General features: G+C 41.7%; 2 long non-coding RNA genes across 2 annotated transcripts; both read left to right on the top strand.

The window, feature by feature from the left end:
* Positions 1-34,375: 34,375 nt before the first annotated feature.
* Positions 34,376-37,715, top strand: LOC122174376 (uncharacterized). Its single transcript, XR_006176097.2, has 3 exons — positions 34,376-34,527; positions 35,085-35,203; positions 37,549-37,715. It is a non-coding gene; the product is annotated as an uncharacterized LOC122174376 (long non-coding RNA).
* A 2,117-nt stretch (positions 37,716-39,832) lies between these two features.
* LOC135982540 (uncharacterized) lies at positions 39,833-136,958 on the top strand. The gene is made up of 3 exons (XR_010599942.1): positions 39,833-39,954; positions 132,946-133,083; positions 134,762-136,958. It is a non-coding gene; the product is annotated as an uncharacterized LOC135982540 (long non-coding RNA).
* The last annotated feature ends 7,221 nt before the right edge of the window (positions 136,959-144,179 follow it).

Genomic DNA, 144,179 nt, shown 5'->3' with positions numbered 1-144,179 from the left:
GAACCATGTTAGAAACTTAACTCCCAGCTGCTGTCTTGGCTTCTATCAGCTCATATTGTGACCACACTTGAAAAGTTGAAGAGGACACACTGGACTCTGGGTGCCGGTTCACCTCATTGTGGCCTATACTAAGTAGGAATAACCAGCTGGCATGCAAATAGCTATGTTCCATGCCCCATGCTGAGCGTCCTCCAAGTGTAGTGCCTGAAGCCAAGGATCTAGTTTTAACTCTTTTCTATTTGCATTCAGTTTTATTGTATGAAAATCTAACTCTGCTTACAACTCCCTTGCTATGTAAATATTTGCTCACTCTTATTTTTAATAATACTTTTCACTTATCAGATCTGGTTTCTGTTTTCAGAAGTGTCTAGTGGTTTTAAGTTCCTCAGTTTTTGGCTGCCCAGTTGGGACATCATGGAGCTGATTGTCACAGGGTGGGTGCTCATCACTTTGTAGAAATTTGACATCTTTAAGGTGTCTTACCTTGAACACGTGGAAACTGACACCCCAAAACCACCATTAGAACTGGATGAAAAAAATGAATGATGGTTCATGAAAACTTTCAAAAAAGAAAAGAAAAAAGAAATAAAATCATTTTTCAAATCTTTTCATTTTTCAATGAAAATTTTCAAATTGAACTTTTTCCAAATTTTAAATTTTTTTTTAAAAAGCCATGAAGTTTCAGTGGTAAACCCCCAACTTTTACTGTATTTTAGGCTTTGTCTACACTACACAGTTCTGTTGATAAAAGGCATCTTTCATCGAAAAATCAGTGGAAGTGTACACACTGAAATGATCCTCCTTTTTTTTGCTTTAATACTGAACTGTGAGAGGAAATTGAGCAGTCATGTACTTTTTTATATGGTAGAGGAGGGAAAAGGGACAGAAATTAACAACAGAGCTTGTCCAGCTACGCAGTGGGGCCATGGCAGAAAAGTTGTTAATGTACACAAGGATGTCTCTGGAATCCTCCATAGTGATCTCTAGGAAACTTTCCTGTAGGTATTCTGCAATCCTCTTGTGAAAGTTTCTTGGCAGAGCTGCCTTGTTTCTCCCCTCATTGTAGGAAACTTTGCCGCACCATCCAGCAATTATTTCTGCAGGGACCAAAGCGGCACACAGGCAAGTGGCATATGGAGCCTATCTGAAATCACACACATGCAGGAGATTTTCACTTGCATCCTGGGTTACCCTTAGGATTATGCTATTGGTACCTTAGCCTATGGAAACGGGTACCACGATTCAGAATAGGCTCCCTAGCCACTTATAGTAACCCCCTTAACAAACCACCCTTTGTCCCTTCCTCCCCTTTCCCCCTTACCAACCCTCTCCATCCCCACAAACTCATCATAATTGGGACATGAGGCGATCTGTGTGCTAGCCAAGGGATAGTGAGAAAGAGGTATGTGTAACTTTTTTGATTCATGGTTGTGAGCGTACTCACAATCATGGGTGCTGGAACTAGGGGTGCTGGGGGTGCTGCCACATGCCCCGGCTTGAAGTGGTTTCCATTATATATAGGGTTTACAGTTTGGTTCAATGGCTCTCAGCACCTCCACTATACAAATAGTTCCAGCACCTTGCTCACAATACTATCTCTGTTCATAATTTCTATGTCTTCTGCAGATGTGCTCTTTAGAACACACTCCTTCACACCAGCAGAGTGCATCCATCAGATAAGGCAGAGACCCAGGATGAGGAAGGAGGATATGTTTCACAAGGTGCTGCAGTCAACAGATGCAGCACAGAGTGAAACAAGAGCATGGAGGGAGACAATTAATGAAAGACTGAAGCTGGATATGGATAGCCAGGAAAGGACACAGGGGCACGAAATGATGGTAAAGCTTCTTGAGAACCAGTCAGAGATATTGAAGTACCTCATTAGCCTGCAATTGCAGCAAATCCATGCCCAACTCCCCCTCCAGACACAACAGAACTCTGGTCCCTGCCCTCCCCAAACTCCCCCACCGCATTCATTGCATGTTCCCAGTCCCTTATAGTACCCATGCACTCCACTCCTGGGGACTGGTTTCCTAATGAAATCTGGAGTTATAGCTGTGAGATCCGTACCTGCAAGACTGTTCTTTCTCATGTCACCTGTTTGACCAAAAGCTTTTGTTTAATCCTGTTATTAACTTGAGTCTTTGAAATTAAATGAGTCTTTATTTGTGAAATACATACATCGTTCAGTGCTAACATTGAAACACATTGGCTATAGTTGGGACTATTTGCTCCTTGCAATCAATGCCCAAGAAGCAAGCACAACATATATACTATGTAATTCATGGCAGCAAGTAAACATTGGCCGAATGCATCACATAGAGACACATTACTGGGAATTATTGTCAAAGTGCTCCTTCAAAGCCTCCCTGATTAAAATAGCCTCCCGCTGCATCCCTCTAATTGCCCTTGTATCTGGCTGCTCAAAATCAGCAGCAGATCAGCCTTAGCAGCCCACCCCCGGGGAAACTTTTCCTCCTTAGATTTGCAAATATTATGTAGAGTACAGCAGGCAGCAATGACCATAGGAATATTTTCCTCATTGAGGTCTAACCAGTCAAAAAGATAGCACCAGCAACCTTTTAGTCGGCCAAAGGAACATCACCACAATAGTCAGTAGCTCAGGATCTATGCTGTCAGGCATATGCTGTCAGGGTGCACATGTAACCCACACACTTCCTGGTTGTGGTGTTCTGTCCCATCTAGTGGCACCGAGACCAGTTAGAGAGAGAGTTATATGAGTCTGCTCTACAGCCTGAGCTAAGATGCAGTTGGCTTTTAGCTCATGCTGTAGAGGCTCATGGACTAAGTTCCAGGGATCCCAGGTTTGATCCGGTCCACTGACGACCGAGGTCTGTCAGCATTACAAGTGGGGGCTCATCTGGGATTTCAACTGCGAAGACTCTGAAGCTTGGGACATGCTTCCTCAGCTAGGGGAAGTATGTAACCCACACACCTCCTGGATGGAGTGTTCTGTCCCATCTAGTGGCACCGAGACCACTTAGAGAGAGAGCTGAATGAGTCTGCTCTACAACCTTAGCTAAGAGGCAGTTGGCTAGACCTTCTCAAAGGACAGGTAACCTGAATTTTTTTTAACATTGCAAAATATATTTTTCTCTAGTTTCATTCTTGGTAATGACAGAGCCATTTTGGCAGAAATTTAAAAAAGAAGAAAAAGAAAGGTAGGCCACTGACATAGAACATTTCAGCCCAAATGGCTACGGTTTGGCAAAGTTATAAACAAATGAAAAAGAATCAGGCAACTTTAATAATAGTTGGTGCTGCCAGCCGGCCTATATGTCTCTCTGTGTGTGTCTGTATGTGTGTTTCTCTGTGTGAATGAACTTAAAAAGGACTTTACCTACTCTCAAACTGATATATGTAAGCCCCGTTGCTAGAGAAAAAGACAACACTAATCTTGGACATCTCTAGCATCATTTTATAGACGTTTGTTATGTGTGTAGCATTAGTGTAGGAGACTTGCAGACGGTAATCCTGGGGAAGGATATTTGCAGGATCTCATTTACACATGGATAAAATGCACTAACTCTTTTGAATGCAATCCAAAGAAATTGGCATGCTGGAGCACAGGGCAATCCAGACAGATGTTGAAACATGCTGCACCCAAAGGCAAGTCCAAGCCCACTGATACAACTGCTGCTCGAGGTCCCCAAAGAACCAGGTTATCCCCCTGGATAACAATTTCAGCTGTATAGTTTCTAGGTCTACCTCACAGCTGCCACTAAGTTTGAAGATAGTGTGCTATAATGGAATTCATAGTACCCCTTTAAAGTCCATTGTCAACTTATTAGGAAATAGTTATTACTTCCGGACAGCCTCTTCACAAAAGAATAAATGGACACAAATCTGATATCAGGAATCATAACATTCAAAAACCAGTAGGAGAACACTTCAATCTCTCTGGTCACTCAATAACAGACCTCAAAGTGGCAATTCTTCAACAAAAAAACTTCAAAACCAGACTCCAGCATGAAGCTACAGAACTGGAATAATTTGCAAACTAGATACCATCAGGTTAGGCCTGAATAAAGATTGGGAGTGGTTGGGTCATTACAAAACCTAAACTTAATTTCCCCAATACTAATTTCACCCTACTGTTATTCACACCTTCTTGTCAACTGTATGTAATGGGCCACTCTCTTACCACTTCAAAAGTTATTTCTCCTCCTTTAGTATCCTGCTGTTAATTGATTTATCTCATTAGACTGACTTAACACTTGGTAAAGCAACTCACATTCTTTCATGTATTTATACCTGCTCCTGTATCTTTTACTTCATACATATGATGAAGTGGGTTTTAGCCCACGAAAGCTTATGCCCAAATAAATTTGTTAGTCTCTAAGGTGCCACAAGGACTCCTCGTTCATTTTGTGAACTATCATTCTAGTTTTCCTCACAAACATGTAAATATTGCTTACCTGACCTGGGGGCTAACATCATTTAAATTTTTGCTCTGCATGTCTCTCAGGGGTTAGAAATACAAAAATCACATTAGTTGTATAGATGATGAGTTCAGTACAAACCACATGAAGTCTGAATCTGGATCGAGATTTTGTACTTGACTCCTATTTCTACATAAAACTTGGATCCAAACAGGTCCTCCACTTTGAGAAATCTCAGATCCAAACTTTACAGCTTGGGCTGATGTCTAGTTTGACTGTAAGTTAGTTGTTACCTGTAAGATAACCATGAGTTCCATATTAAAAACTGTACAAATCAAACCTGGTCAAGAGCTTGGTTTTTGTTGTTGTTGTTGAGTAGAGGAGAATGTAAAACTAATGTAACCATGAAATGCTTTTAAGCTGAAGCCTGCATTATTGTGAGATTCTCTTCATCTTTGCTAACATTTCTAGTACAGTTTTGAAATGAGATTGCCAATGTTCTTAGCATAAATTTACCATGGGATGATAGATTTTGGCAACTTTAATTTCTTAACACTTCCTCCTCTTTAGAGTTTCCACAACAATGCTTCCCACAGGCCTATTTTATGGCAAAGCCCTCAGTGTTGACCTTAGATTTAGCAGCTGTAAGATAGCTTAAGGCACGTATGCCCAAATCTGTTTTGTTTTCTCCTGAGATCCAGCCACTTGGTTGAAATAATGTATATGCTGTGTAAAAGTCAAACAATCAGCAAGCTTTATTTTTGAAATGAAGATATATCCATCCTTCCTATTCTATTTATACCATGCTTCTCAGAGTGGAATCTGAGCACCTACATGTGGATGTCTGATTGGGGAAGTTGGGGTGAGTGTAGGTTGGGCCCAATAAATATGATATTAATTGAAGCAAGATGACAGTGGAACTTTAAAAGGAAGCAAGTAATCCTGAGAGAAAGTCTGAATGGCCAAAACATTGGTGTTTTATGTGACGAAGTAGCCTGTAATTTACACCCACTTCCTCCTGAAAGAAATACATGTTAGAAAATTTGTCTAATTCTTCCCATGTGAAAGGAGTGCATGAAAGGAACATACAAAATCTCCCCTTTTGTTTTCTCATTAATTTTTTCATTCTAAAGCCCTCTTGCCAAGCTCCCTTCCAGGTGCGAGAGCTTTTCCTGTAATTTATCCTTGGTATTCTTATCCAGAGTGTTACCTCCAGAACTATTTCCTTTTAACATTAATTATCCTTTGAGTCAACTCACCCGCAGCACACAAAAAGGCATAAAGACTTTGGGGGAGGGGGCTTCTCACTAAGCACATGTGCTTCTCTTTCCACATAGAGAGAGACAACGCCAGCACCTTGAAGACATTACAGCATGTACTATAGGAACCAAAGTTAATAAGTATAAAATGGATGGTTATTGTTTGCTTATGTGCCATACTGTTTCCCATATGATGCAGTTGTAACAACGACAGACCCTGGTCATCGGCAGGCAGGATTGAACCTGGGACCTCTGAAGCTAAATTCATGAGCCTTTACTCCATGAGCTAAAAGCCACATGGCTCTTAGCTAAGGCTGTAGAGCAGACTCCTTAATCTCTAAGTGGTCTCAGTGCCACTAAAGGGGACAGAACACCACACCCAGGAGATGTTTGGGTTACACAGTCCTGGAGCGCAGCATGCTGGAAGTGTAACATTAGGATAAAAACTCAAGAAGAATGGATGTAAACTTGGCAATTCCACTAATAAACATCTTTCAAAGGGGTATCTTCGCTGTAACCATAGCTGTACATGTGTGGTCTTCTCTTGCTCTCTCAGACCAGACGAATAAAGATGAATAATGCTATAAAACCACGAGGGGCTGTAGTTGTTTTTGTGGCACATAGTACACAAAATGGCAAGGGAGAGGTTAATCTTTTGTCCTCCTTGCCCACTGGAATGTTTATCGACTCACAGGGAAGGTCTCCTTTCTTTCCGTGAGTTAAGTCAGCTTCTGCTTTGTTTGACGCTGCCCATTTGAAGAAAGCTTATCCCTGACCTTCTGCCAGAGAGACTGATGACAAGGACGGTTTGCACTAACCTTGACATTCACCAGGGTAAATGGCTTTTTCCACAAGTAGTCAGCAAACAAGGAGAGCCAGTCAAGAGCTAATGAATCTGTACCTGAGAGAAACTGAACAACAATTGTGCTTTTAAAGAAGAAAAAAGGGTGACAGCTTTATCTGTGCTTAAAGGTTGGAGAATTAACTCTTACAGCTAATTTTAGAGGGTGTCTTTTTAATTTATACCACAGAGAGAAAAGGAAAAATTAGATCTTCAGTTTGCCACTCCCCTCCCCCTCACCCACACATATCCCTGCCTACCGCAAGCATTCAGTGAAGTCTTGTTTACCAATCAGTGGTTGGGCAAAAGAGGAGATACCAACTGAGGCAAGCATAAGGAAAGATGCTGAGAAAGGAGACATACTCAACTCTATGATTATTTTATTAAAGCATAAACTTAAAGATCCATCTCTTCACCACATGCCCTCTTCCCTTTCTGATTGATGTTGTGCCTACCAATTACATGTGGTAATATGTTGTTACAGAGACAGCCAAAGCCCATAATTTAGTTTTAGGGCCTCATTCTGCATTCCTCCTGAGCTGTGTTTGTTTGGTGCATGAAGCAGTGGTGGGGGATGGCTAAAGGTGAGTATAAGATGCTATTGTTCCTCCTATATCCTAGGCCTTGCATGTGAGGCCCCCTGGCTGACTTAGAGCAGCTTCTGAGCTCATGTAACCTCCATCTGAGAATGGCTGGGAACAGCAAGGTCCTAGCATGCTCACAACACATCCCCAATGTACAGGCTGCTAAGGTGGTCTTCAGGGAGCTCTACTCTGGCCAGGGAACTGTCTTTTGCTTGGGGTATGCCTCTAGGGATGGCTCTGCCTGCTTTATGGCAGAGTAAAGGGCAAGAGTGCAAGTCAAAATCTGTCCCTTAATGCCCAGATCTCTTCACAATAAAGCACAAAAACAGAGACCTTTGCCCTTTTCTCACCTCAAGTGGAAGGAGGTTTCTCCAGCCATTTAGCTGAGGTCTGAAAACTGTAGGAAGAACCCTGTCAATTGCAGCATATTGCCATCTTTTTCCATTGCCATCTAGATGAAGTATTCGTATTACTAATTAGTTTGTGTGAAACTTAGTTTTTTGTGAAAAAGCATCTTCCTGTATTTGTGCTTGTGCAAGTGCTGGACTGACAGCGCTGTAGACTGAAATCCTCTCTTTACCTGCAAACCTAGCCCATCACCTTAGATAATGTTAACTCAATTGTTGTAATCTTTGAGGTATTTCCTACAGTAAACAGAGGAGGTGTAGGAAAAATGGCGGATATGAGGTTATTTTACCTGTTTATTTAGGGGAAAAGAGACACATTTGTCAGAGCGACCACTGTACAGCAGCAATGCAAAGGGCTCCCACAATGCTGTGTTGTGTTCTGGAGAGACTCTTCTATTGGTAATAGGATTATTTAATCGCAAGGACCAGCTGTAGCGGTAAGAAGGTAATTTAGTCTTCATGCTCATTCCATCCTTGGACTTCCTGTTGAAACTCCCAACAAGGGAATCGATTATGATTTGCGTGTCTGTCCACTGGAAACTAAACTGTGCCCTCCAACTCATTTCACATTTAGGCAACACACCGGGTGATTAAAAATTGTAATCAGTACAAACCGAGGCTAGATTCCAACAAGCTCTGTATTGCATAACCAATCCTCTAGGTCATACAGTTTCCCTAAGTGTTTAAGACTCAAGGGCCAGAGCTTCACCTGGACTTATGCCAATTTACAGCAGCTCAGGGTCTGATCCAAAAAGTTTGTTAGGGAAATGAAACCCAAAGCCAAGTCCCATTTTTCTAGATAAAGGGAAGAGAATCAAATTAGCAGTTGTCTAGTGGGACTTGGAGTGTCATGGCTCATATGGTCTGTGTCTGATTCTGCCACTAATTCATATGTACATAACTCAGACTTGGTGGACTTGAGCAAGTTCTTTGCCTCACTGTGCACATCTGCAAAATGGGTATATTAATACTTACCTTATAGGCAGGCTGGGAAGTTTAATTCAATGTTTGTGAAAGGCTTTGAGGAGTGAAATAAGTGAAATGGTCCAGCTCCCATGCTAAATCATAGACACAGGCCATGGAAATTGGCTGGCATGGCCAGCAATGCTAGTCACATTTTCCGCAGGACAAGAAAATTGCCTTTTAATGCCCAGGTTTGGTATCTGATTTTGCGCTAAGCAATGCTGCTCTCACATTTAAATAAATAGTATTTTAAAGACAAACAATAGTGCTTGAAAAACATCCATGTCAGTAAACGACAATGTAAATTAGATGTCAGATTAAAGTAAGATTGCTTGATGTTTCCTTAGGTAGAGCTCTGTCCAGATTCTGCAACATGCATCATGGTATAACATGTGAATGAGAAGAGAATAGGAAAGAGTGAACTGGAGGATAAATTAGGACATAACTTTGTATGTGGCTAGGATTGGCTGGTTTTTTTTTTTTTTTTTTTTTTTTTGCATTTGCTGATCAAACATGCAGGAGTCCCTTGAACTGTCAAAACATGAAACATGGAGCTGGCTCAGAGTAAATGGACAAACCTTTCAAACTGAGGACAGTGGGCACTCCTGGGTGAAGCCTGTCAGGAATGTGTCGATGGCAGATAAGTATGTATCCTTGTGAAAGTCTAAAAACAAAGCTGCAGCGGCAGTGAGGCTCCCAGAAAAAAAGTTGTATACAGTGAAGAAGATAATATTTCATCTCCCTCTGGGTCAGTTGGTTCTCAGCAGTGTTCTCTGTTTGAGATTTGAGGATTTGCAGACAGACAAACTCCACAACCCAGCAAAGGTCAGTCTAAATATCAGCCAGATAAACAGCACCTTAACCATAAGCACAACTCCGATTTATGGTACTCAATTTATTCTTTCCTTTACATGATGAAGTGAAATGTGTGTTTCGTCAGAGAGCCAGGGCTGAAGAATTTAAAGCAACATAACTTCCTGAGGTGCTTTAAAAGAAATATACTTCCCTGTACCAACAGCCCCTTTCCTCTTTAAGATTCTTTCTTCCTGACCATTTTGCTATTGAGCATTTTTCTTCCCCCCCCCCCTCGCCTCCCACCTCCCATAAAACAGGACATCTGTCTTGCAATTACTTTGCAGAATAAGATGTTGGTGAAAGAAAATCCAATTGGGCTGGATTCATTCCTGATGCAGCTCTGTTGGGTGGAGTCGCAATGGGGATGAATTGGGCCTACTCTATTTTTCAAAGTTTGATTTGAGGTTAATGAATGCATGATGCCCATGATAAAGAAATCATTACCGGCTGCAAGCTGCAGCTTGGCAGACTTATACTCCCGTCAAACTGGCAGTTGTCTGCAATCTGCAAACAATCTGAAGCCCATTAGAAACATAGAGAAGGGTTTTTTTTTATCATCTAGGTTGATGCAATCGAACACTTTCCCACTATCTGTGCTTTTTACTACCTTTGAAATATAGCAAAGAAGTAATAATCTTGAAGGTCTTCTCCTAGAGAAGGTCTCCCCCTCACTTCTACTGGAACTACTTATTACACTGAACAGGCTTAAAGAGACCCATAGGAGACATGAAAATAGAATTCCATTTGCCTATTCCCTGCCCTTGGTTTTTCTTAGAAGTTAGGTGCTATCTCTACCTGAGTTTTCCTGGTATTGTCCTACTGCTTCAGATGCTTCACTGTGGTAATTTCACATGTCAGAATCAAAGATCTCCAATGTATCACTTGAAATGGGAGTTTTGCATGAGTAAAGTCTTCAGGATCAGCCCCCAAAAGAAAGAATAAGGTACAGGGAACTCACATAGCTTGTGTTCAAGGCTTTTTTTCAAATGCCTCTCACAGAGTAAGGCAGAAAGCAGGGGATCTGAAATATGTCCTTGCTGCAGTACACAAGATGCAGGAGTTAAGCAGTTTTTGCATGTGCTTCTCTTATTCTCATTTATACTAAATCCCCTTTACACCACTCTCGGGGTGAAATCCTGAAAGCTGGAATTTTGCCATTGACTTTGCCCTGCCAGCATGAAGTAGCTTTAAAGTGGGTGTAAATTACCTGTAAATGAATGTGGTGAATATAATGAAAAATTCACACGCCTGAGCATTGTAGCTATGTTGACATAACCCCCATTGTAGACACAGCTAGGTCTATGGAAGAATGCTTCTGTTGGCTACCATTGCTCAGAGAGGTAGAGTTCCTACAATGAACCTTGGCGCTACAGCAGCATAGCTACAGCTTTAATTTTTTTACAAATTGAAACAGAAATGTTGTTTACATTTCAGTCACACTTGGATTCTTTATCCATGTATAAGTATTGTATGTATGTCATCATCATCATCATCATCATCCTCCTCCTCCTAGCATTTAGTAGGAGTTTTAATCATGGCCAGGACCCCATTGTGCTAGGTGTTATACAAACGGAGAACAAAAAGACAGTTCCTTCTCCGAAGGGCTTACAATCTAAACAGAAGACAAAAGACAACATATGGCTACAGACAGACGGGGGAGTACAAGTAAACAATGAGACAATATTGGTCATCACAATAGGCAGTGGCTTCGCCACATTAGCAGCCTAACCATATATACCTAAGGTTCAGTTTTTTTCCACTTGAACTCATTTGCCTTTATCCCAACTGATACAGTAGCTTTTGTGGAAACTGATTTTTAGTGTCACTGCACACTTGATGTAGTTAAAAAATGCTACTTCTGCAGAACTGTAAGCTAACATTTGTCAGCAAAGTATACAGCTATAGGCTAGTTGTCACAACTCTAGATGCCAATATAGTAAACCCTGGTTCAATTAGCCTATTCACAATTTGTAGTTGCAGCCTCTAAATCATGCAAATTATCTCCATAGTCTGTAATCTTAATACAAATAACTTTTCTATAATTTGTATGATTTTATAACACACATAAGCATTGTAAAGTTATGAAAAATGCTAATGTTATTTTAATTGCTTTTAAGTCCCCTATGGGAATCTGTATTTTATAAGAATACCCCTTACAACTTTCACAGCCAGTAGAAGACATTTGCGTCCACAGAGGAATGTAATTTAATTTGCTTATCTCTTTCAAGTTTTTTTTCTCCAAAGGCAACATTTTCACCATTAAAATTTAAAACTACATTTTGGGGGCTGAAGTTCATGTTTGGGATTTTATATGCAGTTTATGTTGAAAAAAATACTACTTTGTTTGAGTGCGTAAAAATGAAGAGCGGTTTGGACTGATGCAGGAACTTGGACCTAATGTCAGTAGTAGTAATAAAGGATCACACATTTATAATGATGGGCAGCAAGTTACATGTATAACTCCTGTTAAATAAAGCAGACACTGGGCACATAACTCCCAGTTCACTGAGTTGAGCAGGCATCCCCATAGCATCACCACAATTTATTAATTTATACTTGGGAGATGGAAGAGTGACATGCTATTAACATTTGTTATTCTAGATAGTTTACTTCAAAATGCACTGGGGATTTGACATAATTACTGGAACACTCCCTTGCTACCCACGCTTGGGGCAGTGGGGAATGCAATAGCATATTGTGCAACAGACAGATCCCAGGATATGGTGAGACTCTTGAAATTGTTGTAATTGAAATATCATCCTAAAACAATTTTTTCTCATAATTTTTGACCTGCTCTTCCATGACCTGAACAGACATAACCTGACAATTAGGGTTGGGCAAATATCTTTAAAAAATCTGCAAATATTCACCAGCATAAATAAATAAAGCTGCCTCAGCTGGGTTTGGGCCCTTCTTTCCTTTTCACACAGAAGTTCACGGCAGGCATATTGGCAGAAATAGCAAACTTTAAGCAAATATTAACATTCTTTGCAAAAAGCAAATTTTAAATTCATTAACATGAATGTACTTAGTAGGTTCTAGCTCAGTCATTCAGGAAGCAGCAATAGAAACGTGTGCCCTATGTGTCCAATCAAAACAAACTGGCGCAGCTCAGATATCAACATCTCACAACAAACTGCTTACGAACAATCTGTTCTACAGACTAAAAAATTCTTGTACACATTATTCACAGAATAATTTTAAATAACAAATAAATGTTAGAAATCTGTAAACTTCTTGCAGACAACTGACACACAGGAAAAAAGTTTATTTCACTGGGTACATGATTCTCTATTAATTACTTCCTCAGATCTGCTGACAGTGCACAAAAACACACAGTGTGACATGATAAATACTGTATTGAGTTTTATGGCACTACTCAATATCACCAAGACTTCTCAAAATATATTAAAATAAATTTTTCCATGTTGGCATTTCTTTGGGGGAATTCCATCAGTCTTGACAAAATAAATTCAGTACTAAGGTAGGAAGGAGAGGGCACTTCTGAATCTCTGCATACTGACCAGTTTTCTGGTATTTATTTGTACTGGGCTCTTTGAAATCTCAATCATAGCTAATGCCTACATATTCATCCTGAAGAGTCCTTCCATTGCTTTCTCTCCTTTTTTTGAGGTGGCTGCCATGTCACCTTCCCATTCACACAAGTAACTTCCACCAAAGCAACCAGCAAAACTATTGATCTGAAAAAAGTCCATTGTAATCAGTGGGACTATATCTATGGCTTCACATCAGGACCTACATAATCCAGTAGCTACTATTTTAGCTATAGGTGTCAATCACTGTGCACTTGCTTCTACAAAAGAATCAAATCCTAATCTTCATTGGCCTGGGCAGGATGGTGGAGAAGAATCCTGAAATAAAGCAGAACCTAGGTCTCAGATGTCTCAGCAATACGGAGGCTAAAAACTAATTACATAAAAAAGACAATCCTCATGCTCACTTCCACTTGAAGCAAAACCCATGAATCTGGGCTAGAAGAGAAGAAGAACAGAGGCACGTTGGCATGGAAAGGAACCATTTGCCAAAGACCAATAGTACTGCCTAAGCATGCTATAACGCACCAGCTGACCAAAAGATGACTAACACATGTAAGTACTTCCATGCCCTTACATGTAACATTATAAGAGCTTAGTCAATGGGAGTCTACCTAAGCCTTTAGCACACATAAGTAAAGGTGACCCTATGGCTTGTCAAGGATAAATCACCATAACTTTATAATTATTGAACTGATTTTTTTTCTAATATGACTTCACTTTTAGATCTCAATGAGATCTTCAAAAAATGTCAAGTTTGAAGAAAATCAGGTCAGCACTTTTAAAGGTACAAACATTTGTGTTTGGCAAGTTTTGAAAATAACTGAAGCTGGGAGGACAGCTTACTTCTAATGGATGGAACAGGAGGAGGGCACACCTAACTTGCTGCTGAAGGAATAATCAAAGAGATGGGCAGAGGATGAAGACACAATGGAGTCATGGAAAGATAAGATGGTGAGATGGAAAGGTAGATCGACAGAAACAATAGAGAAGCTGATGGGAATAAAGCCAGAATAGAGTCTCTAGCATTTTGCCAGGAAGAAGTCATTAGCCATCTTAGTGAGAGTAATTTCAGTGGAGCAGAGAGGATATAAACAAAGGTGGAAGGATTTGAGGATGGCGCAGGATGAGAGGAATTCGAGGTTTAGTGAATTGGGAATTGAGGGAAGAAGGAAAATGAGGTACTAGATGGAGAGATGAGGAGGGTCAAAAAGACGACTTTCTGAGGATGGGGAAGATCAAGGCATGCTTGTATTGTAACAAGGAGGAACCAGAGATGAGTGAGAGGCAAAGGAGGGGGTGAAGGTGAACACGAGGGAGCTTAGGAACTCAGAAAGGAGGTGAGCAAGGGACAGGTGAAGGGGTCAGAGATATGGAGAACATTTGCTATTAGTGACAGGGCAGAAACAAAGAGAGGAGAGGAGAAAATAGGTCATGGTAGACATTGTCAGCAAACCCTGTACAGAGCGGGAAGGCTGCTCTGCCATCCAAATTCAATGTAGGTGAAATTAAAATCACACAGCATCCATGTCTGTCTGAATCTCATTGGCCAGCATGTCATTATGAGTGAAGTAACTCATTAATATTCAGACATACTATCGGATGTGAGTTGTGGAGTGCAAACCTGCAGATTAGTCAGTACTTCTTACAAACTGTTGCATTTTTATTTGTGGCTAAGGTAGAGGGAATAGTGCTACCTTGTTTTATGTGAATAAATGGTGGTAAAAGTGAATAATTACTTAATCACAAAAGTAAACACAGTATTGAGTATCATTGAGGGAGCTGGGAGGCAGCAGGTCTTCTCCGTCTGAGTTGTGTGTTTTTTCTTCCTTTTACATAAAATACTAATAAGAATTGAACTCCACTCACCAGATTTCTGGGGAGGTTTATTTGTCTCCTGTTTCCTCTGGAGTTGGCAATTAAAATATGTTTGTTCCTTGGATGGTTTAGGGTTTATTTTAGCCGAGAAATGATTTATTTGTAGTAAATTCCCCACAGTGAAATACAAAGGAGGCGATGAAATAAACGTATAAGCTTTACTTTAATCAAAGCAGAGTCATTAGCTCTTTTTGTTATTGTCCCTCACCTGTTCCCCTTCCCCAAATTGCAGAGCCAAGATTTTCAAAAGAAGCTAGCGATTTTTGGTGCCCAACTAGAGAATGTGAAAAGGGCCTGGTTTTCAGAAAGGACCCTGCCCCTTCTAGTTATCTTATGAAGGGCACCAAAAATTGAGGCTTCCCAAATCACTAGTCATTTTTGTAAATCTTGGCCTACAGCTTTCATGATTGTAAAAAGATGCTGTCAACTTACTCTTAGGACTTGATCCTGCTCCCATGCAAATCAATGGAAAACTCCCATTAACCTTAATAGAGCAGGATCAATTCCTTAGACACAGTGTCTTAAAACACACTTTTCTTCCAGAACTCTTTTTACCTATTATTGTTACAGTGACATTGAATATTACTAGCATATTAGAGGAAAACAAATATTTCTCTCTGTTTCTTCAGCTCATTTACTTTGTGTAGTTTCCAGCACAGTTCACCTTTGTAATCAGTGAGTTAGTTCAGTTTTACCTGTGGTTTGTGTGGGTTGTTCACACGGGGGAGGGGGAAGAGGGGGAGAAAAGCCTTTGAAAAATCTAATTGTAAAGCGATACAAATTGGCAAGGAGACTCAAGGCCAGGAAGAGTACCTGAAATTATTTTTAATCCCCATTCTCTAATTTACTAGACTTCAAGTTGATAATGTCCCTTTTAAGATCAAGGCCCTATCCTGCACCTTTGGAAGCTATCCCCTTTGAATGCAATGTGACAAGTGTCAGTTCCTAAAATTAACCTCCACTATTAGGGCCTGACCTTGACTAGTGGAGAGCAAGGTCCCCCTTCAGGAAAGTATCCCCATTCACAAAAGAATTTAAGCCCCTATATTAAGTTGCTTTGAAGTCAATTTGACTAAGGATGCCCTTAAAGTTAAGCACTTGCTTCAGTGCTGTCCCGAATAGAGATGGACTACTAGACCATGTTTTGAAGTGCACTCCTGAATTGGGGCTCAAGGTAACAGGAGCGGCTGGTGCTAAGCACCTCACAGAATCAGGCCCTGTGTGAGGAATTAAAAAAATCGGGGATGATCAGCAGTGATCTCCTTATTGGCTGAGGATGGAGCGGGGGAGAAGATGGCTTCCTAGCCCTAAGCCGAATACACTGGGCTGCTTTTCTTTTTTCAAATCTGCTATTAGTAAATAATTTAGAAAATACTCTTCTTATCTCCCAGAATTCCCACCAGAATGAAAGCACTGGACTAGATGGGACTTTATCAGCTCTTTACCCAAGCAAAATTAAAATGGAATGTACCAGACTATGTGTGTCCCTGCTGCACCTGGCTTCAGGAAGGTCACGGCTGGGTCAATCTGTACTTTTCTGCAGAGCTTTGTTATTCATCCATATCACTCTGTTACAGTTATAGGGGTCAGTTCTGTGGGAAAGCTGAAGAGCCTGGAGATTGTTAAGCACAGAATTTTGTTTACTCCCTGTTTTATATGGGCATATTTCATATGACTTAAAGAAGAGATCATTTGCTTGCAGAGTTAACCATCATTTTAACATCCCACATTTCCATTTTAGGACTGTGCCTCTTATGAGCTATTATATTATTCAAAAACGCCCCGATCTGGAACAAAATGTGGTGTGCAGGGCTGTAGACAGGCTCTTAAACATACGTCTACAAGAGTGGTTAAAATATCACTTCACGTCGATAAGGGATTTTTCTTTCCCTTATGAAAACAGTGTGGCCTCAGAATGTCAGCCCAGTCTGTCTGTCAGTTCTCAGCTGCACCATGGGATAAAATTGCTGATCCCTTTTATCCCCTTCTGGGAGTAGTATTAACGGTACACTCATTTTTGTTCCATTTATAATTCATTACTTTCCAGATATTTAGATTTATTTAGTTGCATTAAAAGGCACAATGAGACAAAAACTTAGATGGTTACAAGGCAGGGAGGGTGTTCTTTTTTCATTATAGTGTGAGGAGAGGTGGCTTCTGGATGTGTTTGTTTGAGACTGTTGTGTGGTGCCTGTATTGGGTGCAGTTTTGTGCTCATATCCTTCAAGGCTGACCAGGGAGCGTTTAAATGTGCATATTGCTCTCTTGCCAGGATCTGCTTGGAAATAAGATGCTGGGATCAATGTGCTAATCTCTGAATCGGGGTCGGGGGGCGGGGGGCGGGGGTAGAGGGGGTGGGAAGGGAGAAATAAAGACTACATAATAACAAACAGTAATTTGGGTTTGCTGCTAAAAATGAATACAAAGCCATATACTGATCATACTTTTCAGGATGTATTAGCAATTGTTCAAGGAATTTCAGCTAAAATGTTATGGTAACACCTTTATTAAAATGTTGATTCAGCATATGGACACAACCCTGAATCTAATAGAGAAGCCGGATCATTGAAGTGCATAGAAGTTGTGGGTACTCAGAATCTCTTGGGCTGTGTTTGATGACTGTAGGTATTTAACTATGAGCACACTACACTGCTTGGTGTCTTCCTCTGTGTTCTGTACAACACTGTGCCAGCAGTCCTCAACAAACAATAATCATAATTCAGAACATGTGTTCAACCACAGTTTTCCTCCCATTCAGGAAACATTATAAGTTTGGAATTCTCTAAATTTTAGTGATTTTTTTTACACCCCAAAGTAAGAGTCATGTTATTCCTGGCTGAATCACACCCAGTTTCAGTTGGGACTTGGACCTTTGAAAATCTCCCCTATGATCTCTGGGTAGAAAGATATTTTATTTTAACCTTTGTTTCTTATATATTTTTGTCATTTTAAAGTCACATGAGTGTAAGCATCCCATCTCCCCTCAGAGGATGACAGCTTTAGGGACAGATTCTCTGCTCTGCCCACAATACCCTCAGGGTTTACCCAGATGTGAGGGAAAGAAAAGGAAATTTTAAGCCATCTTTACATCTTTACACTCCTCTGATCTGGGGCCAACCCACTGCGTAAGTTGAAGCAGCCTGAGCCTATTTTATCTCACACCCAGCTGCCCCTGATCCCAGGGGATGTTCTGACAGACAAGGCTCAGCTGGACATAAAGCTTCCAGGCCATGCTCCCTTTTGCCCAGCCACACCTTTACACCATGTGTGTGTTGTGTGTGCGTGCGTGTGCACTCGTGCAGATCCTAGTATACCAGCCTCACACCACCAGGGATCCCCCAGCACAAGGTAATCCTCTGTTAGCAGCGTAAGCTGGCTTGATGGCAGTTCTGCTGTGCTAGAACAGTGTAAAGCAGCCAGAGCAAGGGCCACACTCTGCTCCTCAAGATGTTTCTGCAGGTAAAACTAAACAAGAACTCCAACAAGCCCATCACTTTCAAACTAGCCACAATGTGAGCTAACTGCATTTGTGTATTTTGTTGGAATTTTTCTCTTCTAAACAACGTGACGTATTTAATTTGAAGTTGTGGTTCAATGTGAACAAGAGCATATCCGGATGTACTGCTATGAACATGACCTATAATTTTTTAGCTGGGTTAGTGCACTTAACTACGAGGGATCTGAAGAGGACATTCTGGATGTCAGGCCCAACATACACTGTCTAAAAATGATCCAAAATAAGGCTGACACATTATTCTTTAGAAAATAAACCCATGGGAGGATAATATGCTAGTCATAAAAGATACTCTTCCTCATAGGAGAATGCTAGTCAAATCAGTCAATCTAATGTGAATGTTACTTTGAATGCATTGACTCTGATTTCTTCCCCTGAAGGTCCTTTCCATGTATTAGTGGCATGGTTCCCCATTACAATCATGCTGCAATTGGCTCTAGTCACCAACCTGCACCCTACTACCCTTTTCAAAATGGTCTGCAGGTGTAGTGGGGGAGTTATTGCTGGTTTCACCAACTGGGAAATCCACAGTCTGCATAGACAATGCTCACTATGTCCAGTGTTGCACACCACCAGCCTGCCACTTCCGGGCATCTTCTCTGCAGGCCCAGAATAACCTCTTTAGATCCTCATAGAGACTTCCCCATGGTCGGGTCAGAAGGATACATGTTATGGAGACAGCCACCATTTTTTTCCTCATTTTGTTCCACTTTGTATTACAGTGCCTGGAGGGGAGCTTGTGAGGGGAGCTCCAAACCCTTTTTGACAACTCAGGCACATTCTCAAGATCAGTATTTGTACCAAAATAGGTTTTCTACTTCCTTTTTGCCTTAATGGTTGTAAAGGAGATGTTAAGCTCTCTCAGATCAGAAAGAATTGCAATGTAGGTATGAAAAGTGTTCCCAAATACTTCCAAACTACTCAAATACAATGAGTCTAATACTGAGTTTAGCATCTCCAGTATAAATCTGGAATTCCTTCATTGACTTTGGATTTAGACCAGTATAAATATGATCGGAATTTGGTTATATGCTATAAAAATTCTTATGCACTGTAGTCATCCAATCCTCATTACATAGCAAAATATTGCCTTAGAGTGAGTATGTGGACGAAGAACTCTATATTGGATAAACACGTGATTTCTTATTTTTTTTCTCAGAACACTTCTGGGTTTTTTTTAAATGAGAAATTCAGACCCAACAAAGGCCAAGAAATTCACGCATTTGGTTTTTTTTTACTGCTGTACTGATCATACTTTTCAGTATGTATTAGTAATAGACATCATAGTCTGGTGCCATTGCTCCTGCTCTCTTCCAGCTGCGTGAGTTAAGCTTCAACTTTGCATGTCCTGGTTTTTGTTGTAGTCACCATTTGTAACATTATTTAAACTCAAATTAAATGGGGCAGAGGGGAAGACAGGTCTAAGAACTCATATAATTATTGACAGCACTATCACTAGTATTTCCATTCTTAAATTAAAGTTAATTGAATTAGTTGGATATTTGAGGTGGTTCAAATATTTAATATATTTGTAAAAGGGAAAAATATTGAAAAGGAATGGCAGTGGGTGTATGGTGCAAAAGGGGAGGGAAGCAAGGAAGATGCTCTGAGCTTTTTTAGCAGGAGCACAGTTTGCAATCCTATTCACACTCATTGTCTGTCATTGTTGTACCAGACACACTCCATTCATGGCTGTTCTCTTTTTCCTTTTCAAAATGTGCCCAGTGGTCTTGCTCTGTTTGTTGTCAAGAATGAGCTGCCTGGAGTAGGAATGTTTCCCAGACGGGAGGTCAAGAGGTCAGTCTGGACCTCTGGACATTTGCAGCGCTAACTTGCAGACATGTCATGTGAAAGCAGTGTGATCCTTTGAGTATTTGACGGGGGTTTGTTTGTGTATATGCTGCAAAGCGCGATTCAGATCATGAGATTAGCTGTCAGGTCATCTGCTGTGAAAGCCATTATGAAAAACACCCGGAAACTGATGCTTGACTTGAAATCCTTAGTTTACTAAATTGCAGAAATTATCTTTGGAAGGTTTTGTCAGTTTTATGTATGTATTTTTTTAAATAATGTTTGCAGCAGTGCCTCATGCCAAGTGCTAGTTGAATAAATCTGTCACTGAAACTTCAATTCCAGATTACCACACTCCAAGATCTGCTATTATAAATGAAAACGCATCTTTAGAAAGTTCTCAACAGCCTGAAGTAGATGAGCTATTGAAATGCAATAGAAAATCTACCCTTTACGGATTAGTCAAACAATGATTGTAGTTCTACGTGTAAACACCGTCTAACTGTACTGTCAGGATAAATGGTTCATGATTTGCTACCACAAGAATAGGTTAGCTTTTCCTAAGACTATGAATAATGACATAAATTATCTAAAAATAAAATCTTTTGCTTGCAAGCATGGTCAAAAAATTCAAAGGCAGATAGCAAATCAGTCCATTACCAAACTACTATGTATCCTCAGTATTTTTTTTTTAATCTCTGTGAGCATCAAGATATAATTTGTCAGAAAATGCATCTGAGTAGCTCTTAAAGTACTTTTAAAAGTGGCTTTTATCAATGAAAGTCCTAACAAAGCCACAGCCCTGAACTAACAAGTTCAAACAGGAGTGAACTGGTCTCATTTTTCTATGTAGTCATTTTTAGGATTTGGGAGGTCTTTATTTGTTGTTGTTATCGATTTTCATGTTTTCAGACTGCACAATGTTTTCTATGTCTGATGGATTTATGTAGTAATAGCCACATTTACCTTTGCTGCCATTTGAATACAGCAGCAAATCACGAACTCCTTAAGGAGAGGAAGGTAAAAGAAAAAAAGAAAGCAACAGAGTAATATATGTTCTATGCTGAGGAGCAACACTTCTTATTCCATTAGCAAAATACTTTTCCATTTTCCACTCTGTCTCTTCAAAAAGCTCACCTAGCCCAATGTATTTCAGTGGAGTTGAATGGCTGAAATATATGAATAAAGACATAAAAGAAAGGAAGAGCTAAGAATTGCACCAGATATACAGCTTGAATAATTTTAGCTAAACATATTGAAATCACCCTTGCAAAATTGGCTTGAAAACTTACCAATCCAGGCACAAAATCTGCTCACATACCCTTACCATGAAGATACCGATAATCATGGGGAAGTAGAAGAGCGGGGGAGAGAAAGCTGTTTTATTTGCCCATCACAATAAATGAATCACTCCAGGCAAGTGGTTGAGCAGAATTTTAGAAGGCTGTCTTAAATTTATTGAATAATTTTAGGACAAACTATTTTTTTAAATAGATTTTGCAGTGTCAATTTTGAGCATCACACACCAGCCAAGTAATACAATATCTATATTAGAGACATGATCAGAAAATGGTCAATTCTCTCCCCCCCCCCCCCAAAGTGCAGCCAGGAGGTAGTTGCCTAATGCAGGAACAAACATCTACACAGAGTGCATGATTACGAATTCTCTGCATACAGCCCAACATGGCTCAATCAGATTGCACGGGTAGTGGATGAACATGTCACCATTGTACTTTTTTATTTGCATAAAACAATTACCCCATGGACAGTGGCTTCAGAGTTGTCTAGACAACATGCTTTAGATGGTATCACTGACCTCAGACACACTAGGCTAGCTCTAAATTAGCAATGAGCAGGGCTGGAGGGATGTATTATGGTAGTTATAAACCATAAGAAGGTATTTAAATAGATAGATAAGACACATGCAAATCTTCTCATTGCCATGACAACCATCTTGATATAGGTTTTCCATATGTAGCAAGAAGGGCAGAGCAAAAGGCACTAGAAAAAATAGCAAGAACCTGTAATGATAATGAACCCTGACAGTGTATTAGTCTAGATCTTGGTCACTTATTAACTCTTAATAGAATACAAACTTCTATAGTAATACACTGTTCATTGGGTCAGGGAGCAATTACTTCTAAACCTTTGCTATACGGATCTCTACTATATGGTTACACCTAATGTACCAATTCTTCACAAATTGATCTGACTGATTAAAAAACACTTTGCTATTAGATGTAAATTGCTTAGCTGCTCAAAAGTGCTTTGCAGGGTGGGTTTGCACAAAGCATGAAAATATGTCATTTATGCATGTCTATATTTCCTCCTGGCTTTATCGGCCAGGCAGCAAATCCCTGTAAATCTGAGTTCCCAAATAATAACTGCACCATAGCGCAGAGCAGCCTATTTCAAAAGGAGAAAATGTTTCCATGCTAAAACACACACACAAAATCTTTCTCTACATTACATGTTTGAGGAGGTGAGAAACAGGTATTTATCCTTTTTATTTTTTCTTCTTAGTTCTTAATTTCTTCTAAGTGCCAAAATAGTAGATTTGAGGCTGGCTGTAGGCACTAATGATCCCTCCGATGGCCAGCGAGGGTCCCCCTCCAGCAATGTATTTCTCAGATAGATGTGTGGAATAAAGTAAGACTTCGCTGCTAGGACCTCACTGCATCTTGCCCAGTCTGTCTGTTTCTCCTTCCTGTGTTTGTCTCTGGTTCAGTCTGCGGAATGCTGAAGAGTGTGTGAGAGAGATGGGGTCAACATAGGCTGCTATAGCACCTCACTGGAAAGCTCTTACATTTCCTTCTTCTGATCAGATGGATCTACGGTCCCTGGGATCCTTGAAAATGAATTGTGAGAAAGTTTAAGGGTATTTTTCTAGGTTCTATAAGGACTCTTCCTGGGAAGTACCCGAAGGCTCTTTGTAGGCTAATTCATTATTACAGTAACTTGGAATGTGCAGGTAATGTATGGTTTCATTTAGATATACAGTGGTATTTCAACACACTGGGCCAAAGTCTGGTTTTGACTTGTGCTTTCATATTTGCTGGAAAGTGATAGGCAGAAAGCACGCACAGTGGGATGTGTTCTACCCTGATTCAATTCCCTCAAGCTCACAAAGAGTTTTCTGCGAGGGGGACTGAAGTAGGATGCTCTTAGGTCAAGCACCAAAAGGCACAATTCATGGGTTTTAATATAGATATAAGCTTCCTATTTCATTGCTTCAGCCACGTTACCCTCCCTCTTTGCTTCCCTCCCCTGGCTAACCCTTTACAAAATACTTGTCTTCATTTTTTAGGCCCTTCACGGTTTTAGCCCCACCCTACTTATCATTCCTTACATGGTATGGAGCCATTGATGCCTGCCTCTTGTCCACCCATCATATAATCCTCTATTGCAGGGGCGGGCAAACGTTTTGGCCTGAGGGCCACATTGGGTTTCGGAAATTGTATGGAGGGCTGTGCCTCCCCAAACAGCCAGGCATGGCCTGGCCCCGCCCCCTGACGCCCCCCCTGACTTCTGCCCCATCCAACCCCCCCGTTCCCTGATGACCCCCCTGGGACCTCTGCCCCATCCACCCCCCCGCTCCCTGTCCCCTGACAGCCCTCAGAACCCCCGCCCCTGACTGCCTCCCACCTCCCCATCCAACCCCCCCTCCTTTCTGCCTGCCCCCATTCAACCCCTGTTCCCCACCCTCTGACCGCCCTGACCCCTATCTACACCCCTGCCCCCGACCACCACCCTGAACTCCCCTGCCCTCTATCCAACCCTCCCACTCCCTGCCCTCTTACCGCACTACCTGGAGCACCGGTGACTGGCAGTACTACAGCCGCGCCACCTGGCTGGAGCCAGCCACGTCACCACGCAGCACAGAGCACCGGGTCAGGCCGGGCTCTGCAGCTGCGCTGCTCCAGGAGCTCGTATCCCTGCCGCCCAGAGCATTGCGCCGGCGGCGCAGTGAGCTGAGGCTGCGGGGAAGGGGGAACAGCGGGGGAGGGACCGGGGGCTCGCCTCCCGGGCCAGGAGCTCAGGGGCCAGGCAGGAGGGTCCCGCAGGCCGGATGTGGCCCACGGGTCGTAGTTTGCCCACCTCTGCTCTATTGTCTGTTAATCAACTTTTCCAACAAGCACCATCCCACTTTCTTCCATGCTGCCCCCTGCACGTGGAAAGAGATCCCCATAAAAATCCACTACCTCTTTCTCCTTAAAACTCACCTCTGTCATGATGTCTCCAAAACACTTGATTATGGCTAGGTAGCTGGTGTGCTGTGTAGACTGCTTATTATTTTAACTGTAATCCTCTCACTGTTATCTTGTGTAATATCTGCCCCATCTCCCTGCTTGTATCTACCTGTTTATTCAATCATAAACTTGGACTGTAAGCAACTTGGGGACCACCTACACACATTTTGTGTGTGTGCAGCACCTACCACAATGGGGTCCTTATTTTTGACTGGGGCATCTAGGTGCTGCCACAATACAAAGAATAATTAATAATACATACTCTGATCCAAACAAATATTCTCCTGTCCTATGCAAATTACTCATGAATAACCTGCTCAGGGTGACTGTGAAGGGACAAGGCACCAGCCAGACTATGGGCTCACAATAACAGAGCTTCTTCTTCCATCTTCTGGCCAAAGAACTTGACTCATAAAGTTGTTTTGATAACATTTATTAGATTCATTAACGAGATCCTGAAGGCCATGTACATGCAAAATTCCCATTCATGGAAGCTGCAGGATCTGTCCAGAACTTGCAAATGAAAAGTTCCCTTACCTAAAGATGAATCTACACCTCTACCCCGATATAACATGACCCGATATAACACCAATTTGGATATAACATGGTAAAGCAGCGCTCTGGGGGGTGGGGGGGCCTGCGCACTCTGGTGGATCAAAGCAAGTTCGATATAATGCGGTTTCACCTATAGCGCGGTAAGATTTTTTGGCTCCCGAGGACAGCGTTATATCGAGGTAGAGGTGTATTTAGAATCCAATCCTGCTCCAGTTGGAGACAATAAGAGTCTCACCATTGACTTTGTTGGGGCCAGGGTTTCATGCTGGGAGTTTAATCATCGAATACAATGGAAGGAGAAGCAGGCCCCAAATAGAGATCATATCTCAGAGTAGTCATATATTGTGCTCTTTAAGGTTATATCTTTCCCAATTATTGTTATTTATTATTCATCCTATAGTGGTATTCCAAAGCCCTAATCAGGACGAGAGCCTTGTTGTTCTAGGTGCTGTACATGTGCATGAGAAGAGCCAGTCCCTGACCTGTGGTTATGCTTTAGGACTACAGAGAACTCAAGACACGAATGGACTTTGTTCCCAAAAAGAAACCCAAATGCTAATGTGAAAGTAAACCTTAGGAGCAAAGGAGGATGTAGTTGTCCTGGTGTTGAATGATATTTTCCTAAACATATCTAAGAATATGCTAATAGCTAATGTGGTCATTAAAAAATAAAAATTAAGCAATCACATTTTGGTGCTACAGAATAGGAATGTCCGGTCTTCTTTCTTTCTTTCTTTCTTTCTTTCTTTCTTTCTTTCTTTCTTTCTTTCTTTCTAGAGTATCTAAACTTTCTTGAAACTGAAGACAAACCATAGAACTGAAAATTGTTGGTAAGCACACTCTAGGGTAAGTTGTGTACTGAAGTCTCAATTTCTTATCTGGAATACGTGTTGTGTCTGACAAATATTGGGGTGTTATTTTGCCTTCTAGATATTCAGATGTTGCTCCAACATCTGGGAATTTAATTAACAGCCTTTACATGTATTTAAAGGTAAGTAATCTTTGACTGATCCCCCTGATGCTGTGGACCAATCTTATCTATGAACACTGGCACCTGTCATGTTAATTTGTACAAAGTTTTTGATTTATCCTAAAAGAACACGTTACATGGTGGATTTGGAGGAGTTAAAGGGAATCTGCAGGGTGACTTTAATCTTTATGTCTTTATATACTTGAAGGCATTTTACTGCACCTCTGCACTGCTTTCACTACACAATCATTTTCTGTTTTAGAAATGTAGCCATTTGGATCAATAGTTACAGTACAATATATTGTACTTCTGATGGGAGCCTCATAGGACATTTAAGAACCACAATAGTAATTTTACAAAATGCTTTGATACTGTCTGAAATATATTGTAAAAGTAAAGTTAGCAAAATATACGCTGGGCAAAATTTACAGGAGCCCTGATAAAATTTTACTTACTCTTCTTATTTTATTAAAATTAAATTGGGAAAAATTAGTTCCCTGCTTGAAACATGGAGGTTTTAATAGGAAACAGAAGTATTAAGAACTAGAATACCTGTCTCTCTGAATTTGTTGCAGCAGCAATCTTAATCTCCTGCAGAATAAATGGTGTCGCATTATTTTCAGGGGAGTGGCATTGATGGGAAAGAATTCTAGCTGGTGTAATGGCTGTGCATTTCCCAAGCTTGATTTATACATATATTAAAAAATATATTTAAAGATGCTCATAGATAGTTGCAGAGCACATGGAAGACAAAATAAAGAAGGGTCTAAAACGATGTGTCCCTTAAAGCGTTAAAAAATGTATCCTGCACATTGAGGGTTTTACAGTAAATTCTTTATCTATCAGCAAACTGGGTTATCACAGATGTTTATTGTACTGCTAGCCCTGATCCTAACCTTTGTGTCTTTATTGCTTACATACCATTCCCTTGTTTATACGTCTGTACCAGTGTGTGCCCTTGAACTTGGCCTCTCTGAGCCCTGACCTCTGCATGCTTGCTCACTCGCTCGGGTTGCGTCTGCAATCAGTAAATCTGAGACGGGGCTGGCTGATAGCGGAGCTGCAGCAGGGCAATTAACAAGAACTAAAGTGTCATTCATGGCATGGCTATGAGAGTGGCAGACCACAGATGACAGTCCTCAGCTCTGAAGCTGTGACATCCAGGCCAGACTGAGGATTATCATGAAAAAGAAAAAGAGAGAGAGAAGGAAAAGGGCTGACTAGATTCTCTTTGAAGAATTGTTTATTTCTCTATGTAGGATTCCAGCTGCATGACTGGCTGATTGGAGGCGCACCAACACCTAGAGCTGTGCAAAACATTCTGCACATAGAGTGAAAAGGCAACATGGTGAGAGTGCTTTATTTTTAAACTTTGTGAAACCTTTGGCCTCCCTTAGGCTACAAGGCCTGTACAGAGTGACAAAGAAATTCAGAGACTGGGAGTGCCATGTGGTCAAATGTCCCCGTCCCTTCTTTCTCCTCCAGCCTATAACTTAGCAGTTCTGACAGGCTAGGCAGGAGTTGCTCTGATCTTCCAGTAAAGTTTAGTTTGAATAGAAACAAGCAAACAATGCAGCCTTCTTGCTACTCAGTCCCGACGAGCAAGGCATACAGTCCCATGTAGTCTATGTGAGCCCTGGGGACTTCTAGTGGCAGCACTAAGCAGGAAATAGGAGAGTGGCTGTAAGAGGTACACCACAATTATATTATTGAGGTGCTCAAACTAAAAAAATATGTGTCTGTATACAGACCTTAATTTCAAACACCATGACTTTCAAGGGAATTCTGATCCAGGAGTTTAGTTTGCCTTGTCGTAAAGATTGGTGTCATTTGCCAAATGGTGATGTTGGTTTGTGTTGTGGTGAACACTCCCCAAAACCAGAAGTATTTGTCTCAAAATGTTTTTGACCATGCTTTACATTAGGCCAACAGAAGGACACTCAAAAAGGCAGGAAGTAGGGTGTGTGTGTTTACTAGGAAAAACAGGCTTCTAAGGCAAAGTATAAATGGTACTCTTTAAAACCTGATGAGACTTTATGAATAGTGAAGGAAGAAATTAGTGTGATTTTGTTTTTAGTTTAATTGGATTTTCACCAACAGTGTGTCTACTTGGAATTTTTATAAAGATATTTGCAGGTCTAAAAACTTGAGAAACAAATTTTTCACTTGCTAGAAAAATAAGTAAATAAATGGAAAGCTTTCACCCCTTTCTCTAGGCGAAAAGAAAGAGGATCCATGTAAGCAACATCAGAGTCATTTCCACAAAAAGTTACCACTTGCCAACAGTTACCACACAGTAATATCTGAGATACAATTATCCCTGTAGCTAGAATCGGAAATCACTGGTCGCTGTGTGGTATCCACTCGCAAATACTGACTTTTCAGTGGTAACCATTGTCTACATGGGAGTTTCGAATGTTCAGAAAAAGGGCCTAATGCAAAACCCACAAAAGTCATTGGAAAGATTCCCATGGACTCCAGTGGGCTTTGTATCAAGGCCCAAATTCAGGACTGGCTCCATAGCCATATGAAATTACAGGATTTTACTGCCTTACAAGGTCACAATAATTCAGTACTGAGGATGATACACATATGAGCTTTAATGGCATAATATCATGTTGTAGAAGATGTTGTTTCACCTACTACAATAACATATCGATTTTTCAAGGACTATGCTTGGTGGGTGTGCATGTTTATATAAAACCAGTTCTCAAACTTTTTTGGCTGGGCTCCTCTGAAAATATTTCAGGCTGTGACCTCCCCGCCTAAAAAAGAGTGATCGCAAATCACTGCGCATACTCAAAGGAACATACTCATTGTATTGCCACTCTTACTTCTGCACTGCTGCTGGCGACAGTGCTGCCTTCAGAGCTGGGAAGCCAGAGACCGGCAGCTGTTGTACTACTCTCCCACTTCCCCCCCGGCAATATTTGTTGTGATCTCGTGACAGTAGCCTTGCTACCCCCTTTTGAGAAATGCTGATATAAACAATAACATTCAGCTCTTTCAATATATTTTATTCACCGTAGCCAGTGAGGCTCTGGATACTGCCATTCAAATGATCTTATTGCAGAGACTTTCATAGAATCATAGAAGATTAGGGTTGGAAGAGAACTCAGGAGGTCATCTAGTCCAACTCCCTGCTCAAAGCAGGACCAACACCAACTAAATCATCCCAGCCAGGGCTTTGTCAAGCCTGACTTTAAAAACCTCGAAGGATGGAGATTCCACCACCTCCCTAGGTAACCCATTCATGTGCTTCACCACTCTCCTAGTGAAATAGTGTTTCCTAATATTCAACCTAGACCTCCCCCCACTGCAACTTGAGACCATTGCTCCTTGTTCTGTCATCTGCCACCACTGAGAACAGCCGAGCTCCATCCTCTTTGGAACCCCCTTCAGGTAGTTGAAGGCTGCTATCAAATCCCCCATCACTCTTCTCTTCTGCAGACTAAACAAGCCCAGTTCCCTCAGCCTCTCCTCGTAAGTCATGTGCCCCAGCCCCCTGATCATTTTTGTTGCCCTCTGCTGGACTCTCTCCAATTTATTCATATCCTTTCTGTAGTGGGGGCCCCAAAACTGGACACAATACTTCAGATGTGGCCAGGGCCGGCTCCAGGCACCAGCCCTCCAAGCATGTGCTTGGGGCAGCACCTGGAGGGGGGCGGCACTCACCCGGGGAGAGCGGGGCCGCGGCCAGGCTCGCTGCCCTCCCCCTGCGCTCTGGCCGGCCGGGGAGAGCGGGGCCCCGGCCGGGCTCACCGCCCTTTCCCCGGTGCTCTGGTCGCCGGGGAGAGAGGAGCTGTGGCAGGCTCTCCGCCCTCCCCCCGGTGCTCTGGCCGGCCGGGGAGAGCGGGGCCGCAGCCGGGCTCACCGCCCTCCCCTGCCATGCTCCCCGCCGCGGGGCGGGCAGTGCGGAGGGAGGCTTTTTTGCCTGGGGCGGCAAAAAAGCCAGAGCCGGCCCTGGATGTGGCCTTAGCAGGGCCAAATAGAGGGGAATAATCACTTCCCTTGATCTGCTGGCAATGCTTCTACTAATGCAGCCCAATATGCCATTGGGCTTCTTGGCAACAAGGGCACACTACTCACTCATATCCAGTTTCTCATCCACTGTAGTCCCCAGGTCCTTTTCTGCTGAACTGCTGCTTAGCCAGTCAGGCCCCAACCTGTAGCGGTGCCTGGGATTCTTCCGTCCTAAGTGCAGGACTCTGCACTTGTTCTTATTGAACCTCATCAGATTTGTTTTGGCCCAATCCCCCCAGTTTATCTACCTCTCCCCCCAGCTTAGTGTCATCTGCAAACTTGCTGAGGGTGCAATCCACCCCATCATCCAGATAATTAATAAAGATGTTGAACAAAACTGGCCCCAGGACCAACCCCTGGGGCACTCCTCTTGATACTGGCTGCCAACTAGACATCAAGCCGTTGATCAGTGTTCTACTTGATCATCGGTGTTCTACTTTCAGATACTCTTCAGAATACTGTTTTTGTTTCCTAAGATAAATTTATAAAAGCAAATGAACTGCAGAAGGAGAAGGATAGTCTTGTGATGAATGCATTGGTTTGCTCCTCAAGAAATCATGATTTTATTCTTGGCTTTACCACCACTCCCTCTATGACCTTGGACAAGTCTCTCAGTCTTTCTGTGCTTCGGTTTCCCATCTCTAAAATGGGTATAATAGTGCTTAATAATGCATGCTTACCTCACAAAGGTTGAATGAGGCTAAATTAATTGTTTATGAAGCACTCAAATACTATTTTACTGAGTTCCATATAAGTACCTAGGGAAATATTTGGAAAGAGAATAAGCCCGGATACTGCAAGATGCTGAGCAGCTACTATGAGCTTCTGAGGGCCCTCAACAGCCATTGACTGCAGTGTGAGTGAAAGATACTCAGGCCCTTTCAGAACTGGGCTAACTAAATTCAACTGAAGTTGATGGCACTCAGAAATGTATCCCATGTGTAGCCAATTGTTGTGTGGATATGTAGGTAGGTAGATCAATAGATTAAAGCCTGCTTTAGCTGTGCATGTGTTTGGCTGGTATCAAAGAATCATACAAAATAAAAGGTACCCCAGCTATATTTTATTGGGCTTGCAATTATTAGAAACTGTTTATACACTTATTAAATATGGAGGAAATGCTTTTGAATTATGAATACTTTTTTAAAATAACTACTTTTTACAGGGTCTACAGAAAATCAAAGTTGTGTGATCTGTATACCAGTACCAGTTCACTAAGAAAAGCTATGGGCCAGTCTGCACTTGGGCCCTGCATGGATGATCAGCTCGGGAATAGGGGGGAAGGACACCAGAAATTCTCCTTCCCCACCCTTTGAATCTCTTTTTAGCATCAGATTTTCATTCTCTTTCCAAATATTTCTTCATTGCCCTCATTACTGTAGAATTGGTTATTATTATCCTCATGTGACAGCTGGGGAACTAAGGCATTGCCCAAGGTTATACAGGAAATCAGTGGCAGAGCCAAGAATAGAAACCTGGTCTCTCAGGGACCACCAAGCACCTTCACCAAGACCATCCTACCACGATGCAGTTCCTACTGCACTTTCCCACACTCCATGCTCTGCTGACAGCAGGGCTTTGTTGGGCCTCCTTGGGCACGAAAGGGGCTGAGGAGGAGGCAGGGTCATGGCTTGCCCACTGGTCAGATGCAGGAGGTGAGCAGCCTGGCTACTATCCTGAAGGGGTGGGGCAGTGGGTGTTCTAACCCTGTGTGTCTGGGATTATGCTCAGTGCCTCCTGGTGCTCCCGCTGAGATGGCCCTGTCCTACATAGCCTACCAACATGGGACAGTGGGTAATAGTGGATAATTGTGTGTGCAAATGGGATGTTAGGGAAGTGCTTGTTTCCCTGCCTGAATATAGAATTTTGTGGGGATAATGGGCATGAGTAGGTTTTTGTGGGTTCTGCTGCTGCTAACTGCCTGTGCTCTTAAAAGTCTGTAAAAACTGTGGCACTTTAAGGAAAGCATGAGATACATACTATGCACACCACCAAAAGCAAAATTATTCCAATATAACCATGTTCTGGGCTAAATTCTCCATCCTATCACACCATTGATTTCAAAGTAGTTGCTCTAGAGTTACATCAGTCGAAGTGAGGGTAATACCTGGCACACTGTCTTTAATTAATTCTGCTGTGCTAAGTACTATAACACATGTATATAACACACCGAGGCAAATGATTTTAGAGCATGCTACACAAAGATGCAATGAAATTGGTCTCATGCTAGAACTAGCTCTCACTTTGTGTATCATACTTAAGTTTACAGATACCATTAATAATTATATATAATTTTAGTAGCAAAGACTAAAAATAAAGGGAAAGAGGGAAAAAAGACCTTCCTGTAATAGTTTACAGTATGAAAATGTAAACAAATAGTACTGAAGGCATCAATGGAGTTTTTATAATTTGATGCAAACTGTCTGATGAAAAGTTTTGCATGGTTCTATAGTGCATGTAAAAGGTCTGTTGCAGTCACTTTTCTGAACCCCTCTTTTCAACTAATCAAAACCCAGCCATAAATGCTTGCTCTGTACTGTACTTTGGGGTATTCAGTCTCAGCCCAGGATTTTTCAGTTGTTTACTTTTTTTAAAACAAAATTTGTGGGGGTGGGGAGTAACAGTTAGGTCCTTTCACCATTCTGGGAAGTAGCTGAGCAAATGGAAATTCAGTGGCTTCCTAATCTTTGTTTGTTTCTTTGTTTTTTTAATAAAAACATTGCAACTCAACTGTGGCTGAATATTTTGGGGAGGAAGGTGGACATGTTGGAATTGCCTCAGTTTCTCCTCTGCTTACTCGTTCCCACCACTATTCATTGACCCTCAGAACAGCATACATTGGTTCACCCAAGCTGGTGCATGTTGCTGGGGAGACATGTTGAATCCATCTATTTTTCAGGCATGCTGGGCTTTATCCTTCCACAGCCAGCAGAGTCTCACTCACTGTTGGTTCATCAGTGGCTAGGTCTGGTGCCTCTGTCACAGCAGGGGTTGCAGATGCACTATGCCACTGCTGCACTGCCAGGTGTTCTTCCCACCAGAGACACAGCATCTCTGATCTGAGGATCATCATGTACTTTACCCACTGCCTGTCTGCTGCAATTTTATCCTGTTACTGATGAGGAGGTGGAGACATTGAGAGGTTAAATCCAAGAACACAAAGGAGCTATTGGTAAAGTCAGGAGTATATCCCAAGTTTCCTGACTCCCATTTCCCTGCTCTACTAGACCACACGACTTTCCCATGTACTGTAAGGTGGATAGGGATGACAGACTGTGATAGCTATTAACAGTAATCCCTTCTCTTCTCTTTTCCACCCAGTGTCTACGGGCCTGAAAACAGTGATTTAAAGGAAGCTCCAAAAATGACTTGTCAGGGAAATGGTCCATATATATAGAAGCCACAAAGATGCTCGCGTTATAAAACAGGTGAATGGGCAAACTGTGACTGCCCCTGTAGGGGTATGCTGGAGGGGGAGAATCCCTTTCCTCCCTTATATAACTGCACAGAAGGCAGCTAGAATGCTGATGCTAGCCCCACCTAGCACAAAAGAGGGGCTTGGAGCATCCCATAGAAAAAGTGATCAGGCAAGCTGAGATAACCATGTGTATCTGTCAGCACCTTTGTAAAAATGCAGGAAGTGCTGCTCCTAGGTAAGTATACTACCTACAATGCACCTCTGGCTGAACAAGGTGTAACTGAGCCCTGAGAATTTGCCCGATACATTGTTATAGCTCTATTAGAGCCATCAAAGACAAGCAGGCAAACAACGTGCATTTTGAAAATGTTCAGTTCTCACAGTTCTCACACCCTTCCATGCAGGATTTTAGTCTTTTCCCCCCACCTCTAAGTTGTTGTTTGTTTTTAATAACATGAAAAATACTCCAAAATCTAAACTAGAGAAAATACACATGGTAAAAACTACATTAAAATAAAGTTGAGAGTGTATGTTACTGTAAGTTAAGACTAGGAAATAAAATGTATTTTACTTTCAAGATAAGCCTGAAATATAAGAAATCCCATTGTGTTTAGTTATTTCAGCCAAAACAGTCCTCTCTCAGGACTTGAAGCAGTGGATGCTGTGGCATGCAGTAACGTAAGTTAAAATATCTGAGCACAATAAGGTTAGTTAAGGCTGGTGTTTCAAACTTAAGCCTGAGCGTCCTGGTGTCAAGTGCTTACGTCTGACCTTTAACTTGAGTGTTTCATGCAAGTTTAGATAGCAAAAATAGTGTATGAATACAGTGAATATAGTTTGTTTCTTGTATTAATAGGGATGACTGCATCACTCATATAGAAATTTGTGATTCCATAATATGCGCTAGTGAATTAAAAGCAAGAGTTTTTCTTGCTAGATGTATAGGTCATCTTCAAAAATTACACAATTTCTTCCTATATTTTGTAGTGGGTAGATGTGTTGGAGAGAGGAGGCTGTTATAATGAACTGAATAAAACACTACAACTAGAGTTTAAGTATAAAATGAGATCCTCTGTGTTTTGGGTTTGATGTTCTTAATTTAATCCCTAGTGGACAGTAGTCTGCATTACAAAACCTTCACACATAATTTGGCACGGTTTGGATGATTTGCAATCTCTCTCACTCCCTTCAAGAGATCCCCTGAGCAGACCTTGCATAGAGACTGAATGACTTTTCATCTCTCAAGAGGGTGGTCCCTTCAGGTCAGTGTTCAGGTCATTTCTGTAGCGCGGTAAGGAAGCTTTGACTGTTTCTGCTTGTGTGGGTAAACAGAGGGCTTCAATTTCCAGTGTTTCTGGTCCTGAACCCTCAGGAATTAAAATTACTGAATAGTCACAAAAGGAGGGAAGAAAGAATAAAATAAAGTGAGGATTGACAAATGTAAAGAATTTTACTTATCTGTAACACGTTTCTAAGGATGTTTGATTATGGTAATCAGGCTACATCACGAACAAAAGGACTTTATGGCATGCACTCTATAAACTGCTCTGACTGAAGTACAATGAACATTTTGAACAATATATGTTTTAAATGGGCTATGTTAGAAATATGGTGAAGCTATGCTGAGAATATGGAATTCAACTTGATGAGATAGGATGGGGCAACGGTGGCTAATGATGGAGTGTGTATCTAGTGAAGATAAAGTTCCTATCTTTTGTAAAATGTGCACAATACTCCATCCTTAAAACTCTCCCCTACTTGCTGCTATCAAATCCCCCATCACTTTAATCTACTCATTGTTTTAAATTATCTCTGCCAGTGCAGTGCTGAATTAGTCCTTTGGAATCCCTGAATGGGACCAAGGGAAGAGGAGATGGGAACAAGAAGGTGGGAAGGGAAGGAGAGCGAATGAGAAGTAGACGAAGGAGAAAAGAGGAGGTGGGTATCTTTCATGTAAATACCCTTTTGCTTCCTGTTTGATTCTACATGCTTTACAAAACATGCCATGCTAGCAAAGAGAACACTTCCTACATTCTCCCTGCTTGTGGTATATCAGACATGGAGCTGGGGGGGAGGGGGGAGGTGAGATGAAGGAAAGAAATTGTTTATCAAATATTATTCAACCCCATCTAGTCAGATTCTTAAATATTTACAATTGTTTTGATAAAATCAGCCTCTTAAAGGCCCTGATTCAGTGAGTTTGTTAAGCACATGCCTAAAGTAAAGCACACGAATAGTCCCATAGAAATGAATTGGGGCCAACATAAGGAATACTCCACCTAAAATGATAGAGACAGGAGTGCTGATCAGCTACCCATACTTTCTCCAACTCTCTTCCATTCTCCTGGCAACGGCTTCTCTGGCTCCCAGAAGGGCTGGAGACAGCTCATTTCCTGGCGCCCAGTGGTTTCCTGAACTAGCTAGGAGCCAGGTTTTGAAAACAAATTAGGCCCAGTGAGTCGTGAGAGGGGGCTATATTCCCATTTAGAGATCTGAATATTTCCTGAAGGCAAATAGTTGTGAGTACCATCCTTGATATTTTAGCTGAGGAGTTACCCTTGATTTATATAAGGACACTGTAATATTTCCCATGCCCTCCATAATGCAGCTTATCATGGAGTATCACTCTGAACAGACAGCATGGGCCCTGTTGTGCAGCTCTTACTCACATGAGTAGCTCCATTGATATTGGTGGGGCTAATTGCATGAGTGGGTCCTCAGCAATGAAGGGTTGCACAGTTGGGCCCTATTTAAAAATGACATCTTCTTACTCAGCAGATCCATTCCCTCTGTGCAATGAAGTCACATCTGCTTACTTTGATAACAATATATTTTTTTTACTGATTTTTGCTCAAAGCTGATACTTCTTACAGTGAGGGACCAGGGTACTGTCCTTTCTTGTACATCATTAGCAGAAGTATTGTTTGCTTCTAATCAGTTATACCTGTGCAAATCTGCTGAAGGCTATGGCATTGCACAGATGTCATATAGGGCATAATTTGAAAACGAAATGGTTGCACAGGTATAACTGAGGGCCTAATTTGGCCTGCAGTATTTTTGTTGCTGGTGATGTTGGGGCTCAGGCTGCAGCCCAAGCTCTGGGACCCTCCCATCTCTCAGGATCCTAGAGACTGGGCCTGAGCCTGAGCCTGAATGTCTACACTGCAGTTAAACAACCCCTTAGCCTGAGCCCCATGAGCCCAAGTCAGCTGGCGTAGGTCAGCCACAGGTTTTGAATTGAAGTGTAGAGATACCCATTGATACCTAGATCATTTCCTTAAAAGCTACAACTAATTCAGACACCCATCAGCAAGTATAAGTAGTTTTCATTTTTTTCCCCGTGTGTATTACCTGGAAATTCTCTTCAATGAATTCCACCTGCCATTGTATTCCCCAGGTGTCTCACTCATTAGGTCCTTCTCATGATCCTCCTTAGTCTTGTCCAATATAAATAATTCACTACTGTCAGGCAGCAAATTTTGCCACCCAACTATGCCACCACCTTTTTCAGTTAATTCATGAACCACAATACTATTAACTTTATTCCAATCTGATAATTGGTCATGTATTCCTAGTTTTAGCTTTTTATCTCTTAACCAGTTTATAATCTAGGGCAGAATAGTAGATGCCAAAGTTTCCTTAATAACCTCTTGGGATGGCTCTTATCAAAACCCTTTGAAAGTATAAATAAACTACGTATGGGCCTGGGGTTTTCTCTGTATGGGCACATGGAATGTAGGGAACCTCTTGCCGTAAGCAGCCCCAGAGTTCTGAAATGAGTGCTTTCTGAGTACAAGTGAAGGGAGCCAGCACGCCTTCTGCTCCTGCATGCACTAAAAGGGGCTGAGGACATGGCACATCTCCCCCTGCTTTCCCTCTCACAGCTGTGTGTGATGGCTGCCATCTTGGTTGATGTACTGGGTGGGAATTGAACTGGTGCCCTCCAGAGCTAAAAGCACAAGCTGCAAATACTCTCCAGGTGTGGTTGTTCCCGGCACATATCCTCTGTGGACTGGGCACAGAAGGGGATATGAGGCACACACTGACCAGTGAGTTACACTAGCATTCACAAGCTGACACTGTGGGCAGCACATGCTGCTCCAGGGTGTAATACCTGCTGCTTCTGAGTATACTCCCATGAAAGGCTCTGGAGGCACTATGCCTGCTTCTTCTGCTTTCACTCAGGGACTGAACCTCTGCACTCTCCCATACCCCAGTACTCACGTGGCTGCCATGGCCATAACTTATCCCACAGTGTGTTTTTCTCTTTCTCTCTATTTTAGAAGCAATGGATGCAGGGAGCTATCCCACAAATACCTTACTTAGAGGGAAAGCCACTACAGACTACTGAAACCTGCCAAATTCCAGTGCATCCTACCCAGAATTCCTACTTCCAGAGGACATTACGCTGGTTGGAATGAGACCATAATGGCATCCCAGTCACAATGAGGTAGTTTATTTACTTCTTTTGGGCACCCTGCTTTAAGCAATAATTACTTTATAATAAAAATTAAACTGAAGGGTTGATATCTGGATGTGAGATCAGATCCAAATTAGGCTAGGATTTGGTTCAAAACCTTAACGGGATTAGGGTTTGGATTTGATGGCACTGAAATATCATGAGTTATTTTCACAAGGTTTTATCCCAGTATGATAGAAATTTAACCTGTTTTGAAGGTGCAGGTATTTGAGGAACACTTTTAATCGGATTGGTAGGTAGATATTTAGCTTACAATGTACCCACAAGTACTTTCAAGTAACATTTCTGAGTCAGGTCAGAAATGCTGATGAAGAAACATGGTATCAGCCCTGCAGACCAGTAAACATTCTAACAACATATTTACTAAGGCCATGATTCTTCAAAGCTCATAAGTACATGCTTAACTATAAGGACATACCTAATTTCCTTTGATCTTGACTTAAGCATATCATAGAATCATAGAATCATAGAATATCAGGGTTGGAAGAGACCTCAGGAGGTCATCTAGTCCAATCCCCTGCTCAAAGCAGGACCAACACCAACTAAATCATTCCAGCCAAGGCTTTGTCAAGCCAGGCCTTAAAAAACTCTAAGGATGGAGATTCCACCACTTCCCTAGATAACCCATTCCAGTGCTTCACCATCCTCCTAGTGAAATAGTGTTTCCTAATATTCAACCTACACCTCCCCCACTGCAACTTGAGACCATTGCTTCTTGTTCTGTTTCAGTGTATTGGTGAATGGTTATGGATTTATGTATGAGTTTAAATGCTTTGCTGAATTGGCACAAAATGAATAGCACCAAACTCATTTCAACAGGCATTTTCCAGGTAGTATCCAGCTCTGAACTTTGTGGATACCATTTAACATTTCTCCTTTTGGTGCCTTTGGGGTGGAAAAGGCATTTTAATACCCGCACATTTGCATGTCTAATAAACTGAACCTGAAACAAGATCTCTTCTATTTGCATTGCTCTTTTCTTGCCTCTTATGCACATTTCCCATAGAATTTCCCAAGTTCTTTGGTTCTGTAAATACGCAGAGTTATACACTAGTGATATCCAGAAGAACTGTGGTGGAGAGAGAGAGTATGGCCATAAAAATTACTAGATGCAAGAAACACTGCAGCACTATCTGGGTGTGTAACGCCTGGAGATTATTGCATACATGCTACCTAGTCAGTAAATCAGCCAGCCTCCAGTTGTTCCCTTAGCCCATCAGACAAAAAGGTAACAGCTGTTTAATTTAGTTTTTATGATGGAAAAATTCATATTCTGAATCACTGATATCTTTATTTTTGCAATTTGCTGCTACTGACTTTCCCTCCCTCTCCTTCACTGATCCAGCATAGTTTATTGTACAGAAAAGAAGGGTCAGGTGCCTTGGTTTGAATGGACTCTATTGTCTAATGTAATGTGTCAGGATAATGCCCAAATGGAAGTTCACTTAAACTCTCTTGATCTACAGTGTTGGGATAAGGTGGAACATTCCCTGGAATAGTGCAGGGAACTTGCTAACGTAAGCCTTAAGTGAAGGAAATACATGTGTGGAACTGAGGTTGTGCAAGCTCTAGAAACTCTGAAGGAAAGAGCTGCGGTTGGCTTGAGACTGTGCAACAGCCAGCTACAACTGAATGCTTTATTGCCGTCTGGAAGTGTTTATTTTCTGAACATAAATTCAAGGGACAGATTCAAGGCATGTCTAGAAATAAAGCATATCATCATGTGAGCTAAGCTGACAAGGACAATTTACTGTACCCTGCATTCGTTCTGGGCCAATCGGAAGAGAACAGGCTATTAACATTCTGAAATTCCCGCTGTTCAGTTCTTATTGTCCCTTCCCTGAACTTTGGAATGGCATGTATTAACCCCTTGAGGGCCTCAGATGGATAATATGCATTGAAAGAAGGAGCACTTGTTTAGGCACCGTGGACATATGCATTATGTCCAGATATTATTGACAGCAACAGGACTGCCTTAAAAGCCATGACACTCAGTGTACTGTCAAGGGGCCCAGCAGAGGGTTAAAATATTTCCTAAAGGCAGTTTCAGTGCTATACATGAGGGCTGACTTAGTTGTTTAAATACTGGAGTTCACTGGTCAGCTTGACCTTGAATTCTCTCGCAAAGACAGGAACAAGCTGACATATTGTTCATGTTTTCAGAGGCTTCAGAATTCATGGAATATGACACAAATGCAGTTCACATGCTGTGAGTATCTCTTTTAAAAGAATCATTTCCTATTTTCCTAATCATTCAAACAAGAAAAGCAACAAAATAGAAGAGGACTAGAATTTAAACACAAGATGCACAATGTCATAATTTGCAGAGAAAAGTGACCACTCTTAGTCATTATCATATTATGATAAAATCATCTGCCAAAACCCAGTGAACTGTTCATGTTACTGTAGCGTGTCAGCCTGACAATATATGCATGTGTAAATACAGGGAACAATATGATATTTGGGATTGTTTCGTTTTTTTATCTTGTTCTGTTTTACCCACGTTAAAGGTTTTTGTCTTTAAATCTATTTTTCGGTCAGCAATTCCTGAGCCTTTTGCTGCAGCCACACTGTGTGAGGAGCTCCTGTTGATGTCACAGGGAGTTCCATGTATGGAGCAACTACAGGATCAGATCTCTATGAGCATTACTGTTGAGGGGAAAATAATGTGCCAGGTCAGAATCTCAATGGCCCTTTATGCAGCTCCAGCAGTGCAAAAGGGCCACGTAGTTGGCTTAACTGCCCTCCAGATCCTTATCCTTTCCCCAGCTGCCTCTTGCACAGCAGGTGATGTAGAGCCAGCACAGTGGCTCTTTGTTATTTCTTCTTCCTGGCCACCAGGCATAAGGGGTGACCAGGGAAAAGGGACACCGCTGTTTTCTTCTCCTTTGGGATGGGCTCATGTGGACTGTGTTCAGAAGGGCACAGAGCCCTCCATGACTTGCTCACAGCCACACACTGATCAGTGTCCAAGCAAGGATTACACTTCAGGAGGTCTTTGCTCCTGAACTGTGGTCAGATCACTAGACCACACCTGTATCTTCAAGTTATTAGGCATCAATAGGACAAGCCACAGGTCCAACTAAAACATTAAGAAAAGATTATTGGTCAGATTTTCATTTGGATCTTAACCAGTCTTCCACTTTTGCACCCATAATATTATACATCTATCTAGCCATCCACCCATCCATCCAAGTCTCTATCTCTCTTTCATCATAAAACAACTCTTTTCCCAAACCTCCCTCTCCCATTAACCAGCTTGTCTTATTCTTCCCCTAGCTTAAATACTGCAGCCTCCAGTGCTAGACCAGAAAAATGAAGGAACCACAAAGAAACATTAATCTGAAATGACATATTGTATGCTTTTATATAAGTTTTCCAAAGAGACTTCTGAATGTCCTAGTGGGTGAGACATGAAGGAGTCAAAGTCATAGGTTTCATCTTTATTATGAGCCTTGAAACACTCAGCACAGAGACAAAGATGAGCGTATTTAACTTTTTTTGAAAATCACAATACTTTATTGTCTCTATGCTGTTCTTTCAAAGATCCCTTTGACAGCAGATTGGTTTGAGGACTGAAAGGATCATCTTAGCACTGAAATTGTTCTTAATTTCACATTACTATGGAAATACTTCTGCATGTTAAACTAAAATGCCTCTCCCTATCTCTTACTTTCAGACTATCCTAATTTCAAATTAGACTTCAGTGCAAAGGTCATGAGTGCACAACTGGTGGTCTTATTGGTTCAATTAGAGGAACTAACACAAAATTGCACAGGCTATTGCAAAAGTTCTTGTCAACAACTTCCTGAATATTGAGAGGTTGCTCAGATATGAGCAGTCTATGTAGCCAGATAATGTTGTTAATAGAAGCACATTAGCACAAGTATTTATATATATATATATATACACACACACACACACACACACCTAATTGTTACATTCATCTCATTGCTTTCACAGCAAAAGTCTTTGGACAAGTGCTTCTAGTTAATTATTAATACCTCCTTCTTCTTCTTCTTCATCTTCTTCTTCTTCCAATTTGTTTACCACTTAGCCTTGTCTCTCTCTTCCAAAATGCTCACACATAAAACAAAGCTCAGATTGCTACACTAGTAGCTGTAGTACTATTACTTGTTGATGTCCTTAATTATGAAATGTTTAATATAATGTAACAATAAATATTTTGGAATTAGGGAGTTGGCAGGTATCGGGGGAAGGCACTTTGTACTAACAGTTAATATACTTTTGTTTCATTGATGAAAACTAGTGCTAATGCTTTTGTGTAAAGATCTTTCTTTCTTTCTTTCTTTCTTTCTTTCTTTCTTTCTTTCTTTCTTTCTTTCTTTCTTTCTGTGTCCTTGTGGCTGAACATTTGACCCTAGGGGAGGGGGAGGGAATGGTTGTTTAAATAGCAGAGAATTGTTTATTTCAATTCTCTTTTTTTCCAATCCTCTTTATAGGTAAATCACTTGTAAGAGTCTCAGAAAGTTCAGAGGTTCAATGCAGGAAATACAGCTTCTCCCCTAGAAGTTTGGATGCTGAGCCAAATTTATCTGAACACTGTCAACTCCCTGCTTTTCCTTGTGTACCCCTTTCACTGCATTCTTTATTCTCTTTCCTCATTCCAAGCCAGCCAGATCCTTATCCTTTCTCTCACCTACAGCTCCCACTCCCTAGCCCCCAACAGATTCCTACTTTAAATGTCCTACGGATAGGTGTAATGGTGATAGAATCTGTTTTTTTTTTCTATTCAAATGATTTGTAGGTAATAGGTATCCCAGAATACATTGCCCTCAGAGACTCTGTCAATAGACACTAGATGAGTCCTGGAACTCATACGACAAGAAGACAGCAGCCATGTCCAACAGAGACTTCCAGGCCTATAGATAGCTGGATATAACAGTGCCTGACGGCCCATTGAGGGTCAGGAAGGGGGTGGGGTACTGAAGTAAGCATATTGTTTTAGCAAAAAAGATTTTGAAGTCAGTGTAAGATTGAACTGAACTTCAGAAGGGTTCTTATATTCTCTAACCTGGTTCGTCCATCCACATCAGTTGTTACTAATACAACTAAATAGATTTTGCTCTCACTTTGTAGGGAGTACATGGAGTTCAAGCGGACCTTTTCTTAACATTATAGTCTTGTGCTGCAGCTATCCTGGTTTTCTATCAGACGTGGCAGGCAGCCAAATACTGGAGTCATTATTTGCAAACTCTAAATATAGAGTCAAGATTTATATGAAGAAAACAGATATGTCTTGTTATAAAACCATGAATAAGCATTGGCACAAGCATAATGGTTTATTCTTTCTTGATATCACTTACTGTAAATTGCTTTCTATCTTTCTGAGATACTGTAGATAGTTACCATACCAAAACATTGCTTTAGTTGAAAGTATTGGAGAGCTGCTGTTTATTTGTTGTTAAAGCTTGATTAATCAAAGGACATGATAAGGGGCATAGGAGCCCCCCCGGGAACTTTGTATATTGTTGTGGTGGACAGTTTGTTATAAAAAATATACAGGAATCTTGTTCTGCAGGTTGCTGTGTGTAGAAACTACACTCAGAATATCCCTTAACTCTTCATAAAAGAGTGCCTCAAACTTTGCACTTCTGATTAGTGCTGTTTATATAGCCTGGGAACATCAGATGCCAGGTACGGCAAATACCAATGATACCATTCACACCTTTCCTAATAGTCTCTGCCTGGTCAGCAACAAAGGACAAATGAAAAGAGAGAGACTTTCAAAAGGAGTTAAAAAGCACTGATGAAATCCTTACAATGTACACCATATGGCTTGACATTTAGCAGACTAGTTAAACATTTCTACTGGGGATAAATATTCCTGCACATCGATGTAAAGAAATTGCATGAGACAAGGGCACATACAGCATATTTATGCCACAGAGTAATCTTTTTCTCGCTAGCAGCATTCAGGATACTAAACGGGTAAGGTCCAACCAGCCTGAACCCAAATTAACCCCATTGACCTGTTGTTTTTCAGAGGGTCTGCAAAAACACAATGGGGGAAGAAGGAGGATGAGTCTGGGGAAAGTAATGCCAGCCCTAAAAGTTTAGGATGAGCAATCCATCTACAAAAATATCTCTTTGGAGTGGCTAACGCATTAAAGTTAGTCAAAATCTATTTCAGGATTCACGTTGCCCGTGGAGAGATGACTGTGATGGCTGCCAAATTGATTCTAGGAGGGTTGATGCAGAGGAGGTGACTGCTGGTGCCCGTGTCTGGTGTAGACTACCCTGCTCCTTGGTGAACAGCCCTAAAGCCATAGATTTCATTTGATCTTTGCAAAGGCTAACATCTGTCTGCTGTCATTTTAGTAAGATTGATGACAGGCTGGGAAAGGGAAGGGGGGGGACTGCAGCAGGAGGAAGGCAACTCTCAGCAGCCCCAGTGGCACTGGCCAAGGCTGCCAGGGGTCATTGGCACAGGCCCTCTGGTCGTCTGAGACAGTGGCAGGAAGCAGCTCATGCTCCATGCTGGTGGTAATTGCACTTGGTTGTTACAGCTGATTGCAGGCACTCCAAGACATAAAGGCGGCATTTTGCACCTTATATATCTTAATAGATTACTCACATTGCAAGCAGCACAGAGCTAAATGTTATGACAACCATAAGAATGTAGTTTACTGTTATCTTAATGTAGCTGGGCAGTGCAGGGTAAAGCTATCAAAAATATTATTATTTTTTTAAGTTTCCAAGAGAAACTAACTGATGTGGACATGCAGCTACTTTTACATAAAACCTTGAATTCTGGCAAACTCTTTCCGGGCCATAATATTAAATGCTTATTCTTTTTGTCTCTTGTCACAATGCCAAATTAACAAGCATATGCTTCCCCCTCTGATGCTTTCCTTGAGCTGCCGGTTGAGCCCCATGAGAGCGGATGTACTTTAGGTACTTTTTAAAGGGCACAATGTGTCCCAGATTGGAAGGCTGGACCTTGGCTTCATAATGCAAAGCTCTTGAAAAAACAGCTCTCATATTTGTGCATGGAGGAGCCTATGTATCTGTTGTTCATGAATGGATGGATGACTGTCAACTCTGGAATTTGATCCTAGTGCAGTTACTGATTCTGATTTGACTGTATCTGAGTGGGCGTCAGCATTATTGGGAGAATACTGAAATATGCTCTGACGGAAATGGATGACTATAGGTTAATTACCTCATGGAATGGGAAGTCAAGTGAGAAATGTATTTACACATTTTAAGCCTGATACTAAATTGGAAATTGTTGAGGTGATGACTGAATTGGAACTTTCAGCTGGTTTTAGTCTCTTCCACCAGTGTATAGGTTCTTCCGGTGGGAATTTTGGGAAATCGTTACATAATCAGTGAACATTAACAACTTGGAAATCAAGATGAGTCTGAATAAAACCCCAGATGTGAATGCCCACAAACTTTGGGGGAGTTCAGCTCCAGGTTTGGACTTTGTGGCTGAGGCCCATCCCTCTTTGGAAGCAGAGACAATATGATATCAAATTTAAAAGCACAGCATCACATCATGCATGAGAACGTGACACAGCTCACATCAGGATGGAATTTCAGGGATGGGCAGCTAAAAGGTAGTTTAAAATCTGAAAACTAGCTGAATTCTCCCTCTCTTTTCCAGATCAGGAAAGAGAAGACAAGACTCCCACCCTGAAATCAGAGGGTTGGCTTGGGCAGCATACGAACTGTGTGTTTGGGTAAATACTAGTGGATTGATAAAGGGTGAGACAGAGAGATAAATACACATGCAGAGAAAAGTAAGTTGCAGTATATTTCCTCCAAGTGATGAAAGACTGAGAGTGAGTTATAGATCTTTCCTCATGATAAGAATAGATATTTCTTTCCAAATCATTTGTCTATAAGATACTGAGATACTATTTACACCTGCGTATATTTTCAACGATACACAGTGGAGGGGGTCGATGCTAATCCTACTGTACTAGTATAGCAATACTGAAGAGAGCAGGACCAACTGTGGTGATGTCCTCACTAACAGGGCAACAAGGCCACAGGGCTAGCAATCTTAGAATTGAACAATGCTTATAAAGCTTTTCTAAAGCAAAGACAATACACAAAGGGAAGACAAGCATGTAGGGCTGGAGAATCGAGGCAGTCAATAGCAGTGCTGTTATACAAAAAACACCGCTTCTTTTATTTCATAGGCTTGGCCCTGCTGGTTTCTTTTATCTCCTGTCTTCCTTTCTCACTCTGTTATTTCTCCCCTCTCCTCTCATTCTGCTTTTCACTGATGAGACAGTTTCTCTTTCTCTTTTTTTCTTGTTAGTGGGCAACAATGGGAAAAGCAGTGCGAGCAATCGTCTAGGAGATACTACAGTCTCATGGATAGATGGACCAAGGGGCTAAAAAGATGGTCTAGATTATCAGATGGTGTAAATTGCTGTAGCTCCATTGACTTCAGTGGAGCTATGCCAATTTGCATAGCGGGACGCTAACAATCTCAAGCTTCCAGAGGACAGTTCACATTGGCTAAAGCTAGGTTTAAAATGCAATGGGTATAAATGTGCACGGTGATATGTATCTTGGAGTCAAATACCAAATCCCATCTAAATGAAACTATCTTACTCCGTGATCATGTTGGACAGAGGTGTGCCGATGTCTTGCTTGCTATCAAACACAGTTCTCGGGGTAAATTTCTCCATTGCATTCCCGATGGTATAGAATTATGTGCAGGGCATTTGTGCTAACCTTGATACATTTTGCTGTTTACATTTCTGTCATAGTCATGTAATGATGGAAAATGCTCTGGCAGGGATCCTAAAACATACCGTTAGGGTTTACACCTGCAGATGAAAAATTCATTTTCATTTTAAGGATTTCAGAAGATGAATTTATTCTCGTGTTACAGATAAATATGATATAGCTTTTATACATTACAAGAGTTTAAATCGTAGTTTGTTCAGGCCCTTAATGCATGAGCAGCAGTGCTAAAAGTGTTACAAGATATGTTTACTGCTCTGGGATATAATTAACTTTAAAAAAGATGCCTCTATGAAGAAATCAACTTTGCCTGACAACTTTGATATCATCAGAACCTTCTCCCTTTGACTGTTTAGGAGACGCTGCGGTGCATCTTCTGATATATCATGCGGTCCTGTTAATCCTTTCATCCCCTTGTTCAGTAGTATGCCATTTACATGTATCAGAGATATGACATACATAATATGTGTGCATGAAGGCCAAGTCTGTCTGTTCCAGTCTTAAAAAGATTATTGAGGAAAATCAGGATGATTTTTGTCAGTCTGAAAAGAAACAGTAGCTTGTTTTTACAACTATAGTATAGAACTGTTTCTCATGTGATCTAGAACATCCTTGACTTTTTACCCACAGAGGCGTCAGATCATGAATACTTGAGCCAAATTTGCTTGTAAGTGTCAGGGGCCTGATTAAAATATACCAGAGTCACCTAAGAACTTCATGTTTGTCATTATGATACATGTGATGGCCACATGAAACTCCATGATGACCAAGGAGCTAGAACTCAGATTCTCCTGTTCCAACCCTAAGGAAAGCCTCCTTCAGCCCTTAGAGGTATAAGGTCTGTGAAGCACAGCAGAGTGCTGTTCTGGTTGCATCCACAACAGGATAGGATTACACATACAGTTTAGCTATGCCATTTACACTACCATTTTTGTGCTGTTTTTTCACATCTCCCAGAGGATGCATCTCATTCTCTTACCATATGCTCTGAAGCTGATTTCAAAAACCCCAAACCCAATAACATCATGTAGTTCAGTGGTTCCCAGCCGCTGGAATCTTAGCCAGTACATCAGCCTTTTTTAGTATTGGTGTGTTAAGTTCCCTTTCCTTAGGCTACTTTAATCAAGGTAGAAAGCTTAATGCAAGAGCTGTAGCTGAATAGACAGAAAGAAAAGAAGAGATCTTAAAATTATTATGGAGGAAGAATGAACAGGATTGAGACACAGTCTGGATGTGTGGGACAGAGAGAGGGACAACTGAAAGAATACCTCCAGGTTATGGGCTTGTGTGATGGAGAAAGGGTGGTAGTGGCAACAGTGATAGAGAATGTGGGGAGTGGGGAGGAAAGATCAGGATTTCAGTGCTGGCCATGTAATGCTTGAATAGACAGTGAGACCTGCAGTGAGATGGAGATGTCCGACAGAAAGGCAAAGACACAGGGCTCAGTGGAAGGAGCAAGTGAAGAAGGGAAAGGCAGAAATGTGAGTTACTGGCGTAAAGGTGATAGCTAAATCTGTGTGAGGTCATCCACAGAGAAAGTGTAAAGTGGGAAGATGAGGTGGCCAGTAATGGAGCCCTGCAGGACTACCAAAAAGAGTGAGAGAGGGGAGGAGGGTGTCCTTACGAATGAAATGCTGAAGAAGCTATCAGAGAGGTAGCATACAAGAACCAGGAGAAGAGAGGCACCCTCTAATGCCAAGATAAGTAACAAAAGCAACAGAGAAGTCAAGAAGGATGAGGGTGGAGCACAGGCTTAGAATCTGACCTATTAAAAGACTTTTGAAACATTGGTAGGAGCAGTTTTGGTAGAGTGGAGAAGGCAGAAGACAAATTGAAGGTAATCTGGATTGGAGGACAGCGAGTTTAAGGCAATGTCTATAAACAATGTATTCTATTGTTTAAGAAGTGAGAGGAAGAACAGAGGTGGGGTAGGAAAATTAGGTGGGTCAAGAATGGGATGCTTCTGAGGATGAACTAAAGAGAAAATGTTTATATTTTGAGTTGAGCAAAGCCTAGGAAAGTGAAAGGTTAAGGAGGATGGCAATGGAGGGGCTGAGAGATGGGACTGAGGAGATTAGCAGTCAGAAAGACGAAGGGAAAGGTAGAAATTTGAGGGTCAGTGACAAAGAAGAATGGGTTTCGATGAAGGGGTGAGAAGAATTGAGGAGGCGGGATGTAGGGTGGTCACAGAAGTTCTTGTCAATTTTTTCTTTGAAAAACAGCAGGAGGAGGGTGAGGGAGGGAATTGAACCAGTAGCTGGAATTGTGGGCCAAGGAATTGGCGAAACAGGAGAAATTCTGTTGTTTGGCAAGGAATATTTTCCCTAAAATAGACATTTCTGTAGGAAGGTGTAGTGAGCACTGAGTACAGTATACATCTTAACTAGGATTGAGAGGGTTATGGATGGGACACGGGGAGGACAATGCAGTACGGCTGATGGTACAAGTTCAGTACGATATCTATGAATAATGGCTATTTACATGCTAAGACATTTGCAAGTTAAGCGGACTCACATCCAGCACATCTTCACCTTCTATAATCTTGGGTTAAGGCTTTTCTGCTATAAAATCCTTGCTTAAGAGAAATCTTTTCAGTGGTCAGTAAATCCTAATGTCCTACTTGTTCTATTTTATGAGATTTCAAGTAACACAAGGCTTCTGAGATTTGTAACTTGGCAGATCAAACAGCTCTAAGGACACAGCAGTCTTGGAGTGGAAGGGGGGAAAGTCAACCGTCTGCACCTTGTTTAAATGGGCTTCAGGTTCAGTACATTAATGTGCTAATAAGGAAACCTTGTGTTCCCACACTGTTCTTAAAGGCATTCTCACACTACTGACCTGACCTCTTTAATCCTGGCTTTCCTGAAGAAAAAGCTGATCCATCAGGCCTCCTGTATCTAAAATGGGATGAAAGGAAATGATGAACCTTTTTCCAGGCTAGGGTTTCTCAGGTCCCTAGAACCTTCTTAAAACTCTAATTTCCATGGAAAAAATATGCATAGAGTCTGAAAAGTTAATGATGAATAACAGCAGAAGGAAATAAAGAACCCACTCACCAGCATTAGCTTGGGACTTAAAAAATAAATAAATGATGCTATTTTAAACTTTTTAAATGTATTAAGTTCTAATTTAAAAGGACATTATATATCTATATCAGTGAGTATAGGTCAGGATGATTAGCTTTTAACACAGGAAGCTCTTTGAGTTTTATTCTCTTCTCAGTTACACCAGTGTAAAATGGGAACAACTCCATGAAGTCACTGATGTAAAACCAGTGTGAGAGAGAGGAGAATCGGCCCTTCTGTCTTCCTTTCCAGTACAGTGAAGTGTGATGATCTTCCAATCTGGTACATTTTTAAGAACTTAATGAAAAAAAATGGTGTAATTGGTGTGCAGAAACCAGAAGTGCCTATGGCACTAAATATGATGGGCTGGATTTTGAAGCTACCATAACCCCTGAAGAAGACATAGTTGTGCTGCCCTTGGAGTAGACAAGGGATAGCATTCTGGCCCGGAGTCACATTACAGTTCTTGCTTCTCCCTTGTTCAAGGGTGAGTAGTCTGTGCCAGCCACATGGTTCAACTCACCTCACAGACCGTGTCTGCTCAGCAGAGCTGGTTGGTGCATTGATTGGAGAGGAGTCAAGGGGCTTTGCCGCCTCCCTGTTCCTATCTGCCTACTCTCTGTCTGCCTATGTGGGAAAGGGAGTAATGCCCCTATGACAGCTGCTCTGTCTTCCATACAAAGACAGGCTGTGGGAGTAATCCACACAGGGGAGCTCGGTGGTGCCTTGTCCCTCATACACCCCTGTGTGGGAGTGATAGGAGACTCGTGATTGATCCCCGAATATTTGAAGTCTGAAATTCAGGACATGGAGCCTGATCCAAAGGCCAGTAGAGTCCAGTGGAAAGACTGAATTTACTTCAGTGGATTTTGTATCAGGCCCATGATGATAGAAACTGTGATTTAATTTTTTACCCGTTGGGCTTTGGAAATATTCAAATCATGGGAGATAGAAACTAGAAATGTTCCCTGTAAATGGAGTTTCTGTATCTCCAGTAAACCACTGTGAAGCTGGATCGTTGCTGCAGCACATGAGATATAAGCAAAAGTACCCAACAAAGTATGCCAATAGTTTGGCATGGGGGACTCTTGGTCCTCCCTTTTCTCTCCTGATGAACTTTCCTCATATGAAGCAACCATATTGTTCAAAACCAGCAAGGAATGCTAACTGGACAGCCTTATGAATGAACGTAACAATTTGTTCATTCCAATGAGCGAGAAGACAAATGAAACTCAGAATCATATAAAAAGCTTAGATTAGAGCTCTGGTAACAAAACCCAAAACAAGGCAAAACACAGCCTGATTTCATTCTAACCTGAAAGTCAGGCCAGAATCACTGAACATTTCATCAAGCTTTGCAAACCTTCTGAGCTGAGTTTTGAGAAATTCCTCTTGGCATCATGGGGTCTGGGCCACATGAAGAACTTATGCAATATTGGCTGGTTTCCTAGAGGAACATGCTACTTAAGAGTGTTCTTCCCTGAAATCTACCCCCTCCTTGTTCCCTCTTTCCACCAGACTATTGGCCACACTCACATTTGGCAGCAGTCATGGTCACACATAATCTCCTTAATGTGCAGCATAGGGGAGTGTGTGGAGGAAAGATGGTTTCCAGAGATGTTGCAACTCTCCACCTAGCTGACTTTTGCTGATCTCCTCTATGATTTCCTCCTTTTCCTCCATTTCTCCTCTGCACTTCACATCCGGGATGGATTATAGGGACCAGAATTAATATTACAAGATGGGGCCTGGAGTTAATAAAGGAGGGTTATTCATGAATAACGTTTATGATCTATGGAGGGGGGAAAAACACCCAAACAAACAACCCTACACCAGCTAAGGCATAAATGTCAGTCCTAGGTGACTGGTGAAAGAAGGCTGGAAAGACCAAATGGTAGTTTAATACCTCTCTTTTACTGAGTCTTACCCTTCCTTGGCCCAGCACATGACTGCAGCATGAATAAACGGGTTTTGACACTTCATGGATGTGGGAACTTTTCAACTGAATTGAATTCCCAAATAAACAATTTAATCCAATGGGCCTAAGCACCTTTCGTTGGCACCAGTCACAGAATATATGATTGTATGGGACCATTACTCATGTGATGACAAGAAATGATTCAACACTACAAAGGTGTCAGGGTAGCTTCCATTATAAGATGAGTGAACGGAGTTTGTTCACACGTGCTAACAAAATGCAAATCCTCAGATGGAAATTCATGGTCAGCTCTTTTCAATGCTATTTTCAGAACTTCCACAAAATACTGTGCTGTGATTATATGTATTCATGATATGTATATCATGTAGTCAACTCAAAGGATATTTGAATGATGGATTTAGAATTATTCCCAAAAAAGGACCAGGCATCTGAAAACTGCATCATATTTGAGAAGAATAAAGGGGCAAAAATTTAGCTTGATTTTCTTTTTTCTTATTTTTAACTATAGCAACTCATAAAACCATGCAGCTTATGAGCTGGTGTTAATGCTACATTACACACAGGCACACTTTTATATAATCACATGTATTCACATGCACATCATCACAAATACATAAACAACTCAATGGGATCCCTGCTCTCCATTATTATTTTAGTTTCCACATTCACTTCTCACATTAAGGAAGGCTCAGGCATCAAAGCAGTAGCTCTCCCCTCCTCCCCTTTGCCGGACTGGGTAGCAAGCCGATCCAGGAAGACAGAGGGGCTTTTTTTGCCCACCTGGCCATTCCTGGCTACCTCTTTCCCCCCCTGGCTAGCCGCTCCTTTGTCTCTACTATTAAGTGCCCTTAGTGCTGCAAATAGTTATTTCTCCAGCCCCTTTGAGGCCAAGAGTGTCACCTCTGTGATGCTCCCTGCATCCACTGACCTGGAAAGCAGGGAGAACTGAGGTTGCTGCTGCCAGACACCGATCTTCCACCTGGCAGCAGGGAAGACAAGTAGCCTTAAGTCACTGGACTGTCCAGTTCATTTATTGCTGTAATGTCATTCACTTCAAATTACGCCATATTTTTATAGTAAAGCTGTTAGGCCAAGATGCCCTATGGGCCTTGTCTTAGCAATGAAACTACAAAGGGTGAAGAAAAAATACCATTCAGAACCAGGCAGCCCTGTCCTTCGCCTCTAATTGCATCCACCACTTTTTTTGTTTGTTTAGTTTGTGTGAAATGGTGTGCTGTACATTCAGAGTCCTGTGATGGCACTACCAGCCCTCACCCCACAGAGCAGGCAGATGCTCTCCTGATTAGGGTGACCAGATGCCACAGATTAAATATCGGGACGCGGGTGGGGGAAGGCCGGGGGGGGGGGGCAGAGAAGAAAAAAGCCGGCGGCGGAGAGGGAAAAAAAAACAAAAACGGCCGGAGCACCCCCCAGCCGAGCCGCGCTCCGGGCCCTTCCTGCAGCTCCCTGCCCAGCCGTTCCCGGGCTCCGTCGCCCCGGCCCCGCAGCAGGGGCTGCTCCGCTCCACCCCGCCAGGGCTGGGACACTCGCCCCCGCAGCCCCGGACAGCCCCTCTCCAGCCGCGGGGAGCTCGGGGACCTGGGCAGGGGGCGAACCAGGTAGCCGGGCCCGGCCCCTCCCGGCAGGAGCGTGTCCGCCTCCGACCCACCGCACTGCCCCGCGGGCTGCAGGGCTGGAGCAGCCTCCGCACTGCACTCCCGGCCCCGGGCCCTGAAGGCGGCGGTGAAGCCAAGCGGCTTGCCCTGGTGACCCTAAGTGAGCCTAGGGGGCGAGAGTCCCTCCAGGACGTCAAAATTGCTTGTTTGTCCAGTGTCCCGACCGCACATCGGTCGGGACGCGGGACAAACAAGCCAATATCGGGACAGTCCCGATAAAATCGGGACATCTGGTCACCCTACTCCTGATTGACACACTCTCCACTCCTATTGAAGTCAATAGCGTTTCACAGGATATAAACTAGGGCCGAATTTTCCTCTTTGTGACCAAGAAAAACAATAAAACAATAGAAAAGCAATAGAAAGTTTCTCCCAATTCACATTATGAAAGATATTGTCAAGTACTAAAACTGAGGGCCTAATCCTTAGTGGTGTCAAGTGGCCTAGCTGCATTGGCTTCAATGAGTTAACACAAATTGATGTTAGCTGAGGATCTGGCCCTACAAATCTTGATTCTGTGTCTTAGGGTGATGATCCAGCATCTTCTTTTACTGTCCATATCCTTCCTGCAAGAAACTGATAACTGATTTGTAAAATACCCTAAGCCTGATTTTGTGGAGTAGCACTTACAACTAGCAGAAGGTTGCTAAATAAGGTAGAATACCCAGTGCTCAAGACATTGGCGGTTGATTACAGACAATTAATTCATCTTCACAGCACTTTCTGAGCATTCCAGCCTCTCTGTGATGTATGTAAGGGACTATTGTTATGCTCATTTGCCAGGTGAGGTAAAAAGAGGAAGAGAGATTACAAAACCACAAAAGTATTGTCAAAGGTGGGATTGGAACTCAGGATTTCCTGGTCAGATTACCAGACCTCACCTCCCTCTCTGGATTATGTATTATTTCTGTGCAAAAACCACATTCAAACATACTTTTCATTGGAAATTATATATCTCAGGGTAATTTCTAATATGTGTGTTTCTGATTTTTAATGAGCAGTTATCTAAAAGCAAATACTAGCCTCATGCCAAGTGTTTCCATTTCTGATTATAATCTTATTCTAATGCCTAACAATTTCAGAAGGAGACTTCTAGTAAAACTTGAGTTTTAAAAAACTTGACCCTATGGCTTTTTGTTGTTGTTGTTGGTTTGGTTTGGTTTCATTTTTAGCGCCTGGCTTGTTGCCACTTAGATGGCTGTCTTACATCCTTGAGATGAACTTAGTACAATCCTCATTGACCTAGCAAGCAAGTTTTTCCCTGATGACAAGCTGGGATCATGTCTTGCATTGACTGCTGCATGATTGTCTTGTTAGGCAAAGGGCTAAGGTGGGTTCATCTTTAATGACAATGAAAGAACCTTATCAAATCTGATTCTTCAGTTTTACAGGCATGATGCTAGAATTTAGGTGACATAGATTTACTAAATTGGTCAGTCAAAAATTATATCAGTTGAAGTGTAATGTTCATGGCAATCCAAAAACCTGAACATGTAGGTGATTTGGAGGTCATTTTGTTAACTCTTTAATTGGTTGTTTGAGTGCTGGGAGGCAGCGTCTAATTGCCTGTAGGTCAGAATAGTCCTAGAGCTTAGGTAAATGTATACTGTCATATGTCACATTTTCATATAGTTCCTTTGCCCAGGTTGGTAAAAAAATTACGCAGCAATTAAAATTAAGACAAGGTGGGAAGATTGATTCAATTAAATCCCTGAAGCTATTGCACAAATTATCCGAAGTACCAAAAACTAATGAATAGTTATAACTAGTTTTATCTTTTGCTCTCTGTTCTTCAATCCTGAGGGTATTAAAACTGCTAGATTCTCTTGCAAAGTTCACAGTGGTAAGTTGTTAGGTGGGTAGTGTGAGCATGAGTCAGCACAGAGGAATCCAACTCCTTTAAACTACATACATACAGGAACTTTTGTTGACTAGTTGCTTTGAATTGAAAATAACCAGACCCTGAGCACAAGAGACCTTTTGGTTTCTCCACAGCCCAATATTATTTTGAAACCATCTGCAATATGTCACTCTACATGTAGCAGGTATTATATACCAGTGCGGGTGATGACAGTGAAAATAAATGAGATATGTTATAACCAAAACATCCCAAGTTTTACATCATACATTTCACAACCCTAGCAACTATCTTACACTTCAACTTGAAGGCCCAGGGCTTTCGTAGTTTTACAAATGCCTGTTAGCATTAACAAACAAGTTACATTACTGGACAACTTGCCACTGCCCCAACCTTGTGAAGCCAAGTGGTGAGTTAACAGTGATTACAAAATATAGCATTGCTGCAGGCAAAAGCTTAGGGCAGGTCTTCACTACCCGCTGATCCAACGGGTAGTGATTGATCTGTCGGGGATCGATTTATCACGTCTAGTGTAGACACGATAAAATCGATCCCCGATCGCTCTGCCGTCAACTCCGGAACTCCATCTCAGCGAGAGATTCATAGATTCATAGATTCTAGGACTGGAAGGGACCTCGAGAGGTCATCGAGTCCAGTCCCCTGCCCGCATGGCAGGACCAAATACTGTCTAGACCATCCCTGATAGACATTTATCTAACCTACTCTTAAATATCTCCAGAGATGGAGATTCCACAACCTCCCTAGGCAATTTATTCCAGTGTTTAACCACCCTGACAGTTAGGAACTTTTTCCTAATGTCCAACGTAGACCTCCCTTGCTGCAGTTTAAACCCATTGCTTCTGGTTCTATCCTTAGAGGCTAAGGTGAACAAGTTTTCTCCCTCCTCCTTATGACACCCTTTTAAATACCTGAAAACTGCTATCATGTCCCCTCTCAGTCTTCTCTTTTCCAAACTAAACAAACCCAATTCTTTCAGCCTTCCTTCATAGGTCATGTTCTCAAGACCTTTAATCATTCTTGTTGCTCTTCTCTGGACCCTTTCCAATTTCTCCACGTCTTTTTTAAAATGCGGTGCCCAGAACTGGACACAATACTCCAACTGAGGCCTAACTAGAGCAGAGTAGAGCGGAAGAATGACTTCTCGTGTCTTGCTCACAACACACCTGTTAATACATCCCAGAATCATGTTTGCTTTTTTTGCAACAGCATCACACTGTTGACTCATATTTAGCTTGTGGTCCACTATAACCCCTAGATCCCTTTCTGCCGTACTCCTTCCTAGACAGTCTCTTCCCATTCTGTATGTGTGAAACTGATTTTTCCTTCCTAAGTGGAGCACTTTGCATTTGTCTTTGTTAAACTTCATCCTCTTTAACTCAGACCATTTCTCCAATTTGTCCAGATCATTTTGAATTATGACCCTGTCCTCCAAAGCAGTTGCAATCCCTCCCAGTTTGGTATCATCTGCAAACTTAATAAGCGTACTTTCTATGCCAATATCTAAGTTGTTGATGAAAATATTGAACAGAGCCAGTCCCAAAACAGACCCCTGCGGTACCCCACTCGTTATGCCTTTCCAGCAGGATTGGGAACCATTAATAACAACTCTCTGAGTACGGTTATCCAGGCAGTTATGCACCCACCTTATCGTAGTCCCATCTAAATTGTCTTTGTCTAGTTTATCAATAAGAATATCATGCGAGACTGTATCAAATGCCTTACTAAAGTCTAGGTATACCACATCCACAGCTTCACCCTTATCCACAAGGCTCGTTATCCTATCAAAGAAAGCTATCAGATTGGTTTGACATGATTTGTTCTTCACAAATCCATGCTGGCTATTCCCTATCACCTTACCACCTTCCAAGTGTTTGCAGATGATTTCCTTAATTACTTGCTCCATTATCTTCCCTGGCACAGAAGTAAAACTAACTGGTCTGTAGTTTCCTGGGTTGTTTTTATTTCCCTTTTTATAGATGGGCACTATATTTGCCCTTTTCCCGTCTCCCATGATTTTCCAAAGATAATAGCTAGAGGCTCAGATACCTCCTCTATTAGCTCCTTGAGTATTCTAGGATGCATTTCATCAGGCCCTGGTGACTTGCAGGCATCTAACTTTTCTAAGTGATTTTTAACTTGTTCTTTTTTTATTTTATCTGCTAAACCTACCCCCTTCCCATTAGCATTCACTATGTTAGGCATTCCTTCAGACTTCTTGGTGAAGACCGAAACAAAGAAGTCATTAAGCATCTCTGCCATTTCCAAGTTTCCTGTTACTGTTTCTCCCTCTTCATTAAGCAGTGGGCCTACCCTGTCTTTGGTCTTCCTCTTGCTTCTAATGTATTGATAAAAAGTCTTCTTGTTTCCCTTTATTCCCGTAGCTAGTTTGAGCTCATTTTGTGCCTTTGCCTTTCTAATCTTGCCCCTGCATTCCTGTGTTGTTTGCCTATATTCATCCTTTGTAGTCTGTCCTAGTTTCCATTTTTTATATGACTCCTTTTTATTTTTTAGATCATGCAAGATCTCGTGGTTAAGCCAAGGTGGTCTTTTGCCACATTTTCTATCTTTCCTAACCAGTGGAATAGCTTGCTTTTGGGCCCTTAATAGTGTCCCTTTGAAAAACTGCCAACTCTCCTCAGTTGTTTTTCCCCTCAGTCTTGATTCCCATGGGACCTTACCTATCAGCTCTCTGAGCTTATCAAAATCTGCCTTCCTGAAATCCATTGTCTCTATTTTGCTGTTCTCCCTTCTACCCTTCCTTAGAATTGCAAACTCAATGATTTCATGATCACTTTCACCCAGGCTGCCTTCTACTTTCAAATTCTCAACGAGTTCCTCCCTATTTGTTAAAATCAAGTCTAGAACAGCTTCCCCCCAGTAGCTTTTTCAACCTTCTGAAATAAAAAGTTGTCTGCAATGCAGTCCAAGAATTTGTTGGATAGTCTGTGCACCGCTGTGTTATTTTCCCAACATATATCCGGATAGTTGAAGTTCCCCATCACCACCAAATCTTGGGCTTTGGATGATTTTGTTAGTTGCTTAAAAAAAGCCTCATCCACCTCTTCCACCTGGTTAGGTGGCCTGTAGTAGACTCCTAGCATGACATCTCCCTTGTTTTTTACCCCTTTTAGCCTAACCCAGAGACTCTCAACACTTCCGTCTCCTATGTCCATCTCTACCTCAGTCCAAGTGTGTACATTTTTAATATATAAGGCAACACCTCCTCCCTTTTTCTCCTGTCTATCCTTCCTGAGCAAGCTGTACCCATCCACACCAACATTCCAATCATGTGTATTATCCCACCAAGTTTCAGTGATGCCAACAATCTCATAGTTGTATTTATTTATTAGCACTTCCAGTTCTTCCTGCTTATTCCCCATACTTCTCGCATTTGTATATAGGCATCTAAGATACTGGTTTGATCTTTCCTCCCAGTTTTGTCCTGACCCTCCTTTCTCTCTGCCAATATAGCCCACACTCCCTCTTGTTTCCGACCCATCTCCCCGGTCTCCATGTTCCCCACTTACCTGTGGGCTTTGCTCACCTGTCCCCGTCGAACCTAGTTTAAAGCCCTCCTCACTAGGTTAGCCAGTCTGTGTCCAAATAGGGTCTTTCCCCTCCTCAAAAGGTGAACGCCATCTCTGCCTAGCAGTCCTTCCTCGAAGGAAGCCCTCCTGGCGACACCATCTTCGCAGCCAGGCATTCACCTCCATGATGCATCTGTCTCTGCCCGGGCCCCTACCTTTGACAGGAAGAATTGAAGAGAATACCACCTGCGCTCCAAACTCCTTCACCCGTACTCCCAGAGCCCTGTAGTCACTCTTGATCCGCTCAGTGTCACACCGTGCAGTATCATTTGTGCCCACATGGATGAGTAGCATGGGGTAGTAGTCAGAGGGCTGGATAATCCTCGACAATGCCTCCGTAACGTCTCGGATACGGGCTCCCGGCAGGCAGCATACCTCCCGAGATGAAATGTCAGGGTGACAGATGGGCGCCTCCGTCCCCCTCAGCAGAGAGTCTCCGACCACCACTACCCTACGTTTCCTATTCGCAGTGGTGGCAGCAGACCTCCCAGCCTTAGGGGTACGAGGCTTCTCCTCCTTTACTGTAGGGAGTGATTCCTTCTTTCCTGTATCAAGAAGAGCATAACGGTTACCTATTACCACGGCAGGAGTGGAGCACTGCCTGCTGCTAGAAGTAACCAGCTGCCAGTGTCCACCCTGAGCCATCTCCTCCTCCACCAGTGGTGTATCAGCAGTCCTGTGTACTGGGACAGCTACCTCAGCTGTCTCCACATGGACACTGTCGAGGAATTGCTCGTGGATTCGGATGCTCCTCAACCTAGCCACCTCCTCCTGTAGCTCTCCCACCTGCTGCCTGAGAGATTCCACCAGCAGGCACCTCTCACATTGGATGGTCCCCCCAGCCTGGATATCAGTAAGTGGAAATTGCAAGTTACAGTCTCTGCAAAACCACACCAGGATCTGGGTAGAAGCATCCATGCTCAGGCGCTCTGTCTGGCTACAGGCAGAGGTGGAGGAGACAGTAGCAGTGCTGGCACAGGTGTTGCGGGTCTTCCTAACCATCGTAAGCCTCCCTCTGTCAAACTCCCGTCTGCAGCCCCCTGTCCGCTGAAAGGGTTGTTTAAACAAGAAGTTTTGAATGTAGTTGGTTTATAGGTATTAAAAGGAATAAAGAGAAAACAGATAGAACCGGCAAGGGACCCTCACCCCCTTCCTGCTCCCCTTCCAAACTCCCTTGCGAAACTCCCTGTTAGCAGCCCCTGTTCGCAAAAAGGCGAAGCGGAGTCGGCGGGGGAGTGGCAGCGGTCGACTCGCTGCCGTCCTCACAGCCAGGTAAGTCGACCTAAAATACGCAACTTCAGCTACGCTATTCGCGAATCCACGAGTAATTCCTCGACAGTGTCCATGTGGAGACAGCTGAGCTATTCGCGTAGCTGAAGTTGTGTATCTTAGGTCGACCCTCCCCCCATAGTGTAGACCTAGCCTGAGTAACCAAAGACTTGAGCTAGGCTGGTGTTCTCATTCCCTTTTGTGGGCACATTATTGCCAGCCTGAACATAAGCATAAAGGCCACCTCCCAACTGATTAAGTATTTTATTATTAATTATTATTCTTATTATTATTTATTGTGCACAATGGTATGATGTTAGGAGTTTGGATGAACAAGGCCTGCACCATTCAGATATAGGTGACATACAGATTCTGTTTCTGGCTGGGTTTAGAACAATGGAATTTAAATTCCTGTATTTACAGTCTCCCCACATTTTTAACAGAGGCTTTAGCCACACATACAGCAGGTCCAGGTTTGCAGGACACTTCCCACTTGCTTCAATGACTTATATAAAAGCAAATTGTCCTATCAATAAAAGCTCTAAGGAGTTCAAGAAGAGGCTCTTTCTGAGCATCAGCTCTCACTGCCAATGGCCCAGAAATTTCAGGAGCAGGGGCAGCTCCAGGCACCAGCACACCAAGCGCAAGCCTGGGGCGGCAAGCCACGGGGGGCAGCCTGCCAGTTGCCGTGAGGGCGGCATTCAGGCTGCCTTTAGCGGCGCGCCTGCAGGAGGTTCACCGGTCCCGCGGTTTCGGCAGCAATTTGGCGGCGGGTATGCCGAAGGTGCGGGACTAGCGGACCTCTCGCAGGCTTGCCGCTGAATCCGCATTACCAGCGGACCTCCTGCAGGCATGCCTCCGAAAGCCGCCTGACTGCGATGCTTGGGGTAACAAAATACATAGAATCGCCCCTGGTCAGGAGTGGATGTGAAACGTTACATTTCTGGGATAGCGAAAGCATTTCTGAACCAAGATTCCCAGTTTGAGGGATATTCTATCAAGCGTGCAGTGAGGACTTGCTGGCATGAAGCTATGCAAAGAACAAGTTGTGACTAGCTCAATTGAAAAGTCTTTCGCTAATCTTGGTTAGAGCAGATGTTATCCTGAGGGTTATTTAGAGTATGCCACTAAAAGAATGGCTGCTGTTATTCAGGCAGGGGCTCTCGGGGGACAATACAGAGAGGCTGTATCCTTTTGCACTTCAATGCAGGGAATGAGTGTCACCCTTTTCCTCACAACATGCGTGCTCCCGTCTCTGCTTTCGCCCCTTTGTGGTAATCCCTCTGGTAATCATAACTGAAAGAATCTACCTGGAGCATACAGTAGTATCTTATAATGCTACCACCTTCTGCAAACACTATCCTCTCCCTCCCTGTGACAGACATAAAGTACTAGTTTCAAGGTCCATTCCAATGCTTAATGTAAATGACATCATGAACCTTTGACAGGATCCAAATTACCATTATAAGCAATATCTTCAACTAGATAATAGTATTGTCAAGTACTATCACTATACACCTTAACACAGGGTTAAGCCATTCATCCAGGGTACAGTGGATTATTGAAACACAACAATATCAACTAATCACAAGTCCCTCATCAATGGGTAAAGCTACTGTAGGTAGGAAAAGTAAGCCTCCAATAAAATGCCCTTCAGAGAAATCCCAAAAGATACAAAGGGCAGGGGGAATGAAGAGAAAACTGAAACACAGGAGGTGTTGAAATTATGGGAGACCTCTGTATGTCCCAAGCTTCTGAACAAAAAAGTAAACAGCAAAACATTAACACTGTTGTCGTAAAAGGGCAAGATGTTTATTGTGACAAGCCTAGCTACTAGAGTGTCATATTTCCTCCCAGAATGCCATCTTCATGCTGTTCTGCTGCACTCTCAACACAGACCATCACTCAACAGGAGGGAAGAATTGACGCTGTTTGATATCCCAAGCCCTGTGTACATTCCAAAAGCAACATACACACACTTGTTATACAATCATAAAGGGGTGTTTTTCCATAGAGTATGAATCTGTACACTGGCCTGAGACTACCCAAACTCCAGGCAAAAAGTTCCCTGTGTACTATCTAAATGCTGCTCATAAATAAGCCACACGGTGCATAGGCTTTTAGCTGCATTTTTGCTTTTACACATGTAGACCAGGTTAGTATAAAACTAATAATAATGATCAGATTTTGTTATAAGCTACTGTAGATTACATGGTGAGGGAGCATTGAAATTCCTGCATTGTATAAAATGGGGAAACTACTTAACAATGTGTTGTCTGTCTTTGTGGTTCGCTAGTATATACATAAAGCAATAAACGTAAAACAATATACTGTAAATCGTTAAAAGTTGTTCTCTATTTGTTAAGTGGTTGATGCTCTGCATCTGCTCAGTGTATAAATAGAGGGCATTAGTCTTCAGGGCCATCACTCCAGGGTCACCTTTCATAAGCACTAAGGCCCAAAGCCCAAAAGGGGTTTAGACATCTAACTTCCATTGATTTTAATACCTCAAATACCTGTGAGGATTTGGACTTAAGACCCTCTTTTTATCAACTTCAATGAGTTTTGGATCAGGACTGATATTTATTTTAAAAATATTTTAAACTGATTAAGACCTACAGTTTGGTCTGCCCACTCAGGCCCTCCTTGGTTGAAAACAGTGCCTATTGTTAGTAGCCAGATCCAATTTGCAGGCCTGACCCTGCAAACTGTTGTTCATATGGGACTTCAGGAGGTCATCTAGTTCAATCCCCTGCACTCATGGCAGCACTAAGTATTATCTAGACCATTCCTGATAGGTGTTTGTCTAAACTGCTCTTAAAAATCTCCAATGATGGAGATTCCACAATCTCCCTACACAATTTATTCCAGTGCTTAACCACTCTGACAGTTAGGAAGTTTTCCCTAATGTCCAACCTAAACCTCCCTTGCTGCAAATTTAGCCCATTGCTTCTTGTCCTATCCTCAGAGGTTAAGAAAAACAATCCTTCTCCTTCCTCCTTGTACCAATCTTTTATGTACTTGAAAACTGCTATCATGTCCCCTCTCAGTCTTCTCTTTTCCAGACTAAACAAACACAATTTTTTCAATCTTCCCTCATAGGTCATGTTTTCTAGACCTTTAATCATTTTTGTTGCTCTTCTCTGGGCTTTCTCCAATTTGTCAACATCTTTCCTGAAATGTGGCACCCAGAACTGGACATAATACTCCAGTTGAGGCCTAATCAGCGTGGAGTAGAGCAGAAGAATTACTTCTTGTGTGTTGCTTACAACACTCCTGCTACTATATCCCAGAATGATGTTTGCTTTTTTTGCAACAGCGTTACACTGTTGACTCATATTTAGCTTATGGTCCACTGTGACCTCCAGATCCCTTTCCGCAGTACTCCTTCCTAGGCAGTCATTTCCCATTTTGTATGTGTGCAACTGATTGTTCCTTCCTAAATGGAGTACTTTGCATTTGTCCTTATTGAATTTCATCCTATTTACTTCAGATCATTTCTCCAATTTGTCCAGATCATTTTGCATTTTAATCATATCCTCCAAAACACTTTCCAGCTTGGTATCATCCACAAACTTTATAAGTGTACTTTCTATACCATTGTGTAAATTATTGATGAAGATATTGAACAGAACCGGACTCAGAACTAATCCCTGCAGGATCCCACTCGTTATGCCCTTCCAGCATGACTATGAACCATTGATGACTACTCTCTGGGAATGGTTTTCCAATCAGTTTTGCACCCACCTTATAGTAGCTCCATTTAGGTTGCATTTCCCCAGTTTGTTTATGAGAAGGTCATGTGAGACAGTATCAAAAGCTTTACTAAAATCAAGATATACCACATCTACCGCTTCCCCCCATTCACAAGATTTGTTACCCTGTCAATAAAAGCTATCAGGTTGGTTTGACACGATTTGTTCTTGACAAATCCACGCTGACTGTTGCTAATCACCTTATTATCTTCTAGATGTTTGCAAATTGATTGCTTGATTATTTGCTCCATTAACTTTCTGGGTACAGAAGTTAAGCTGACTGGTCTGTAATTCCCCGGGTTGTCTTTATTTCCTTTTTTATAGATTGGCTCTATATTTTCCCTTTTCCAGTCTTCTGGAATCTCTCCCGTCTTCCATCACTTTTCAAAGATAATTGCTAATGTCTAAGTTATCTCCTCAGTCAGCTCCTTGAGTATTCTAGGATGCATTTCATCAGGTCCTGGTGACTTGAAGACATCTAACTTGTCTAAGAGGGGTAGGCATATTAGTCTGTATCAGTAAAAACAATGAGGAGTCCTTGTGGCATCTTAGGCCTTGGCTACACTTACCCGCTAGTTCGGCGGCTGGCAATCGAACTTCTGGGTTCGACTTATCGCGTCTAGTCTGGACGCGATAAGTCGAACCCGGAAGTGCTCGCCGTCGACTGCGGTACTCCAGCTCGGCGAGAGGAGTACCGCGGAGTCGACGGGGGAGCCTGCCTGCCGAGTGTGGACCAAGGTAAGTTCGAACTAAGGTACTTCGAACTTCAGCTACGTTATTCACGTAGCTGAAGTTGCGTACCTTAGTTCGAATTAGGGGGGTAGTGTAGACCTGGCCTTAGAGACTAACACATTTATTTGGGCATAAGCTTTCGTGAGAGATAACCATCTGATGAAGTGGGCTATATCCCACGAAAGCTTATGACCAAATAAATTTGTTAGTCTCTAAGGTGCCACAAGGACTCCTCATTGTTTTAATTTGTCTAAGTAATTTTTAACTTGTTCTTTTCCTATCTTAGCCTCTGATCCTACCTCATTTCCACTGACATTCACTATGTTAGACGTCCACTCACCACCAACATCCTTGGTGAAAACTGAAACAAAGAAGTCATTAAGCATCTCAGCCATTTCCACATTTTCTGTTATTATCCCTCCCCCCCCCATTGAGTAACAGGCCTACTTTGTCCTTGGTCTTCCTCTTGCTTCTAATGTATTTATTTTTCTTGTTTTCCTTTATGTCTCTAGCTAGTTTGATCTTGTTTTGTGCCTTAGATTGCCTCTTGTGCTCTTAATAATGTGTCTCTGAAAAACTGTCAATTGTCTTCAGTTGTTTTTCCCCTTAGACTTGCTTCCCATGGAATCTTACCTACCAACTCCCTGAGTTTGCTAAAGTCTGCCTTCTTGAAATCCATTGTCTTTATTTAGCTGTTCTCCCTCCTAGCATTCCTTAGAATCATGAACTCTATAATTTCATGATCACTTCCACCCAAACTGACTTCCACTTTCAAATTCTCAACCAATTTCTCCCTATTTGTCAAAATCAAATCTAGAACAGCCTCTCAACTAGTAGCTTTCTCCACCATCTGAAATAAAAAATTGTCTCCAATGCATTCCAAGAACTTGTTGGATAATCTGTGCCCTGCTGTGTTATATTCCCAAGAGATGTCTGAGTAGTTGAAGTCCCCCATCACCACCAAGTCCTACTGCTTAAAAAAAGCCTCATCCACCATTTCTTCCTTGTTTGACGGTCTGTAGTAGACCCTTACCATGACATCACCCTTGTTTTTATCCCTTTTATCTTTACCCAGAGATTTTCAACAAGTCTGTCTCCTATTTCCATCTCCACCTCAGTCCAAGTGTATACATTTTAATATATAAGGCAACAGCTCCTCTCTTTTTTCCCTGCCTGTCCTTCCTGAGCAAGCTGTACCCTTCTATGCCAATATTCTAGTAATGCGTATTATCCCACCAAATCTCTGTGATGCCATCTATGTCATAGTTGTGCTTATTTACTAGCATTTCGAGTTCTTCCTGCTTATTCCCCTGCTTATTATGATTCACTATTAGATTCTACGGAGTGGTTGAAGGAACCTACAGAATGATTTAAACTCTATAGGATTTTTCTCTGATAGGAGTAGGTAGGCCCATGGCCTCGCCACACTGTTCACCAGTCAGCAAAGCTGGCTGGCTGCAGAGAGGCGCATGCATTGTCCTCCTAACAGGGGGCAATGCAGCCATGCTCCCCCCAGAGCTCTTGGAAGCATTGCCCCGGTGTTCACTCTGAATCTACACTACCCCCAACATAGGCCTATGCTTTAACAGCAGCATGTGGCACGGGATTGTTTGCAAAGATTGTTTACATTTGCAGCACCAACTTGAGGCATTTAGCCAAGGCTCTCAGAGAGGTACAATTCTACTTGACCAGCCTAATGCGCATGGGGACAGCACAAGCTGCACCATCCTTTAACATGGTGCAGTCTGCTCTCCTCTCAATGCTGCTGTCCCACTGTATGAGCCTGAGCATGGTTTGGAGGCATAGGATTAGCTCCTTCCGACCCCTCCCTGTCCCTTCGAGTAGTGTGTGTCCCCAGGAAGCAGTCTCTGCTCCACTTTGTGTGTAGCCTACACAATTATGATACAATGATTATGCAGGAAGGGGCTGGAAAGCTGATAGACTTTCCCTACTGGCAATTCCCAGTGTAGGGGAATCTGTGCATGGTGTAGACTAGAGCAAGGGTAACCTGCTCATACATCACTTCTCTCCTGGCTGGTCAGGGTGGTGCTGGATAACCTAGGAAGTGTGGCCTGAGTGGAACACACTCCTGTAGTCCCTGGCTGGTGCACCTGCTCCATGAGGCCATAGAGCCAGGAGTTGTGAGATTAAATCAGCCCCAGGATTGAGAAGTCAGAAATAATTGTTTTACAGCTTTCCCCCAGCCCCTTACAGCAGCACTCAGTGTTCAGTGCTTCAAGTCCCCAGTCTTCAGCAAGTCTCTTCTGTTTAACATCCTAGCTGTCCATTTGGAGAAAGCTGCATCTTGTGGGTGCACCAGTCACTGGGTTTATGTCCCACTAGTTTAGATGTGCAGGTAGCTCAATGTCAGACATCCTATTTGCTTTTTCGGATCACGTGCCAGGTTTTTAACATTACACTATTGCCTTGACCTAGATTCATATGGAAATAGCGACGCCGATGTCTGGACAAGACATGGACAGTTTGTGATTGCATGGTTTAAGTGCCTATAAAATATGACCCTGGTTACTGCAAGGAGAAAAATGCTGACAAATCAGATCTTTTCATAGAGGAGACTGGCTTGAATAAAAGCACCTAAGGACTATGAAGTTTTCTCTTGGGAGAAAGGCAAGTAGAGACACGCACACTCACACATGCACACACACACAAAACCACCATGCCAGGAAATATTAGGTATAAATAATGGGGTTGGCTGGATTTTTGCCATGCCAGCTTCATGGAGCTGCACTAGATTTATTACTATATTTACATTTTTAAAGCTTTTTTAATTTTAAAAAAATCATCTGCTAATTGCTTATAAGGCAAAGTTGTGCAGCAAAATAGTGCCCCTTTATTAAAAACTCTTCAGCCTTGCAATCATTTTGCAGTTTTATTATTAGCTTTGATAGCCCAAAGGATCAAGGCTAACATATGTCAAGAGTTGGGCTGGGAGCATATCTGTGTGTGTGTCTACGTATGGTGATTTTCTTCAGGTCAGCTGCAAGCCAGTTTAAATTTAGCCATCTTGGCCCTGATGTAGTCCACATGGCTGAAATTCCCAATCCATTTACCCAGGAAATTACTGTAGCAGTGGACTGCCAAATTCACAGTTCTGTTATTCCGACACTCAAAGCTGTTGCATAAGTACTGTAGTTGAGCAGAATACACTTTCTAACATTAAACAACCAAAGCCTAAGAGTTTTCTATGCTCATTTGTTTAAAAGAAACAATTGGAACAACTTTTGTCCTTATCGTTATTCTGGAAACTGTCAATATTGATTGTCATTTGTTGTCCTCTAGCAGAGGCTGGTACGACTTCAAGGACAGGAAGGAAGCAAATGGGCTCACGTAGGATTTCTTAAAGCACAAGTCTGTTTCCTCTAGCAGACAATGGTGAATCATAGTCTGCAAACTGAATCACTGACTGGCAACAGTTTTGCATGCCAAATAGTCCCACAGTGGACAAGATAAAGGGCCTAAAATATGGGAAGATTGACCACTTTAATTTACGGTGCGAAGGTTGGTCTAGTGGATAGGGCACTAGACTGGACCTCAGAAGACCTATCCAGCCACAAATCCTGGACAAATCATTTAATCTATGTTGTGCCTCAATTCAGTAATACAGTATTTCCCTACCTCATAGGGTTGTTGTGAGGGTAAATCCATTCACGATTGTGAGATGCTCAGATGCTATGATGATGATGGCCACCTTAGAATCACCTAGGTCAATCGTCATTTGCTTTAAAAAAATCATTTGCTTTTAGTCCGACTTTAAAGTAAAGATGGACTGAACCAAAAACCATCTCTCCTCTCCTTTCTGAATGTTGGGAAAGTCCCAGTCCAGATCTGAATTTCCAGGGTTAGGTCAATCACTTTTTGCACTGTGAAAGGCCAGGCATCCTTGGAGAAGGCATCACCATCTTTATTCCTTATGAAACACATTCAGAATGTCAGTCCTTGGGGATGCATTACAAGGTGGAAGCACTCACGGCCATCCTCTCCTGAAGGATACTCATCACAACTCAACTGCACCCACCTGGAAGGAAAATTCCTCTCTGATGATGGCCCCAAAGGTAGGAATTTTTCAAAGGGCCATTCCTAAAACAGTGAATCCTTCATGAGGAAAACTGAAATAAATGACAAGTTCTTCACTGTCACCCCTGAAGCTGAGGGATTCTTATATGGACCACCATTCTGCAACAAGAACTGTCTTACAGTTTCTCCGGGAGATATTCATGTTTCTCCATGGGAAAAGTGACACACACCAAAGAAGCCACTTAAAGGAAAGAGATTAATCTTTCCATGTGATTCATCCAATAATCTGAAACCTCTGAAACCTCTGAAAAATATTTGCTGACCTTATTTGTAGTGCCTTTGCATTCTTTGGGTGGGAGCTCTGTTAAAACATAAAACAGTCCACTATTTGAAAATTACAGAAGTATAAAAATAACAAGAATGTTACTAATTTGGGACATACTTTTGCTCTCACTTAACTGTGGAATCCCAGGCTGTAGTGCATTATTCACACTTCAAGCATTTAAGAAGCAGCAGTTAGAGTAGGGTTCGGGTATTGATTAGCCAAAGCTACACTTTGATTGGCTAGTTGGACCGTTTGATGATGTCACATCTGTGCTCCAGGTTCCCCTCTATGGTGTCAAGCTGGGATTTTGTAGCCCAAATTAATCTACCCTGTGCTAATTGGTCAAATTTATCCCTGGTGTGATTCTATTGGCTTCTGTAGAGTTGCACTCAGGTTGAATTTGTCTGAGTTCATTTGATGTGTGTAGAAAAGGTTACTATAGGGAAATATAATGCAAGTCCTTTCCTTTCCTTTATTTCTACCTATGCTTCCTCCCTCCCCTTCTCTCTTTCCCCATAATCCTTCTCTCTGACTGCCCCATCTTTTCCCTCTCCAGTTGCTACCTCCCCTTTTCCCTTTTCCCAACCTTTACATTTTTAGTGCTACCTCAGATGTTGTCTTGGGATCTCTGAAAAGGCTTCTCCCCCAGTTTAGTAAATAACAGTTAACCTGACCATGTGTGGCTGCTTCTCTGGCACTGCTGAGTGCTGCTGCTAGGCTGGGAAGGGAAGCGGTGGTTTCCCTCTCAATACATTGTGGCTAGCTCTCCTCTAGCAGCACTCTGAGGGAAACCGCTGCTTCCCTTCCCACCCTCACCCTGACATGCAGCAGGCTTAAAGAAGTGGCCAGGAGCCTCTGAAACAAAGTTTCACTTAAGAAAGGGAAATAAGCAATTATTTAACTTTCTGGGGTCTCAGTTCAGCTTCCTTGGTAACAAATAAAAGGAGAGCAGAAAAGCAATGGAAGGTAAAGAAAGAGACAGGAGGAGCTCTGAAGAAAAAGTAGGGATTTTTAACTGCTTTCAGCCCAGTTAGCCAGCTTCCTTTTCAGTAGCAGTTTGTGGTCCAACAGTCACTTTTCACTCACTTGGGATCTAATCCTGCCTTCTTTGCTTACCTAAAACTCTCACTGACTTATTAATGGCAGTTTATACAGCACCATTGATGTGGATGGTGCTTCACAGACAAAGATGACTCCAATGGGAGTCTTAGGTGAGCAAGGAATGCAGAGTCTGTCCCTTTATAAGGGTAAATAACGTCTCGAGTTTTAGGAAACTAGGAGTGAGCAGGAAACACAGTCAGACCTATTTTATGCAAAATGCAAGACAGAAACAAAACAAGCCATTGAGGAAGATGCTTGAAGGAAAAAGTATAAACAAGTTCCAGAGATACCAACTGTTAATGCCTCCCTACAGTAAAATGAATGGACAAGTATGACTGAGAAAATTCAGAGTGCAATTAAAATATACCAAAAAGGGTAGCTTTATTAGACTAGGCTAGAGAGGAACAAATGGTATATTGGAGAATTTATCTTTTTTTTATGCTAATCAAATATTCGCTATTTGAATGTATAGGACAGATTTTTACTCAAGGGAATGATGGCAAATATTGCAAATTTGAGCCACCGTGCTTTGCTGCAGTTGGCCACTGAAGCTATGTCCTGAGTGGAAGACAGTATGAGCACTTCTAGTGCAAATATTGAATTGCCCTTTGAAATTTGCTTTCAAAGAATATTTCCTCCATTTAACTGGATCACTGAAATATGTGCAGTAAGTGAGCACAAAAGGGCACAAAAATTTGCCCAGCTCTAGACCAGTTACCATTTTCTTGTTCTTAATGTGGTATATTTTCTTTATGTAACTTACATACTGGTATTTCTCCTATTTACGTGCTCTCCAGAATGGTATTTCCAGTGTTGACATTATAGTGTCAGGCAATTCTTATTATGGAAGGATGTCACATCATTCTTGACAATATTCATTGATAAATACTCAGCTGGAGTATTGTGTCCAGTTCTGGGCACCGCATTTTAAAAAAGATGTGGAGAAATTGGAAAGGGTCCAGAGAAGAGCAACAAGAATGATTAAAGGTCTTGAGAACATGACCTATGAAGGAAGGCTGAAAGAATTGGGTTTGTTTAGTTTGGAAAAGAGAAGACTGAGAGGGGACATGATAGCAGTTTTCAGGTATTTAAAAGGGTGTCATAAAGAGGAGGGAGAAAACTTGTTCACCTTAGCCTCTAAGGATAGAACCAGAAGCAATGGGTTTAAACTGCAGCAAGGGAGGTCTAGGTTGGACATTAGGAAAAAGTTCCTAACTGTCAGGGTGGTTAAACACTGGAATAAATTGCCTAGGGAGGTTGTGGAATCTCCATCTCTGGAGATATTTAAGAGTAGGTTAGATAAATGTCTATCAGGGATGGTCTAGACAGTATTTGGTCCTGCCATGCGGGCAGGGGACTGGACTCGATGACCTCTCGAGGTCCCTTCCAGTCCTAGAATCTATGAATCTATGAATCTATGAAGGCAGCATTTTCAGAAATTATGGGAAGAAGAGGCCTTCCTTGATAAGCAGCAACTATTTAAACCAGATTAATTGGCTACGTGTGGATATTAGAGTCCAGCCATGGTAGGACACTTAATAGCTGGCAGGATGGAGGCTAGCGGGAGTTGCAGGGAATCTCTGTATTGGAGGGGGATTGGAGGGTGGTACACAGAGAGCTTGTCGGGGATTGGAGGGATGCAAGGATCACCTGACATGTGCAATAAGGTGACCTATACAAGCTACAAAGTGTGTGTGTGACCCCCTCATAATTATTGGCTATCACTACAAATAATGTTTGATAGCGTGCCTGTTTATTGTAGATTGAATGATAAGTTTCTTCTCTATAGACTGTTAATGAAACCCCAGTGGCAACAATACTGCTTTTCAGTTATGTAGGTGAACATGAAATATTACACGATTTTTTAAAAAAATCACGTGCCAAATTATAATAATGAATTATTAACAATTATTAAACATTCTGGTTAACACACAGCCTGAGAGAGCCGATAAATCACAAAGCAGGGATGAAGTAATGATTTGCTTTACTCGCTGCACTTGTGTGGAGGCTAACAACACTCAGAACCAAGGCCACATATGCCTTTGCTCAAGTTATAAACTTTTCAGTGGGGAAGATAGGCTGTATGAAGCTTTTGCTTTCAGAATCATAGTCATGTATTATTATCAGTATTTGTTTTACAGGACAGTCTTGAGGCCTCATCTGAGACTGGGGACCCAGCATGGTAGGCACTGTTCAGACACCTAATAAAAGACAGCTCCCACTCCAAAGAGCTTACAGTATGAATATAAATAGCCAGGACAGACAAAAGGAAATTATGGGGATGGGGGGCCAACAGTAAATCGCTCTAGTTGTACAGAGCAGGATAGCAGCATTGCTGAAAATGTAATCCTGGTCTCCCAGTTCTGAGTCTGGTGTCTTGTCCATTACACAATGCTGCCTTCCCAAGCAAAGGAAAGTAAAAGGAAAGGCCAAAAGACTGATTTTTCAGATGGAAGATATCAGTGGCCACAGTTACCTGATCCCATTAAGACAATTGCCATGATTTATAAGGCACCAGTATTGCAAAGAGATTCATACAGGTAGACCTTGTGGAGTACCACTGAAGCTAATGGGCCTAGGGTGACCAGATGTCCCGATTTTATCGGGACTGTCCCGATATTGGCTTGTTTGTCCCGCGTCCCGACCGATGTGCGGTCGGGACACTGGACAAACAAGCAATTTTGACGTCCTGGAGGGACTCTCGCCCCCTAGGCTCACTTAGGGTCACCAGGGCAAGCCGCTTGGCTTCACCGCCGCCTTCAGGGCCCGGGGCCGGGAGTGCAGTGCGGAGGCTGCTCCAGCCCTGCAGCCCGCGGGGCAGTGCGGTGGGTCGGAGGCGGACACGCTCCTGCCGGGAGGGGCCGGGCCCGGCTACCTGGTTCGCCCCCTGCCCAGGTCCCCGAGCTCCCCGCGGCTGGAGAGGGGCTGTCCGGGGCTGCGGGGGCGAGTGTCCCAGCCCTGGCGGGGTGGAGCGGAGCAGCCCCTGCTGCGGGGCCGGGGCGACGGAGCCCGGGAACGGCTGGGCAGGGAGCTGCAGGAAGGGCCCGGAGCGCGGCTCGGCTGGGGGGTGCTCCGGCCGTTTTTGTTTTTTTTTTCCCTCTCCGCCGCCGGCTTTTTTCTTCTCTGCCCCCCCCCCCGCGTCCCGATATTTAATCTGTGGCATCTGGTCACCCTAAATGGGCCTCTATGTATATTCAGCCTACATGGAGCCCACGACAAGACTGGGGTCTGAAAAATTATTCCAGTTGCCTTTACCAATTGGAAGATCCAATGAACACTACATGTCAGATAAGTCAATGGAACAGCTGTTTTCAATGAAAAGCTAATTCGGTAAACAAAGTACATGGTTCCAAACATGTCTGGTATCAAACAAGGTCTCAAGCAAGCTGTGGTTTCTTTTTGTGGGAGAGTATCTATGTGGAGCCCAATGGGTAATAATCTGCTACTTAAAATTGAGATGATTGAGAAGAAATGGACCAAGAAAAAAGCTGTGCTCCATGCAATAATTTCACATGGATTTAGAAGAAACCGACATTCAATATAACAAAAAGAAAAATGTGTCAGGATTTACTTCAGCTAATACGAGTTTTATAACCATTTGCTGGAGCTGGGACAGACATAGCCATAGAACAGAACCAGGAGTGCCTTCTTCAGTTCTGTGAGCAAAGGGGCCACATCAGTGCAAGGTAAAACCCATAGGAGGGTAGAAATTTAGTAGGAAGGATGGCAAAGCATTTTACAAACATTAACAAATGTAGCCTCACAACACGCCTGTGAGATAGCTATGGAGAAACTGAGCCACAGAAGGAAGTAACTTGCCCAAGACCTTATACAACATCCATGGCTGAGCCTGGGACAGACCATGTGTATGAATAAGATGACTTTCTTCCCTCTCAACTTTAAAGGTACAAGAATTTTTGGCACACTCTCCTAGCATTCAAATTTGGGAACACTAGTGCCCAAAATGAAAAGTATACAGACCAGGACCCCTATCCCACAAGATTCTCTCTGTGGGTGAAACCTGCAGCTGAAGAGTCCTTGAGTGTAAGACGGTTCTCTTCTATTTTGTCTAGGGGCTCATACCATGATAATCACTGTAGTATCACTATAGCATGCTGACTATGCTACCTCCACTCACAGCCCACCAGAGTAGAGGCAAACGAGGTAGGGCATAGCTGAGCTCCTGCTCTCTGCAGCCATCAGAACAGATTCAGGGGGTTGTGAACATCTGAGCGCAGCATGGAACAGCCCCGAGGCCGCTCTAAATTACCCGAGGGAACCAGAATCAGGAAACAGCAAGGTGGTGAAAATACATTTTTGCCCTTCACAGTCACATCCTGCACTAAGCACAGGTCAACTGGCTCCAAGTATCGTACACACCCCAGTGAGTGCAGAGTGCAGAGTGCATAACTAACTTACGGACAGATTTCTGAATAGGTGTTCATCCTTCTCTATAGTATAAGAAATAAATAGAAGAGAAGTAGCTGCAATATTATTAACACCTAAATGTAGAAATAGAAAACAGAACAAAAGTCTCCATATCAGTCACATCAAATGGTGGTATCCGTTGAAAGTTTGCTTCAGTTCAGTTCAGCATGATATTAGCAGTCTTCAGGTGGAAAAAAGGTTCATGCCTTGCAGCAGAAGCATAGAAAGCCAGTTTGGGAGTCTGTCAGATTTAAAAACCAGCCTGGAAGTTTGACAGCTGCAAGGACTGAGAGAAGTGAAGAGGTTTCTGTGTGGAAGGAATGGCCGCCAGAGAAGGGGAGAAAGGGCATGGCCTGGGGGAAGTCTCTTCAGGGGAGAGATGGCAATGGGAGGTGAGGGAGGGATGGAGGGAGGGAAGGGAAAAGAATGGAGCAGGATTAAGTAGCCTTTTAGAGAGAATGTGTGGGAGGATCAGGGAGTCTCTTCAGAAGAGAGATGGTCTTAAGGGAGACAGGAGGGACTGTGAAATCTCCTAGGCCTTGGCTTCACTGCAGTGTTAGCTCAAGCCCCCAAGATCTGTCCCTAAACTGACCCCTGTCCATTCACAACAAAATCTCTAGCTTAAGTTAATTGGTGCTTTAAACTCCAGCTAAATGGCCCGTGGGGAGTGGTCATTGAAGCTGAAGCATTGCTGATGCTGGAGCTAGTAATGCAGTGTGGATGCAGCAACTCGAGTTACAACAATTCGTCAACTGCTAATCCAATCACTCTGTGTAGCTCTAGTGTTGTTTCACAGTGTGGTCGCTCTTAGGGTGTATGTCTACACTACAAACGGAGTGGACAGGGATCAGGAGAGAATCTGGGCAGGAAAAGATTGTCTCTTACGGAGAGAGGGGCTGGTGTGGGGAGAGAGCAGAAAGGATTAGGGAGTCTCTTTGGGGGGGCCTCATTGGAACAGAGGACCTGGTGGGAAAGATAGACTCATTACAAATTGGGACGATGCACTTTGGGATTTGCAAAGGGAAGGTGATGGCCTAGGAATCTCCTAGGAACCTCCAGATGATGAGGGAACTACCAATGTGAGTGAAGAGGGAGTGGAGGTGCCTTGTGACATGAAGCTACCTCCTGTGTGACTTGTTAGAAAGCTTTGTCCCCGCTTCTGATAAGGCAGTCTCAGAAATCACTTTTAATTTCAGGCTGTCCTGTTCAAGAGACCCACTGTTCTGACGTGTGTCCTGTACCTTGGGATATGTTTACCTAGATACTTTTCTATTTATAAAACAAACAAACAGACGAACAAACAAACCCTCTCTGCTTCTATTTTCTTTTAGTTTTCCCTAAATACCGGTAGAGAAAATCTTTTCCCAGAACTTCCACTCCCCAGTTTTTTTCCTACGGTGGGTTAGCCTATAATTTAAGAGTTTTGGTTTAATTAGGTTTTAAACTTCCCTCTCTTAATTACTTTTTTTTTTACACCTAAATATGCTGCTATTTGGAGCACAAACAGACAGTGATAACAATTAGTGAAATAATTACACTCTTTCTGTCAATGTAACCTCATGGCACAGAAAGTATTACAAATCCATTTTAAAACATATTAAATGTTCATATTAATGAGGATAATAGAGAACAAGTACCAGCAAACTAAATATTGTTAATGATTTTGAGCTATTAAATTCATTACCATTTCCTTTCATAATAAAGTGGTTACTTGCTAATGAGACCTTTTTTAACTCATCATTATTGAATTCATTACGTTGTGTGCAGTTAACCCTTAAAGGTCTGCCTGGGTGTATAGGCACAATTTAAAACCTATTTAAATATCATATTAAGAAGATATGTGGTTTGGAATTCTTTCTGTATTTTTGACTGTAGCTCCATGTACTTTTCGTCTGGTACATTTTCTTGACACATCATGCCTAGCAGCTTCTTAGCTGTCATAGCAGCTTCAGCATCACATATTATGGAAACATGCTGTAGTCATTTCATTTAATAAGTGTAGCCCACTTGTTTGGGTGGGGAAAAAGTACAGTAAATGGCTGAAGCCAGTTAGCCACTCTCCTTTGTATATATCTTCCTCCAGAGTCCCGGAGTGAAAACCTGTCCTTACCGAAGTCAGTGTCAAAACTCCCATTGAGTTCAATGGAGCGCAGATTACAATCCTGGAGTTTTACAATCCCACCTCTTCTGCAGGATTTTTCCTGCCGCGTAGCATGAAATCCACTGAATAACATCGAGTTCCTGTGAAAATTATATTCCTTTCCTATGGAACCTTCTCCAGGACTGTATATACAAGAGAGAATGTTCTCTCACTTTATAAGTGTGAGTAAATGTCAGCTTGTGGAGAGATCAGACCCCATGGTACTAGTCTATACACTCCTCCTCTCATCATCTTGCCCTCCATCCTCCCTCTCTCATATGCCACTCAATTCCCATTCTGTCTAGGTCGGAACACATTGTCCCCACTTCCACAATGAGTAAAAATTCTGCCAGCTCCTTCTCTCCTTCCTCTTGGTTCTCCCTCCATTCTTCATTTCCCATCCTGTCTCCCTCCCACTCCTCCCCTGCACCCCATAGTGCCTGCCTCCTTTCATACCTTCCCTTTGCAAAAAAGAATGATCTCCAAAATAAACCGTAGACACCACACATCTCATAAAGCTGGAGTGAACCCCAAGTGCAGTGTCTGCAATGAGCTCAGAGGCAATGCTAAGAGGCACAGATCCAGCAACAATTTTAATAAGGCCTCTTATTTCCAGTCAGCAACACCCCTGAATGTTGCTTCACATGCCACCAATGTTGGTCCCCTCCTCCTGGTAGTCCCTTTCCTTCCTGTCCACTACCAACAGATCTGACTGGGATTCTCAATGACTCCTCTATGCCACATTCAGACACAAATATTTTTGCCTGGGGTACAGTTATTCCATGGAAAACAGGGACTATCTTCACAGCCCATTTTAACTATAACTGATATTTGTTTAACCATTGAAAATATGTTGCATGTCTAAACAAAATCATTTTCAAGTGGAAGCAGACAAGGTCTGGTCTCAAGTTATAATAATGCAAATAGTCATACAGTTGTTATGCAAATCACCAGGCTCTGGCTTAGTCAGAGCATAGAGATTTCAGAGCATGATGCAGTAGTCTTATATTTGCAAAAACCATTCCTGCAACAACTGGATGAGAGAGGATTGCAACAACACACTAATACCAGTAAGCAAGGCTGCCATACTGGGCAGTGGAAAAGAATAGTAATGTCCACTATGGACAGTTCTATGACCCTTGTGTAGCAAAATTATCCATTGCTGACAATGGGTGTCACCAACAAATAATTTTGCTAGTGTGGGGAAATCTTGTGTGACACTTAATATTACTATACTTGAGGGCTAGGAACTATGCCAATGGATACCCTAGCAATATGATAGATACTAGATTAGATATGTGGATACTGCATGACAGTTCAGAAACAAGACTGAGTCATTATTCAAATCAGACCCTTCTCCTTCTGCCAATCAGAATGTTGGGATTTGCATACATGAGAAATAACCACACCATTATGGGCCAGCTAGCAGCTGAACAGTCAGTAACTGAACAGCATCCCTTCTGTGGCTGAGAAAATTCCATTTCAGTGTAATATATAATAACAATAACACTCTGTATTTGTAACCTGTGTTTTATTTAAAACCGAGTCCCTTTCACCTGTAAATAGCTAGGGTATAAATGTGCCTCACCAATCACACTGGACTATTGTATTATACAGTCTATTGAATGTTTTTGGCAGGCATGAGCCCCTATGCTACTATGTCCTTATTTTATTATTGTTTTGAGGGTAGAGCTGTGTGATTATCCATTCTTGCTTCAGGCATAGCAAGCCATCTGGAATGCTTATTAAACCCACAGGCAGATCAGAAGGATATAACTCTGATGATGTACATGTATACGAGCTGTACTACATCATCAGAGCATTGCTCCTCTGCTGATGTAGTACACATTAGTGGGCCTAGATAATGGATTAGAACATAGCACGAATAAGTTAGACTTTTTGAGGGATGGATTTATTTTGCCTCTGGGTAACTGGCTTAAGATGTGGAAGGAAAAAATAAAGTAAGGCAAGGAGGCTTCAAAACTTTTAAATGTTCAGTTTGTGGATAGAGCAGGCCAAATGATCAGCTAGAGGCTTGCTGAGAGAACTTGGAAGTCCATGTCTTTGAGAAGGGGTCACACATATCCTGAACCTGTCTATTAATGTTAAAAGTGACATGGAACTTGTCCTGAAATAAAAATTGCAACAATTCTAATTCTCAGCCTATAGGAATTTCTCAACCTATTGTAAGAGGTACTTTTATTCCACTTATTTCTACCAAAAACTTTCTTCCTCTTCTATAAATTTTGACTGCAAACACTGACCAGATTTTTACACTATGAGGACTTTGTTTTTTCCTCATGCTTTCACTCTATTTAAAATATGTTTTTACGCCATGTGATGCAGCAATGTGGTTTTCCAGTAATGCTCATTGGTATTGTACACGGAATTAGCTTTTCAACAATTTTACGATTTATTTATAAGTGCTTTTTAAAAACAAACCTGTCAAATCAACACATTCTTCCAGCCAGCATAATGAAAGAAATGACAATTACAAAAATGAATGCTGTGAGCACTATATATTAGACATAGGTGAACAGTTGTGTGAAAAATTCATGTCATGTCTAAACAAAAAAATGTCATGTGGAAGCAGACAAGGTTTATAAAGTTAAGGTGATTTAATCAGGAAACTGAAATGATGCCATGTGACTTAGATAACCAGTCACACACCTTACATATCAAGTTGTAACTATCAAGTACTCAAATGAATATTCACAGTGAACAGTTTCTGAGCAATCCAAAGGCTGAAATTTGTTTGCACAAAACATTCATAGAATAATTCTCTATAGCAAACATATGTTCTAAAAATCACAGTTTAAAAATGTTGTAAGTTTCTATAGTACAGGGTCAGCAACCTTTCAGAAGTGGTGTGCCGAGTCTTCATTTATTCATTCTAATTTAAGGTTTTGCATGCCAGTAATACATTTTAACGTTTTTAGAAGGTCTTTAGTATATAATTAAACTGTTGTTTTATGTAAAGTAAATAAGGTTTTTAAAATGTTTAAGAAGCTTCATTTAAAATTAATTTAAAATGCAGACCCCCCCCCCCCCCCCCAGACCGGTGGCCAGGACCCGGGCAGTGTGAGTGCCACTGAAAATCAGCTTGCGTGCCACCTTTGGCATACATGCCATAGGTTGGCTAGCCCTGCTATAGTATCTGTGGCATATATAGAATACATAATAGTGTGGATCACATTTGTTAATGATCACAACTTTTAATTGTCAGCCCAAAAGTTGGTGATAATTTTGTCAATTTGAACTTTAATCTCTGTCCCTCCGTTTCCTATGTGTAACATGAGGATAATAATAGTAACTCTGCACATCACTTGGGGTGTTGTGAAGATCAATTAATTAATGTTTGTAAAGAACTAAGATATTACGATGACAGCACCACAGAAAAGCCCATGAGGAAATTAATAATTCTCTATTCAGAACATGGTTTGAGATGACCAGTGAATAATACATGGGGATACACATTGAATGATGAGGCTAGAAAGAAATATTGAATAGCTGTTCATTCAGTGGGCTCCATGCATCCTGAACACTGAATGAGGGAGGGACCCTGTAGCAAAAATAGTCTGTGATCATGTACTTAAAGAGTGCATCTTAGTGCTTATATATAAGGGTTCTGAATTAAGTTTGTTGCATTTTCTAATTTCTGAGTGTTTGACTTCGCAATCTTAATGTTCTTTTAACGTAGTTTTTGATGATCCACTTATTGAGCTCAATAGAAGAGGCTCTTGTTCACTGCACACTGAAATCAGACATGGATACTTGTACAGTGCAGTTCCTTCATTTGGAAAGTTGGTAAATGCTGTTCAAATGGCACACACATGATTCTGTGTGTACACAAAATGTGATTATCTATCTATCTATCTATCTATCTATCTATCTATCTATCTATCTATCTATCTAATCACATGATGTATTATATATACATGAGTATGTATGTTAAGGATTTTTATCATGAAACTGATTTTTAGAGAAATTTCTCTCTTAAAATTGCCAACAAAACAAGTTAGCACAGAGCATACATACAAACATCTTTGGGAGAGAGAGAAAAAAAGCAAAAGAAAAGATTCCCAGTCTTATACCCCACCCTCCATAGCTACACAGATCTTTCAGCTTTGGATGTCTTTATTTTGGGCATCCTCCTCTGGCTCTTTTTGTTCTTTCATGCCATCTCTTTACTATCTTTCTCATCACAAGTCCTCCCTTCTCTCTCTTCTCCAGGATTTGCCCTCTGTCCTCCAAGCCCCTCTCTTTTACCTTCCCTCTTAAGATACTGTTACTGTCTTCCCGTTAACCATGTTACTTATAACATTTCTGATGTCTGTCACTGTTGCTAATCTGCCATTTCCTGTCCCTTTCTTTCTCAGGTTACCACTTAAATCATGGCAACAGTTTGCTTGGGAAAGAGATAAACTAACAAAACAAGGAGTCCTTGTGGCACCTTAGAGACTAACAAATTTATTTGGGCATAAGCTTTCGTGGGCTAGAACCCACTTCATCAGATGTATAGATAACAAACTGTCACTTTCTCAAACTCCCTCTCCTCAGCCCAGGCAGTCTTAAAGGGGCAGTGTGATAAAGGGAATTCAAAAGGCTCTGTTCCTTCAGAAAATGTTCAGCCCACAAGTAAGGGGTTTCAAAATCCATCCCTAGCAGTTAATGCTCCATCCTAAATGACATAGCTTTTCAGCAGTGACATGTGCATTGATCTGCATTACAAAAATCAGAGAAATAGCACTTCTTTTCAGCAGCAGATAATTACTAGCAAACGCCAAGTTCCCTCCTGCTGATAACCACGGGGTGCAGGGGATGGGAATGGGCATTATGTGGACAGGACATGGCTATTTTACACATTCATCCAGATAAATAATATTGATCAGGAATTGTGTGGAGCAATAGAGACACCCCTCCTTTGTCGGTTTGATTAGCCATGGGGGTATATTCTCTACATTTACAGGATTTAACCCAAATCATGTCTCCTACACAAAGGTGCTAGTTAGGCTGTGAATAAGAGTTATCTGGGAGCTGATTGTTTCTTTGGCCTTTACCATAGAAGTTTTCACTCAGGTTTTGACAGCATTTGTGAAAGAACTGGAGGAATCAGTCAAGAAACTTTCATAACAAGATTTTCATAACAAAATCTCCCACCTAGGACACGGACCTCTCCTCCCCTTCGCCCTCACAAACACATGTTTTGGGGTTCTAGTGAGATACAGAGATGCTGAGCGCTATTCCCCAGGGAGAACATTGGATACATATGTGATTGCTGAAGAGTGAGAGTGAACGATGGGCTGGGCAGTGTGCAATGGGATAGGGACAGGTTGCGGCTTATGATGTCCTAAGGTATGATTATGCTGCAGCTGGTGGCATGCAGCCTAGCCCACATAGAAAGACTCACACTAGCTTGGCTCAAGCTCGCATGCTAAAAATAGCAGTGTGGACAATATGACTCTGGTGGAGACTCAGGCTAATCACCTGAACTCAGAGCCAAGGGGTCGGGTGGCCTTGAGAGCCTGAGCTGCCACCCAAGCTGCAACATCTACATGGCTATTTTTAGCATGATAGCTTGAGCTGAGCTAGTGCAAGTCCCCTTCTCTCCAGGCTGGGAGGCTTGCTCCCAGCTGCAGTAGACATACCCTTAGAGGCAGGAAGGCCACCTTGGCTTAACCAGGAGATCTTCAATGATCTGAAACTCAAAAAAGAATCCTACAAAAAGTGGAAACTAGGTCAAATTACAAAGGATGAATATAAACAAATAGCACAAGTATGTAGGGACAAAATCAGAAAAGCCAAGGCATAAAATGAGATTAAACTAGCTAGAGACATAAAGGGTAACAAGAAAACATTCTATAAATACATTAGAAGCAAGAGGAAGACCAAGGACAGGATAGACCTGTTACTCAATGAGGGGTGAAAAAAAAAATAACAGAAAAAGTAGAAATGGCAGAAATGTTAAATGACTTTTTTGTTTCAGTTTTCACCAAAATGATTAGTAGCGATTGTATGTCTACTATAGTAAATGCCAGTGAAAATGAGGTAAGATCGGAGGCTAAAATAGGGAAAGAACAAGTTCAACATTACTTAGACAAGTTAGATGTCTTCAAGTCACTAGGGTCTGATGAAATACATCCTAGAATACTCAAGGAGCTGACTAAGGAGGTGTCTGAGCCATTAGCGACTATCTTTGAAAAGTCATGGAAGACAGGTTTGTTTACTCTGGAGAAGAGAAGACTGACAGGGGACATGATTACAGTTTTCAAGTACATAAAACGTTGTTACAAGGAGGAGGGAGAAAAAATATTCTCCTTAATGTCTGAGGATAGTACAAGAAGTACTGCTTAAATTGCAGTAAGGGCAGTTTAGGTTGGACATTAGGAAAAACTTCCTAACTGTCAGGGTGGTTAAGCACTGGAATAAATTGAGAGATTGTGAAATCTCCATCATTGGACACCTGTCAGGGATGGTCTAGATCAGTGATTCTCAAACTAGGGCCACCGCTTGTTCAGGGAAAGCCCCTGGCGGGCATGGGCCCAGGGACGTGCTGGCCACCCTTCCTGCAGCACCCATTGGCCTGGAGCAGCGAACCGCGGCCGGTGGGAGCCGCGATCGGCCGAACCTGCGGATGCGGCAGGTAAACAAACTGGCCCTGCCCGCCAGGGGCTTTCCCTGAACAAGTGGCAGCCCTAGTTTGAGAACCACTGGTCTAGATAATACGTAGCCCTGCCTTGAGTGCAGGGGACAGGACTAGATGAGCTCTTGAGGTCCCTTCTAATCCTATGATTCTATGATAAGATCATGGTTATCTTATGCATGAAGGTTACATCAGCTGTATGATCAAAGCCCAGTGTGAGGCTACTTCCAGGGGTTTGACTTCCAGTCAGCAGAGTATCTACCATCCTATATACACCCCTGTAAGGAAAATTCTGATTTGCAGATACTTCTGAGCTCCTCAGGCAAGAAACACTTCAAACACCATTCACAGGCAACTGTGAATTGAATAACTGATACCAATGAATTTCAGAAAAAGGATGGAGAATGTTCATTTCACCTTTTTTAGGCCAAATCACTGCAAAATCAACTCTGTACTATCATTTTCTTGGTCGACAGCCAATAATACAAAGAACATTTATATCCATGGGAACACTAGAACATGCCCTGTAAGGAACATTACTGTGTCGGCAGAAAGGTGGGCAGGGTGACCTATTTTTCATTTCTAACTTTTGAGTCTGTGATTCTTTAGATGCAAATAAAGCCTATTGATAATGGTACAGAAAGCTTTCTGTGCCTCTAAATACGCTCCAGAGTGTTAGATCTACTGTATTTCTTCTCATCAGTGAATCCAATCTGCTGTGAGAAAGTTTTACTGTCTCTGAGTCCTTCTGAGCTAATTGAGACATTCCCAAACAATTAAGATAACCAGATGTGTCTGTTATTTGTAATTACCTGAACATGATTTCCTTTCTGCAAGAACCGTTCCATTTTTTGAGCTTTTTGAACTATTCCAGATAATGGATAGGAAGATTAACTCCTCTGAAAAGTAATCTGATGTATGTGCCTCCTGTGCCACATTCTGATTTGAAATCACCTTCTCCCATAATTAAATACTAAAGTTGAAAACATATGTGCAAAGAAGAAATTCCTTGATTTTGCTGTTTTTACGATTCATCATGTCCAATGGCCTTTCAGACAGCACAATGGGCAAATTCTAAGACTTGAAATGTATGTAGAACTTGTTAAGTAGAAGATGTCAAAATAATCTCCCCAAAGAGGGAGGATTGCTGGAAGAACTACAATTAATTCCACTCAATGTTTTGTTAAGTAACACTGTTAGTTAAAAGGACTTTTTGGACCCCTCCATTTCCACCTGATGCTTTTGCAACAAACCACTTGGCTTTCACTATAGCAGATATGCCAAGAAGCAATGAAGGTAACACTAAGAAAGAAGGGAAGGGCCTTCTTACAACAAGATCCCTAGCTCTGGAAATTTTTCTCCCGTTAGTCTAACTTCAGTGCCTTCAGTCACTTCCTGAAATAGGTATATGTCTTGACAGGAAAATAATGGTTTCCTGTGTCTGTCAGTAGTGGGAAATATAAGCATTACATCATAAGATGAAAAAGATAATCAAGATGGAGCTGTCTTCCCCTGTAGATGTAGATTTGCTAAGATACATCTTTACAGAGCATCTTCAAAGATATCTAAATAAAGGACTTTTTAAGAAATGTTTGTGAGAGGAGTTAACTAAGGAGTAAGCTATACATATTGTCCCTGTGTTATTGGCATCTTCTTATCTGGGCACTTCCCTACTCTCATTCTCAATCTGTATGCTGCCTTTAGCATCACTTTCCCTTTCACAACTGTTCTCCTACTCTACCATGCTAAATGCTCCGTGTCTCATCTGGTCACTCTTGGTCCTCCCATCTACCCTGTCTCTTAGGCCTTCCACTATGGAGTCTAATTTGATAACATCTCTTTGATCCATAGTTGCAGCTAGCACCTCTATATTGATGGTGTGATGGGTTTGGTCACAGATCCCCTTGGGACTGTCACTTGACGTGCTGAAACCGTCTCTGAGCCCGTTTTCCCTGATGGCTTGGGACTCCAGAACCCTGTCTTGTCAAGCCAGACACTCAAGCCTGTTGCAACACAGACCCAGGGTGTGAACCACATCCCCAAACTGCAGGCTTTAACTGAAAACCACACAGCAGGTACTCCTGTCTCCAGCACCCAGACACCCAGCTTCCAATGAGATCCAAATAAATCTGTTTTACTCTGTATAAAGCATATAAAGGGTAAACTCATAAATTTTCCACCCTCTATAACACTGATAGAGAGATATGCACAGCTATTTGCTCCCCCAGGTATTAATCACTTACTCTGGGTTCAATAATAAACAAAAGTTATTTTATTAAGAATAAAAAGTAGGAATTAAGTGGTTTCAAGTAATAACAGACAAAACAAAGTAAGTCACCAAGTAAAATAAAGCAAAAGCATAAAAGTCTAAGCCTAATACATTAAGAAACTGAATACAGGTAAATCTCACCCTCAGAGATGTTCCAATAAGCTTCTTTCACAGACTAGACTCCTTCCTAGTCTGGGGCCAATCCTTTCCCCAGTACAGTTCTTGTTAGTTCCAGCAGGCATCTTAGGTGAAAAGCAGGGGATTCCACATTACTGGGACCCCTTTATTCTGTTCCATCCCCTTTTATAGCTTTGGCACAAGATGGGAATCCTTTGTCTCTCTCTGGGTTCTCCCCCTGCTTCTAAATGGGAAAGCACCAGGTAAAGATGGATTCCAGTATGATGTGATATGTTCACATGTCCTGTGAGACTTCATTACCCACTCACTGGCACACATGTATACAGGAAGGCTTACAAATAAACAGAGCCATCTACAACCAATTGTCCTAGGTAATGGGAGCCATCAAGATTCTAAGCCACCATTAATGGCCCACACTTTGTATAATTACAATAGGACCTCAGAGTTATATTTCATATTCCTAGTTTCAGATACAAGAATGATACATTCATACAAATAGGATGACCACATTCAGGAGATTATAAGATTTGTAATGATACCTTACAAGAGAGCTTTTGCATAAAGCATATTCCAGTTACATTATATTCACACTTATAAACATATTTTTATAAAAATATGGAGTGCAACATCACAGATGTGTCCTAAAGCTACATCTCTGGCTATGCCCTACAACCTTCCATTCAGTCTTGCATTACTGATTGTCTCTCATACATCTCCTATTAGTCTTGCCATCACCTCAAACTCAGTCTCACCAAAGCTGAACTTCTCTTTCCTCTTAATTTCTCGTCTCTTCCTTATCTTGCCACTGACAGCTCTGCCATCCTCCTTCTCTCCAAAAATCAACTTTGGCTTCTTTCACCGTCTATCCACCCTGATCCAAACTCTTACTAAATCTCATCACATCTTCATCCACGATTAAAATCCATTTGTTTCTCAGTATCCCATCTATAAAATAAGGATGACAATATTGGCCTATAGCTATACCATGAGTATTTTGGGAATTGTTTTACATTTGTGCCACTCTGTGAAAATGTAACATAGTATGTAAGTCCTGTGCTCAATATTATTATTATTATTATTATTATTTTATTATTCCCACTGCCAGCAGCTTTGTTCATGCCTTGATCATCTATCACCTTGGGTACTTGCCCCTTTCTGTCTTTCTTCTAGTCCAGGGATCTCAAACTCAGATCACCACGAGGGCCACAGGAGGACTAGTACATTGGCCCGAGGGCCGCATAACTGAAACCTTTTCATACAACAATACAAAAGTATAGTCAAAAATGAAGAGTAATATAGTATGCTATTAAAAGTCAATGTGTTAACTTCTTAAAAACTGTAATGTGAAAAGTCAGTGCTAATTTTGACAGTCATTTCATTTTTGGCCACTTAGCTGGCAGCATTTTGCATCAACCAGAGCATCAATATTAGGTTTGATATCCTGAGACGAAACCAATCTCAGTGTTGCTTGCAAATGTTCGTCAGTGAGCCTTGACCTTAACACAGATTTGTTAATCTTCATGGAAGAGAAAAACTGTTCACATATATATGTACTTCCAAGCATTGCCATTACCTTGTGGAAGCAGAGTGAGCTGTCATGGGGTCTGATGGGGACTGATGGGCTAAGAGCCATTGGCCATGAGAATGCGCTGAACCTCACAGAAGGCAGCTAGCAGCACTTTTCAGCCTCAGGTCACAGCCCAGAACAGCCAGGGGCTGGGACGCAGGTTTTGAATCCCCTCGCCTTGGGTCATCTCTCTGTTAGAACTTCCTTTGTGCAGAGCTGAGGTGCCTTCTCCTCCCATTGAGACCAGTGGGATCTCAGGGTGCTTAGCACTTTTCAGAACAGGCTCTGATAGCATGTGCATTGCAACAAAGCCCTGAAGCCAAGGGGAATGACAGGTATGATCCAAATCACACCACAGATGCCTAAATAAACAACCCCCTCTCCCAGACTGCTCCAAGTTAATCCCCCCTCTGGGTCTTCTTGTGCATCCTGGCTCCCGTGTATCTCTGCTAGATAGAGAGGTCTTACCAAGCACATTGCTGGCACTTAATGAAAAGAGGGGTGTTACCATAGCCACAAGAGGTATCTAGCAACACTTCAGTATGTGCCCCGCCCCTTTCCACCCCTTCCCCGCCCCCATTCCAACCCCTTCCCCAAGGTCCCCATCCCAACACCGCCCTATCCCTGTCCCTATTCCAACCCCTTCCCCAAATTCCCTCCCTGGCCCCGCCTCTTCCCCACCTCCTCCCCTGAGCATGCCGCATGCCCGCTTCTCCCCCCTCCCTCATGGAAAGTCCTAGTGTCTTAAGGCAGAGGAGCAGGGACATGGTGCACTCAGGGGGGTGAAGAGATGGGGGCAGGGGGAGGAGTCAGCGCCTATGGCAGGCCGCAGGAAATAACTCCATGGGCCGCATGCAGCCCATGGACCCATGTTTGAGACCTCTGTTCTAGTCTGTCCAAAACCCATCTGCTAAAGTAATTTTCTCTTCTTGCTGCTCTGATCATATCAACACCCCTCCTCAAATCTGTTCACTTGCTTCCTATTGTTACTGTATCAAGCTCCTCATCTTTGTCTTCAAACCCTAGCATGATCTCCTCTCATACAGCACATTACGTTTGTTCTGTTACATTGTTGTTATTATTAATGTTGTTATTGTTTTCACCTTCACTTATTGCAAGGTTTTTGCAAAAAGGTAAATCTTGTACCATACTCTACAAACGCTAATGGTAGAGCTCAATCTAATTTCCTCTGGTAGCTCATTCAATAGAACACTAACCTAAAAATATTTTATCCAGCTCTTGAGGACTATGCCCTGAGCATTTTTAGCTGTGTTGTCCCAGAGGAACACTACTGTCTCAGTGGGTCATAAACACAGTAACAGAGACTTCTGTAGCTTTTCCCCAACATGCTGAGGGCCTTAAAGATCACAGCCTGGACATGGCACTGAAAATTATTGGCGCTAATAACGGGAGCAGAAGACCAATATGACGTGTTTTTAGCATTTTATTCTTGCTAAAACAGGCTGCTGGATGCATTGTAAGTTGGCCTCCACCTGCAGCCCCAGCTACAGTGTATTCTGGAGGTGAACAATGCATTGATCATTGTGGGTAGATCGTCCTCTACTCCTGGGTGAATTCTGCACCACTGTGCGGGCACAGAATTAATGTCGTCCACAGATTTCTTTGCTTCCCTGCAGAAAAATAACTTCTGAGGAGAAGCCAAGGGAAGCTGCAAGAGCAGTCACTTGCTCCTCCCCGGCAGTCTGGAGCAGCTGGTGGAGATGTGAATCAGCGCGAGGGTATGGCAGGCTGGGTGTTTAGTTGTTCCCATTGTTGTTAGTGAATTGTTTCCATTTTTAGTAAATTTCCCCAGGAGCATAAAACAGGTATAAAAGTTTTAAGGCTCCTTTACCTTGCCAGAGTGGTGTAAAGGAGCCTTATTGTAAAGGACAATGTGGCTTTAGAACTGTTTATGCTGCTTTAGTGCTTAGAACTGGTCTAAATTTTTGGATTGAAAAATTTTCCTGTCAAAATGCACTCCATGAACTGTTTACTACTCACCTTTCTGAGATGATCAGTAGCCAATATAAATTTGAGTTTGATTCCCCAGCCCTCACTTGCTCTTCAGTTGCCTATGATGTAATACTAAGCATATGGCTGCATATATTTGTTCACTAATGACTAGAAATAAAGAGTCAAACCTAGCTATTTTTCTATTAGACAAAGGGGATTTGGGGATTTCCTTCAATGCTCCCCACTCCCATTCCCCATCCATTGTATTGTAGCTTAAATAAATAACCAACATAATTGAAACTGGTGTGATTATATTGTGTTACTCTGACAAATTAAATTTGCAGAATTTTGCAGAATTTTAAAATGCAGAATTTTTATTTTTTGGGCATAGAATTTTTAATTTTTGGTGTGCAGAATTCCTCCAGGACTATCCAGAGAGGTGGAAGGGCACATTTCTTGCCACCTGGAGTAGTGATATTTTTGGTAAGACCCAAAGACTTCTTGCCCTTGGTGAATAGAAGGCAGATGCTTTTGACTGATGGAGCCAGTCTTTTCACTGCTTTCAGTAAGGACTTCTCATTTCCCACCAGCATCATTTCATTCTTGCCTACATTCAGTCTGACATAGCAGCTCTTTATGCATGCACTGATCTCCTGCAGGCCTTTGACATCTTTGTGACAGAACTGATCATATCTGTGGAGAAGAAGATACAAAGCTGAGTGTGGCCAGCATATTGCTGGCAATGGAGCTCTGGAATCAGATATCCTCTCCAAGGGTCTCACCTCCCCTTCTCACCTTCTGTGTCTATCCTAACCCTCTCTCCTTCAAGGTTCCTTGTCTCCTTAAATGGATTAAATGCTGGCTAACAGATAGGTCTCAAAATATAACTGTAAACTGAGAATCATCATTGAGTGAGTGTCTTTCTAGTGAGATCCCACAAGGATTAATTCTTGGTCATAAGCTATTTAACATTTCATCATTGACCTGGAAGAAAACATAAATTTATCATTGATAAAGTTTGCAGACACAAAAATTGGGGGAGTGGTAAATAATTAAGAGAACAGGTCACTGATACAGCGTTATCTGGATCTCTTGGGAAACTGTGCACAGGAATGTAATATGCATTTTAATACGGCTAAATGTAAATGTATACATCTAGGAACAAAGAATATAAGCCATGCTTACAGGATAGGGAAATTCTATCATGGGAAGCATTGACTAAAAAATATTTGCAGGTGGAGGTGTATAATCAGTTGAATATGAGCTCCTAGTGCAATGCTGTAGCCAAAAAGGAATGCAGTCCTTGGATGTATAAATGGGGTAATTTTGAGTAGGAGTAGAGAGTTTATCATGGAGCAGGTCCTCAAGGAAACCATTTTGAAGCACTTGGATGAGAGGCAGGTGATCAGCAACAGTCAACATGGATTCACCAAGAGCATGTCAGGCCTGACAAATCTGATTGCCTTCTATGATGAGATAACTGGCTCTGTGGATATGGGAAAAGTGGTGGACATGATATATCTAGACTTTAGGAAAGCTTTTGATATGGTCTCCCACAGTATTCTTGCCAGCAAGTTAAAAAAGTATGGATTGGATGAACTGGATGAATGAACTATAAGGTGGATAGAAAGCTGGGTAGATCAATGGCTCAATGTCTAGTTGGCAGCCAGTATCAAGCAGAGTACCTCGGTCCTGGGGCCAGTTTTGTTCAACATCTTAATTAATTATCTGGACAATGGGATAGATTGCACCCTTAGCAAGTTCGCGGATGACACTAAGATGGGGGGAAAGGTAGATACACTGGAGGGTAGGGATAGGGTCCAGAGTGACCTAGACAAACTGGAGGATTGGGCCAAAAGAAATCTGATGAGGTTCAACAAGGACAAGTGCAGAGTCCTGCACTTAGGATGGAAGAATCCCATGCACGGCTACAGGCTGGGGACCGTTTGGCTAAGAAGCAGTTCTGCAGAAAAAGACCTGGGGATTACAGTGGATGAGAAGTGAGGGGGGTTTGAGAGCATGAGGGGGGGATTTGATAGCAGCCTTCAACTACCTGAAGGGGGGTTCAAAGAGGATGGAGCTTGGCTGTTCTCAGTGGTGGCAGATGACAGAAAAAGGAGCAATAGTCTCAAGTTGCAGTGGGGGAGGTCTAGGTTGGATATTAGGAAACACTATTTCACTAGGACAGTGGTGAAGCACTGGAATGGGTTACCTAGGGAGGTGGTGGAATCTCCATCCTTAGAGGTTTTTAAGGTCTGGCTTGACAAAGCCTGGGCTGGGATGATTTAGTTGGTGCTGGCCCTGCTTTGAGCAGGAGGTTGGACTAGAGGACCTCCTGAGGTCTCTTCTAACCCTAATCTTCTATGATTCTATTATTCTATTTTACTTCTGTATTTGGCACTGGTACAACCACAGGTGGAATACTGTGTCCAGTTCTGGTGTCCGCAATTCAAGAAGGATGTTGATAAATTGGAAAGGGTTCAGAGAAGAACCACAAGAATGATTCAATGATTAGAATGATGAAATGACAGACTCAAGGAGCTCAGTCTATTTAGCTTACCAAAGAGGATGTTAAGGGATAACTTCATTACACGTACATGAGGAACAAATTTTTGATAATGGGCTCTTCAGTCTAGCAGAGAAAGGTATAACACTATCCAATTGCTGGAAGCTGAAGCTAGAAAATTCAGACTGGATATAAGGCGTAAATGCTTAAGAGCGAGGGTAATTACCATTGGAATAATTTACCAAAGGTTGGAGTGGATTCTCCATCACTGACAATTTGTAAATCAAAATTGGATGTTTTTCTAAAAAATATGCTTTAGGAATTATTCTGGGGAAGTTCTGTGGCTTATGTTATACAAGAGATCAGACTATATGATCACAATGATTCCTTCTGACCTTGGAATCTATGATTCCTCTTTCTCTGAGCTTCACATAATTTTTAAGTCTGCTCCCTACAATTACAATGGTCTTCTTCTACTTCAAATTCCTCCCTAAACTCCATCTTTCCCATGACCCTTTCTTCTGCTGGTCTCCATAACCACCTATCTGACCTCTCAGGCCTTTTGATTTGTCTTGTCTATATTAGATTCTAAGGCCTTGCACACACTGAGTAGTGCCTTACAGTTTGAGGGGTCCCACTGACTTCAGTGTATGAGGTAACATTCAAAGTCGGGAGGACATCAAACCTGGCTCTAAATGCTTCATGGAATGAACCGTATCATGCCCTATGTTATGGAAAGCACCACATACCTTTAGTTTTTCACTAGTTCTGGTTTTATGATGGAAAGAGAATTTGTGGGGCAAGTGAGAGGCTAGTCTCTGGGGAAGAACCAGAGTTTGCTTTCTGGTGAACAATCCCCCTCACACTTGTGAATGTTAGCTTGTGAATTCAGGAGTTGCTGGAATTTTTTATTTGGTGTATGCAATCTGGTTAAGCTACATCATAGCATTTTTATCAGCAATGTTCAAGGCACGAAGACCTCCAGGAAGTTGTCATTTTGCAGTCCTCAACAGTGTGTGCCATGGTTTGTGACTGCCCTCATTGACATAGTGGACTGTCTCAAAAATGCCACTGAAATTCTGCTGCAGCACAAATTCCATGTCCAGTATGAAACCAGTTAAGAAAGCTCCATTGCCTTTGTGGTATATCAAATTCAGGTAGATGTTGAGCGTGGTCTGAGACAAGATCATTATTTGTCACTTTCTCTGCAGACCATGAAGCTCACCAGGGGTCCTCTACTGTAAATCCTTACCACCTGGTAAATTTATCCAGACTGGGTGCTCTGAGGGCAGTCAACCTTGTGGTGGATTAAACAAGTCTTTAGTTAACGGTAGATGTGGCATATCACACAATTTTGTCATGAGCTTTGCTACACTTTTCTCTCTGCAAACACTGGGTGGAGCAATATTGCAGAGAACTGTAGATTTAAGTGTACCTTGGTGGAATTAAGTTGTACATTGATCATCCTTGTGTGAGATGAGCGAGCCCATACTGGAGTGCAGTACTGCGCCACTGAGTAACAAAGTGCCAAGGCTGAGGTGTGTAACATTTGAGCATTGGTGCTCATTTCAGCCAGTTTTCCAAACAGGTTATTGTGTGTTTTGACCTTAGTCACTGTCTTTGTAAGATGGTCACGATCTGTGAGAGTTCTATCCAACATGACACCTTGATAGACCAGGTATGAATGTTGAAGATGAAACTCAGACTAAATACCAGTATTTCAATCCAAATGGGATTGTGTGTGTGTGTGAGGCAAGCCTGAGATATTGTGGCTGCTTCATTGCAGCCCAGAACAGTAAGAGATTGGGTGGGGGAGGGAAGTAGGCATGGACTGTACAAATAAATACTACTTTATACTATTTTAAGGTCTCAAAAAGAGTGAATAAAGCAGAGAGAAGGCAAAAGAATACACCAACCCACCACCAATTGCTTTTTTGGTGGATGATCCCCTTGGTTTGATATTAATTTTATTAAATTTCATTATACCTGGCACCAGTCAGGTAGGAAAAGGTCAATATTGTGAGCCTAAGGTGATGTAAAATGGTGTTATTATAGATTTGTTTTTTCTTTCCTTCTCTTGGTGGTTTCATTAAAAATCACTTAGTGGGTTTTCTCAAGATTTCTTATATGTGCTATGGTGCGATCGATATGGGATGGGGCATGGGCTAGTGGTCAGAGAAGAGGAACAGGCATTGGGAAGGACCCATGGACTTTATTCCTGACAGTCACTGAGTTGTTTGAACACATCATTTAATCTCCCTGTTCCTCCTTTTGCCCATATGTAAAATGGGGATAATAATACCTAGCTCATTCGGGCATTGTGTGATTTAACTAACTGGTATTGGTAAAACATTTGGGGATCCTTGGGTTAAAAGTACTATGGGTCTGAGCCAAAATCCACCGAAGTCGGTGGGAGTCTTTCCAGTGGGCTGTGGATCAGGTCCTGTGTAAGTTGGGCCATGATTTTGTCACAAAGATCACAGAATTTGAGTAAAGTTTGTGAAATGCCTGCAAACCGTGTGAAATGCCTCCCCACCCAAATGGTATTGTGACTTGGTGCATGGGGTCTAAGTGTCACTCAAGTTGAGCCCAACCATCCCTACTCCCTTCCGTCTCCAGTTGCAGAGGGAGGAACACACCAAACCTGAGGGTATGTCTACACTACGGGATTAATCCGAATTTATATAATTCGAATTTGGGAAACAGATTGTATAAAGTCGAATGTATGCGGCCACACTAAGCACATTAATTCGGCGGTGTGCGTCCAAGTACCGGGGCTAGCGTCGATTTCTGGAGCGTTGCACTGTGGGTAGCTATCCCATAGCTATCCCATAGTTCCCGCAGTCTCCCGCGCCCATTGGAATTCTGGTTGAGATCCCAGTGCCTGATGGGACAAAAAACTTTGTCGCAGGTGGTTCTGGGTACAGCCTCACCCCTCCCTCCCTCCCTGCATGAAAGCAACGGACGGCAGACAACCATTTCGCGCCTTTTTTCCTGGGTGAACACTGCAGACTCCATACCACGGCAAGCATGGAGCCCGCTCAGCTCAAGACAGCAGTCATGAACATTGTAAACACCTCGCGCGTTCTCGTGGAGTTTATGCTGAGCCAGGACCAGAAAAACGAGGCGAGGAGGCAGCGGCGGCGGCAGCGCAGCGACAAGCGTGATGAGGACATGGACATGGACACGGACACGGACACAGAATTCTGTCAAACCGCGGGCCCCGGTGTTTTGGAGATCATGTTGTTAATGGGGCAGGTTCTATCCATGGAACGCCGATTCTGGGCAAGGGAAACAAGCACAGACTTGTGGGACCGCATAGTGTTGCAGGTGTGGGATGATTCCCAGTGGCTGCGGAACTTTTGCATGCGTAAGGGCACTTTCATGGAACTTTGTGACTTGCTGTCCCCTGCCCTGAAACGCCAGAAAACCAAGATGAGAGCAGTCCTGACAGTTGAGAAGCGCGTGGCAATAGCCCTGTGGAAGATTGCAACACCAGACAGCTACCAGTCAGTCAGGAATCAATTTGGAGTGGGCAAATCTACTGTGGGGGCTGCTGTGATGCAAGTAGCTAAAGCAATCACTCAGGTGCTGCTACGAAAGGTAGTGACTCTGGGAAATGTGCAAGCCATAGTGGATGGCTTTGCTGCAATGGGATTCCCTAACTGTGGTGGGGCGATAGATGGAACCCATATCCCTATCTTGGCACCGGAGCACCAGGGTACCCAGTACATAAACCGCAAGGGGTACTTTTCAATGGTGCTGCAAAAACTGGTGGATCACAAGGGACGTTTCACCAACATCAACGTGGGCTGGCCGGGAAGGGTTCATGACGCTCGCGTCTTCAGGAACACTACTCTGTTTAAAGGGCTGCAGCAAGAGACTTACTTTCCAGACCAGAAAATAACTGTTGGGGATATTGAAATGCCAATAGTTATTCTTGGGGACCCAGCCTACCCCTTAATGCCATGGCTCATGAAGCCATACACAGGCAGCCTGGACAGGAGTCAGGAGCTTATCAACTACAGGCTGAGCAAGTGCAGAATGGTGGTAGAATGTGCATTTGGCCGTTTAAAAGGTTGCTGGTGATCATTACTGACTTGGTCAGACCTCAGCCAAACCAATATCCCCATTGTTATTTCTGCTTGCTGTGTGCTCCACAATCTCTGTGAAAATAAGGGGGAGACCTTTATGGCGGGGTGGGAGCCTTGCTGCTGATTACGCGCAGCCAGACACCAGGGCGATTAGAAGAGCACACCAGGAAGCGCTGTGCATCAGAGAAGCTTTGAAAACCAGTTTCATGACTGGCCAGGCTACAGTGTGAAATATCCGTTTGTTTCTCCTTCATGAAACCCCGCCCCCTTTATTGACTCATTCTCTGTAAGGAACCGACCCTCCCCCTTCCCCCAGCTTGCTTTCAAACCAAATAAAGTCACTATCGTTTAAAAATCATTTATTCTTTATTAATAGATTATAAAAAGAGGGAGGGAACCCGGGTGGGGTTTGGGAGGAGGATTGGTGGGAAGGAAAAGGCCACTAAAAAAAGGTTAAAAAAATGACAGCCTTTTGCTTGGGCTGTCCACTGGGGTGGAATGGGAAGGTGTACGGAGCCTCCCCCCCCCCCCGTGTTCTTACACGTCTGGGTGAGGAGGACATGGAACATGGGGAGGGGGTTATACAGGGGCTGTAGCGGCACTCTGTTTTCCTGCAGCCATTCCTGAAGCTCCACCAGACGCCGGAGCATGTCTGTTTGCTCACGCAGCAGCCCCAGCGTTGCATCCTGCCTCCTCTGATCTTCCTGCCACCACCTCTCATCTCGAGCGTCTCTCCTCTCCTCACGTTGGTCCCTCATGTCCTCAAGTTGGTCCCTCATGTCCTCACGTTGGTCCCTCCTGTCCTCATGTTCACTGGCTTCTTTCCTATACTTTGAAACCGTGTCCTTCCACTCATTCAGATGAGCTCTGTCACTGCGGGTGGATTCCATGATTTCTGCGAACATCTCGTCTCACGTCTTCTTTCTCCAACGCCTTATCTGTGATAGCCTTCGGGACAGAGGAGGGAGGCTTGAAGAATTTGCAGCTGCTGTAGGGAGGGGGAAAAGGAGAGAATTTTTTAAAAAGATACATTTTGCAGAACAATGCTTATACTCTTTCACGGTGACCAACCCTATTCACATTACATAGCACATATGATTTCTGTGCAAGGTCGCATTTTGCCTCTTAATACTGAGTGCCTGTGGCTTTGCTGCTAGAGATCACAGGTCCGGGCAACAGAATTCGGCTTGCATGTGGCCATGGTAAGCCATTGTCTTTTGGCTTCTGCGCCCTCCTTTCCCACATACCAATCAAAGCCCGTTGAGTGCTGCAGTTTTCCTGTTAACATTCAGCAGCAGCAGAAAACAAACTAACCACCCCCCCCCCATCCAATTCTCTGGATGATCGCTTTATCCCTCCCCCCACCGCGTGGCTGGTATCAGGGAAGATCCCTGCAGGAACCAAACTAACCCCCCCCCACTCCTGCCATGAATTCTCTGGGATGATCGCTGTACCCCTCCCCCCACCGCGTGGCTGGTAACAGGGAAGATCCCTGCTAGCCAAACGTGAAAAGCTCATGGCCAATTTCCCCTCCTGCGCTTGGCTAACTGCAGGGAAGGATTTCTTTTCAGCCACAGGCAAACAGCCCAGTAGGAACGGCCACCTCTGTCCCCTTAATTAAGTTCCCGTATTTCAACCAGGTTACCATGAGCGATATCACTCTCCTGAGGATTACACAGCAAGATAAAGAGCGGATGTTGCTTGAATGCCAGCAAACACCGAGACCATACGCTGCCAGGCTTTGTCAGGCAATGATACCAGATTACTTGCTGCAAGCATGGCGTGGTCAAGTGTCCTACCATGGAGGACGGAATAAGGCTGCACTGCCCAGAAACCTTGTGGCAAGGCTTTTGGAGTACCTCCAGGAGAGCTTCATGGAGATGTCCCTGGAGGATTTCTGCTCCATCCCCAGACACGTTAACAGACTTTTCCAGTAACTGTACTGGCTGCGAATGCATCCCAAGTCCTCAGGGCAAATTAATCATTAAAAAACGCTTGCTTTTAAAACAAGTTTTATATTTTAAAAGGTAAACTCACCTGAGGTCCCTTCCATGGGGTCATGGTCTTGGATACTGGCTTGGGAGGGTACTTCAGTCAGGCTGAGAAAAAGATCCTGGCTGTTGGGAAGAACGGAGTGCTGGGTGCTCTCTGCAAGCTCGTCCTCCTCCTCATCCTCCTCCTCTTCCCCATCCGCAGAATCCTCAGGTGTAGCTGATGAGACTATCCCCGACCCGGAATCCACGGTCACAGGTGGGGTAGTGGTGGCGGCCCCCCCTAGAAGTGCATGCAGCTCGTTGTAGAAGCGGCATGTCCGCAGCTCTGACCCGGAGCGACCGTTTGCCTCCTTTGTGTTTTGATAGGCTTGTCTGAGCTCCTTGACTTTCACGCGGCACTGATCTGAGTCCCTATTGTGACCTCTCTCCATCATGCCCTTGGAGATTTTTTCAAAAGTTTTGGCATTTTGTCTTTTCGAACGAAGTTCTGCTAGCACTGAATCCTCTCCCCATATAGCGATCAGATCCAGTACCTCCCGTACGGTCCATGCTGGTGCTCTTTTTCGATTATCGGACTGCATGGTTACCTGTGCTGATGAGCTATCTGTGGTCACCTGTGCTCTCCACGCTGGGCAAACAGGAAATGAAATTCAAATATTCCCGGGGCTTTTCCTGTCTACCTGGCCAGTGCATCCGAGTTCAGATTGCTGTCCTGAGCAGTCACAATGGTGCACTGTGGGATAGCTCCCGGAGGCCAATACCATCGAATTGCGGCCACACTAACCCTAATTCGAATTGCTAAAATCGATTTTGGCGCTACTCCGCTCGTCGGGGTGGAGTACAGAAATCGATTTAAAGAGCCCTTTATTTCCAATTAAATGGCGTCGTTGTGTGGACAGGTGCAGGGTTAATTCGAATTAAGGCTGCTAAATCCAAATTAAAGTCGTAGTGTAGACGAGGCCTAAGTGACATTGCAACCCCATGTGCTAGATTGCAATGCCAATCAAATTTGGCCTTCTGCCCTCTCCATCTCCATCTCCAAAGGGTCAAACGCATCAAACCTGAGTGCAGTTGCAAGCATGTCCACTAGGTCACAAGGCCCAGAGCAGGGAGCCAGGCCCAGCCCCAGCCCCATGGCACAGGAACTACTGCTGCAAGGTACATGCAGGGTGAGCTCACTCGTCAATCTCCCCCCCTTTACAATGACCTTCCGCCCCCAAACACATACCCCTGCTGTGAAATTAAGTAAAAATTTCTGTGACAAAATTGTAGTTTAAAGTACCATTATCATAAACACTGTTTCTGCCAAGCAAATTATACCTGTTTACCCAGGCTGGTCTCATTCAGAATCTTGTATTTCCAAATAAAAATTTAAGGTCAGGGGATTTTATAGGAAGTTAGTGTAGCTTATTGGTTTTTAAAAATTCATGTTTTCTAAATTCCCAGTATTATTTTCCCTTTGCTTTCAGAAAACTAGAGTGAATACTCTTTACAATATAACTTTAATTACCCACACCATCTGGAAAAAAAGCTTTAAACTGAAATTCCCACCTCCACAGTTCTAGTTGAGCACTTCAAGGTTTTCTCCTTTTGCAAATTCTGTGTATGGCCCAAACTTTCAAACTAAGGCCTAAATCATCAAAGCTATTTAGGTGCTTAATTCCCTTTAGGGATCTGGGCCAAAGGACCTAAAGGTGGGCATGCACATCTATATTTTGGTATATAAAGTCAGGTGGCCTGATATTAAGTTACCAGGTTCCCAAAACAGTGAAATCAATGAGAATTGTGGGTCCTGAGCACCTCTGAACACGCAGCTACAAAATTTAGTGCCAAATCATTGAAGAAGGATACTTAGCTGTTTGCAGTATTATGCTCACTAGCCTGGAGACAGATTTGGAGAAGAGGAACAACAAAAAGACTAGCCATAATTCTCCTTTACAATGCAGGGTAAAAAGGTGGTAAAAGGGGACAGAAATAGGCCTCACAGATTAATGGTAGGTACAGAACTGGCATAATGGCTCTCCACCAGGATCCATCCTGGGCCCTACCTTAGGAAATGTGTCAGGGGTAGGCTGGGAGAAGGAAATGGTGTAGCTGGAGTGCACTGTGCTCTTGGCTATTCTGAGCTAGCATAATGGCCCCAAAAGGGCTATTGCATGCTAGCACACCTCAGAGCACTCCTAGTGCTCCTCCAACTTGTTCTGGATGCTAGACATAAGGAGGCACACATCCTCCCCCCTCTCTTTTCCAGCACATCCCAGCACATAATTAACTATCTTCAAGTATAATATTCAAATATTCTATTAACAGAGGAATACACTGTGCAAAACTAGAGGATGGCACTTCACTGGCCCTTCAGTGAGCATGCCACCATGTGAACCGAGGAAGGGAGGAGGCCCTTTGGTGCACAGCTTGCCCGTGCTATCACAAAAAGCCATAACATTTACCTGAGTGTACACAGCACAAGAAAACCCAGGAGTTAACAGCAGGGACCCCAATACCTAAACTTGGCAGCGGGGGGAGCCACAACACCCGCTGCTGGTCCAGAATGGAAAAGAAATAGAAGAATGTGACAGAGCATGCCAGTACCCAGCTTGCCAGCAGGTGACAGGTACAAATCAACAAAACACACCGCAGAAAAACCAGTATCAGCATGGCACAGTGATTTCTTGCAAGGTGAGGTGCTATAGTCTGCGACCCACCTACACATGGGCACTGTATAGTACCATTGAACTGGAGGCAGATTCAGGCACAATTGAACCCCATTACCTGGGCTGCTTTAACTTAGTCCCTATGCTGAGCCTTGCTCTAAACATTTCCAGTGGAGATAGTATGGCCTAGTGACCCATGCACTAGCCCGGGACTCAGGAGACCTGTCTTCTAGTCTTGCTCTGCTTCTGGAGGACCTTGAGCAAATCATTTCAGTGCTCCATGCCTCAGTTTCCCTTCTGTAAAAGGGGGGTAATGGTACTGATCTCCTTTGTAAAGTGCTTTGAGCTCTACTGATGAAAAGCCAGGTGTCATTAATTATTTATTATTATTATTATTATTATTATTAGTCAGTTTCCCCTTGTCTAGCCCTCCTTTTTTGGTGAACATGCCACCTTCTTGTCCCCACCCTCTTGCGCCCTCAGTCTGTGGCTTAAATAAACAATTCAACTTTATGTTCCCTCTCCTTGACTAGATTAATTTGGCTAGAATTGGATAGGGATAGGTCGTTCACATTACTGCATGCAATTTAATTCTTGTTAGCTTGCAACGTTTTTATTATTATTATTAGAACTAATCTCTGCTGTGTTTCTACAGTGGGAATTAAAACCTTTCCCATTCTTTACTCCCACGGCCTAGAAGAGCCTTCCTGTGCTATGATTGCCTTCTAGTCTTCAAATTCCAGAACCCCATGTTCCTCCTCTAGCCTGGCTCTTCAATCCCTCTCTGATGCACAAATCAAATCCTCTTCCCTGCAGTATCCCACTTGCACCATGTTCAATCTATTTCTGTATCTCAGGGTTTTTCTATAGTGCCCATCACCATAAACACTTTTCAGTTAAATTAGATCTGCACGGTGAGGGCCCAAGTGGATGTCATGACTCTAGCTCTTCTGCCTTCCTTGACATATGAGTAAAGTAACCATACCTCCTAGTTTTACCAGGATAGTTATGTTTTTTCATGTGATGTCTGGTGTCCAGGAACTTTTTTCAGGACACCTGAAATGTCCTGATTTTCATTTCATCAAAGTGCTTGGGTTTTTCATGTTGATTAAAGGTGTATGCTATACAGAGGAGAATTTGCTTTGTGTTTACCCAACAGTCCAGTGGAAAAAGAATTCAGTGTGATGAACCAAATCTGGAGGGAAGAGGGAAGCTGAATGAGTGTAGAAACTATCAAAGTGCCCTAAGTAAATGTTAATGACACTTGTTCAGAATTTATAAACTCATTCAGAACACTGTGGTCCAGACCTCCGCTCTGGGACATACAAATGTGTTGCTGTAGATTCTGAAGGGGGCAGTAATGACACAAACCCACTTTTTTTTAGCACAACTCTAAAAAATGTTGGCACAAAGTGTGTCAGTTTTTGGCCCCACACTAAAAGAAGGATGTGGAAAAATTGGAAAGAATCCAGCGGAGAGCAACAAAAATTTTTAGGGTGCTGGAGCACATGCCTTATGAGGAGAAGCTGAGGAAACTGGGATTATTTAGTCTGCAGAAGAGAAGAAAGAAGGGGGATTTGATAGCTGCTTTCAACTACCTGAAAGGGGGTTCCAAAGAGGATGGATCTAGACTGTTCTCAGTGGTACCAGATGACAGAACAAGGAGTATCAGAGGGGTAGCTGTGTTAGTCTGAATCTGTAAAAAAGCAACAGAGGGTCCTGTGGCACCTTTAAGACTAACAGAAGTATTGGGAGCATAAGCTTTCGTGGGTAAGAATCTCACTTCTTCAGATGCTAAGGTGCCACAGGACCCTCTAGAACAAGGAGTAATGGTCTCAAGTTGCAGTGGGGGAGGTTTAGGTTGGATATTAGGAAAAACTTTTTCACTAGAAGGGTGGTGAAACACTGGAATGGGTTACCTAGGGAAGTGGTGAAATCTCCTTCCTTAGAGGTTTTTAAGGTCAGCCTTGACAAAGCCCTGGCTGGGATGATTTAGTTGGGACTTGGTCCTGCTTTGAGCAGAGGGTTGGACTAGATGACCTCCTGAGGTCCCTTCCAGCCCTGATGGTCTATGATTCTATGATACCCACCCACTCATTAAATAACCTGCCTCACATATGAATACTTTGAGATATAGGGATTGGATAATATTTGATGTTTCATTAATACATTGGTAGCCTAGGGCTGGAAATTGTGTTAGCTAAAGTTTCCATGCTCTGGGAGATAGGAGTTGCATGTAACGTGGAAAGGATATTGTCCTCTGCAAGTATCTGCCTTGCATCTGAAGAAGTGAGGTTCTGACCCACGAAAGCTTATGCTCCCAGTACTTCTGTTAGTCTCAAAGGTGCCACAGGACCCTCTGTTGCTGTCCTCTGCAAGTGATGTCTACATCTGGCAGTTGTTTTCAATAGGGCACCATCATGAACATGAGTGGGAGATCATTTAAAAGGCAGACAATCCACCTGCTCAGCAGACAGCTGCAGCAGTTCTCAGATGCAGCTGCCATGACTGTATCAGGAAGTAGAGTCATTGAAGCTCCATGTTGTGCTGGCATGCAGGAATACAGGAATAGGAAGATGGATCCAGGATAATAAGCCTCCATCAGTGGCTAAATACATTGCAATAATGCCCTCTGCAATCCTGCACAAAGAATTAGCCACCAGGTAAAAAATCTGCTAAGCAGCAGCTATAGAAAAGCATGTGGGAGAAAGGAGATGAAGGATATGCATAAATATATATATATATATATATATATATATATATGAGATCAAAATGTAAAATCTGACATTTCTCTAGTTGTGATGCTGCAAAGCATAGTATCTGCAACACTGGCAGTACTGCAAAATGGTGGTTTTTCTATTAAGGGTAAATAAAATGAGGGTAAAATTTTAAGTTGAGGAATTTGCTGTTGCTAGAAGGCAAATTACTACACGCAGTACTACAAAAGAACAGGGGTAAACAATGCAATATGCTGTGAATTGAGAATGCATGTGCAGTAATGTCATGAATACATTAACTTCGTTCATTGTCAAGGCAAGTGACAGTGGCTGAGTGAAATCCAGAAAGGAACTACTGTCACTATGGAGCTCATACAGCTACAGTCACATCTCTGCTAATAACCAGGTCTATTCTGTTTACATTTGACATGGTTATTGAAAGGCCTTTTTTTACTTTATTTTTTTTATTTTTTCCCCACATAGAAAAGTCCACTGAGCTACCTATTTAGATTCAAGTCTCACCCCAAAACAGGAGGATAATTAGACAAAATGTCTGATTCATTACTAAAGGGATTTGATTTTGTTTTTAATTTTATGAAGTCTATATTCATCTCAGCCTATGTTTCCTGGTAAGAGCAATGACTAAAACTTTTGCATGCCAGTACATTTTATTTTTGAACTGGAAAAAAATGTGGAGAAGCAAATAATAAAGATACTTTGAGACCAGAGGATAAAAGGTGCTGCAGAGAGGTGCAAAGTACATAGCAAATTAATGAAAACCACTCAACATGCCATTAAGATAGGCAAATATCATTATTCCTACAGGGAAAGTGAACCACAGAGGACTTTAGTGACATGTCTAAAGTCACATATAATTCTGGGGCTATAGAATTTAGAGCTCCTGGCCCCCAAACCTGTGCTTTAGCCACCAGAAACTCCCCTCAAAGGCTAATCAATTTATATCCCACTTTGATTATGGTAGGTCTGCATGTGACTTATTGTATTCAGAATGTACCCAAGACAGAGAGATAAACATCCCTTTGTGCTGGATTGGAGCAAAGAAAATCCTGGGAAATGTTGCAATTGTCTATGAAAAGAGCCAGAGGCAGATTATTAAGTCCAAATTAAAACGCAGACAGGATTCTTTAAATTGATGATCCTTTCCCCCTCTAAACAAAGTCAGGTTGCCATCTAAAATGGACAGCATTCGAGAAATGATGTGCACTGATTAATAAATGTGGGCTAAAGTATGGCTTTGAGAGTCAGTGGAGTGCTGTGGGAATGGCAGTGAGGGAAGATGGCCCCACTCGAGCAGAGGTGAATAAGGTTTACTGGCCCCAGGGGTGCAGGAGGGACACTGCTTCAGCACTAACTGTACAACAAGTGTTGAGTGTTCCTCTCCTGGTGCTAGCTGGCCTGCAAGGGATAGGATATTGGTCCCAGACCAGTGCAGCACAACCAGGAAAGCCAGTGCCTCTGTCCACACACATACACTGTCACTTAGAGAGTTGGCCCATTATGGCTGCTGGAAATATGGAGCACTGTACCCCCCGCTTCCCCTCTCCAGTGTACAGCTGACTATTATTTTATCCTAAATGTTTTTCCCCCTTGTGACAGAGGCACCTAGTAATGTTGTTACAGTTAAGTGTCTCTGAGTTTTCCCAGGATAAATATACCACATGCTCCCAGCTGCGTTTCATTATTGGAACAGTGTGAGCCTAGGACTAATATCTTTTTTTCTCTACGCATTTGGTTTTTGGAGGAAAAAAATAAAAACCTGTTTGGGTAAAATTTTCAGAAGTGTCCAAGCGACTTTGAAGCCTAAGTTCCATTGTCTTTCAAAAATAAATAAAAGGGTCAGACGTCTCTAAATTTTACACTGAGAACAACCATTTCACTGCCAAATGGACTCAAACACTGCTATTAATTCACATGGTACAGTGCTTTGAAAATACCATGAAGTGTAGACAAATATCAAAATTAGTGTTATTAGCATGTTAATTTTAATAACCCTTTAACCTATTGATTAGCCAAACAGAAGGAAACGGCATCTTTTCATGCAGTTTGCTTTTAAAGTAATTGGATTCAAATGCACATCTGTAGCTACTAAACCAATGTTTTCAACCTTTCTTCTACAAATCCCCCTCCCCCTCCCCAATTGTTTAACCTCCCATCTCCAGTTCTGGCATAGATGTAAGCCTTTATTTGTGAATATTCCGATAAGCACTTTGCCTCCAACTATATTGTTCAAGTACTGGCATCATTGTTACAGCTGTAATTGTTACTATCAAGACACAGTTCTTTGTAATTAGAAAGTCAAGATGGTATTCAGCAGTATGGCAGCACAGATTCTCATTTGTTAGGCTATTAGAAAAAAAATGTTTACAGAGAAAACAGTGTCATTGTTTAGTGCTCTTAATTGACCATCTGCCTGGTAAAGAAATGTCCAAAGAAGGATAAATAAGACTATAGTACACTTATTTATTTATTTTCTTTGTGCAACGAGTAAATTAGGAAAGGCACCAGCAGAGACAAACTAGACAAGACATTGCTAAATCAGACTGCAAGTGAAATCATGTCATGCATACATTAACTTTTATTTCTCTCAGTGTCAAGGCCAGTATTTGAATCCTCCTCAAAGTTTGTTGGGAAGAAAAAGAAGGCCAGATCTTGGTGGGCACTGTGGAGTTGACAGCATTCATCTTTTAACAAAGTCAAGCATATGCTGCTTTGAGTGCAGCATCTTTGCATGCTCAATGACGTGTTTAATGTCACCTTTCCCACTGTAAATCATCCCTGAGTAAATCCACAAGGGAGAGTGAAACTAGGAGTTAAGCAGGAGAGAAATAAAATTCATGAACATGTGGTTCTATCTCAGGGAGTTTGGTACTTATTGACAAGAGAGATTCACACCTGATGGGGCCGAGAGCTAATTTGTAGCCGGTCTGTTTTTCTTCTGCCTTAAAGGAATGCTTTTTCATATTTAATGTGCATTTTCCTCTGTGCATGTGTGCATGCGTGTGTGTGTGTGCTTTAACACTGCTTTTGCTAGAGGAAATTCTTTTCTTGTTGCTTAGCAAAAATATATTTTTCAAGTCATGGTCTGATTCAAAATTCTTTTTTATTCCTATTAAAAAAAATAAAGGAGGAGTGGTCGGTCTTCATGAGATTTACTTCAAAGGTATCACTACACAAGCACATCTCTTAGGCACAGAGGATTTGATCTGATTGGGCAACGTTTGTTTACAGTTTTAAAATAAAAAAAAAAGAAGAAGAATGAAGCTAAAGCAATATGGTAAATGACCAAGCTGATCTTTTACACTATTTGTCTTCCAATATTTCAGGTGGAAATAATCCAGTACATTTATATGTTGATTTATTACAGTATGGAATAAAAATATTGGGGAGAAGCAACAGCAACAGCAGCAGCAGCAGCAAAACAACAAAACAAAAACAAATGAAAAAAGGAAATAACACAAGTATTACATTAAAAAACACTAAATATTTTATGCCTGGTGAATAGTCAAAGACTTCAAAACACTTGGTTCTTTATCAATATTCTTCAGGTACTTGTTAGTCTGTGTTTTCCCCTCTGTAAAATGTCTACGTCAAGGAGACAATATGACAGTACACTACACTGTACGAACAAAGTAAAATCTAGACAGCTAGGTGGAAATTAGTGCTGGGAGGGCCGGAAACTTAATAAGGGCATAGGGCATTCAAGTTCTGTCTACGAGAGCAGCTAAACCAATTTCAGCATCACTTGTAGGGAAAACCTGTCACTGACAGTTTTGCTTTATCAACTGCTTCTTCCTTTCCTGCGTAAGTTGATGCTCACAGATATGGCCCCTTGGTGGAAGTGCAGTTGTTATTATTTATGATTAATTATTAATTTACTTTACTGGTTTAAATTAAAGTGAAGGTTAAGTCGCAGTGTTCAGCGGTGGTCTGTGTGTGAGTTTGTGAGAGGAGCAAGGGAGATGCTTTCATGTGTTAAAGCACTTACCAGATGTTTTCATTATGATTTAGTTTTTAAAGAATTTAACATGGTAGTATCATTGCTGCTGCTGCACTGGCTACTGACTTCACAGGGTATGACATCAAAGAGTCACCACTGCACATCTGTACAGCTGTGCATATTCCGGGGTATATAATAATGGAACTGCCTCCTGCAAGGCTGACGGCAATGTGCTTACAGATGACCAGCCACTCCAGTAGTGACAGGCTGACAATGACCAGAGTTACTGCAACAGACAGTATGCCCATGTTAGATAACATTAAAGAAAACTAAGAATCACTGACCAAGCAGACAATTTTTTAGCACTCAGTTCAACAGTGAAAAATATACTCATGGTTCAGAGTGGATTTTCTTTCTGTTAAATCCCTCCTTTGTCCATCTCTTTACTTTATTCCTTCAGGGTAGCCCTCTCATTCTCAGTCCCTCCTCTGTCTCAACCTCTCTCTTTTTTCTTTTAATCTCTGTGTACCAGCCACTGTTGGCTTTCTCTTCTTTTTCTTCCCTCCCTTTCTTCTTCTCCCAAATATAGACTATTTCAGAACTATGTCAAAACATACAGCAATCTCAGTTTTCTTCACCACATTTGGGGAAAAGTCCCCCCTTTCTCTCACTCATTTTTCTTCACCATGCCCAAACATATTATATTGTTTCTATAAGTAAACACCTCCATTTCCCCATTTCTATATATTTTTTATTAGTTCCAATTCCTCTCTTTTTGAAGAATGATTTCTTCCCCTTTTACTAGAGCACTCAGTTCCAATTGTAAATGCAGTAACTTACATCAGCATATGTGGAAGGTTGGGCGGTATGGACTCTTCTCAGATACTATAGCCCTTTCATGAGTTATAGACACTAGATTTTATGACCTCAAAGATCTTTTTTTACATCTTTCAACTCTGAACCAAGAGGTAAAAGCAGACATGGAAATATATGATTCTGCAGAGATAGAAAAACCTGATAAGATAATTTTCTGTTTGTGCAAACCTATACCATAGCATGTGGGGACGGTCAGTGATAAGGAAAAGACTCTATCTTTAGTGGAAGTATCAGATCAAAGTAAACCTGAGTGTTAAGTGTTGATGTCCTCATATATGTTGCACTTCATAGAGTGCATTTGGTTTTGTTAGTATCATAACATAACATTTTCAAAATGGTCTTTCTAAACTGCACCAGCATGGTTTTTAAACCCATGCACTAAATGTGTGAGATGTCCCATTCTTCACTTACAATTAACCAGTTGTTTTCATAAAAATATAACTGCATGTGCAGCTTTATATTAGGCAAGCAAATTACACATGTTGCATGCAGGTTTTGTATGCACAAATTTTGGAGTGCAGCTTCAAGTGCCAGCCTCAGAAAAAGCAGTTCATGAAATCTGATTAAAACCAGTATTTTTAAGCTCATGCATGTATAGCTACTTGTTCAATTTGTTTAGTCCAGTGGTCTCCCTTATTAGGAGCCTTAGGGTTTTCTTTTGACTTGACAGGATGATTATAATGAGAGTTCCTTAGTACTTCTCCACCAGGGTATCTGCCCACTTGCTCTCACTCTCTGCTGTATAGCTTGTGATTAATGTGGAACAGTCAGAAACCCTTCAGATCAGCAGAATTTTTGGGATTCTATTATAAAACCAAAGAGCATGCTGACCGCACACAGCCCTCTGTGATGCCAATTAAAGATAGCATCATTCCAATTTGGCACTGCTCATGACACCACCTTTTTTGGGGAGAAACCTTTTCAGAGTCAACAATTACCCTTTCCACTTCTCTATAACCACTATCCATTACAAACGGAGGGCCAGATTAGTGATCCATGTGAATGTGGCTGTTCAGGGCAGTAAGGAGGAGTGAGACACCCCATTCCTCCCCCGCCCCCTGCCATACACACAAACTCCCCAACTCCCTATCTTCCACATTAATGCTCCCTAGGTGGCGTGCACCTGATATTCCTCCCTCTGCCAAGTGGAGAGAGATGGGGATCTGATTGGCAGAAGGGAGTCACAATTCCTTTGCAAGCCTCTTCCGGGGGTAGCACAGCTGTGTGTTCCCCTTTACAGAGGGCTGAGCCTAGAAGCTCAATCTAGGCTGTAGTCAGCAAAACATATGTGAGAAGCAGGGAGTTCACTAGGAAGCCAAACTATGCTCCTCACCCTTATACCAGGTACTCTTCCACTACCCTTTGATCACTTCAGAGACAGATGCTGGAACATATAAGATCTAAGACCGGGAGCTGAGATTTAGTGCATGTAGTAGTGGAGAGGACAGCTGCCCACAACCCTCTGAAACATACCACAGCTGTTCCTTCTCCATCTATCACCCATTCAGATACTGTGAGAATGGATAGTAAACCAAGCTGGTCAAATAGTAATCACAAAATCCAGCGTTTAAAGAATGTTGGTGTGTGATGGGCATTATTTGTGACTCTAGTCAGCATTCAAAATATTTGGTGAATGTCATAAGTGAGCAGAGGGATTATTCGCAAAGCATCCGGTGCTGGGTACCTTGGTGCAAACTCCTCTTTTGAGCAGGTTTGGGATGTACAGTGCCCGCCTGTATCAATTTGTTTTATTTCACTTAAAGAAAAAAAGTTACACTAAATCACAGTTGCACATTCTTAATACAATGTAATATGTCCACACAAATGGGGCTGCATTGCTTTAAATAAAACAGTATCTAAACTGATTTAGTTAAATTGGTGTTCAACTGACTGTAGACCAAACCTTGGTGTTTGAACTTCTGAACTGGTCAAGCCACTGTACCACTGAGCACACATATTTGACATTAAGAATGAAATCCTGATCCCACTGAAGTCAATTATAGTTTTGCCATGGACTTCTAGAAGGCCAGGATTTCATAGAATCATAGACTTTAAGGTCAGAAGGGACCATTATGATCATCTAGTCTGGCCTCCTGCACAACGCAGGCCACAGAATCTCACCCACTCACTCCTGTAACAAACCCCTAACCTATATCTGAGCCACTGAAGTCCTCAAATCATGGTTTAAAGACTTCAAGGATTTCACCCCAAGTCTGTGTATTCCATCAAATCATGCAGGCCATCTTCAACACTTAGCAAATTCATAATAAAGAGTTCAAATATGGTCAAATCAAGCTGACTGCTTAATTTTCATGAGTCACATTTTTTTCTCAAAATTTGACAAGTAAGTAATAAGTCCATACATGCACCATACATGAGCAGAACAAAGCTTGCTTCTTCTTGTTTTTTCTTGAATTTTATCTTCCAGAGAAGGATTTACTTCTAGCATAGGATTGTTTATAAATCTGGGAGCTCATCATTTGTATCGATTCATCTCCAACCTACTGTATACTTCCCAAGTTCACTTCTCCTTAATGGACTTTAAGGGATTAGAGACCAGAGCTTGGAAAGATACAATATGTGTTTCTCATTTCTGAACTCATCTTATCTTCTATTCTGAAAGACTCACCTTTACTAGCTGCTTAGGAGACCCTTCTCTAGGAAAAAGAGGCATTGGTTGAAGACCCTTCTTTCTGGGGATCATAGAGAATGAAAGTGGTATTGTTTCCTGTCCAACAAGCACAACAACAAAAAACTTATCAGAAATCTTGGAACTCTTTAAGAAAATCATTTATTTTATCTCAAGAGATCCCTTCTAATCCAGCTGGTTTGTAATTCTGTTCTCAGAGATAACTACTCAGCTAATTCTCCACAGACACAAATCCTTAACTAATTCCAAATAAAAGTATATTTTGGGACTTTGTCTTACCCAACAAGACCTTCAAATTCTTTCTCAGACACTCAACTCAGGCTCCTTTAGGAAGGGTTCATTATGTGAGAAGTTGACCTGAGAGATTATGTGCCTTGGCTTTAAAGTTGTTTACTAGGTTAACATCTTACTTTGAACACAAGCTCCTAATAAAGGTAACCCCTCTGCTTTATCCTATGAAAAAACTTGGTCACAACTAGAATGTAACTTCCTTGTTTTCTGAGCCTAGTTACACATATGATACTGCACAGCTTTCCTCACCACTACTTAAGGTGATTCTAACATCTCTTTTAATGTTTTCATTATAACTAGAAATTAGGGCTGTTGATTAATCAGAGTTAACTCACGCGATTAACTCAAGAAAATTAACTGAGATTAAAAAATTAAACGCAATTAATCGCACTGTTAAACAATAGAATACCAATTGAAATTTATTAAATATTTTTGGATGTTTTTCTACATTTTCAAATATATTGCTTTCTATTACAACACAGAATGCAAAATGTACAGTGCTCACTTTATATTATAGTATTTTTCAATTCACCTTATATAAGTACTGTAATGCAATTTCTTTACTCTGAAAGTGTAATTTACAAATGCAGATTTTTTTTGTTACATAACTGTGCTAAAAACAAAACAATGTAAAACTTTGTTAGCCTACAAGTCTACTCAGTCCTACTTCTTGTTCAGCCAATTGCTAAGACAAATAAGTTTGTTTACATTTATGCATCTGAAGAAGTGGGTTTTTACCCACGAAACCTTATGCCCAAATATATCTGTTAGTCTTTTAGGTGTCACCAGACTCCTCATTGTTCTTATTTACAATGTCACCTGAAAGTGAGAACAGGCATTTGCCTGGCACTTTTGTAGCCGGCATTGCAAGGTATTTACGTGACAGATATGCTAAATATTCATGTGCCCCTTCATGCTTTGGCCACCAGAGGACATGCTTCCATGCTGATGATGCTTGTTAAAAAAATAATGTGTTAATTAAATTTGTGACTGAACTCCTTGGGGGAGAATTGTATGTCTCCTGTTCTGTTTTACCCGCATTCTGCCATATATTTCATGTTATAGCAGTCTTGGATGATGACCCAGCACATGATCATTTTAAGAACACTTTCACTGCAGATTTGACAAAACACAAAGAAGGTACCAATGTGAGATTTCTAAGGATAGATACAGCACTCGACCCAAGGTTTAAGAATCTGAATTGCCTTCCAAAATCTGAGAAGGATGAGTTGTGGAGAATGTTTTCAAATGTCTTAAAAGAGCAACACTCTGATGTGGAAACTACAGAACCCAAACCACCATAAAAAAAATCAACTTTTTGCTGGTGGCATCTGACTCAGATGATGAAAATTAACATGCATTGGTCCACTATGCTTTGGACTGTTATCGAGCAGAACCTGTCATCAGCATGGACGCATGTATTCTGGAGCTTACTAGTATGTAAATTAAAGCTAAACCTAATTTGATCTTAATGATGCCTTAAAAAGCAAGCAAACAAACTGGATAACAAAACATAGAGGCATGGCTTTAAAAGAAATCAAAGTTAAAAAATAATTGGTGCTAAGGAAGTTAATGAAAGTTTGTGTATGCTTCATAACTGAATACAGCTCAGAATAAAATGCTTTTACCTAGTGTTATTAACAAATCTCCCATATCCACAATAGCTCTTGTGTTAACTGCATCAGTCCATTTATTGTAGATGGCAGCCTACTAAAATCAAGTTATTTTAATAAACATTGTATCACAATATCTTCTCTTCTATGTGGCAATGAGCATTTCCACGACTGGCGAAAACATTTAACACTCATTATTTTAATACTTTTAATACATATTTGCAATTCTTGCGATAAGGTATAATGACAGAAAATGCGCTGGCTCTAAAATTTATTTGGCTGCTGGCAGGTGGCCATTTTCCAATTTTCTGTCTCACTAATATGCATTTATTATGTACTTCTAAGGGCCTGTTTTCACTAATTTGCTTGCCGTGAAAATGCTGTTTCTTTTGCACTAAAAAGGAATTGTGCATAAAAAAATTCTAATGGGGCTTGAAACTGACAAATGGGCATCTGCTGGACAATCAGATGGAAATAAGAAGAATTTGCCTGACACTGTTTCCAGGTTGATCCCTTCCCATCATCTCAAGCCACAATACATTTGGATCAGATACTGACATTCCAAATTGCTAACAAGGATCATTTCTCACTTTGTAATATTTTCTGAAGTGTGACTTGCATTACATCATGTTACACATTATATGACAGGAAATAACATAACATGATGTGTTATGACATGAAGAGATAAGATGTAAGTTAATATTATGCATTACATTTTGATTTTTATAAATTATTGGATCTGCATCTATTTTAAGCTTTGAATGGGTTATTCTGATCTATTTTTGTTCTTTATACAGCACCCATCACTGTTAGTATCTGAGATTTTAGCAGCAGACTGTTAAGCCACTATTGACAGCTGAAATCCTTAAATCTTTTGAAAGGCACACATCTTTTGCTATGTTTAAGTAGTAGTACTCATTTGAAGAGGCAATGGAACAGTGAGTTTCTAAGTATGCAGCATAAGCAGTCAGACATTTGCAATAAGAAGTGGTAAAACTATTAAGATGACATATATTTATCCTCTAAATTGAATGAGACTGATTCAGTAAAACTCTATAAAGTGCCTGCAACAGAGCAGGGGATGCCCCATATTGCAAAGCATGTGCTTCTTGAAGATCCTTTTCAGTGACAAGTAATGTTCAGAGTGAGCTATTTGTTACGAGAGAGATATTTATGATGGTGGAGGTAGGAGGATACTGAATAAATATCTACAGCTCTTGGGAACTGAAACATGATGGTGCACTAGATGGAGAGAAATATCTAAAATAGTTAGAGAAACAGCACCTCCCTAGCAAAGGTTACAGCAAATTCAAGTGTTCTTCATTTCTGTTCTTCTTCAAAGCTTTGAAGCAATGGGATAGTCCAAATTAATGAAGTATTGTAATAGAAATGGAAAGATTACAGTGTGTCTGAGTGAGAAGCAGGGTTTTGCTCTTAAGATGAATGAGGGGGAGAAAGCACTTTGATATAAGAACTGTATACAATAAGAATAGCTAGGGGGCCTATTCAAATGTTAGTGTCACCATGAAAGCTGGAGTAGATTATTATTATTATTTATCATTACAGAGAGGATAACACATGGGCGTGTAGCCATTACTAAGCTATAATTCTATTGAGGGGTCCTGATAAACATAGCAAATTGAGAGAGTGACACTCGAGCCATTTAGACATATTATCAGGACCCTCAGATTGAATTACAAGCGTAACAATGGTCAGAGGCTCATGTATTTTTCTTTAAGCAGACTAACAAATGGAACTATGAAAAGAACAATCAGTGTACAAAGCCACAAGGGACAAAAAGAGACCTCTGGGTTGGATTTTCAGAGGGGCTGAGCACCTGAAGTTCCTACTAAGTTTAGTGAAAAGGTGGGTACTGTGCACTTGCAATATCAGACCACTGATTTTGTGACTGTTAGAACAGAATATCAGATGGTGTGTATCTGGTGCACTGGAAATCTGATTGAGGTGATGGAATGTGGTTCATTGTACATATGGGTGAAATGAGCAGCAAAAGCAGGACTGATTACAAACTAGCAGTAGATTTTGGAATAAAGGCACATAGTGGATCTTATATTATATCTGCTGTCAAACATTATTCCCCTTGTTCCTGGTCCTCTTCCAAGTATACATTGATATTACTACAATTATTGCAAGAAACACCGAGTTACTTAAACCTGTATCCGAGGGGTGCCTCATCACTCCTGCAGCAGGTGTTGAGAACATCTTCCCATCAAGCTTATGTAGATGGGCCAAGATTGTGGGTGATTCCTGCTGTTGATTTGTGCTTCTCTACTTTTTTCCCCGAGATTTGCTTTTGATTGCATTAATCCTCGGGAAGATAAAAAGAATCCCCTAATGGGAGTAAGGACCTGTCTGCCTTTGCATTCACATTATCAGTAGATACAGATTTGCCGCACCAGATAACTTTAGACTCACTTAATGAGAATTCGTAGCTATTAAGAAAGGAATGAAAAAGAGTATGATTTCACTGAGCCCCTTCCATCCTGGGGGTATCCCAAGCACTTCATAAAGCAATGGATTAGATACCATTAGTGCAATGAGAATGCAGGCCCAAGCGGCAACTGCTCTTGTTCTCCAAAATAGCTCATATTGAGCTTTCAACATTAGAACTTGTTTTAGGAAGACAGGGAGTGCTGACTGGACAACAAGGATTATCCTTTCATGTTTTTGAAAAGTACCTTTATGGCCTGATATTTCAAAAGGGCTTCCAATTGTTATTTATTATTTTTTCGATCTACAGTTATTTGTAACTTCTGTTGGGCCAGTGGACGCAGGTATTAGTGACAGAGATGGACAGAAGAGCTAGCAGCTGGCTGGCCTGGAGTTCACTGGACCTGCACTAACCCAATAAAGACTGGCAGGATCAATTAGGCGACAGTGTAACATGTACATAAAAGATGACTATTGTGCCATAGTGAAACAGTCCATAAAGACTTTGGCTAAAGCCCACCATTTTCACTATTGTGTTTAACAAAGGTAGTCTAGATGTGATAAATCAACCCCCGAGTGCTCTCCCATCGATACCTGTACTCCAGCGCCGCGAGAGGCACAGGCAGAGTTGACGGGGGAGCGGCAGCAGTCGACTCACCGTGGTGAAGACACCATGGTAAGTCGATCTAAGTACTTCAACTTCAGCTATGTTATTCACGTAGCTGAAGTTGCATAACTGAGATCGATCCTCCCTCCGTAGTGTAGACCAGGGCTTAGAATGTAAGATACTGGGGCAGAGATTGTTTCTTAATCTGGGCTAGCACAGTATCTAGCACAATGGGGTCCCAAACTCAGCTGAGGACAGTAAGACAGAAGGTTAAGGGTAGAGCCAGTTGAAAATTTTCTGCTGAAACAGTTTTTAGTGGAAAATTGAGTTTCTGACTAAATGAATCTTTTGGTAAAAATGTCAGCTTTTCACAGAAAAAATTGTTTTTTCATCAAAATATTTCAGCCAAAACCCAAAGGTTTTCAGCCAAAATCTCTTGGTCTTTGGCAGAAATCTTTCTGTGTCCAGATACAAATCTTTCAGCTTTTGAGTTTTTAGGAAAAACTCCAAAATGTATGTAGAAATAACATTTTGCTGACCAACTGTAGCTGAGGGTTCAACATGTGGGTACGTTTCCTTTTTCTCATGGCTTATACAGTGGACTATAATCAGCTATTGAATAAATACATCCAATAGCTGAATACATGTAAGGAAAACATTGTCCCAACTGAAGTCAATGACAAAACTCCCAAACACTTCAATGGGGACAGGATTTCACCCATAGATACTACAGAGACCTGTACTGAATGGTTGAATACATTTGATTTTTCCTAATATAAATTTTACTTTGTTTTCTTTCTAAATTTATAGCCACAGAGATCCTTTCACGATGTTTTATGGACCTGTATTCATGTAGTAATTATTATTTGTGATTATCCTTGCTCACACTGGAAAATGGTCTGAGCTTTGTTTCTGTTGGCCTTTTAACTGGAGGGTATATCATTAAGTTTTTGTATTGCTCATGTTTAATGAAAGCTGACAAGCACCATATATTTGAAGAGACAGAGAAGAGAGAGTAGATTAAAGATTTCCTGTCTCTCTCTCCCCCTCCCCAGCCTTTCCCCAAATTGCCCTTCCTTTACATGACAAAGAATTGGTGAAAAGATGCAAGTGGGTGAAGGGATTGTCTCACTAGGCTGATTCTATGGTTGGACAGACTGTGCCAGTGTTTTTAGTCCCCTTTGATCATGTTCCCATGAAATGAGGAACTTGTACCAATGTTTCTCACCACTGTGACATTAGTTTTGTTTTCTGCATGATGGCAATATGCACATCCCACTATGGATGATATTTCAGTATTGCCAGAGTTGATGATAATTCACCACAAGGGTTTTGATGCACTTACAATACGGAATAAAGACTTCACTGCTAGGCCCTTTGGCAGGGGATTACTTGTTGCCTGGATTTAGTGGTAGGTGGGTTTTAATCTGGCAAAATTCCTGCACTTGACAGGGTTCATTGTCATGTGGTATAGTTATACACAAGAAAAAGGGAATGAACACCAAAAGAAGCTCTGTGCACATACAATGTGCTTTAATCCTGAACTTGGCCAAGCATGCAGAGATTTAAACTTGGAATGACACTACAACCTGGAACTTGGAAACTTTTGAACCCAAACCCTCAAACCTTCAGGTGAGTATTTGCATTCTACCCAGCAGTGAATGGTGGTGGGTCATTTCATCCACTTCAATGAGTTAGGGTCTGTTATCATTAGAAACTAGACAGTGACTCCTTATCACAGAAGGTAGCCATAAAAACCAAAAAAGAAGGTCCTAGACTTTATATATTATATTGGTTATTTAATGTGGTACTTTGTCAAATTAGACAGTAGCAGGTAAAGGTACATATCCGTAGTGAACAGATTTTCATGTTGCTTCTTTTATAACAAATAGCATGTGCCCAATATTAACAGTTCTCCTAAGATAACCAACACAAATTGGTAATAATACATAGTAACATAAAATAAAGTTGATAAAATGATATTATGGTATTATCATCTGAGCCTTCAAACAACAAAACCTCCTTAAAGTGAAGAACTTTTTGCTTATTCTATTTTTTTCTATATAGCTACCTTACATTCTACTAATGTATATTTCCATGAAGCAGGCAACTTCGTGTAAAAAGTGAATTGCCAACCCATTGAGAAAGCAGATAAGATGACAAAGGATGCTAGAAAATATCTCCAGCCCACTTCCATTTCCACTAGGGATTGCAAGTTATGTTACACTAGGAAAACCTGCTCAAATGGCCACATCACAGCAATTGATTCTATTTATTATTAGAATAATCTATGACATTCAGAACGGAGAGACAATGTGTTAGGTAATCTAGAGAAAGTGGATTTGCTTTCCTCGACATTAAAACAAAGGCTTTATGATGTTACACATATTATTCTGATCACAAAAGTATCTTTCATTAGGTCTTCCAGTGTGAGATAATTGATCCTGACATTGCCTTCAGGTTAGGGCACATAACTCTTATCACAATGACTTATCTTGAAGTAAAGCAGGCAACAGCTAAGAATATTTATTTACTATCTTCTTTTAAAATTATTGAAAACCATATACTGCAAAGATAAATAGGCAGGAATTGGAATAGGTGGAAGATATATTATGCGGATGAACAAACGAAGAGGTGATTATGTATTGGTAAAAGTCTAATCCTTGGATAAACTGCCATTTACTATTAATACGTTAGACTTGCTTAGCTGCTACTTACCATTTCCTTGGTTTAACAATTATATTCCTGAGCTAAGGGTAACTTTTCAACAAAGTGTGCAGGGATTAGGAATATTAATAATTATATTAATTAATAATAACGGGGACTGACAATATTTGTATTCATATGACAGACATGGGGAAAGCAGGGCTTTAATTTTATCAGTTAATTCTATTTTTTTGAATTGCGTCAATAGCCAATTGTGAGAATGTTTCACCAGTGCTGTCTCTGAGGTTCCACTTGTGACAGGAAGTGTGTTGAGGGGGAAGAATGACATAGCTAGAAAAATTAGAGAGAAAGAGAGAGAGAGAGAAAGATTGTGTAGTGGTATCATATGTTATCCAACAAAAATAGTATCAATGTGTCTTCAAGGATATCTAATGCTGTGTGTGTGTGTGTGTGTGTGTGTGTGTGTGTGTGTGTGTGTGTTTGTTCTAAATGCCAAATTGCTGGAATGCGAGGTGCAGCTCAATGGAGATTGCAGGGAGGTAGTCATAGACGGCAAAAAAAATGAAATTCATCTTAGAGATGTGCCATTTATGATATGGCATTCACCTCACACACTTCCCGCCCCAACACACATTATATGGTATACATCTATTTATAGGACAGCAAGACAGACACACAATAAAATGTATCCATTTGACGTATATCTATATTGTACTCTCGGATTTTGATAAGAAAGCTGATCAATTAAAAGTTGGGCTGTTGTCTTCCTTAGAGGAAGTAGAGAGCAATAGTTCCATAGCTCTCATCCTTCCCTGCTCTACAGCTGCTCTGTGCTGCTCCAATCGCTCAGTACAGCCTTAAAAGCAACTCAATCCAACCGCTCCACATCTCCCTTGTGTAAAGGAAATCCCCAGCTGGGAGATTTATGCCAACCCCTCTCTTGGTGTATGAAGCATGGCCTGAGTGCCACAGCACTCTGGCAAGGTCCAGCTGCTAGAATAGCCCCTTGGAGGAGGGGAGCAGGACATAAAGGTGGCTTAAAAGCATCTTTGTAAACACACCCTTCTGAGTTGCACAGAGTGCAGCTCTGGCATGCCCCAGGAGCTGGCCTCTGGTCTGTATCCTAATTACCGCATATAACATGTTGATGTCAAGATTGATAAGTGTGTGTGTGTGTGTGCGCGCGCGTGCACTTATACAGATGTGCAAAAGGGCACATGGCCAAATGGAAGCAGGGTGGATGCACCACGAAAAATCAGACCCATAACATTTTCTGCATCAAAATCTTCAGGCACTGAAATCCCTCTGCTCAGAGAGATTTCAGCACATAAAGAAATCTTTCTGCATTGAAGTTCCTCTCAGCATAGGGGCTTCAGCACATAACAACCTAAGAGGCTAATAAAACAAATAATGACTGTCTCCAGGGGCAGTAGCTGTAAAAAAAATTGTCATCAGGTAAAAATAGTGCCTTTGATGGCTCCTCGGGCAATATACCAACAATCTCAGGAACTCTTTAGTCCCTTGAGCAATATTTCACTTTTACTGCCCTCTGAGACAGTCCCTATTTGTAGAGCGTATATGATGTAGTGGATTCTCCTCCTCGTCCTACCACCCTGTCCTAGTACTCCAATATAGCCCTGAAGGAGTCAGGCTAAATACCAACACTTGCAAGACAATATACCTACTGAGGCAGGGTATTCTCACCTGGTAATTGCTGGTTATTTGATTTTTCTACACGGAGGAGAGAAACTGGAACATTTGCTGTCCACTCGCTAGATGTCTGCAATATCACTGGGTAATGGGGGCAGTAGAGCAGAAGGTAAAATTATCTGGAGGTTTAGTTATGAATGTCACAATGTTGCACAGAATGACCTCTCCTTGTCACTTCAGACACAAACTTCCAGGTGACGGTGCCAGGGAAATCCCAGAATTTCTGAATTCTGGCTGGCTGGATACTGTGTTCAGCAATTCAAGTCACTTTTGCTGCTACTCTGCTGCCAGGACTGACTGTAACCCTGAGCTGCAATCTACCCCTGGCAATATGAACCACAAATAATAATAACTCCCCCCCCCCTTCTGCAGGAACTCCCCATGCATGAAGGGCACCAATGCAGTAACTCCAGCTGGAGAAACTGCTGTTCTGATACCAACCATTCTGCCTGCTGAAGGGTTTTCACTCAGAGCAAATGCAGATTTTAAGATAGTCCGACTATATTTGCAATTTGTATCCATGAATATTAGAATTTTCCTAATATTTTGAGGTGGGTTATTGGTAAAATAACGTATCCATCTATGCTCAGAATGAACCATATCCACTAACCATCTGTGTTTGGGCCAATGATTCCATTGGTGTTAGTCCACTGGTGTGGACTGTGAGCCAAGGGTGGCAGAAATGGAGGGACAGGAGTGGCTAATGCCACCTCAATGGAAATATTAGGGGGCTGATTATGTTTCCAGCCCCCCCTCCCCATTGTTTTTTGTCCCCATAATATCTCACAGCGGCGAGAGTGGGACCCGGAAGAGGGGCTGGGAGCAGTCACCAAGATGCACAAGATTGTGCCGGATGCTGAAGAGCAGGTAGGACACATCTGGCAAAGACACATGGTCTGGGAGGGGGGCAGGATTCAGCACACATGTGAAAGTGACCAGGTTGGGGCGGGGGATAAGGCACCAGCACCTGAGCAGGGTGTGAGGGGCAAGGGGGTATAGGTGCCCTGGGCACCAGCTGCCAAGGACGAGGTGTGGGGAACACAGGCCACCAGTTGCCATGAGGAAAGGGCACAGGTCATTCCCCACCAAGTCTCAGTAGCTCCCCCTTTTACCCTCTCTCCACCTTTCACAGTGAGCTTTGCCCCCCCGCCCCCAGCTGTGATCACAATCAGTCCTTTGGGGCCTGTTTCCACTGAGTTGGGGTGGAATTGTTTCCCTTTGCTGTTACCCTTTTACATCTAGAAACACAGATGGAACTTATCGAACACATCAGAATTGCTTAATGAGACTCCGTGAATATTAATAAAAGTTTGGATGTGATTCAGCTACAATGGTTGCATTGGATGAGAAGTTTGAAAGCGTTGGTTCAAGATTACAGGAGGCTGTGAGAAAATATGGTATCCAGCAGCTAGCATACAGTGCAAATATTTCACTATCCAGGGATCTCTAATTACTAATAATGTACATGAACAGTATGATATGTCCTTACAATTGCAGAATCCTTTTCAAAGATAATCTTTAATAGTTTATTTGACAACCTGTAAAATTATAGAAAATTATTAGTCTTGGGAATTATAAAAATCCCCCTACTACAGTCAAACAATAAAATTATAATTACCTGTGGGTAATTGAAATTTAACTGTTTTTTTATTGTATATTACACATCAATAGCAACATAAGTTCAAGAGGTTTTTTTTTCTTTTTTCCTCCTTTTCTCTTCCTTGCAGAAGCAGGGAAAATGGACAGCCCTGCTGGTAGCTTGTGAGCTCTTGTCACAGAGCAGAGCTTGAACAATTTCAATTAAAGCTGTATGTTCAAGACTGTCATTAGACCCACATTAAATTACATATCTGGAGTGTTAAAAATAAATAGTACAGAAGCTTATTCTCCATTGCCTATGGTAAAGTATGTAGTCAGGATTCTGATTATCCTTAAAGTTCTTATTCTTCTTTTTTCTGAAACTAATTGTTTCTTCAAACAAACATAGAGTCCATCGAAGAACAGTAAAAGTATGCCTGCAGAATGACTAGGATGGCAGATGTATGAGCATACTTCTATTCTGCATCCCCCAGTTTTGTTTACTCTTAACAAGGATCGTTTATCAGTTACAGCAGGGGACAGATAGCCTAAACTCCTGGGGAGTAGTTTCTGCTCTGCCTCTGAATTACAACCCTCCCCCCCAATAGAATCCTTTCTAGAATTTTGGTGGGGGAAGGGGATGATAAAAAACAATTAATGTCAAAGGATTGAGCTTGCAAAGTACCATGTGCTCCCCAGTGGGTGTTGAAGGTGCTCAGCACTGCTAAGCATTGGACCCTCCATGATTTGTTTAAAATCAGGAAAACAACATTCTCTCTTGCCTCAGGTGAATTTGAGTAATGAAGGGGTGCAAACATTCAACAAGAATCATCTTTGCATTCTGCCCAGATAGGATTCATTTTGCTACTGCTCTTCTTTTCTATTCAGCATCACCCTTCCTGTTGCAAAACCTCAGGCAGTGGTACACTGTGACATTCTGTTACAGTACCACCAAAAATCCTGAGATTGGGACACAGTCCTCAGGATCAAAGCGAGTCCCCTTATCTCCCTTCACTCATTGGTCTAAAGCCTAAGGTTAGGCATTGTGCCTGGCTAACTGTATATAACTTTAAGATGTCTGTTCCCCATCAATAAAATGGACACAATGATACTGCCTGCTGAATAACGTTTTGGTTGGGTAGATTAATTAATGCTTGTAAAGTGCTTTGAGATCATTATAAGTAGCTATGTAAGTGCATAGTATTATTATTTTCACTCTATGTTGTGGTTTTAGGGTAGCATCAAACTGGTCTGGAAAAAGTCTGTTGTCAGGGTGGGTGCTATTATTATTGTTATTATTTACACATGATGCTTACTATTATTTCAAGCAATGTACCCATTGACTGAAAACTAGGAAACACATTCTCTTGCCCCAAAGAAGCTCCAATCTAGTTTATGGCTATCCATCCCTCTTCCAAAGAGCCAAGGATGCTGGAATTTCAAGCACATCCATGAGTTTTTATCTTTTTTACTTAGGTGTCTTTAACAAGGCATATCTACCCCCCCACACACACACACACTTTTCCTGTTTAAAGTGGTTGTCTGCCAATAAATCCATGGACTGTGAGTCTATCTACATTCTTATAAAACACTCATCTCTATGGTATCTGAATGCCTTGACAATGAAGCTGCAGAGAGGAAAGGTCCAGGAGTCAGAGGGGTATCTCAGTTGTAGAAATTATTTTTCAGCAGATAACACTTTATGAAAATCAGAAGCTGCCAAAACTGCCATAGGTTGTGTGTGAATGTGTGTGGGGGATATGGGGAGAAGTATGTCCTCTCTCATTGTTTATCAATCTTCCTTCAGTTTTAGCCACATATGGTTTAACTGTCCTAAAAGAATATTACCTAATTTTCCCACTCTCTTATCAGATGAATATTAACAGGATCTTTTTCCCAGCCACATGCTTGTGCTGCTATCTGGCAGCCAGACCAACAAATGGATGAGACTCAACTTTTACATGCATTGTCATTGTTGCAGATACACAAAATCACGTTCTGGAGGCACTTGGGCGGTTTTGACACTGTATAAAACAGACAGAAAAAACAATTACATTTGTATATACAGCATCCCCTTGTTTTGAGTAACAATGTATCACATTACTGTATCCTTACAGCTAGAAGACAGTTTAAAACAGTTCTCTTAGGGACAAACACTCCCCCTTCCCATGTAAATAACAGAGAAAACAAGCATACTTCTCCAACCTTATGCAGCATTGAAAGAGCTGTTGGTCACTACATTGTCGCCTCAGGACCAATAGGTATTATGAGAGACTAGGGGACATGGACATAATTTCTCACATTGATTATGTGGAGTTCTACAGGAAATTGCAATATTGTGTTGGCAGTTGAATGGCCATTGGGAACATCCACTCACAGCCACCTACCAGTTGGTCGTGGCAGTATTGTAGTGTAGTTTAGTCTAGTGCAGGGATGGGCAATTTTTCAGAAGTGGTGTGCCGAGTCTTCATTTATTCAATCTAATTTAAGGTTTCGCGTGCCAGTAATACATTTTAACATTTTTAGAAGGTCTCTTTCTATAAGTCTATAATATATAACTAAACTACTGTTGCATGTAAAGTAAATAAGGTTTTTAAAATGTTTAAGAAGCTTCATTTAAAATTAAATTAAAATGCAGAGCCCCCCGGACTGGTGGCCAGGACCAGGCAGTGTGAGTGCCACTGAAAATCAGCTCACGTGCCATAGGTTGCCTACCCCTGGTCTAGTGCTTACATAGTCTTCATCAGCACAGTAGCTGAGAAACTTCCAGAACTTCAGTGCTTGCACAAGTGCTGTGCTCTCAATGGCTGGGTCTACACCTGATGCACAGCCTAACCATGAATCATAAATTACACTGCCCTGACAGAGCCTGCCATTCTGAGAGGCTGTTCTCCAATTTCTTCACTCTCCCCTGGCCATGCCCATTCTGGCTGCACAGAGCTGGGCTGCTACTGAGAAGATGGAGAAGGACTGCAGATAGCTACTTGGTGGGGAAATACCACTTTCCCACACAGCTTCCTCATTCCTTTATCTGAAGTTTATCTGAGATATCATCCACCAGCACCCTGCATTGCCCAGCAGAGACTTAAAGTGTCTATAGCTTCTAAAAGCTAAAGTAGAACATTCATACAGAATTTGAACAAAGTACAAAACTTTTGACAGGAAAATTCCAGGGAGACAGGGGCATTAAAGCAGTTAATTGTCTGACTTACAGTACAGGAGAAGCAAGGCTGAACCTAGTTCTTCAGATCTGTGTTCTTATATTAAATAACCAAGACCTCAGGTGAGAAAGTTAGAAGATTTAGTTGGCATCATTTTTTTATGATTCTGACATAAACTCAACACCTTAATGCAACAAGAATATTTTACTTTCAAACAGTTCAGCCTTCTCAGACATTTGGAAGGATCAGCCCAAGAAAAACTCCATCCTTGTACTGACCCTGATTTTCAGGTAGAATCCAGCTGCTGAATACATGAGACTGGAGAGCTGCTTGTCAACCAGGAATTCTATATACTATATACAAGGACACTAAATCTTCACACAACAAATTGCTCTGTATGATAACAGAGATCACTAGCCATATTGGCTTTAAACCTCCACTTGATGCAAAATCAGCTTTGGTGAAAGCAGCCTTTCAAGTCAGCATCTTACTCCAGATAGTGACACAGGGATAAAGAAAGGGATAAAGAGAAGCAGCAACAATATCATGATTAGAGCTGGTTGAAAGTTTTCAAATGTAAAAATTTTGACAAAATTTCAATGGGGAGGGGGGACAGAAGTGGGGTGAAATAGGAAAAATGTTAACAAAATAAGGCACAATGAGATATGGAGATGCCCGACTATTTCCACAAAATTGCGAGACAGGGAAATAGCGTGTTTAAAAATCTGGCCTGTCATGCTAGAAAGAAAGAAAGAAAGAAAGAAAGAAAGAAAGAAAGAAAGAAAGAAAGAAAGAAAGAGCTAGTGGTTGTTGTGGTTTCTCCTCCCAACACGGAGACTCCAACAGGGCCGCCCAGAGGGGGGGCAAGTGGGGCAATTTGCCCCAAGCCCTGGGCCCGCAGGGGCCCCCACGAGAGTTTTCAGGGGCCCCCACAAGAGTTTTTGGCTGGTCTTCAGCAGCAGGTTCTTCAGTGTCACCGAACACACCCGGATCGAGTAAAGGACCCGCTGCCGAAGACCCGGAGCTTCTTCCGCTCCGGGTCTTCGGGTGGCACTGAAGAGCCGGAGCGAAAGGACCCCCACCGCCGAAGACCCCAGACCACCTGAATCCTCTGGGCGGCCCTCGTCTCCAAGATGGTGATTGTGGTGATTCACTCTGAAAAGCACCATAATCTTGGTCTCTGTGTCCCTTGGATCCTGCAGACCAGACTTCATGATTGGAGCCTCAGAGTTTAATTAAGATTTTTAGAAACTAGACAGCCTCTTTAAAAAAGAGGCTGAAGAAGTCATTTTTAAATCCATGTCATGAATTAGGCAAGAAGGACATTAAAACATCTGATCCCAGTCTCCCACTCTGGCTGCAATAACTCACCTTCATAAGTGGTTTTTTAAAACCTTTTTTGTAAGTTGTTCCCCACACACTTTTCTTCCTGTCCCCTCATGACACATGTGCAGGTACTTCACTAATCCTCTCTGACTTGCCAGACCTTTATCCTCAGGAGGATCTATCTTCAGTGCTCTTCGGCAGCCACTCCCTGTGGGAGAATAGCTGGCTTTGAGGAGGTATCTTTGATTCAAGTAGGAGAAAATGTTGCCAAGGATCTATTCCTCAGAGTCCTTAACATAGTTAATATAAGGGTCCTCTAACAACATGCTGCCCAACAATTCCCTCACTCTCAGCAAAGTGCTCTGGAAGTGTCATATACTGGAGTATGTGTTTGTTTATTTGCTTGGGATTTTGTTTTATCTGCTGATCAGTTGTGAGACCTTCTTGAGTGATATCAGAATGGTACAAAGTCTCCATTCATGGAAGTTTCAATGACAAAACATCCATCCTTGTCCTCTTTTCACCCTTATGTTTTTTACACCCTTACACTGTACAAACCCTTTGTTAGTCAAAGAATTGCTCAAGAATATAGTGGGTGGCAATTTCATCCCCCGCCCCCGCGCCCCATATCAGTGGATGTGTAGATGCGTCGCTTCCATCTGCAGCTCCTCATTACTGCCTTCAGGCTGCTCTGCATTGCATCAGCTGATCGCCACTCCATTTGGCCCATTGTGATAGCTGCAGATGCTGGTAGTGCTTCTGCATCAGGGTAAGAGAAAGCAAAGGCGATACTACATATGCTGCACCACAGGGCGTTCTTGTACACAGGTAGAATCCTCAGGTGGCCAGTTCAGCTTTGGGTACATATTTGTCCCCCATTTCCATAATATCTGCTATTGTCCCTGTTTTGCAGATGGGGAACTGAGACATAAAAAAACTAAGTGGTCACAAGGTTACACAGAAAGTCTGATACAAAAGCAGGGACTTGAACCCAGATCTCCCAATTCTTAGCCTAGTACCCTAACCACTGGGCCACCTTTCCTCTCAAAGCCAAAAAGAAGCGGATGATCCATCTTTAGAATATGAGCTCTTGAGGGTGGGGGAGTTGTCCCTGGAAACTACCTACTAAATTGTAAGCTCTTCTGGAAATACCTAATGAAGGGCCAGATTGGGCAACCTTTATTCACACTGGTGCCATTGACCTGAGTCGGGCTACTCATGTGGGTTAAGCATCTGCCAGCATGAATAACGGATGCACAATCTATGCCCAATAGCAGGAAATACCTTAAATGTTGTGTCTTTGCAGGAAAACTGCATTGCTATTTTTCCTAGTTTTCTTCCTAGGGCACAAGAATCTTCTGCTGCTGGATAGCCATTGACTGTAAGATATTGCATTGAAGTTACATTGTGTATCACATTAAAGGTTATAACAGTGCTTTCTAGTTTGAAAATACAGTAAAAGAAAGCATCAATCATGAAACCACAGTCGATAGACTCAGAAGGGGCCTCCTGGGTCATCTTGGCCAAGACTTCTATGAAGCAGGAAGGATTCAACACACACCTTTCTCATAAATGTAGCTAACCGTTCCTTAAAGACATTGAGTTATTTTTCCATAAATACCTCAACTAGGTAAACTAGTCTGATTGACCTTGCCGTCAAAAAGTGTCTCTTAACACTATGTATAAGCAACACTTTTCCTTTTTTTTTTTTCAGCTTTAGCTAACCAAGAAAAAAGGGCAAACACAGTAATGGGCAACATTGCAAACACTACAAGTAGTTTTGCTTTCACTTTACTGCCATCATCTACCATAAATCTGGATGTACCACAGATACTTGGTTTCTCAGTGCAGTCTCTCTGCTACTTGTAGTATCTATCTTACTTTGTCTCTGACTTTCAGAGAGCCAGCATTACAGAGTGTAGAAATAACGAAGACATATGATAAGCACTTACCGATTCAGAAAGCCATTCAGATCCTACTCCAGATAGTTAAAGAATTTATTTCTATTTTTCATTTTATTGGAATTTGTGGGGTGTTTTCACATCTGTACTGTGAGGGTTGGGGAGCACAGGCTTTCTTCAGGCTCCATCATAGTGCCAGAGAATTTACATTCTCCCCCACCAACTACACATACAGAAAAATAAATACATGATTGTTTAGCTGTGTGTTTTTGCAGTGGTAATGAATTGTGTGCTGGCTGTTGCCCCATAGCTCTCTGCCTTCTTTTTCTTACTCAATATTAGGAAAAGTGGAGTTTTGTTTTCTAAAAATGGTGTTATTAAATTTCAGACATGCTTATTTTCAAGAGCGTCTTGGGCTGCTGTATAGATTGCTATCTCCTTCTACAAACACCAAGCCATGGAGAGAGGGTCTCACAGCTCAAAGCTTCCGCCCTGTCGAACACACTGTTTTGTTCTGTGCCTGCTGCTTATGTGGCTGGTTTGAACTGCCCAGCTGTCTGTCTACCCCTCTATTCTTCTTGCTCCAAAAAAGCACACCACCTTCCTCTTTTCAATGACCAAGAACAAAGTAACAAGCTAAGTACAGGACTGAGGCATTAAACTCGGGGCTTCTGGACAGATTCTGGGTCACTCTGTGCTTCACATGGCTCTAGTGGTGCAAAGGGAAGCCCAGTGTGGCAGCACTATGCCATACCCTCCTGGCTCATAGTGGCTTAAGAGGCTTAACTGGGCATCTGAGGATTCCATCTGTGTACATACAGGAATGCCTAGGTCGTGTGCAGTCACCACAGGATCTGGCTATCCCCAGTTGCTGGAATTCCCTCTTATGACTATAGCAGCCAGGTGTAAGTGAGAACAGCCTTCTCACTGTTATATCAAGCATTCCTGCTTCTATCCTTTGATAGAATATGCAGAGGTACTACAAAATAAATCAGAACCATTAAAAAGGTACAGCATATGTCTGGACAAAAGTTTAAGGCAGATGTTACTTTACCTGACTGAGGCCCACCTGGTCATTCCAAGTGACCATGTTCTGGGCTAGGGAGCCCTCAGCAATCATTTTTAGTATTGTTATTAATAATGTTAAGCAAAGAAACATATTTTAAACTGGCTGAAGTATTAAACAGCACAAGCACTTCTTCAGAAGGAGGTTTATGTATTTTGGATTAAGTACCCTGAACTTGGGTTTAATGGCTATGTATTGTTCAAGGGCAGATTAGTTAGATCAGGGGTGGCCACATGCGGTTCTTCAGAAGTTAATATGCGGCTCCTTGTATAGGCACCGACTCCAGGGCTGGAGCTACAGGCACCGATTTTCCAATATGCCGGGGGATACTCACTGCTCAACCCCTGGCTCTGCCACAGGACCTGCCCCACTCCACCCCTTCCCACCCCCTCCCCTGAGTCTGCAGTGCCCTCACTCCTCCCCCCTCCCCCAGAGCCTCCTGCATGCCACGAAACAGCTGATCAGGAAGTGCAGGGAGGAAGCGGGAGGCACTGATCAGAGAGGCTGCTGGTGGGTGGGAGACGCTGGGAGTGGGTTGGGGTGCTGATGGGGGGCTGCTGATGTATTACTGTGGCTCTTTGGCAATGTACACTGGTAAATTCTGGCTCCTTCTTGGCCACTCCTGAGTTAGATTGTCTTTATTTGATGTTTCAGAGGTTACCTTTGTCAGTGCTCTCCATACACAGAAGAGGTATTGTGGAATGACCAGAAAAATGTCAAAGCGGAGTTAATGCCAAAAGAGCAAGATATAAAAGAAAGTAGGATAATTTAGAAGGAACAATATGATACTAGGTTTGAAGGAATGTCAGTATTTCTTCATATTACTCCTGTCCACAGCTTTATCCTCTTCTTCCTGCATGCTGTCTTCTTTGCGTTTCTCCTGTCACACATTCTCAGACTGAAGTGTGCATGTCCTCCTTCTCAGCTCAGTGTCAATCATGTCACAAAGACCTAAAACAATCCCTGCAAATAAAAAGACATTTTAAAAAGATAACTCTTGGTACAATATAGTGAAAGCTAGACTCTCTTCGGTTTTAATTGTTTTAAAATACTTGTTTACTCTTTAAACCAGGTAAAGATACAGGTAAAAAATGCACAAGGTTAATTAGTTAAGGACAGAAAATGGTGAGATTTTGCTAATAGTTTAGAATTTAATATTATAACATATCCACATATGATAAAATCGCAAGGGAGTACGAAGTACCGTATATAAAGAACCAGCCTATATAAAAGAAGGATATAAATAATGATAGACCTGTTGTTTATTTTTTACTTTCTTTTCAGTTAACCATCACTTTGCCCCTCATTTAATCCCAACTCAAACTTCCTCCACAATAAAGGAAAAAGAAAAGAAACCCATAACCCCAGCTCAACCCTCATTCCCTCTCTGCCCCAACCCAGTTTATATTAGGAATCACGATTAATTGATATTGCACCCAGTAAGTACAACCGTTCATCTAATTTAAGTTGCTTACTTAAGAGCACTCATGTCAAAATGGTTTCTACTTATTGTATGCTGACCATTACTGTATCGTTGCTTTTGGGCAAGAGCCATCTTTTTGTTCTGTGTTTGTACAGCACCTAGCACAGTTGGGTTCTAAGCATGACTGGCGCTATTAAGCACTATTACAATACAATACAATACAATACAATACAATACCTGCATCCATACCTATTGTCTAATCTTATTCAGAACACAAACACCAATCAGAAGAAGTAAATCATTTGATATTTATGCTAGAACATGGCTTATCATTTAAGTTAAATTTGCATCATGCTCAGTGTATTTAATACTATCCAGTGCTTTACTAGAATATACCATTTTCCTAATGTAATACAACTCATGCATGCTGAGACATTTTTGGAAAATTGTATCATCTTGCAACATTAATGAACAGGCAGTATCATATGGAAAAAACACACTCTCCCTCTCTTTCCCTCTCTATATTGTTGTCATGAAAATTCCAAATAGTCCAAACATATGGTGATGATTACAAGTTTATTAAAAAATAGGGATTTGATTTTACCTTGACCCAGGAGAGCACCTGAATAGCCATGCAGCTATTCCACACTTACATAGAGTTCATTCCCAGGAACTGTGAGCACTTGAAATGGACAGATTGTTGTTTAATTCAGTACCTGAGCATGAATATTGTAGGGGCTGGATTGTTGAGGTTTTAGAATGTGCAATAATCTGATGTCTATGTATCACTGTAGTAGCTGAGCACCTAAGAATAATGCATTTTGGGTTGAGGGTGTTGAATAAGGGGCTAGGGCATGCTTGGATGGGCAATATTGGAGTTGGGGATGTCTTTTTGGTGCAATTATAAGAAGTTTTGGGCAAAAATGTTCAGGTATAGTGTTTTGAATTATTGAATTGTCCTGTTTTTCATTTTTAAAAGAGCGCCTAAAGGGCTAGATGTGTGCTTTACAAATAAACAATGTGTGTGGAATTTGTGTATCTTTATGGCAAGTTAGGTGTCAGACTGATAACATGTGCCTCTCAGTAGGGGCTAGACACAATGCTGTCTTTTCATTGACTTTGGATAGGCTTTGGACTAGGCCTTGGGTATTGTGTTCATACCATAAGCATGTGCAAATGTATGTGAAAAATTGTGAATGAAAGACTTTGGAAATTTCAACCCGAATTCCACAAAAGGTTCAGTTTATAGACTTGTTAATATCACAAGGAATTCCTCAGAACATCTGAATATATCTTTATATAGTGCTTCAACATGCATATTCTCATCCGACTCCTGACAATTCAACCTTAACAGTAATGGTCCTGTCTTTGAACCTCTACAAATACTGTACAAGGAGGGTGGGTAATTTATTGATTCAGAGTGATTTTGGAGGGACGCATATGAGACAGGTATTGTATCAGAAGACACAGACTTTATACGTTAGACTCCTGGAAAATATATATAGAAAAAGAGACAGAGTACAAAAGTATGCACAAGTGACATTAAATTGACACCCGAATATGAAGCTATCCTTCTGTTTGATATCTTTTTAGAGTAATTACATGGTAATAGGAGAGGCAGCAGGTATACACAAGTTAATTGGCCAGATTTGAATTTCATGGACATGATAACTAAGCAGAGCACACTGAGAATGTTGTTGGAATGCCATCTAAGAATTGTGTGGTAATAGTCAATCCAATCAACTAGCAGGAGCAAAAAGGGTTATTATAGTAAAGGTTAACAAAACCATTGCATTATCTTCCTCTTTCAGGGACAACACAGAAAAAGAGGCTGAAGAAGTCATGAATATCAAATCAGACACTTCCTCATTTCCAACTTTATTTCAGAATGGCATGGTTGTTCAGAAATGCTCTGTTCAGTAAAGATAGGACATTTGGTGTGCCATGAATGAAAATATTTGCAAACTGGCTGTAATCAGTCTGACACAAATCTTCATCGATATTAATAACTCAAAACCCTGGTAAAGTCTTAAAATGTAGGGAAGTAAACAACGGAGAAGTTTGAAATTGGATGGAATGCAGGGTTTTTTTTAGGTAGGACTGGCAATCTTGTGGTTAAGGCACAGAACGGAGTTATTCCCACCTCTTTGCAGACTTGGTATGTGACCTTGGGCAAATCATTCCATCTCTCACTGCCTCATCAGTAAAGGGGGATACTAGCTTTCCATTGCCCCTCATAGGAGCATTATAAAGCTAAATTATTTAATGTTTATAAAGGCTTTTGCAATCCTCAAAGTGAAGGAATAATAGTGATGGAAAGTGACTATTACCAAGGACAATTTTCTTCTATAATTATTTCAAAATTCAACATTTCTGATATCACTCTGTGTAACAGAAGAATGAGATAATGCTAGGTTTCTGTTTGATGGAGGTAAATTCAGATCTAATATCACTGATGTGCTGTATCTTTAATACAGTGCCATTGAGAAGTATGCACATATTTCCCATTGCTGATCCACTGAATTAGTTCACCTGGAATATCAGCAGGCAGAAAATGGAAATAAGATGCTCTGAATTTTCAGTAGAGAGATGGGACTTTGTCATTTAGTCCTGTCACGATAATATGGAGTGTCACATAATGTAACAACATGACACACCCACAGTAAATGATGAGTGTTCAAAGTGATGTACAGTTCCTGTCAGCTACAAAACCTTTTATTTGTTCACAGAATGTTGCAGCATTTCCACTAGAAAGACCACACTGAAGAGACACACATACAAAGTTTGCTGCAGATGGATTTCTTTCACACAGAAAAATTCCCGTTATCACACATGCAAGTATGCACTCCTGGCTTCCAACATGCTAGGTACTTTCCACTTATCTCTTTTACTTAACTTGGGCTGGATGTCATTAATAAAAGAATGGTGTAATGAAAAAGAATTTATAAAATTATACTGCAACATAGAATTGCAGAATTCAGCTTTCCCTGCCTGAAGAAAAATAAATTCTGAAGCATTAAACTTACTTTATCAAGCATTACACCTGACATGCTCTCATACATTTTACATATATTTTAAGTTATTTTAATATTATGCCGGCTTGGTTTAAAATATTCTTATGAAGTAACTAAAATGAAGCTGCTCGGCTATAAATTAGACCTAAAAAAATATTCAGACCTCCCCCGCCCCAAAAAACAACATTTCTTTACTTACAATCATGTGGTGTGTGTAACTTAAATTGTCCCTGGCTGAAATACCTTATATGTCTTAACAGGACTACCACAGAATCAGTGAGCCATATTTCTATAAGGTTAAATACACATTCTTTGCACTTTTAGAAGTGTCTTGTCTGAAACCAGATGTTAATAACCCCTTGTGTGCCACCCTTCAATGCATGCCCAAGGCCATGTCTTTTTAAAGGTGTGGGTACATACATTTTAATAGGACAGTGATGGAGTAGCCCTGTCGCAGACCTACTATTATGATGGGCAACCTCAATGACAGACACGAGGAAACTGCTAGATTTACTCGAACAACTGATCTTGCATAACAACATGCGTGCACTTGTAGTCTGTTTTATTTGGCGCACTGCCTCTTGCAGCACAGCATTCCCGAAGACTGTTAATCCTTATGAATGCAACTGTTTAGTGTATAAGCAACAAGATATGACAGGCAGTTCACTTCAGAGTAATTATAGCACCCCTCAGGTAGTATTACAAGGCATATGTTTGAAGGAAGACACTTAGACCTGTGCATTTACTGGGAATTATTGACATACAGAATATATGACATTACTGACAACTAATCATAAAGCTCCATTTGTGTCCCAAGTTCTAAAGCTATTTCAAAGTCACAGCTAAATTACACAAACATTGGCCTATCTAGACATAACAATAATGTTATGAAATCCCATCAGCTTGTTGCTGTTTAGACAGAACACACACTGCATGTGTCTGTAGGGCCATACTTGGGTAGCTCTGTAGCATGCAATGCGGCCCAGACACTAAAGTGATTATGTCTGAACACTCCTTATCTGATTTTAAAAGCCGACAATACTACACATCTGTGCTTGCATGTTTCAGCTGTTGTGCCACAATGCCAGTATTTATTTTGCTTCTGCAAGTTAGTTTTCCTTGAGAACCAGCAGGGGTCTTCTTCAATGATCTGAAAATGTGCATTGTGTGGGGAGGTTGTACTGTAGTTCAGTTGGCGAATGTTAACCTGAGGCTGTCATTTCATTTAAACATTTGGTTTATGTCTTCCATGTCAAAAAGATTAATGTCTTGACTTAAACAAACTGAATTCATTGCTATTTAAAAAAAACCTGAATTAATTATAGTGAAACTATTTTATGGAGCTTTTATCTTCCTGTTTAGAGGTGGAGTTTCAAAGTTTCTTAGTTAATTAACATTGATATGTAAAGAGTTTTCAGGCCATTCTATTCACTTAAGAGGCTGTTCTATTTTCACTTGCAATGTGGCTCTGTAATTATCAGTGGAAGCCTCACAGTATTTTATTTTCTCATTTTTATTGTGCTACCCACAGATCAAGGCATTTGGGATAACAGGTCCTACATGTGGTCTAGTGGTTATTCCCCATTTTGGATTAAATGAAGAATATTTCTACCAAAGGCTCTCTGAAGATACTGAAGCAGTAATTGAGAAGCAGAAGTGCATTTATGGAAGTACATCTGAATGTCTTTTCTGCACATAATTGCATCAGGTATTCTGCATTAACATGCAAGTCCTTAAAAAAAGAAAAAAGAGCTTATTTTTAGGTAGAAGCCCATGGTGGGCAGTAAATTACACATAATTTTCCCAGACTAGTAATTAGAGCTGTTTGCTGACTACCTGAATTGTTTCACAGTAGTTCAGCACAGTTCTAATAGTTATCACCATACTTATCATAGATTCAATATATGATTCCTCCAGCTTTACATACAATATCTCTAAGGTTAGGCATTATCACAAACACATTTTGTTTGTTTCTCTTGGCCCTTTCGAATTATTTTTTTCAGGACTCTGCAACATCTCAGTTGCTCTAACTCTGTCATATAAACCAGCTGAACTGAAGTTTGCTTAACAGGCAACAATTGGAAAATCAAAAATAAACAGATACTGTGTAAATAAGAAATGCTGTTAGTTGACATGAGATTTTTATATTTATTCCAGTATTGGTGGGTCTTCCAAATAGTTGCTTGAAGTTAATGAACTTTCTATCTCCCTTCTGGTTGTTGTTTTTTTCATTTTGATTTGGGGTTTATTTGTTTTTCAGACGTTCTGACACCAGCAAACATTTTTTCATGACCCCATAATAAAGGTTGTGTAACAGTAACATTAAAAAAAAAGTTTCATAACATTTTCCACAATTTTTCAAAAGTTATTTTCATATCCCTGAATTTGAATGTTTCATCAAAATGGTAATTTAGCTGTGAAAACATTGGATATTGTGAAATTTTGCACACTTCCTTTAATGAAAACACTTCCACTCAGACAAACACTTTCCCTAAATGAAATCATTTTAATTGAAAATTATCTGCCTTTAAATTTAGAGATTGGATGCAAATGATACAGATTAAGAATTTGAAGCTAAATGCAAGAATGTTCTGATTTTCAGCATTCTGAATTTCATTTTGTGCATTGTGTAACCCCTCTGAATGGCATTTCACTTCCCACAACATCCATCTGCCAGAATCCTAGTGAATTAACTACATTTAATGTTATTATCAAAACTCTCTTTTTAGTCACCAATCCTGCAACAGGATATGCTAGCATGGATCCTTATTTCAGTGCAGACTCCCATTGACTCCAGAAAATCAGAGCGTGGGAAGTCAATGAGAAAGTGCACAGGATTAAGGGTATACACTAGATAATCACATTAAAGATTTGAGGTTGTGGGCAGCAAACACTCCTCCAGTGCTCCAGCTTTAGTTTACAAGAGCACTACCTCCTCTTGCGCTGTGACTATGGACATCAACTATATATCTGATAGGTTCTCTGTTAAAGGGTAAATTTTTGTTCTCATGCAGACAGATTAGTTGATCACCAAATTGGGGTTGGAAGGGGCTGTGGCCAATATATGCCCATTGAGAGACTACACTCTGGCTAAAGACATTCATGTGGTAGAAGGGAATAGTCCTTCTGGAGATCCCTTTCAGGCTACATCCATCCACGAACGAAATGTAGAAGTGACAAGAAAAAGAGAGGAAAATAGAAGGGATGGTTTCATTATCACCACTACAGCTAAAGCCAGTACACGTCTTAAAAAGAGGTAGTAAGGGGCCGCATGACAGACCTCTGCTGCACCACAAACCTTTCACAGTACTCTGGCAGGGGTGTCTGGACCACAGAAATGCAACATGGGGTCTACCATGAGCTAATGGGGTGCCCCCAACTACTAGGAAAGAAGCCACCTGAGAAGTATGGGCAAGCTGAAAGTGGCAAAGCCTCTTCTGCTTCAGCCACTGGGCTGCAGTAGCAGCAGCTATAATAGTAGCCAGCACTAGTCTCCTGTTACCTGGAGGAGTTTCCTGTGACACTGCAGGATCCCAGTATATGGCTGTAGTAAGGCACCATTACAGAACCAATACAGGCATAAAAAGCAATTCAGCAGAATTCCCCAAGGCATTGCAGGGGAAAAAGGAACAATGGTGGGTCATAATGGGATCCTGTCAGCAGTAGGGCAACTCCTTTAAAAAGCAGAGTGTACCCTTCCTTCCTCTAATAAAAAAACCTCTCTTTGAGCTGAACTTTCTTTCCACTATTGCTAAGACAGGTCATTTCAGAGCCATCTCCATTTTGAGCATGCACGCACATACCTGGCTAAGAGGCCCCAAAACAGATGGATCAGATAACACCTTGTTTCTTCACTTGAAAGCTTGTGCTGTTTCTTGGCAGAGCAAACTCATCAGGTCTAGTGGCCACCTTACTTCAACCAGCATTACAGAGGCACAGTATTAGCTTCTCAGGGTAATTCCATCTGGAGTTAAAAAAAAAAATTAACTGAATACCACACTCAAATGTTTGTGTATTTATTTTTAGGTGACTCTTGAGAAACTGCAATTTTCACACACACACACACACACACACACACACACACACACACACACACACACACACACACACACACACCATTTCAAATATTTTCTTTTATAAAGCAGATTTCAGCACTTGTTCAGAAGGAAACTGTAATGAGCACGCACTCCTCAGATCTTTCCACAGGTAATTATCTGGTCTGGCAAAGTTCTGGACACTAGACTTTTAAATTAGGAAAACGTTTTCATTTACATCAGATTCTGAAAAGCCTTCTGCTACAAAGAGATGGACCAAGTTTGGGGTTGGATTTGGTTTTGGAGGGATAACTCAGTGGTTTGAGCATTGGCCTGCTAAACCCAGGGTTGTGACTTCAATCCTTGAGGGGGCCATTTAGGGATTTGGGGCAAAATCAGTACTTGGTCCTGCTAGTGAAGGCAGGGGGCTGGACTTGATGACCTTTCAGGGTCCCTTCCAGCTCTATGAGATCTCTATCTCCATAGGTATAGGTAAGGTCTTGTGATCACACCTAAATCAGGGCTAGAGTTCAGGTTCATATTAAATGGTGCTGAAATCTTGTAAACTGTTCTTGTTAGATCTTGGCTAATAATTCCATTGGATCATGATCTTGCCCGATTTCTGCCACTTGGGCTTCATTAGCACCTGAAAACAGACACCCCTCCAGCATTGTAGCTCATTCAAAAATAAACTCTAGAATCAGTTTGCCTGACTGCCTGATGGCCTCTTTTGGTCAGTCATCAATTGCTACTTCACATATTCAAATATGAAGGGATTTGAATTCAAGGTTCACATCTTGGCTCATTTCGTGTTTTAAACCTAGACGAAGGGAAAGATTGTGGAGCTCTGACTCACAATTGTGAGCACTTATCATGCAGGCAGTCCCATAGGAACCAATAGGACTACTTGAGTATGTAAGTACCACTAGAGGTGCTCACCACTAGAGGTGAGCAAATAAACGATATTTTGGTTTCAGTTCTGAACTGTAAAATCTGCCCCCCCCCAAAAAAAAATATCTGTTTGGTTCAAAGCAAAACTGATATTTTTGTTTTTTTCTCACTGAAATGGGAGGGGGAGAATGAAAAAAAAATCATTTAAGGCTCAGGCTAATTTTTTTGTTTTTCATTTTGGGTGTTTTTTCTATTTTAAAAAAATTAAGTAAATTTCTAAATGAAACATGCTATAAAAACAAAGTTGAAACATTTCCTTTTGAAAGAACCAGAATGAAGCATTTTGGCTTTTTTATTTAAAAAAGTCCATAGGGTTTATTCAGCTGAAACTATTTGTCAAATTTTATCTGAATTTGCATACAGTTTCAGTGTCCTGACAAATGCATTTTTGGCTAATCTACTATGCACTGAAAAAAAAGCTCCCAGCTCTTGTATTTACCAGTATAAGTAAAGGGCTTCATAAGTTGTCTGGACAAATATATGTTTAACAGAACAAAACAAAACAAATTCAACAAATTTTTGTTTGAAATTTTAAATAAATTATCTCTGGCTGTGTTCATAACTCTTTTATGTTCACCGTCTGGAGACAGTCTACAGAACAAGTAAACTGGCCAGAATGTTCACAGAAACCATGAATTTAGAAAAAAATATTTGCAGACAACAAATGCTGAATTAGTTAATGTGGGTAACTAGTAGTTAGCTTTTCTCACAAGAAAGTTCATTTTAATAATCCCGCTCATCCAATCAGGGAAAAGAAACAATCCCATATAACCAATGTATACATTTAAAACAGCTTGAATTTTGAATATTTTAAACTGACAATGACCTGCTTTAGAACTAGCTACATATCAAGTATTATTCATCAAAAATATTCTGTGAATAATTTCAAATAATGGATGTATTTGAGGAAAAATCACAGTCTGTTCATGGCAACAGAGGGTCCTGTGGCACCTTTAAGACTAACAGAAGTATTGGGAGCATAAGCTTTCGTGGGTAAGAACCTCACTTCTTCAGATGCAAGACTTGCATCTGAAGAAATGAGGTTCTTTCCCACGAAAGCTTATGCTCCCAATATTTCTGTTAGTCTTAAAGGTGCCACAGGACCCTCTATTGCTTTTTACAGATTCAGACTAACACGGCTACCCCTCTGATACTTGACAGTCTGTTCATGGACAATCTGAACAGAAAATAGGTGAAATTTATAAAGTTAATATTTCATTATAAGTTATTTCCCATCTCTAGTGGGCAGTACTCACTGAGTACAAACAGAACTATATTGAGGGGAGTATGAGTCCATCTTAGATTTGAGTGAGGCATTAGATCATTTAGAAAGTTAGTTTGGGAGGAATAGATTACAGCGTGATCAGTAGTGCACTGTTGAAAGAGCACTGAAAATGTTTGTTTGGGATTTCTTTGGAGTGAAGGGCTTCCTAAATAAAAGAACCAATACAATACAAAAGCCCCGAATGTGTCATGCTGTTCTCCTTGTCTCCTCAATTTGCTGAAGCTAAAAGACAGTCACAGTTCCCTGTACTATTGTCAGATTATGGGGAGATGGGTCAGCTGTACAGCTTCCATGAGAGTAGGACGGAACAAACTAGTAGCATATAATGGGAGGGAAATAGACTGTTCTAGGTAGGGCCCCAATCTTAAACCCACTGAAATCAACAGTAGCCTTTTCTTTTCAGTGAGCTATGGATTGGGCGTGGCAGGGTTGAAAGTTCCTTTAATATTTTTTTTCACATACAATAAACTTGGTGGCTTTGTTTATTGTTGTCTTTTTTAAGGGGCTCAGGGCCAGATTCTGATCTCACTGCAATGTAAAGCCAGATTAACACCGTTGAGTTTACTGAATGTAAATCCAGATTAACACCCTGGAGCAAAGCCAGGAGAAAACCTGTGCAGGCAAGATCAGAATCTGACCAAGTGCAGTTAAAAGCGAGGCTCAATAGAAGATTTTCGGAATTAAATTAATTTTATTAAACCAAACAAGCATGGTTTTTTTTTTGAATGACTGAAAAGATTTTCACTTTCTTTAGAATTCTGAGGTAAACTGTCCTACAATATTTGTTCAGGGTCAAGATTTAGGTAATATATTGTGCTACAATAGCTGCACCTATGACAGACAACCTTTTCATGAGATGAGAAAAACCTCTACTTCAGGTCAGTACAAGAAAGGAACATGACAGAGCTGTAAATATAGAGCCCAGAGGTGTGAAATCTTGTACAGCATTAAATACAGTCATGGGAAACTTGGTATTTGTTACAAAAATCTCAGATGTGTAGACATTGGAATAAAAAAATATGTTGCAAACTCAGGAAAAAAAAAGCAGTTTTTCTGCATAACGAATCAAAGTAATGATTAATTTTCATCAGTCTGTGAAGCTTGATCAGACACCCATTTTGAAAGTAGTCCTGATTGGAGCAAATGAAGTTGAATAATTAAACAGGAATTCTCACCTTTGAGAAAACTGATAGAAAAGCCTGGTCTAATTAAATTTCTAGTCCTATGTTGTAAGCCAAAGAGGTGCAGAGAGTTTGGGGAAAAGTTTACATAAGTATCTGAATTTTTTGCCTCATCACCAGACTGCAAGCATTCCTGGCCAATAGGTGACTAAAGTTAGGTTCCTAAAACCACATTTGGGAATTTAAATAAGGGATCTGATTTTCAGAAGTGTGTAAGCTCTCAGCAGCTGCCATTGAAGTCAGTGAGAGCTGGTGGGTGCTCAGCATTTTGGAAAATCAGTCCATTTATTGAGGTGCTAATTACGGATTTAGGAGTCTAACTTTAGGCAGCCATGTTTTAAACATTTTGGTCCATGCGTCCAAAAGTGGCTTTCCTAATTGAAAAACATTTAAAGAAACATGGTTTTGTTGACATTTGTGTGGTTGAAGATAATTTTTTTAAAAAGGCTGTTGAAAGCCAGAGGCTTAAAAAACATTTCCCCAGCCAATAATGTTTTCCTGTTTGCAGAAGCTACCACCCACTGGCAAAACTGCATTGTCTGAAATGGTTTTCAAGCCTCGGTTTTGAAAACTGTGTTTGGACATGGGGATTTTTGTAGGACAGGGCTGAATGCAACCAGGCAGCCTCTTGAGGATCACCTAGCGCTAATGAGATGGAGTTATGTCCAGCTCAGTTTGGCAAGAGGGATAGTAATGATGAGGCCAGGAGGGACTAAACAGGGGAGAAACTGGAGCTCCATCAGTAATTCCAAGAATTTGTTTCCCAACCATTGGAATTCTGGTGTAGACAGACTAAATACTGTAACAGTAAGCTATTTTTTCTTTAAAAAACAAAATAAAACCCCAACTTCTACTAATTAAAATTAATGAAGAGGGATTTTTAACTTTAAAAAATAATTTAATACTTTGCCAAGTTTCAATTCAGAACAAATTTGCTTTTTTGGATGCTAGTTTTGGATGAAAGTTGCCTCATTATGGGATTCTGTAGGTCTTTGCACAGAGGTCATTTCAAAAGTAATTCTGATTGGAGCAAAAAAAGTTGAATAATTCAGCAGAATGTCTCACCTCTAGTTGAGAAACAGAAGAACCAGAAAACTGAGGGAAAAGTCTGTTCTAATTAAATTTCCATTTCTATGCTGTAGGCCAAAGCGGTACAGAGAGTTTGAGTAAGATAAACAGGGTCTATGAAAATGGAAGTTCTAAAACAAGCTCAGCTGTACTGTTGTAAACAGCCATTCTCCAGCACAGTATTCACTAAAAGTACTTCACTAAATCAGTTCCTATGCTGGCCAGTTACAATGAAAAAATGGCACCACCACAATTTTAAAATGATAGTGCTATGGCAAACCAGTCATAATATGCTTGAGTTACTACCATAAGCCATGGATTTAGAGTATTATGAAAATATATGCTTCCTTAAATGCTGTGAATTATACCAAATAATTCTGAGCATCTCTTTTACTACACTAATGAATCAAAGCTGAGCTTACCTCATTATCTGCAATCACCATGGAAAAATGCATTTAAAATACATAGTTTCTGTATAAATAGTGTATCCCCCCAGCACATTCTTTAATTAAGCAGTGTCTGATTCCATAATAACAATGATAATAAAAAAGCGATGTCCAGCTTTCATAATGCAAAACCTACACAGGGCTGTTACCGTACTGAGAAAATGGGGCCAAAGCACAGATGGAAAGTGTATATAAGGGTATGGTGAATTAGAAATGATATTCATCTTGCTGAATTTTCCTTGAATGACCACTCCTTCTGATGGGAAGATTGTGGAGTACTATGGATTTTGGAGGCCACACTTCCTTTCCAATCCTGTAAATGTCAGGGGTCAACAGAGGGTAGTGGGAATGGGAGAGGCAGGAAACACCCTTCAATGTAAAGAGAGGAGACATCTGGAAGGGATGGCTACTACTCCACTGCACTCCCTGCTACTGACCAGAACCTACAGGAGCTACACTTGCAATGGCTGAGAGAGTGCCTCTGTAGCCCCTCAGTAGGAGCCCCAGAAGGGGATAATATAGCTTCAAGATGTATTGCCTCCTCAGTGGATTTCCGTGGGAGGGGGAAACAAGCTTTTCAAGTCACAGTGCCACAGGGAGCATCTGCTTTCCTATGTCCGTCCACACCTTCTCTACTCCACTTCTCTTACTCCAGCTCCACCCCTGCACTCTGTGGCTCTCCAGCAGAGAGTTTGATGGGTGTGTTACCCATGCTTAATTCAGGTTAAATGGAAGACGCAATTAAGCTTTTATAGAATAAGATAGCTGAATAATAGATGCCACCACCGTGTCACCGGGCCAGTGGGAAGTCCTGAGCAATAACTAACATGGGGAAAATATGAGGGGTTTCCCTGGAAACTGATTGCAAACACAGGGGTTGGGGCACTGATTTATTACAGTTGTGTGTTTGTGTGGGTATCAGAACCAGAAAGTCACCAGCTAGCCAACAGACAGAAGAGAAGCAGTATTGAGCATAGTCCTGAGCAGAAACTGTACGCTCCTTGGGGCACAGGACTTTGGAAAAGCAGGCTTGGATACTGTAAGAAACTGCCTGATGTTGTTTGTGCCTACAGTGTTCAATGAAACAGGACTTTGTGAACATTCTTTGTATATAAATAGGATTACACCAGAGAAATATCTGATTCTTATCATCCTGTTTTTCCTACTAATGGAAAAACCTGCCAAGGCCCTGGATGTTGAGTAATTGCTCAGGCCAAAAAGGGACAACAATCATAAATAATACTTAGCATACATTTAAGCAAATATTGGTGCACACACATTCCAAGCACTTTACAAATATTAACTAATCAACCCTCATGACAACCCTATGAGAATGGCAAGAAAGCAAGTAATATTATCCCCATTTAATAGATGGGCAAACTGGAAGATGGCAAGCAATTTGCTCAGGGTGACATTGGGAGGGTGTCTGTAGTCTGGCATGAAAATAGGATAAGTTTTCACTGATTGGAGCTCAATGATTGTGTATTTTAATTTAATCAGAATGTACTAATACAGCAGTTCTCAATCATTTTCGTAGTCTGAACCCACATTATAGAGTTAACCAGTTCCATGATGCCTTTTCTCACACCTATGATTTCTTTCCAAAGGTTTTCTGAACTGTTCAAATGTGGATGCCTAAATTTAGGGACTTCGACATAATTAGGCATCTAACAAAAGCCTCAGTTCAACACAGGCTCTTAAATACATGCCTAGCCCTGCTGGCATCAATGAGTTGGCTCACATGCTTGAAGTGAAGCATGTGCTTAACTACCTTCCTGAATTGGGGCCTAAGTCACCTGATTTCCAGAGATGCTAAACTCCCACAGTGCCGCTGAAACAATAGGCCACTTATTTTAGCTGCCTAAAAATGGATCTGGATGCCTAACTTTAGGCAGTGAAGTTTGAAAATTTTGGCCCACCACTACAGAGACCTCACAAACTAGAAATTAATTATTATTCAGATAATAATAGTTAATTATTTTAG

Source organism: Chrysemys picta, chromosome 3 (assembly GCF_011386835.1).
Source record: "Chrysemys picta bellii isolate R12L10 chromosome 3, ASM1138683v2, whole genome shotgun sequence".
In the NCBI taxonomy this organism is placed as follows: Eukaryota; Metazoa; Chordata; order Testudines; family Emydidae; genus Chrysemys; species Chrysemys picta.
Note: the sequence above shows the minus strand (reverse complement) of the source record. Positions and strands in the feature narration are given on the sequence as shown.